The sequence below is a fragment of the Petromyzon marinus genome, chromosome 4 (genome assembly GCF_048934315.1).
Source record: "Petromyzon marinus isolate PM22_M1 ecotype Great Lakes invasive population chromosome 4, UKy_Petmar_22M1.pri1.0, whole genome shotgun sequence".
In the NCBI taxonomy this organism is placed as follows: Eukaryota; Metazoa; Chordata; class Hyperoartia; order Petromyzontiformes; family Petromyzontidae; genus Petromyzon; species Petromyzon marinus.
Window position 1 is genome coordinate 22,476,978 of NC_133670.1, and position 106,137 is coordinate 22,583,114.

General features: G+C 44.9%; 3 protein-coding genes across 10 annotated transcripts; 1 reads left to right on the forward strand and 2 right to left on the reverse strand.

The window, feature by feature from the left end:
• Nucleotides 1-22,078: 22,078 nt before the first annotated feature.
• Nucleotides 22,079-39,429, reverse strand: LOC116938202 (oxysterol-binding protein-related protein 11-like). Of its 4 annotated transcripts, none has more exons than XM_032945333.2 (13): nt 38,552-39,429; nt 38,051-38,116; nt 36,641-36,822; nt 34,737-34,816; nt 34,149-34,331; nt 33,245-33,554; nt 31,579-31,745; nt 30,115-30,312; nt 29,380-29,947; nt 28,775-28,961; nt 27,138-27,320; nt 26,079-26,232; nt 22,079-24,928 (listed from the first exon to the last, which is right to left on the reverse strand). In XM_032945333.2, exons 1-13 carry the CDS (start codon nt 39,175-39,177, stop codon nt 24,884-24,886), a joined length of 2,949 nt encoding a protein of 982 aa, XP_032801224.2. In that variant the 5' UTR covers nt 39,178-39,429; the 3' UTR covers nt 22,079-24,883. The 4 variants fall into 4 exon arrangements, with proteins under 4 accessions (XP_032801224.2, XP_032801223.2, XP_032801226.2 ...); XM_032945332.2 differs by having other exon boundaries at nt 38,051-38,119; nt 38,552-39,427; XM_032945335.2 differs by having other exon boundaries at nt 33,245-33,533; nt 38,051-38,119; nt 38,552-39,426.
• Nucleotides 39,430-40,059: 630 nt separating this feature from the next.
• Nucleotides 40,060-62,437, forward strand: LOC116938252 (glycerol-3-phosphate dehydrogenase [NAD(+)], cytoplasmic-like). The gene is made up of 8 exons (XM_032945351.2): nt 40,060-40,289; nt 50,046-50,223; nt 54,707-54,847; nt 56,300-56,438; nt 56,641-56,753; nt 56,969-57,202; nt 59,389-59,495; nt 60,091-62,437. Exons 1-8 carry the CDS (start codon nt 40,246-40,248, stop codon nt 60,185-60,187), a joined length of 1,053 nt encoding a protein of 350 aa, XP_032801242.2. The 5' UTR covers nt 40,060-40,245; the 3' UTR covers nt 60,188-62,437.
• A 721-nt stretch (nt 62,438-63,158) lies between these two features.
• Nucleotides 63,159-98,686, reverse strand: LOC116938149 (uncharacterized). Of its 5 annotated transcripts, none has more exons than XM_032945310.2 (9): nt 97,896-98,686; nt 84,109-84,162; nt 81,517-83,170; nt 75,670-75,964; nt 74,360-74,549; nt 72,750-73,699; nt 69,556-69,701; nt 68,472-68,993; nt 63,159-65,900 (listed from the first exon to the last, which is right to left on the reverse strand). In XM_032945310.2, the coding sequence occupies exons 3-9, from the start codon at nt 83,037-83,039 to the stop codon at nt 64,934-64,936; spliced, it is 4,593 nt and encodes a 1,530-aa protein (XP_032801201.2). In that variant the 5' UTR covers nt 83,040-83,170; nt 84,109-84,162; nt 97,896-98,686; the 3' UTR covers nt 63,159-64,933. The 5 variants fall into 5 exon arrangements, with proteins under 5 accessions (XP_032801201.2, XP_032801185.2, XP_032801184.2 ...); XM_032945294.2 differs by having other exon boundaries at nt 84,098-84,162; XM_032945293.2 differs by lacking the exon at nt 84,109-84,162 and having other exon boundaries at nt 97,896-98,685.
• Between the last annotated feature and the right edge of the window lie 7,451 nt (nt 98,687-106,137).

Sequence of the window (106,137 nt, forward strand, 5' to 3'; positions counted from 1 at the left end):
GCCTGGAACAATCTCGCCTGGCACAGTCTCGCCTGGCACAATCTCGCCTGGCACCATCTCGCCTGGCACAGTCTCGCCCGGTACAATCTCGCCTGGCACAATCTCGCCTGGCACAATCTCGCCTGGCACAATCTCGCCTGGCACAATCTCGCCTGGCACAATCTCGCCTGGCACATTCTCGCCTGGCACAATCTCACCTGGTACAATCTCGCCTGGCACAATCTCGCCTGGCACAATCTCGCCTGGCACAGTCTCGCCTGGCACAATCTCGCCTGGCACAATCTCGCCTGGAACATTTTCGCATGGCACAGTCTCGCCTGGCACAATCTCGCCTGGTACAATCTCGCCTGGCACAACCTCGCCTGGCACAATCTCGCCTGGCACAACCTCACCGGGCACAACAACGCCTGGCACAATCTCGCCTGTGCGTGCCGTTGTCCCAACTACGCGATGCCGTATTTTCCAAACGCTATCGTAAATCAGCATTGCCTGAATGGCAATACAGTAATGAACCTTGATTTTAAGCTTTCGTGACTGCAGGAATCCATACTCTTTGGTTCTTTCGGTAAAGTCACGTAGGTAGAAAAAATAATAATAGATCACGACGTTTCGATCGCCACACAAGCAGTCGTCTTCAGCATGAATACCAGTCCCTCAACATGAAGACGATTGCTTGTGTGGCGATCGAAACGTCGTGATCTATTTTTTTGCTACCCTCGTGACTTTACCGAAAGAACCAAAGAGTATAGTAATGCACCTTTAGTATATGTACATACGACCGTATGATTTTGAACACAATATGAATAATCTTAATCAAATTCTGTGGCAGAAACCTCGTATGCCAGTGCTCGTTTGTGATTGATAGATTTTGTCACCTGTGGAAACTCCGTTTATGCCGTGAAGCAAATCAAAACATCGACATTCTCCATTCTCCAGTGGGCCAAACATCCACGCCAGGGCAGCTTGACAAATACCGGCTGGTGGTAGGAATGGAGGGCAAAATCATCACCGAACCAGTCCCTTATCGCGGATCCGATAGTCTGCCCACCTGACTTCAACCTGCCATGCCATAAGTGGGCCCTTGCTGAACAGGCAAGGGACAGGGTCAAGGTCTCTGTGCAGCCAACCTCCACCCTTGGCGCCGTACGAACGATGTTGCCGATCGCTTGAAGGGCTGCCCACTGACCAAGTTCGGCGGAGCTCTGCGGGAACCACGCGTAGCCACCGCTGCCACATGGCTCGGCGATGAACGTGCCCGCCGAATGAATTCATTCACACACAAAAAATTGCATTTACTGGCGCGGATCTGAACCTCTGTAAATATTTCACATGCACACGACGGACGTGAGGTGCGGAGGCTCAAGGAAATGTGGTTTTCCTCATGAGAGCCTCAATGACCGAGGTGGTACGGAGACTAATGAGTGGATAGTACTCAAGCAGATGTGTTGTCCTTTCCCTCTTCTGTCTGGCCATCGAACAAAGACGCTGGTCACCGCATCGCGCGGCGCTTTCAGACGCGCTTCTGCTGCCGTCTGGAACGCTCTTCCTTCCGACATGAGGAAGCCACTGGAGCTATGCACTCTTAAATAATCTTGACTGAAAACTAATTTCTTTAGAGCTAACTTTTCGTGTTTAGCTTGTTGTCCTTCCTCCGCACTTCCAATGAGCACGGTTGGTTACGTACAGTGCGAAATAAGTTCTACATAGTGCGTTCTTATCCACAAGTGATGAAGTGGATAAGGAAATTATTTCCATGGATGGGTGTCTATAATATCTCATACCAATAGTTCCCCCACGTCAGTTCGAATAAGAGGCGTTCAACTGTAATGTGAAGCAGCAACCAGGATATCATTTTCTGTTGAATTGTTCATCATAATGTAATGTTTACAATAATTAAATTCACTCATGTATGCCACCCAGACTCCAAAATGTCTACCGCAACCTCCGATTAGCATGGTTGGCTATGTACGGTGCGAAAGAAATTCAACAAACATACATTGCTAAATGATCTTTCTGTAATGACATTGATAATGTTATACATTATAATGACCAATACATAAATAGGAGGCCGAATATTGTATCCAGTTTTTTAAGTTACACTAAAAACAAATTGTCATATTCAAATTCACTTAACATTAATGTTTGATCTTAGCATTCAGCAGTGCTGCACTTAATAAATGACACCTTGAGACGTAATGGCCTCCCATGTTGACATTGTAATCGTTTATTAAACCTCTATTAGGAAACCATTAACTATGCCGATCTTAACTTCAAACACACTGCTCTTGGGGTTTTCTTAATTCAGGAGACAACATGTGCGTGTGGAAAAAGGATGAACCACTTTATTTTTAGATACACGACAGATGAGGTTTGCTGAAAAATGCTCAACAGCATCCGTAGATACAACTTTGATCAAACGTGATAACACTCACCCAACTCACCCTGTTACTGTCAACTCGCACCTTTTTGTGTTTAGCTTGTTGTCCCCTACCCCACCTCCAATAAGCAAGGTTGCCTATGTACGGTGGGAAAGAAGTTCAACATGCATACATGCCAATACAACCCTGTCTTCATTTATTGTAACATTCACAAGATAACCAATTAGTTTGCTTCCCAGTGGGATGTTTATTATTATGTTAGCACGTCAACAAACTGGGCTATAATTGTTTTATTATTTGCTCAGTCGCCTCAAATTTCCGACACACAGCAGGGCACTCTATGAAGCGCCGATAACCATATATGTATAAATATACGAGGAGTTTGATGTTATCTTCTCAAATTTCAGTTGTTAAGCCTTACCACAGTACACATTTATACAACTGATCATTATTTGCAATGTACCAATATTGATGCTAATCTGGCTGGGGCGGGGTAGCAGTGGAGATCATGGATTGCAACTGGAGTTAAAAATTCAGTCGGGAGTTCCTCCAGGGTTGATAATATAGGTTCCATATTGGGGAAAAGTGATCAATGGTTGTCCTTTGGAAAGACTTGTCCCTGCCATAGAAATTATGAAATTACAAAATTAACTCAAGGCTGTAAAGAGCGGATGAGTACTGCCCCCAAACCCGTTTGAGCAGAAACGACTTTGACTGATTTTTTTACGAGTATAGCCATGTACAACAGCTTCAGAGTAAGTTGAGCCTGTACAGAACAATGTATTTTTGCAATTAATAACTGTCAAAGACGTTGAGAACAGTTAACCAATCACTAAAGTTTTTTTTAAAGAATTTCAGCTATGACATAATCGCACCATGCCTTTCTTTTGCAAATGATGCCACGTGATATTTTACGCGGACGCTGCATTTTCTTACCATGACGTGTACTTCAGCAATGATCGAGCGGCTCATCCAGTGTGAGCTGCCGAGTTGGCTCAATGCTTGGAGTTTGAGAACATTTGTCCTGATCGAAATATAAACATGCTACATATCTACCGAGTCAGCCGCATGCGTTTTAGTTTCACTGCTGAAAATGTGCAAAATGAAGTCACCTTTTTTCAGTGTGCCACTCACCAGCAATTAATAGTTTTGTCCCAAGGCAGTGTTCATAGCCAATATAAGTTGTAATAGTCATAATATACATATGGCTGCATGCATTCCCAAGCTCAGGTTCAGGGGCCGTTTGAACAGAGTTGTTAGCAAATTCAGATGAGGACTTTTAGCGTTTGGGTGTTAAGAGCTGTACAATCCAGAAAATATTAGCTTTTAATGATTGTTGTTTTTTATTGGTGAATACAAACAAGTATGGTAGCTTTCTGCACTGCTTTTGATTGAATAATTATAAGACGACTTTTAATTTTGTAAAAGATAAATCCACACGTGTTGAAATTACGAGATACAATAAATATGAAAATAAACAATTGCTCAAAATCATCGGGAACTGCAAAATGACATGTTAATTCATTTGCTTGAGATGTGTGTCCCACAAATACAAAAGCGGTAATCTACTCATCAGAATAAAGGCGTAATTCAGACAACGGATGCCACGACCAACGTTTAGAAATAGGAAAACATTATCACATGCCTTCCCTGCAAAGTATGCATTTGCCATATCCAGAAGGAAAAAAAAAAGATTCACTTGCACGGAGTGCGCGCATGTGTGATGGAGCGAGAGGTGAAGGCTGCATTGTCAAGGTCTGCTTCCATTGATCCGCGGGTGTCGGTCACTGGTGGCCAGGTAGCTTACAAGCCTGCCCAGCGTCTCCCTCGCCCTCCCGCTGTCTTGAAAACGCTCGTACGAGGGACTGCCAGCATGGCCGGCACCTTCGAGTGAGAACAACAACAAAACAGCTGAACTGATGACCATCGTATTACAGCATTAGCACGATTGGTTTACGTAGGGTGTGCGAAAGAAGGTCAACATCCGCACATATGTACAACAGATGCAACAGCTAGTGCAATAGTTGTGCGTCGTGACAGTGTGCACTTAATTACCCATAAATACATGTGCAATCAGAGGCATTCCATTGCTGTCTGACCCTTTATCTCTTTATCTGTTTAAATGTAAAAAATATATATTTCACTCCATTATTGGTGATTTATGTGTAATTGCCATTAACTTTACGTACGGGATTAATGCCTTCGACAGCCAGTATTCAGAGTAAAAAAATAAGATTGTTAATTTTATCTCTCGTGATTAACCTGGTAATGTCTATGCATCCTCTAAAGAATGTATGTTCTGATGATCTGACTTTGCATTGCATTAATAGTGGTATAACCCTCTTGTCCACATGATTTCAGCAGTGGTAACATCACACTTCGTGACATTTAACTGCTCACAGCAGAGACGACTGGGTGGTTCTTAAGTGTACGTACTTACTGACAGGTTTGGCCGATCTTCTGCCCATTAATCCGTCAAAAGTATCATCCGAGTAGTCTGTTTCCACCACACAGACATACTGCGATTATTCGGATTATTAATATTCACTGAACACAAATAATTAACGATCATGAAACCAAAATGGACCCTCAACCAACACTTACAAATGATTAGCACTCGGGAAAGAATTTACAGAAATATTTTACAAAAAAAATGTAATCATTAGCGCCGTTGTAGATAAAATAAATTACAAAATAGATAATCGCAAGCCTGACTACTGTTGAGACACTATGTGTTGAAACCGGTCCAGAGTTTGCATGTAGTACATCAATGCTGCTGAAATTATCTACTCTCAGAAGGCTGTTTGGGTTAATGGGTTACATAAGAAATAATTTTATTTGGAGAGACATGTAGAATGGCGGAGACATTGCAGAACTATGTTGCTATTACAAACAGCACCGTATATTAATGACAGGAAAAAATCCAACTAAACCTATATCAATTACCTGCTTCATTTCATGAAAGTGCCGTTAGTAAGAAGATCCAACATGAGGCATATTTGGTAAAGTGAAAATTATGCAGAAAAGCGGTTTTGGGAGTTGTCAATTAATTTTTGCTGGGAAAATTGTTCACTTAATAACTTATAATATCCGTACTACGGTGCCTGACGAAGGACATATACCATAACCGCATATTAACTGCTATCACAAGGAGCAAAAACATGCAGCAAAAAATATGGAACAATATCGGAAAAATATACAAAGACACATGGAGAAAATGATAGTTATTTTTTCCCACAATATGCGGATAATTTTCCAAATTCAGATATGGGATATGACATCGGCACATATTCATAAATGCTTTAATATAAAATATATATTCCACCAGGACGTGTAATTTATTGCAGTCTGCAATATATTTCAGCCTGAAGAAAATGATGAGCAGCTGTGAGAATCAAACCAGCGATCTGGTCATGACGGTACCCTAATGATGATTAGATAAGCCACCTGAATTGCGCACGTAATAAAGATAACTGTGTGAGTCGGACATCCATACAAATGACATGTAAATTTGTACCATATGAGCAGACCTAAGCCTTATAAATCATTCATATTCAGACAAACTGGTTGAACTTACCATATGACCTTTTCCCCATGAGTCCCACAAAATCGTCTGCTTGAGGCCATCTCTCCCTCTGCGTGGAGGGCACCCATCTCTGCACCGCCCCGCAACTCTACATGGGGAGGCAATCGAACATTTAATATGTTGCCGTTATTATCATGAATTAAGTCCTTTTTAAATCATGCTCCCTATCGGAAGCTGCCATCTACCAATGAATGTCACAAAAGTTATGCACGCCACAGATGCGATGTTTATTTTAAGACAACGTAATTTAATACACTTGTTTGGCACATGGAGACTGTCTGCTTTATTAAACCACGAGAGAACAGAAAATTACCCTGCAATGGTATATAGAGAAACAATTGAATCTCAAATTAGTGGAATCCATTTATCTGGTTTGCTTGCAATAAATCAAAATATTTTTCAAAGCAGCCAAGCAATTTTAATCCAATTTCTCAAGCGAATCTTGACCTCGCCCTGCCTATTCTGTCCTACACACCCTAAACACCGAGTTCTAATCACAGGAGGTCACCAGAGTGACTCAACAAGCGACGATATTCATCATGAAGTGAACACAAAATTCACTCATATTAACAAGATAAGTGATAGATACAGGGACCTCAATTGAGTTACAGCGTTATGTGTTGTGCGTGCTTGTGTTATATACCCAATTTTTGGTGAAGTAATATGTTTACACTAAATAAAGACACTCTGGAGAATAACATACTTAAAATTACACCACAACCTAATTTTAGACTGATTGTGAAGACTCTTTACACTTACGTCCTTTATTAATCCCATTCACTTTCAGATATTTTGCGAGGGAAATCGGAGACAAAAGTAGGTGCAAAAATGGTAGAACAAGGTAAGAGATGAGTGAAAACAAGGGAGAAGTGTAAGAAGGATTGTCATGTAGGGGAGAGAGATACAGCCTCGGGAGGAGCCTTTGTGTAGAGAATGTTGGCCACGTACGGCGCGAAATAAGTTCAACATACACACAAGGTTGGAGTGAAAAATATAAAAGAGGGGTGGAGAGTAGAGTGATATGATTGGGAGTTAGAAGAGTAGGTGAAGCGAGGAGAAAGGAAGGGGCGGATGATCAAACGATCCGGGTATATAGAGACGCAGGGCATTGGGCAAGAAATGAATGGGCAAGGTGGAGTGCCGAGGGGAGGACAAGGGAGCCGCATACCAAAGTCACGCCGTGCAACCACAGCGCGGCGAGCAGCAACGAGGCGGCGAGCAGAGCGTCCAGCCTCGCCATACTTCTTGCTCTGTCCTGTGAGCGCGCAAACCTGGGGGGTCAGCACCATGGACAGCAACGCCAGCAGCAGCAGCACGCGGCAGTACGGGGACGGGCAGCTCACACCGACGCTTAACCAAAGGCGCTTTCTCAGCGACGTTTATATTAAGTGAACCGTACAAATTAAGAATGTGTACGAAATATACCGGTAAAAGAGGATACCTCTGATTCTTTGGGACTTTCGGTAAAGTCACGTAGATAGGTACAAATTAATAAAAGTAATACTTATAAAATAAACAAAAAACTTACGTTTCGATCACAACACAGGCGATCGTCTCTTTCCTCCTGATGACGATCGCTTGTGTTGTGATCTAAACGTCGTAAGTTTTTTTGTTTTATATCTATTATTTTTATTAATTTGTACCTATCTACATGACTTTACCCAAAAGACCCAAAGAATATGAATTCCTGCAGTCACGAAAGCTTTAATTCAGGCGTGCAAAATCGCTTGAGAATTTAGTTTCAACCAAAAAGCAGTATTTGCTCTAATTATTGTATAACTCGAGCCTTGAAAGAACCTCTCACCGTGCCCAACAGAGCACTTTGCTGGCGAGATGATAAACATCATAAAGCAGAGACCACGAAGACTCCAGTACCTGCGTTGAAATGGGGCCGATGCTGGTTGCAGAAGAGGGCTGGGTTTGACGTGTCTGCCGTTCTGCATCCGTAAGCCCTGCCTGGTTTTCACGGCAGCAGGGGCCTCACTTTTATAACCACAAAGGGGTGGCGGGGTGGGGCTTTCAAGTTGAGCCATTAAGGTACCACAGCATTCATTAATGGGGCTGCACATGTGCGTGGATGTGAACGTCATCTCCGACGAGCCTGATTGGAGCGAGTATGAGTTTGGTGGTGGGAAGGGGTGGTGTGGGGGGATGGGGGGATGAGGGCGTCTCGTGATTCAGTCCTCCCACTGCTCCATGGGCCACCTATGCCACGCGGTGTTTTCCAATCACTGCGATGCATAGGGTATTTGCTTTTGAATGGAGAATTTTGAGAAACAAGGAAGGATGGATTGTTGGTTGCTGGAAAATTTGATGTCATGGTAGTGGTATGTTCGAGCGGGGAAAGGTTAATATTCAAAATGTGTATTTGTATTGGTATTGATAGTTACATTGAGCTTTGTGATGGTAATATGAAAATATGATAAATGCACAAAGATGTTCACAATGTAAATGTATTTTCGTCGTATTTCACAGTGCATGGTCTGGGTACAATACAACCAAATTACGTGATATTACAGTCTATGGCTGCCAAAGCAAAATGTTTTTTAGTTGCAGATTACAAATAATGTTCAGTTTGTATTTGTGTCACAGCACAAGCACAGTTTCTTACCCATGCTTATGGTGCCACAGGGTCTTTAGTCTATGTGTGTATATATATACGTCAGAGCAGAGTTCTATGGTTAATAATGGCCCACTATTGTTGGGTCTCTGCTGGGATTTTAATGTTAATTCAAGTACAATTTGAGATTTTGGTTAAAAAAAACAATTCCAACCGGGCTTTTACCTATCATTTGTTATTAAGTTATATTTTACTCGGTTCAATAATGAATAGTATTGGTAACTTCAATTTAGAATACAGTCTTGATTTGAAGCTTTCGTGAATGCAGGAATCCATTCTCTTTGGTTCTTTCGGTAAAGTCACGTAGGTATAAAATAAAATAAATCACGACGTTTCGGGCAGAACATAAGCGTCCACCTGATGATGTACGCTTGTGTTGCGCCCGAAACGTCATGATTTATTTTATTTAGAATACAGTGTTTAAAAAATAATACAGTCTCCTGCAAGAAGTAAGTTTTGCAATATTTGAGCAAATTTTCTAGTAATGAACGTACAGAAATTCTGCACATTGCTGACGTTGATTAAAATATATATTGTACAACCAGAATAACATGACAATATTTAGTGCTCTATGCTGCAGATTGGCTCTCAGAATGGATATGAAACTGCACGTTAACACTGGTCATCGTTGTCAATCAATATCACTCAAGTGCCGTTTAAAATACCTTCATGTAAGCTGATAATTGTGCAACTAATCGATGGCACAATGGACAGCATTCCTGAAAAATATGTTTTTCCTCAAAATAAAAGTCCTTTAAACAACAAAACAGTGGATCAAAATGAGCTTAGTAGCACTCCACTGCCCTAAGTGGACAAAGGGACAGACAAAATCTGGTTATGCAAGTCGGGCGAGTTGTAAACATGAATTTCTTGGTAATCTCACGCTCTTTGTTGTCACTGCTAAATGCCTGTCAGGCAGGTGAGCTGAAGGCTAGCATCGTGAATGTAGGTGCAATACCGCTAGCTGTGTTTCATGTCTAACGAAGGCAGGTATTTTAAGGGCAAAATATGTTACTGTGAGCCTGTTCTAATTGATTAGTGCGTATGGCAATATGTTCAGGAGCTGAATCCCAATGTCAAGTTCTGCATGCCAAAAGAGGGCTTCGGGAGAGAGTTCGTGCTCGCCTGTCAAAGGGTGGCATGTTACCGGACGGTTCGTTAGCGACAATGCTTTTAAAGGCAAATTAGTTAACAGTAGGTTTGTCGAAGCTAATTGTAGTGCTAGCTGGCATGTTAAGGGAAGACAATAAATATCAACCTTTAACTTTGTCTAGTAGATTGTGCTCCAGAATCAAGTTCCGTTCCAAGTAACTACTGCGAATACACACAAATTCTGTTTGATAGAAAATGCTCAGAGTGAAATACCATTTTTGTAAAAAATAAAAGCCACAGTGGTGGAGCGTATGTGGATGAATACATTAATGTGCAAATAACATTGAAATTTCAAACTAATTTAAAATATACACGTACATTCCTAAACTTTACAAATAATACAACTCATTTGGTTGCTGCGTCAGTAGTACTTATGCATAAAATAAGTTGTTTATATAAAACAAAATCATCAGTTTTATTTTTCTTGCCACTGAGAGGTGCACTAGTGTCATCTGTAATATAGAACAGACAATACAAAAGGAAACGTGAATGAGCTTTTATAATTTGAGACTCATCTCAAAATGCCGCAGTCACTGCGTCTCCTCCCCGTGGACGCAAATGCACACCCTAATTTGTGTTTAACTTTAATCGTGCACCTTAATGCCAATGCACTGCAAGCGCATTGCGCCCTATTATGTAACCCCCCACCCAAATGGTTTGTAAATGAACAGCATAAATCTGCCTCTGGTCCACTACAGTCGCTGGACGCCACGGTGGTGAGATGTTAACTACCTCGCCTAGGAGACAGGAACTCGTGGCTTCGAGCCTCACCCAGACGCCTGCTGCATATTTGGAGTTTGCGTGTTCTCTCTCTCCCCGTGGTTGCGTGGAATTTTCTCCGGGTTCCTCCAGTTTTTCCCTCCACATTTAGAATCAACACGCATTGAGAGTATTTGGCTGCTACAAATTCCCACGTGATACGCCACTTTGTTGAGCTATCATTTGTGGCCAAGTCGCTTCTGAAAAATATCTATATAGCTCAGTGGGCCTTACCTTGTAAAATAAAACATAGTTTATTAATTTAGTTTTCACTGCCCAGTGAGTCAATCTACAGGAGCAGGCAGCTGAGGTCCTTTCGGCAGATTTGTGGGTTCTCTATCAATTGGCGGAAGAAGTCGACCCTCTCACCCGGAGGCTGGTTAGCCAACCATGAAGCATTTCTTAATGAATGGAGCAACCTTCCCCATGCCAAAACACACACCAATGAATTAATACAAATAAGACAAACAATAGTTTCGCGTGAAAAATGCATTTGTCATTTTCCTCTTATGCTATCATTGAAGCAGTTAAACCCATCATGTTGGAAAATGGGCCATGGAAGTGGAAATTGCAGAGCCACCTCTGAGACCACACAAAGGAGAGACCGTCACTTCACCACTCGCTCTGTATATAAGAGTGAGGTTCACAAAGCTGAAAATTAGCCAAATTACTTAAGGAACCACATTTGTTTTGGTGCAGTCATTGGCGATTCGGGTGAGAGCATCAACTAACGACACTTGAGAATCCAGTTTAATAGCAGGAAGCTCCCTGGATTTGAACCCAGGACCTCGATAGTGCCAGCTCAGGGTTCTGACCTCTGAGCCACCGGGTCACCTCAATAGTTCATATTTAGCATTACAGAATGTCAGAGCAAGTGCTTTTAGTGGTGATTTGTTAAATCCAGCACAGCACACAAAAAATATGTTGTGACCTACACCATGGTCAGTTTTGTCTCTCCAGGTAATAGTTTTTTTTATATATATAGGAGACTTCAATTGACTGGGACAAATAGGGTACGAGTGAGGACAGCAGTTTCATAAATGATTTACAACATGCTTTGGTCAAGACCTCGCCACTGCCCATGTTATTGCTATGTAAAGGTGCAGCCCTGCAATTGCTTGCTCATGCCACTGCTGTCGGAAGGGCCTGAACTATTCCACTCTGGCCAAAGATCACCACAAGTGACCGGCCAATTTACTGTGGTGTACTTGTGTGTACTGCTGGGTGGACAGAGGCATGAGGCATTTAATAAACTTTCCCATTATTTCAAACTGCCACTGATATATCGAATCGGTGACCTCTCAATTGCAAGACCCGGTGTGCAAGCCATCACACCACGGCAGCGACTATTGCTTATGACCGTGCTCAAATTGGGCAGTGCCTCGGCGAGCTTCTCCCAAGAAGGCAGGGGGCTCGTGGGGCAGCTTGCATAGGCCTAGGGAGGAATGTACCAGAAAAGCAACGTTAGCAAACCCCGGTTGGAAGAAACGAACATCCCCCCCCCCCCCCCCCCCCAGGGACAAAGAATAAAAACAGATTTTTAAAGTTTGCAAGTCGAGCACAGTAGTTGGTGCGAAAATGTCAGAAGCAGTTGTACCACTTGTAGCTTGGTGCAAAGCAGGTATTCTGGTTTTTAGAAATAAATAAATAAAAATCTGAAAGCACAACCCTTGTGGATTTTTTTTTATATTTCATAGTTTTGATTAGAACTAGGACCCATTTCTAACAGAGAGAGGAGTCCTTGCCTATAAACATCTACCAGTTCACGAGCATTTGTTTAAGCAAACCTGACTGTTGATGAGATACTGAATGTCAAAACCGGTATAGAGTTTGGTTGTATTAAACCAATGTTGCTAAATAAAAATTCACTCTCAGAAGGTCCTAATTGTGGCCAGTGTGATGTGCAAAATAATACTATAATTTGTTTTATGTAACGAGACAAATATGGCCGGGAAACATATTGTCAATGTATCTTACCTTGTGAAAGAGATGTGAGATTCAACATTCAAATAAAACTTCAAGTTTAGTTATGTTTAGTGTAGACTTAAGCATTAATCTTTCTCTGCAAGGCAAGTTTCCCAGCATCTGCGGATCCAAGTACGGGGGGTGCGGGGGGGGGCATGGGAGTGATCATCCCCCACATCTCCTGAGACCACAACAAACATTGTTATTCTATCAATATTTACGAGAGAAAATACATTGCTATATATTTCATACAGGTCCGTATTTAACAGGCTTGAAATTTCAGGACTGCCCATCCCTTGGGAAATTTCTAGATCCAACTATGATTCCCACTACACATTTGAGACCAGGAATTGCATTCCCCAGTTCAATTGTCTCTCAAACATAAGAGGTAGATGGCGCAGTTGTTTGTCCTCCTGTATCAGTTGAAACCCTTCAGTCAGTTCTCCTCAGCCAGAAACCTGTAACAGAACCAGCTGAGTGCCAGCCTATTTGGCCTTTAAATAGCGAAGATCATTTGTATGAATGCAATGCAGAAATAATAGGGAGGCACGTTTGAAATTGTGCAAACGGTAAAGCTGTTAACGGCAGAACGTACAAATCCTATGAAATGTTTGAGAGACTTGGGCAACATTTAATTTAGTGGAAACATAATTCATGAGTCAATTTGTTTCAAGGGAATTTCTGTTGTAAAGTGGTCGAGTGAGGCAAGGTCTTATGTTGAAATTTTTACACCAGTTTGTTTAAATTATGTCTCTCCCTAGGATACTTAATTCTGCACAATCCTCAAAATAAGTGGTATCACTGGAAGAGCGTAATGCAATCTTTGTAATTGCTTCTGACTTTGCTCACGGCCAATCAATGCCAGGGTGAGTACACTTTAATTCTCTGGCTTTGCTGATGTCTGCCCTCTAGCGGGCTCACCGTTCGAGGACGCCGAACACATATTTGATTTGTTGGTACCAATTGAGCAGAAAAACGTGTTGAAAATCAACAATTACATCAGTGCCCTACACATTTAAAAAGGTTATCACAACTGCCTAGGTTTTTGCAGTTGTATTGTATAGCTCTCATTGTTCGTCACGATGCCTGCCGTGTCGCTGAATCTGCTGGGAGCTACTCCACGTGGTGGTAGCTTTTTATTTCGTAAGAAAATCCCAGGACATGAAGAAAACGTTCAGAAACCATGCCGAAAAGCACGCGGTACAAACCGAACATCAAAACCATGAGAGGAGTACAAAGTAAATAAAAGATAAACAAATCACTTTAAAATATACAAACAAAACTAAACTGTTTTTTACTTTACCAAGTAAAGCCCACTGAGCTGTTAGCTTTTTTTTCACAAGCGACCTGGCCACAAACTACAGCTCAATGAAGTGGCTTATCACGTGGGTATGACTTTAAGTTTTGCCACGTCAGACGGTACCATTTTTTGCTCTGGCCCACGGACCACGATATGTGAAGACAAACAACATTTCCCAAAGCAACAGCAAAATCTTTAAACAAACAAAAAAAAATAACTCTCCAAATAACAAGGCCCCTTTTCAGATCTCAAAAGCGATATATTCCCTGTGCGGTGTCAGGCACTTTGTGTGAGCAAGCTAGCGGGACCACCCTCTCCCCCAGGCCCCCCGCCGCTCCACACGGCGCCTTGCATGTCGTCCCTCTCCGAGTAGCATGGTTGGCTGCGCACAGTGCGAAAGAAGTTCAACATACGGCACTGCAGCGCCCTGTCCCTGGGGTCAATCGCCGGGTCATAGCAGTCGAGTCCCTGTCTGGCAGGAACAGGGCGCGAGGCGCCTGCCTTGTGGCGTCGCCACGGCAGGCCCCGCCACAGGGCAGACCACGCACTCAACCACAATGACCGGTTAGCGCTGGGTGGGAAATTCCACTGCAATATTATGTGTTCAATTGTAGCAGGATCGCGGAATCGAGGAATCTGTCAAGCCACTGAAAATCGCATCCAATGCAGAATAACGGCAATTCTGGAATCGTGCCTCAATTTGATGGAATGTTTTGGCATTCTTCCATCGGTTGTGGTGTTATACTATTGGCACGATCCCATTGTCTGACAGACAATTCCAAGAATAGGATGAATAAATGATGGCCGTTGTTACTGTTAAATGGCACTACGTTATTTAAATAACTGGCATTATGCACTCATGGGATTTCCCAGTACAGAAGACTGGAGTCCAACTTGAATCTACATGTCCTGATGTCTCAATGCAAATCAGCCAGTGAACAGTGACATCAGAGTTGATATCGGTGTCTGTCTGCGTTGTCAATTGAAGCAATTGGCGGGACCCCGGGGTCCCATCACTGCCCCGGGGTGGGAAAAACCGCCTAGCGACACGAGTCTTGCCTTACCGACAACAAAACTAGCGTCAATCGATTGGCCTCGTCGAGAGCTACTCGGGGCACTAAGTTTCGTAAAAAGTTGAAAAATTACATAAACACGTTAAATTAACTGCGGGGGCGGGCTCGCCTTGGCAAAGAAGCTGAGGATGGACGGCTGACCGGAGGGCGTCGTCGCCGCGCGCGACTGCGGCGGACGCCCCCCGGGGGCTCGCGTTTGGCCGGTGGGGTGGCGCCCATCGTGTCGATCGCCGCCTGCTGCTGGCGCTTGTTGGCGCGAGTCTGGGCGGGCGGCGCGTTGCTGTCGGGATCACGAGTGGGCGGACTGAAGAAAAATAATAATTATTGACCTGATTTTTGCAGGACCCCGGGGCCCCGCCAAATGATTCAATTGATAAAGGGTCACGCTTTCGTGTGAACAATGCGTCACAGACGTATTGATTCGGTCATCGCACAATGTCACTGCACCAATGAAGCTTGTCATAAACAATAATTTCTAGTTGTTTTCAGCGTGCATGCATGACTGCCGTAGCGTGATACAAACAGAAATGGATGTTAAATCATATTGTTAACCTGCCTACTTACATCGCTCCAGTCTGTGTGCTTCACGTAAACCGTGCATTCAAACAGAGGCGCATTGTACCGCAGGACCCACGTTTCATTCTCATCATGTACCGCGCGAATCCAGATCAAACTGGCAGCTCCAGGCACCTCAAGTCCCATCCGCAGCGAGCAGTGACATCTGCTGGAGTATTTGCGGCGTGGCACGTACAGCACACAACTGGCCTTGGCTGGTGAACACAAACCCATGGGCCACGTGATCGCAAAAAAATGCAGAACGCTGCTCTTTGGCAACACGTGGCAGAGAAGTGGTGAATAGCCTCGTGTATTGATGAGTCACACTGGCGCGACTTGACCGTTCAATTCCCAGCCACGCAGTCATTTCGAAGAGATGTTGTCACCTGCTGGGTGTAATTTTACATTAAAGAAAAAAAAGAACCCGCAGCAGTCATTTGTAAAGGAAATCCATTGTGGTTTGGCCCAAGTTCTCAGAATGATCAACTCTTAACTTACACGACACCCGTGATAATAGTTCCTTTTCACTTACAATCTCATGCTCAACGTAAACATTATTAATTCACAATTAATTTTCACCGGCTTATCATTAGGTAGGACAAATGGATCATACTATTCTAACTCTTAAGTTAACTTTACCGAATTGTATATCAAGTGGTTTACGATCAAACATACAGTGTCGGATTAGGGGTGTTGACCACCATGCATATCTCATTCATCCAGCAGTGGATCGGGAATGGCATTTGATACAACACAAAAGTATCTGCCAACTTGGCACCCTTTTACAAATCTCTGCTGACAGAATACTCACTCATCAGCAATTTATTTGTTTAAATTGTGCTTCACACCACTACATTCTTCCGTGGAAAAATGCAGCGTGACGGTATATTAGGTATGCAGCTGTTACTGCAGTTGCATACCTAAGTTTCATTTCATACACACATATACAGTGAGGCAAAAAAAGTATTTGATCCCCTGCTGATTTTGTGCGTTTGCCCTACTGACAAAGACATTATCAGTCTATAATTTTAATGGTAGGTTTATTTGAACAGTGAGAGACAGAATAACAACAAGAAAATCCAGAAAAACGCATGTCAAAATGTTATAAATTGATTTGCATTTTAATGAGGGAAATAAGTATTTGACCCCCTCTCAATCAGAAAGATTTCTGGCTCCCAGGTGTCTTTTATATAGGTAACGAGCTGAGATTAGGAGCACACTCTTAAAGGGAGTGCTCCTAATCTCAGCTGTTACCTATATAAAAGGCACCTGTCCACAGAAGCAATCAATCAATCAGATTCCAAACTCTCCACCATGGCAAAGACCAAAGAGCTCTCCAAGGATGTCAGGGACAAGATTGTAGACCTACACAAGGCTGGAATGGGCTACAAGACCATTGCCAAGCAGCTTGGTGAGAAGGTGACAACAGTTGGTGCGATTATTCGCAAATGGGAGAAACACAAAAGAACTGTCAATCTCCCTCGGCCTGGGCCTCCATGCAAGATCTCACCTCGTGGAGTTGCAATGATCATGATAACGGTGAGGAATCAGCCCAGAACTACACGGGATGATCTTGTCAATTATCTCAAGGCAGCTGGGACCATAGTCACCAAGAAAACAATTGGTAACACACTACGCCGTGAAGAACTTAAATCCTGCAGCGTCCGCACGGTCCCCCTGCTCAAAAAAGCACATATACATGCCCGTCTGAAGTTTGCCTATGAACATCTGAATGATTCAGAGGACAACTGGGTGAAAGTGTTGTGGTCAGATGAGACCAAAATGGAGATTTGGCATCAATTCAACTCGCCGTGTTTGGAGGAGGAATGCCGCCTATTACCCCAAGAACACCATACCCACCGTCAAACATGGAGGTGGAAACATTATGCTTTGGGGGTGTTTTTATGCAAAGGGGACAGGATAACTTCACCGCATCAAAGGGACAATGGACGGGGCCATGTACCGTCAAATCTTGGGTGAGAATCTCCTTCCCTCAGCCAGGGCATTGAAAATGGGTCGTGGATGGGTATTCCAGCATGACAATGACCCAAAACACACGGCCAAGGCAACAAAGGAGTGGCTCAATAAGAAGCACATTAAGGTCCTGGAGTGGCCTAGCCAGTCTCCAGACCTTAATCCCATATAAAATCTGTGGAGGGAGCTGAAGGTTCGAGTTGCCAAACGTCAGCCTCGAAACCTTAATGACTTGGAGAAGATCTGCAAAGAGGAGTGGGACAAAATCCCTCCTGAGATGTATGCAAACCTTCTGGCCAACTACAGGAAACGTCTAACCTCTGTGATTGCCAACAAGGGTTTTGCCACCAAGTACTTTGTCATGTTTTGCAGAGGGGTCAAATACTTATTTCCCTCATTAAAATGCAAATCAATTCATAACATTTTTGACATGCTTTTTTCTGGATTTTTTTGTTATTCTGTCTCTCACTGTTCAAATAAACCTACCATTAAAATTATAGATTGATAATTTCTTTGTCAGTGGGCAAACGTACAAAATCAGCAGGGGATCAAATACTTTTTTCCCTCACTGTAGCCACAAACTGCTCTCATCTCATATAAACTCGCGAACAAAGATTTAATTGCATTCAATTGTAGGTATGCAGCTGACTCATAATGGAATTCAAAATATAATTTGAGCAATCCAGCATTCACTAACACTGTGCCCATTTTAAATGAAGGGCCCCACGTACTTGTTATTTCAGAGAAACCCAGGCACTCCATTTAAGACGTGACATTCTTTTTGGAGCAAACATTGCATTTGCAGTTACACGGATTTTAAAATGCACGTTTGTGTTGCTTTTAGATAACTTGCCGATGTCCGTGGCTGTAGGCAAACAGTTATCAGTCTCCCCGCCCCCCCCCCCCCCCCCAATCATTTACCGCCAGAAGTGTACGGTGCTTTCACAAAGGAGATTTGTCAAGGGCGCTTCGGTTCTTACAACGGAGCAATTCCTTCCTAGCAATCAGCACGATGGTTTTGCGCCACAGAGCACATGGGGTCCTAACTCAACCTCGTCTCGTGACTAAATACCACGCCGTGTGAATGCCGTCTGTACATTTATGTTTCTAATGGCAGCGATAAATATTGCATGAATGCATTATGGCAGTAGCTGACGGTATATATATATATTTTGTATGTATTTGTAATATAAACATTCTTTCACAAATGCATGCGGTGAATTACTAGACTTTTAAAAGGCCAAGGACAGTTTCTGCACACAGTGCCCGAACCACTGCATTGAGAGAGACTTTTCACCGAGACAAGTGGCTTCACCACCAGTGCTGTAAATAGACAAACAGGTGGACATGCATGGGGGGGGGGGACGTAGGTGGTGAGCTCACAGGCACGAGCAGAGGTAGGCAGGTGGTTGATTGGTACAGAGACGTATAGGCAGTTACAGAGGGAAAAAAGTATTTGATCCCCTGCTGATTTTGTACGTTTGCCCACTGACAAAGAAATGATCAGTCTATAATTTTAATGGTAGGTTTATTTGAACAGTGAGAGACAGAATAACAACAACAAAATCCAGAAAAACGCATGTCAAAAATGATATCAATTGATTTGCATTTTAATGAGGGAAATAAGTATTTGACCCCTCTGCAAAACATGACTTAGTACTTGGTGGCAAACCCCTTTTTGGCAATCACAGAGGTCAGACGTTTCCTGTAGTTGGCCACCAGGTTTGCACACATCTCAGGAGGGATTTTGTCCCACTCCTCTTTGCAGATCTTCTCCAAGCCATTAAGGTTTCGAGGCTGACGTTTGGCAACTCGAACCTTCAGCTCCCTCCACAGATTGGTAGGCAGGTAGACAAATAGGTAGGCAGGTAAGCAGGCATGCAGGCGTGTAGGCAGGGCGACTGCCCTTGGCGCTGCAGCCCATAAGGTTCAGGCACAGCCCCAACGGGCTGCTCCCCACCCTCTGGGCGCTCCAGGTGCGGCAGAGCAGCCGCGGCCCCGCGACGTCCCGCCACTCGCACGCGGGGAACAAGGAGCGGATGATTGAGAGAAAGAGAGGTCACATGAGGATGTACGCGAAGGAAAAAAAAACAATCCGCAACATCCGAGGTGCTAGAAGGGGTCACCAGCCACCCGTCGTCCAATTACTTTGTCCGATTACAATTTTTGAATTACTTTCCTGTGTTGCCGGCTTTTACGTTTCGTGTTTCGATTTTGAAATCTTAATTGTACCGCTTTCGTGGCGTCTCACCAATGGCCAAATGGCTGCAGGTTTCAATTCGCTCGCGAATGATCCACAGGTCGTGCGTCCTGTGCAAGCACGACGAACGTGCGAGAGCATTCGTGGCCACGTCCTCCTTCTCAGCGAAGGCAGCAACATCCATTCGGAGACTTGGGGCACGACGGTGGCAAGATGTTAACTACCTCGCCTGGTATACATACATGAGGTCGTGGCTTTCGATTCTGACCACGACACCTGTACATTTGGAGTTTGCATGTTCTCTCTCTCCCGGTGGTTGTGTTTTTTTTTCTTCCTCCGGGTCCTCCGGTTTTTCCCTCCACATTTCGAAACATTTGTTGAGAGTACTTGGCTGCTACAAATTTCGACATGATAAGCCACTTCCGTTGAGCTATCATTTGTGATTGCCAGGTCGCTTCTGAAAACGAGCCTTATAGTAGCTCAGTGGGTCTTACCTGCTAAAATAACAAAAAATATAGTGCGTAATTGTTTCGTTTTTTATTCAAATGCCATCTCTAATAGCACAACAGACGATGACATGAAATAACCCTACAGCAACCACATGATTGCATGCCTACTCTGCTTCTGATGTTTTGATCCTTTAAGAGTGTAGATTACATGACAGCATTTGATCAAATCATTACCATTGCCAATTAATTGTGTAACTGTTAGTCATATACATGTGATACATGAAGAATTACGAATTAAAATTGTAGTTGTAAAGATTGAGAGCCATGACTCATGATTTTACTTCTGGAGCTAACGGTATAACCCATACTCTTAGGTTCTTTCGGTAAAGTCACGTAGGCATACAACAAAATAAATCACGACAATTTCGGGCGGAACACAAACGTCCATCATCAGGTGGGAAAGCATGCTTACGTGACTTTACCGAAAGAACCAAAGAGTATTGATTCCTGCAGTCACAAACGCTTCAAATCAAGAATGGTATAATCCTTCATTAAGATCTGGAGACTATTTAACTCCAGGAATATGTTATAATTTTTATTTATTCATTTAACAATCAGGAATGGTAGCAATACCCTTGAAATAGAATGGCTTGGAGGTGGGTTAGTAGATCACAAAGAGATGGAGTCTGTAAGAGGCAGTATAAATCATGACAAGTCAATTAGGCGGGGTGAGTTTATCTCTAATGAACAGCAGTGACCGCTACGCACTTTCCATTCAGAGGCAGCTCCTCTGGGTGACTGAGAAGGAACTCAATTTCAGGCTAAAGAGGCCATCACAGCCAATGTAGTTAATAATGCCGCACCTCGCCATTATTTCCTCGAATCTGCCAAATCCAAAATCAGGAGTACAGTCGACACTTGACCTCTAACGTCAGCTCTTGCAGGATTTCACTGATGGAGTGTTACATTGAGCGTATGAATGTTGGTGTGCTCCGATATGAAATGGAATCTCTTTTTTTTATTGGTACCTGCCTGATTGCTGTCCCAGAATAGCCGAGTGGAGACAGGAGGTGCCTGATAACGTCAGTGTGAAGTTGCAGTATTATCCCCGTTTGCGTATGTATGTGGTTTCTCTAGACTGTCTGGTTTTCTCACTCATTCACGAAAAGATGTTGGCCAATATATATAAGTATAATATATATACTTTACTTAGACAATAAGGCAGGCAGGTTTTGTGCGTTTCAAGGGACTATAGCCATCTTTCAGTTTGACGCCTTGCATTCTTTTTGAAACCACAACCACGTGCCGATTTTAATTATCTCGCCAGTCGCAGGTCTAACTGCTCGAAAAAACACCATCGCGTCCACAAAACCTCCGCACCTTTTCCTTTCGACCGGTGAATTAGTGTCCAGCCTCCTCCGGCACAACGGGAAGTGCCCCTTCCTTAACCCCTCCACTGCTTCTGGCTCCCTCCGAATGGTCCCTGTGTCCCAGCTGCCCCCTGCGCTCTCCTCCACCCCGTGACTCGCTCGATGGTCACTTGACGGCGGTTCGGCGGGCCACCACCACCCACAGCTGGAAGAAGGCCTCTGAACGAGCACCTTACTCGCCAGCACATTGCAGGTGTCTCCATCCATGCGTGCCGAGCGGCAAGCATGAACCTTGCAACCGGTCACTTATTAACCATCGCATGACTATCACAAAAGACGCGCGAATGCCTTTTGAGTTGCAAATCACCGTGGAGTCGCTTAAACTGACAGCAGCTTATTTTTGGCCCTAATTATTTGTCATAATCTTCGGGGACGTATTAATTACATGAGTGCTGCCGCCCGTGGTGCATTTTGAATATCCACAGGCACGAGGCATCTGGTCTCTTCGAAATTTTGCCTTTAAACATATAGCCCTCGTACACCATTTCACACGGCCAATGTTACCCTGAAGGTTTACGTGACCAATTCTATTGATGTCACAGTAATTTTCTGGCGCGGAACCGTAATTATTTTCACATTCAACAACCCGAACCCGCGAATGAAAATGGTAAGTTAACATTGAGTCGAATGGCAGTCATTGACTGTGATGATCAGACATTGTTTTATTGTGTGAAGAGATTCAAAGTACATGTGAAAGCATACATTTTATTGATTTTACAGCACCTTTGACACGTTGGCATATTCTAGCATAATTGCTTAGACCAGTAATCGCAGAGCATTAACTTCATTCGTGAGATAATAATAATTTACATGTATTTGTATGGCGCCTTCCACTAATATATCAAGGCGCCTTGCTAGGATATAGAATATAAAATATTGCAATCAAACACCCTGACACAAGTATATGATTGCATATTGTCAACAGGACCCTTAACACCATGTTACTTTCCATGTGCGAGTGACATGGCGCTGTGTAATACTGAAACACATTTGTGAGCACGAAAAGCAGGCGAATGTTGTCACACACACACACACACAAAAAACGAAGTTTATACGTAAAGACGTAAACAATTTTTTTTAACACTTAATGTTGTCCGTTCGCCGCGAAGATGAAAGACGTGCAATTCCCACTCTCTTTGGCATGGCCAAACATGCAGTTGCACATTCTCATTCATCTTGCTGGTTTTTTTTTTTAGGGATAAGACTGCTTACAAAGGTACGCGGGTGTCGCCTTTTCGTATGTCGGCAATTTTCCGATTGTGCGGCTGCACGGTGCATTCATGACTGATGGTTCAGTTCAAATTAGAAAATGTGTCGACGCGGTGTTTAATTTTCCTCACACGAGTGAAGTCACAACATATCTAAAATGGCATTACGTATGTTAGTATTTTGAACTTCATTCGCAACGTACGTAGCCAACCGTGCTAATCGGAGTTGCGGGTTAGGCATTAATCTCATCTCTGGATTTTATTCAAGTGAATGTTTCTTAGATGGCTCAAGATAGTGTGTGTACACAAAATAGTGTCCACTTATTTTTTGATATTTTAAATGCCTACAAACAACACAATATGGAAATATTTACGAGAGATTGCTTTTGCAACTTAATTTTTCATAATAAAGGTTTTTGGGTGATATCGCATTATTATAAATGTGTTGCAACCCTCCACCACCCGACACGGCCAATCAGTAAAAAATGTGTCACATTAACAAAACGCCTATTAGTTACTTCTTCAGCCCACCGGTGTGTTTGAAGAGTGAATCCACAACATTTAGAATTTGAGCACCGTAACGTTTCGCTGGTAATTACATCCAGCATCTTCGGGCGATTTGCCAGAAGAGTGAAGCCATCCACCTGCTTCCGGTCTTAAATAGTGCAGGAAGACGTGATAATTGTTGAACCCCATCAGGTTTCGAGATCAGAGACGGCGGGTATTGTAATTATAATAGATTAGTAATCAGTTAATTAGTATGTGATTCCTCTATAAGGAATTGTAATATGTATTGTGTATTGCTTAATAATACGCTTCCAGGCTGCGCTAAGTCTGTAGCTATCAGAGCGATTAAAATTATTTGTATTTTTCTCAATTTCGATGGATTCTCTAATTAGTCTTGGCCAGTAATAATTAGTTTGCATAACACTTCAACGTTATCAAAATCAATTGAGTGTCCTTGTTGGCACGCATGTTCTGCCACTGCTGGCAGTTGTGATTTAGATAATTTAATGTTACTTTGGTGTTCTTTTAGTCTTACGCTAATGTTATGTCCTGTTTGTCCAATATAGCATTTACCGCATAAGCAATTGATCCGATATGCTTGTGGTAAATGCTATATTGGACAGACGAGATGTAACATTAGCGTAAGACTCAAAGAACACCAAAGTAACATTAAAATTATCTCAAACACAACTGTCAGCAGTGGCAGAACATGCTTGGCAACAAGGACACTCAATTGATGTTGATAACGTTGAAGTGTTAAGCAAAACTAATTATTACTGGCCAAGACTAATGAGATAATCCATTGAAATTGAGAAAAATAAAAATAATTTTAATCTCTCTGATAGCTAAAGACTTAGCTCAGTCTGGAAGCGTATTATTAAGTAATACACAATACATATTACAATTCCTTATAGAGGAATCACATACTAATAAACTGATTCCTAATCTATTATATATTTACAATAGCCCCCCCCCCCACCTCCGCCTCTGATCTCGAAACCTGATGGGGTTCAACAATTATGACGTCAACCTGCTCTATTTAAGACCGGAAGCAGGTGGATGGCTTCACTATTCTGGCAAATCGCCCGAAGTTGCTGGATGTGATTACCAGTGAAACGTCGTACTCAAATTCTAAATGTTGTGGATTCACTCTTCAAACACTGAAGAAGTAACTAATTGGCGTTTTGTTAACGTGACACATTTTTTACTAATTGGCCGTGTCGGGTAGTGGAGGGTTGCAACACATTTATAAATAACGCGATCTAACCCAAAAACCTTTATTATGAATAATACTGGTCGTGAAAGCATACGTGTTAAACTTCATTTTTACATTTCTTTTAACACTTTTGTAAAGTATCTTTGAAAAAAATACCTTTTGATAGCTTAACTATGCAGTTACATTTTGATAACATCCATCATTTTCGAAAAACGTCTCACCAGAGAGTGTACGCTCTCACAGCAGTCAATTCAAATGTGGCAAGACTCAAATAAATATAAATAAATACAATGTCTTTCAAGTACACAATCACAGTGCTGTAGCGCGAGCAAATGGACGTATGGATCAAGGTGGTTTGAGAGAGGGCTTCAGCTCTGCCATTGGGAGATTTAAGTCCAACTCCTTAAGCCGGATGCAAGTCTAAGAGCACCTCCTGGCAGAAGCAAACACTCAATCAGGCTAGGACGTGCAATGGGTATGGGGAAGGGGATTCCTTACTGAGAGAGGTCACTCAGGAGTTCCTCCACAAAGGATGACGGTACACCCAACCTTCTCCCTGTGGTGTACACACACATCCACACACACAAATAAATACATGTACAAAGAAAACACATGCACATTACCGCACATGTCGAGTCATATGATGTACACAGACTGCCTTACACCACCAGCATGCACACCCTCCCCACCACATAAGTCTTCCCCATTCACACTGAAATGCCCTGGATATATTTTATTGAAACAAATTCTGCCATTTAAATTACGAGCACCGTCTCATCAGCATGTTAAACTGCTTTAACCTATCCCATCGTATTACCTGGACGTAATATGCAACTACAGTTTCATACATAGTTTATGACAGGTTGCTGCTGTATGCATGTTCCATTATAAGAATGGATAATGAAAACGCCTCTCAGATGTATTTTCTTTGATATTCACACCAGCACACCCTCTCAACTGAATTTCTTTGAAGGGCACACATTTACAAATATTTCCAGTATAGTCTGGCAGTAAGTTATAGAATGTATTGTTAGTAAGCACAAACTAAGCCAAGCTACAGCTCAGGTGAAGATGGTGTTGCTAACATCACACCGATTAATCCGTCTCACATCTACTGAACATCTGTGGAAAAAGAGCTTTATAGCTCATCAGATTCCTCCAGTATAAATAAATATTCTGATTACGATTCTGATATGCCAATGACGATAAATTCCAGCAGGTAACCATTTAAGGCTGAGTCATGCTCAGCAAGGAACAAGAGTTTCATATGCAATGTACCACTGATGTGTAGGGTCAAGAATGGAACCACAATTGGTAATATAGTAGTGTACGGAATGTGCTACCATTCCACACAAACACATACACAAAGACCCCCTTATAGCCTTTAACAGACTGTTGGGGCAAGTGCTGTTAGCGAGCACTTTTGAAGGCCAACATGGCACACGAGGGAGTGGATGGCCAGCACCATACCCACCCATCTTTGGTGATGTTTACACAATGCATCAAGTTCTAATTTTTGGCTCAGTCGACCTAGGAGAGGCCCAGAACCAAGTCAGATATCCATCCCTGATGTTGGCCGTGAGCAGGGAATTGAACTCGGGTCGCCTGGTTCGTAGCAAAGTGCGCGAACCACTGCACTACCGCTTCCCACACACCCATACACATGCTCATACAGTCCTCATCAATGGTTTCTGGGGCCCACTCACTTCACGGAGGAAGTACTTAGGCACGTGCTCTGTGCCAGCCTGCACACGTGCCCTCTCCTTAGCACGCTGCCACTCCTCCAGCTTGTGCTTATGCTCCGTTGCGGACGCGATGTCACCGGCACGCAGAGCTGACGTCACCTGCTGCCACAGCCGCCTGGCGCAGGACGAGAGGCTGGCTCAGGTGCGATCGGTGGCAAGACGTGGGCGTCACGTTGGCGAGATGTGAATTACCTCGCCTGGATTACAGGAGGTCGTGGGTTAGATCCCGACCCAGACACCTATATATATGGAGTTTGCATGTTTTCCCCATGATCACGTGGATTTTTATCTGATTTTTCCTTCCACAATAAACGTGCGTTCAGCATATTTGGCTGCTATAAATTTCCCACATAAGCCACTTCGTTGGGCTATCATTTGTGGCCAGGTCGCTTCTGAAAAAGAGCTGTACAGCTCAGTGGGCCTTACCTGGTAAATTAAAAAAATAGTTAATAGCAGTTTTATCACTCAGGGGAATGGATGGATGTGAGAGTCATCAGCAAGGAAAGCCGAAAAAGATAAGTCTTTTATCTTGTAATTAAGAGCAACTATGATTGGATAGTATCACTTCCAAAAACAATATTGATAACAATTTAAATTGTATACTATGTACGTTGATTCAGCTATGTTCACAATAATTTGATTTAATACACTTAAAAAAAATACCAAATCTATCCCACTTTTACGACTAGAAGCAGGGGGACGAGAGTCAATTCCATTAATGTCCTGAAGATGGCAGAATATCACGCTACACCGGAGAATGACCTTGAAAAATAAAAACTCTCGATTCCATAAGCCCCAACTGGCACAACCACAAAACACAAACGAAGTCAATGTTTCCATCATCGGCCACAAATGCATCCCTCCAAGAATTGTCAATACATGTCCGAATGGCATGTGCGCACAGCGCACAACAGAGTGAATGCATAACAGGGTTGAGTAAGGGGACTGGCTAGCAGTGATACAAAAAGGATAGGGGCACGATGATAGGTCAACCAAGGTTCAGAAAGCAGGACAGCTTACCGGGAGTGCATGGGCTCCTGGCGTTCGATTGGCTGCACATGTTTGGGAATAATGAGCATTTTGGTCGTGTCCATGATGACCGTCTCCCCAGAGGTGGTGGTGAACTCCAGCAGGCCATTCCACTCGCCTTGAGCACGTGCGAGTACAGCCCCCTCTTCAACGTGTCGCACCTCGGCAGTCACCCTTAGACACATGCATGGACAAAAATGTCAGGTGTGGCATTTCACCTTATAGGTAAAAATGGTAAATGTGCCCGGCTTGTAATGTATAGCTCATGTCACTTCTGGCAGAAAGGCCTTCAATAGATGGAGTATTTAGCCTACTCTTCCGTGCTGATTAGGCATCTTGGAAGAGGTGGGGGGTACACACACTTTCCCCACCATTTGCGACCTGCTAATCAACTGTGGTGGACCTATTTATACTTCTGTGTAGACAGATATGGGGAATTTCATAAATCCAGTGTGCTAACCATTCTACTATGGCAGCATCCAACTTTGTAGATATTGGGGATTGTTTTTATTTCACAACTATCAAGGCTGGCAGAGGTGTGATATGGCTGGCATCTCGACGGCCTGCTTTCATCTACCAAGTGCTTATGCGCAATGCACTACTCATTTTAGGCTGAATTTATCTTGGGGTTGTCCATAACCAAGTTCAGATATGCCTGGCCAGAAATCAAACTCAAATGACCAGTATCATATCAGTGTCAACTATTATATTTGTCCGTCAACCATTACTGTATACATTATGAATGGCCTTCAGTTAAAAAAATTAGCATTGCTCTAAGTACAATTATGTAAAACGTTACTCCTGTATTAAAGGAAAGGGGAACACAACTTCAGTCATTGATTTCTGCAGCCCGTTATCTGCACATATCATTTCCACCTGTTACCTCCGCATACTTATGAACCAATTCATTCTAATGACCTCTATGGTGTGTGTCCACCTAAACAACCTCATAACTTGTGCACATGCTGCATAAACTAATTTACCAAAGACTCGGCTGCTGATCCAAATACAGTAAAACTTTGTTATTTCGGTATATGATCATTCGTAATTGGGGATAATTTGGCACGGGTGCACTTTCGACATATATAGCATGTTAGTAATTTTCCATGAGCCGAACTGCCGTACCGAATGGTCCAATTTCCGCATACGCGTGGACTCCACGCGCCACGACCAAAACAACGACTCAGTCGAGTGGCGGCGTGCGTGGTGAGCGTTACTGCAGACCTGTTGCTTTGGACTTTACCTTGTTGATGCACTCTGTGCAAGCCAACCCTCTCAGAAATGTCGTCTGCACCTAAGAAGTAATGGAAAGGGACTGAAGTATAAATCCTTTAGTCTCTGAGACAAATCCAAAATTGTGGATATAATTGATGAAGGTGTGTCAATGCATATGGTGTGTGAAGAGTTTGGAAAACACACTGGATTTTTCTTTATTGGGGCAGGAGGCACTCGGGAGTACCATTGTACATAATTCGGAATAATGGATAATTCGGCAAGGCCACAGACCCAAATGTGTCGAATTAACAAGGGTTTTCTGTACACCTTTTCTGTGTCATCCAGTCTTCCAATGCTTAAGTGTAATTCATGTAGTACCCATTATACCGCTGCTATCTTACTGCCCTTTTCACCTGTGCAGCTTGCCTCCATAGAAGGGCTTGGTGTGGAAATTTACGGAAGCAGCAAGGCAAGTGCGGGCACAGGTAATGGACACTTTTCCTCCCAGCTCCACCCAGGGTACGGTGAGAATGGAGCGAGCGTATCCGCTCGGCAGCGTGAATACGTACTCCTCGCCGTGCTCCTGCAGCCACAACCTCCCTGTGAAGATCACGCTGCTATTAGTCAGTGATAAGCAAAGGGAGGCATGCAGGCATGCCTGTAGAATCAACCAGGTTAGCGGAGTTTGCAGCTAAAACAGTCTCTGGTTGCCATACACACGATTAGATTTATTGTACAAATCCTTGTGTGTCTTCTAAATGAAGTACCGAGATTTAATGTAATTTCTATGAGGATATTAATGTATATATCTGTTGAAAGAGAAACGTGAGTGTTTATTGGAGCATTATTGTAATTTAATTACGAATAATTTTCAACTAAGTTGGGATGTTGGCTGTGATATCACTATTATTGGACTATAACCAGCTGTGGAATATCTCTGGGATAAATGGGCGATGGCAAGACTGTACTCGCCAAATTATATAATTCATGTAAATGACATTGCTACACTCTGGCTTACCTTCCCCGACCATTGAGACGCCCACAGACATGCCTAGGAACTTGCTCTTGGTCCATAGGTGTACGTTGAGGCACATTCCCAGCTCCGCGCACTCCACATAAAAGGCCGATACGGGTGGGTGGTGAGACACCTGCTCTGCCACGAACCAAACACGGTAGCACCCGTCTTCACCGGCATCCTCTCCTCCCGCCCGCGTCCTTCGGTATGCCACATTTGACCTCGGCTCGGGCTTCTCCCCTGAACTATAGTCAGACTCAGTTCCACACCCAGGTGAGTTCTTCACAGACCCAGGACTGACTTCCTTACGGCTCTTCGCCATCACCCAAGTACGCGGCACGAGCCAAGAGCAGCGGAAAGCTTCGCCGATTATGGGGTTGTACGGTTTCTTGGCAACGGCGCCCTTGCGGCCCTCGCGAAAGGAGGACAGGTAGTACTGCAGGAGTAGACACATGCGCTCCTCTGCAGTTTGGCCCCACGCCACAGCCAGGAATGCATCCGTGTGCGCCATGAAGTCGGAAAACATCTCCAGCAGCGAGCGACACTCCAGGATGAAGGTGGGCAGCACCACCTGTCCATGTGGGTGAATGCATACGACAGCCAATGCTGTGTGGTATCGTGCATTGCGTTGTGGATTCGTGCAGTTATTGTGAATAGTGCGAAGTATCGTTGGGTGCGGTGCGCCATTGCTCTGTGTGGCGCGGTATCTCTCTTTGTCGTGGGTAATGCTGTGCACACCTTAGTAAGGTCCATGCCGAGCTTGAGCTGAGACAGCATGTGCAAAATGATGCTGTAGTGCTCCTCCCCTTGGGGCGGAGGCAGATCCAGCTCATCAAGTTCGCCCTCATCGGTCAGCTCATCCTCGTCGCAGTCCTCTTGTTCGCCACCCCAATGTGGTCCGTTCCACCCCACTCCCTGAAACGAGCCCATTAAATCCTGTGACAGTCCAATATACTGAAAAATGTACCCCGCTCAAAGGCTGAAGTAGCGTCCCTGTCTGTGAAACTAATATACGAATCTGCAAAGAGTAATCCAAAGATACTTCGACATTGCAAACTGTTACGATATCAATCATTGTTGGTTGTATAGTATAAGTTACTGGTTGTATAATTATGCGGGCGGTCCTCGACTGAAGTACGGTTCGACTCACGTCGATCCGCGCTTACGGCAGGTTGCCAATGGCCACACGCACGTTATTACGGACGGTGATCAGACGGCACTTACGGCACGACGCTGACTCGAGTGCCGGTTCTGTGCACAAATGTACGGCACATCGCCGAGTGGGTCTCCCTTTCCGACGAGCTCCGGTGCTCAACCTCTGTGCATTCTCAGTGAAAATTTGCAAAGCATTTTTCATTTATACCATCCTTAAAAATGGCTGATAAAAGGAAATGTCAGTGCTCGAGGGATGACCCTGATGAAGGTGTTGCTTCATCCTTAAGATTTCTTATAGTAATTCCCACTATTTAACTGCAAATATTCAGTCCGAATAATTCAGGAATTACGAATAATTAAGTGAAGAAATTTCTAAACACTATTATTGTATTCTTAGCTCTTTCGGTAAAGTCACATTGAAGGGAAACAATAAAATATATTATTGGGTTTTTATATATTTTATTATTTTATTGTTTCCCTTCAACGTGACTTTACCGAAAGAGCTAAGAATATGAATTACTGCAGTCATGAAAGCTTTAAATCAAAATTTACTATTATTGTAATTAATATATGATTGGAAGTTTGATTAAATATACTATTTGTATTCATATTCTCATTATATGACTAGCTATCACTCATTCTCGAATCATTCATTCCATTCATAATTTACTGCCATCAATTTGACTTTCACACATCATCACAGATTTGCCCATTGCTACCTCATCTATTTCATTCACCTCACCTCCACCATTGCATTCATATGTTAAGGCGCTATATAAATTCCGTTAAGACATATAAAAAGTTGCATACCAAACCCTTGGTCATGAACGCAACAGACCCTTGGTCATGAACACAACCCCCCATTATATCAGTTTCTGTGGGCAAATCAGTCTCGACATATACGTCATCTTGACTTACTGCACCTGTTCCTATGAAAGTAACCCAATGTAAGTCCGAGGACTGCTTGTAAACCAATAATGCACTAAATCTCAATGCAGCATCTAAGCTATTGTGGGCAGAAAGGGAAAGACAAGGAGACAAACCTACCTGCTGTGCTGACATTGAGACAGAAGAAGGTGGTGGAGCTGGCTCCGACTCATGATGAGAAGTGTCCGATGTGCCGTCTGGGGCGTGAGAGCACATGTTCCCGGGGTTCACAGAATCGCACGGTGGCACAGGGGCTACCACGACAGGTTGCAATGAGTGGACTCTCCCTGAGCAAGTGAGAATGAAGAGGACGAAAGCAAGAGAACAGGGTAAATATCACCTCTTATTTTTCTTCAAATCGAATCCATCACTATGGTGCGACTCTATATAATGAGCCATACCTTACAACTACATCGAGAAGAATCAATGTTACTGAGGGGTCAACAATCATCGCTACCACCAAGAGACACAAGTGCATCTGTATTCAAGGAAGCTATAATGTACAAGTTCAGTCGAGGCATTCATTGTAGGACTTCGGTTAGTTATTTTTGTTTTTAAAACCACAATGATACTAATTCTGAACAAAGTAATACTCACTTGATGCGGCAAATTATAATTAGATACCGTAGTTGGTTAACAGGTCAACAGGCACATAAGCAGTGGACTTCTATGAATACCTTAACTGGACTCACCACGTATAACTGTAACACACAAACAGCATAATCAATGTTAAAACGTCAGAATGTCTCCCCGCATATGATCCTTATGGCAGTACCCCGGGGTACCAAATAATAAAAAATGGCCGAGGCAAATAAATATTTTATTTCTGGGACACTATTATTTTCAGGGGTGTACTTAACTCTGCTACTGGGGTACCAATCAATCCGAAATCGGTGCCACACTCCGCGATGTCGAAACGCGGCGAGGACGTTTGCGCCGAAACCCTGAACGCTCGTACGCACCGCAGTGGTGCATCGTGAGTACAGCTCGTCAAGATGAGTCAATTGCCGTATCGCCGACCATCAACAGACGAAAAATGACTGCATCACGGACATTATGCGAGAGCCGGGGTACTATGGTACTCCGGGGTACCGTCATAACGTTCATATGCACTTTCAATCTCTTGTGTTTTTCAGTTTTTAAAGCCTTACGTTCATGTGTACCATTTGCATGTGTGAACTGTACCTTCACAAAGTGTTTCACCAAAGCAGTCATTATAATTTAGATTCAGGGAAATATAGTTTCTCCCACGAATGTAAGAATATAATGCCTTATTTTGTCCAGTACCTTTTAAAAAGGCAAAGTAGAATGCATGGTTCATTTTATCCAATAAATCATCGATTGCAGACAATACAGGCAAACAATGGAAGTGAATTAAAATTTGTTTTTATTTAAATTGAAATACAAATAATAACATGTTTAATTGACTCTAAAAATGTACATTCTTTATTTTTATGATACAAGTAATTTTATTCTGCATTGTACAAATGTTAATCAGCACTCTATAGACTTATGAATATTTACAAAACTACTTTATTTTCATTACAATGTTTGATTGTCTTACTTTATCATTTGAAATCTTCTCCCATCCCATATTTAACCCACTTGTTCATGTAATGCATGTAATGTTCGCTCTATATTTTCCACATCACCCTTGGAAAAGAAACCTGCTGTGTCGAAGAACAGCACGCTCCAAACATGCCGAGTTGATCGATGGGCATGGTGCGTGGCCAACACAGCGAGTTTTCCCATGCGTAAGCGGCCAGGCGAGGTGGCGGATGCTCACCCGCAGGGTCTGCCATGGCCACACTGTGCTGCCGACCCGGAGAACTCCCGCCACCGTCACTGCCTCTGCCGCCCCCACCGACCCTGGCCCGCCCTCGGTGGGTGTGCGCCGCACTACGCTGCATTTGCAGCAGGTGCAGACAGGCGTGCAGGCAGCCAAGGGCTGAGACGGCCGATGCTTTGAGCAGAAGAAGGTCAGGATCCAGCGGTGTGATGCGAGCGTGTGAGCGTGGCAGAGCTTCCATGGTCAACGCCAGGGCACGCTGCTCCTCATAGGCACGCACCAGCATCTGGCACAGACACACGCAAAGCTGGGACGCGGGGGGGGGGGCGGCATGCTGATCTACAAGCAGTGCTAGTGCTATGGCGAGGCGCAGAGCTGGCAAGCACAGCTAGCACAGAAGTGTGAGTACGAGGAACGAGCAGGTAGAACTAGTAGGCTGAATTGGTTTGTGGAGCTGGCTCATGAGTTATTGTAAGCAAGCAAAGTTAGACAATGAGCTGGCACAGAGTACTAGGTTAAAATAAGTGAACTTCGCACCCTCGCAAGCAGAATAAATGTTAAATCCACTGTTGCCATGCAAACATACACAAACAAATATGTACAAATGAAGAAGACAAAAAGTATACAGCACAGCAAAGATTTGCAAAATTAACAGTAAATGTAGGGGATAATAAACATATTCAACAAACCCAAAAGCCATCCTTTAGTAACTGCGAGTAGAGATTGCCACACTTTCAGTCGGTCGCAATAAGCCTTCAGTAATAAGCCACTGCATTGTAGATCAGTTTGTATGCAAATCCTATTAAAAAATTTTTTACATGGGACCAACATTTCAAACGGTCACAAATGTTTTGACACCTTTTTTAATCGCAAAGTATTATCGTAATTTCGCATGACTCACCCACTGTGCATCGGACAGCCAGTTGTTTCCATGTATTAAAGTCTTGCTGCCTGGATATGAGTGTCTTTTATCTGCAACTGCATCCTCCCTTGTCGCATATGGCCTTCGCAATAAGGCCCCAGGAGATAGCGCTGACCTCTTGACCCCCGAGAGGTAGAGTTCATGACCCAACACAGGATTCATCTGACACACACACACCAACAGATATCAACACAACAGCATAAACATGATCACCTACATCACCCTCATGTAAATGATGTGTCGCCTTCAATTCCCGATACATGTGGGAGGCATTAAAGAAAAGGGCAAGTGGTGAATTGAATTACTGCAAACATTTTTCAATATTCTTTGATCTACGCACACAGTGGCATGCAATTAGAATATTGTGGAATATTTTACGTAAATACAAATTCTCAACACATTAGTTTTGAGCTTGTGACAGTTAACCTAGAGCTAAGCATGGGAAACGCACAATTCCTGCAAATATTTCCATCGTAAAGTTGCCGGCTAGACTGCATGGGGCACAATGGGCAAACGACATGGTGTATTTCTGCACAGTGTGGAGAGGTACAGACATCTAGAGCTCACCATGCCAATGCAATCAGTGTGGTGCTGCGCACACCCCTGTAGGCGGCTCACCCAGTGCTGTCTTTCCCGCGCGTCCTTGGCTGTTCCAGGCACAACGCAGTATGTCAAGTCACGTCACGCTGCAGCACTTGCTTCTAGCTCATCAATATAAAGAAGCATGCTCTATGCCGGCCTATGACAGCTGAACCGTGCGCACATGTTGATTAAGTTAATGAACCAAAGACTCGGCTGCTGAACCCAATACATCTCTCTGTGTCATCCAGTCTTCTAACGCTCGAGTGTAATGCACGTAAAACCCATGATACCACTGCTGTATATCAAGCAGCCAAGAGTAAATACAACTTTTTGATTAGTAGTTGTTGAAATTCTTTTTTTCATGTTGTCATAGAGGAAGACCTGTAGGACAATGAGAATGTTCTGCCCTCAACTTGATATGTTGGCATTGCTTAGAAAAAAGAAGAGCTTGGCCGCTTCAGCAAATATGAATGTCAAATATCCATTGGCTCAAAGGGTACAAGATCAACTGTATTTTCAACAATGTTGCCTCAAAGCTTCAAAAACACATTCAGCAGTGTGTGAGCTATGACAGGTCCATGCAGACAAAACATTGCCATAAAAATTGCCTTATTTTTGATGTTCCTGCTGTTGCATAGATAATTAATTAATTCTTACTATATTTCATGAAGGTCTACTCTGGAAATGAACAAAGATAGGCAGTCTATAGGTGCCCTATGGGAATAGTTAATCAGCATTTAACAGGTACATACACCTCAGGGCAAATTGTGTTTAACAGACATAATTAATCTAGGAATATACATGTAAAAAATGTAAATACACTAAAATGTAACTATTTTCATTTACCAGGCAAAGCCCACTGAGCTGTATAGCTCTTTTTCAGATGCGACCTGGCCACACATAAGCCCAACGAGGTGGCTCATCAAGTCGAAATTTACAGCAGCCAAATTGTCAAATAGGCTGCCCCTCATCGTGTAACATACCCAAATTCTGTCTACTATAGAACATGAAACAGATCCAGTTGAAAAGTGAAGGTCAACAGCAGTCCTGAGTATGAGACATAAAGCTGTCACTTGTTTGGTGTTGATAATGAAGAATCTATTTTTTGATGGAGTTGTTACCACGGGGAATTCATAGCAAGCTTTGAGAATCGCACTTACCAAAGCAACAGATTTTTTGTCCTTGGTGTAACCTATAAAATGTGGTTAAATAAAAGATATTCATTTTAACTAGGTATTTACCTTTAAGAATTCAACCTTAGTGCAGTTATATAAACAATAGCAATGTACAATATGCCCTGCATTGTACAAGTCCTCGATGCTGCCAAAACAATATCTTTTTTAGGCTTTGATATTCACTAATGTATCAATACTTAAATCTACTTTATGGAGTGCTTATCGAAGTATACATGTGTGCTGTTCTCCTTATATGATGTGCACGTACCTTTAATGCAGAGGATCTGAAAAAGTATCACAAATTCCACCGTACAGATTTTAAAATAGGAAGCAGCAGGTATCAAACCACACTCAACCGGAGTAGTCATTGCTGTACCATCCATTTGTATGTACAGTAAAACCTTAGATTGCGAGCATAATTCGTTCCAGAAACGTGTTTGTAATCCAAAGCACTCGTATATCAAAGCACTCGTATATCAAAGCACTCGTATATCAGTTGTGATCACGTGACGCTCGGCAGACAAAGCGTATACGCACTACTCATATTGCAAGACATCGTTCGTTTATCAAATTAATATTTATCTAAAAAATTTGCTCGTCTTGCAAAACACTCGCAGACCAAGTTACTCGCAATCCAATTTTTTCACACCATACATAGCCAACCGTGCTAATTCGAGGTTGTGGGGAATCGGAGGTGTGTGTGGTAGTTAGTACCCCTCAGGCGGTACTGCTCCCCAGTCAAGGTGATGATCGTGAAGGCATAGGGTTCCTCCTCGCTGGGAGATGTCACAGCGCCTGCCAGAGCAATGGTGCCCCGTGGTTTCTGGCCTCCCTGTGCACTATGCTCATGCACGTGATACTCCAGACGCCCCTCAGCTCCAACCAGCACGAAATATCTGCAGTGCAGTGGCATCCATACTCGGCATATAGCAATTAACCCCCACAGCGATTCAAGCGCTTGGCACGATTTAATTCAGAACATATTTTTTTAGTTTGTAATGTCTCATTTATATTGCCTACATCAAATGTTCTGTCTTGTTCTGGCTCATTCTCGTGGCATATCATATAATAGCATAGAATTAGCATATCCTCCAAATAATATATGAATACACACACAATGCATATATTATGAATGTATTTAATTGTTAATTCAATTGCATGTTCAGTCTAGACACAAATTTGCTCTTAATAGTGGCATGCTTGAGACTACTGAACTAATTTGTGATTGAACATATTAGCAAAGTTAAAAAAATGCCCTTTGTCCTGCAAAGCCTCACTGAGTTCCAGATTGTCTTCAAGAGGGTCCTCAAATACAAACTGCTCGTTAAAGTACATACAAGTAAATAATAATTGTCATCTAATTTAACACGTGTGCTTGTTTGCAGACGCTTGTAATCCAAATGCGGTTTTCCGGAGATGGGCTGCATGTTGAGCACTTTTTCTCTTAAGCTTTCGTCATGCACTACTGTGTCCAGTCAGGAGTTGAATAGAGATACGCTGTGCGTGTTGTGCAAGCTTGAGAAGAAACAAATCTCATTTGGCAGCCCAACCTGGGACAGTGCACTTGGAATGCTTGTAGAGTAGAACCCCTGTGAACGATCACCCCTGTTAACGACTAATCTCTTAACGACGGGCCTCCATAGAGCCCAATGTGTAGTGTATAGTGTAGTGTATAGTAGTGTAGTGTATAGCAGTGTAGTGTATAATAGTGTATTGTAGAACCCCTCGTAACGACAACCCCTGTTCATGACTAATCGCTTAACGACGTGCCTCCATATAGCCCAATGTGTTCGCTTACCGACCATTCATTCCCCTGTTAATGACGGGCTGTTGTGGGTACAGTAAAAATATTAATCAATGCATTGATTAACCATGTCTATTTTAATATTATGTGTTTCTAGTGTTGTTAGTATCGTTATGTATTAAAATCTATTGTTTAAATATTAGAAAGTAAGTTTAACGATCGGTTTCGTGGATAAAAAAAGTTACCGTCGTTAGGAGGGGGGGGGGGGGTTCTACTGTACATTTCCTTATTTTACACATTTCCTTATTTTAATGCCCACACCGTTCCCATTGCAATTCTGTCTTACTGAAATCAATGTCTGCTCCGTCAGAGCCACTCACCTGAACTGCCAACCAGTCACCAGGTTGGTGTACTTCTGTAGGTAGCCAGTCAGATTCTCCCACTCACTGCTACAAGAAAACAGGGCAATGAATTACATATCGATTAATGCATTATCTTTAGCATTATTCACTCTCATAGCTCACAGAGCAAGAATAATCATTAACAGCCAATTGGCAATCCACTGCTAGATTAAAGTCTCCCCACACTGCATAAGTCATGGGGGTTATTTTGACCACTGCACTGCGTTGGTAAGTGCGGGTTAGTTAAAGGGACCATTCGCCACTTATATTAACCATGACCAGCAATCAAGTTCAAGTCGCCGGGTTCACAGCACAGTGTGCTTTCAGTAACCACTGTCAACAGCAGCAGCAAATCTCCGAGGAGCTGCTGCTGCTGCGTAACTTCGCATTCAAATAGCTTTAAACATTGGGGGGGGGGGGGCATTATTCCCATCATTTGAGAAAAGTGTTAATATTAAAAAGACGGCAGCTGCCCTTTACCTCTGTCGCTGGTGCTCCGAGTTGTGTGCTGGTGGCTTACAGGGCGCGCGGATCTCCGCGGCGTCTGTCACCATGTCCTCCTCCTGCTCCATGGGCGTCCCCATCATGTCCGCACGCAGTCCTTGTGCGAGTTCCGTGCCTGACTCTGGCTCAGATACTGTCCCAGACTCTGTTGCTGATCCTGACCGAGACCCAGATCCGGCTAAACTTGTTTCAGAGCCAGATCCTAAGACAGAATCTGGTCTCGGGTCAGACTCAAACCTTGGCACTGGCTCATTCCCAGGCCCCAAAGTGCACGGAGTAGTAGGACTAGACCCAGGTCCAATTCCATGTTCCGATCCAAACAATGGCACGGACCCATCCCGCGGTCCAAATACCGACGCAGGCTCAGACTCAATCCAATACAAAGAGCCAGACCCAAAGCCAGACTCAGACGCGGGGACTGACCCAAAGCCAGCTTCAGACCCAGGTGCTACCACTGATCCAAGTTCTAAGCCTAAGCCAGACCCTGGTCGAGATCCAAGTACAGATTCTGATCTTGAACCAGACACTGACCCGGCCCCTGGCCCAAATTCGGGGCCAATCTCAGCCTCGGCCCGGGTCCCTGGGCCGCCGCCCGCTGACATCGCGGCCCCTCGCCTCCCGCTCGGTCAACAGCCGCGGCGTCGCTCGCCCGCGCTCGGCGTCACACCGCGCGCGGAAATCATCGCCCGTGACTGACGACGGGATTGGCGTTGACGGACGAATCGATTCTTCGTAACGACGACGCGGTCCAAAGGCGACATCAAAAATAAACCACAAATCACGGCCGGTGGGTTGGTGGTGGCGGTGGTGGCCGACGCCTGTGACCTCCGACCCCGCGTGACGCGATGGGGCCCCGCCCCTCTCACGCTGCGAGCTCCGCCCACGCTAAACCGGCCAATCGCCTGCCGGCCACACTCAGTAGGACCTCGAACGTTACGTAACGCGTGTGTATCGTCAAACAACCTGACATCAGAAACGCGAAGAACAAATATCTATATATATAGCACCGTTAGTAGGCGACGTTCCGGGCAATGGCCCCTTCCTGCGTAGATCGTGGCCTGTGGATGTTGCTACGCCCGAAAACGTCAGTGGCTTCGGTGCGACAAGTAGTTCCACATGCATACACTGTAGTCAGACATACCACATGTGTTACATTCTTTTTGTAACGATATTCATTCATCACGTGTGCATCATACGAACATGGCCATGACTTTATTTTTAGATGTGTCGACAAATTGCCCTCCGGGTTCAGGTTTTTTTGTACAACTCCGCCCCCTTAGTTAAACCCCGCCCCATGTCTGTTAGGCCACGCCTTCTCTCAGTTAAACCCGCCTCACCGTATGTTAGGCCACGCCTTCTCATATATAAGCCCCGCCCTTTGTTACAGCCCCCGCCTCCCCCCGTTATAAGTTCCGCCCCCTATCATTGCGCCTTCCTGCTATAGGCCGCGCCCCCTGTCATAGGCCCCGCCCCCCTCTGCTATAGGCCGCACCCCCTTATTCAGTCGCTGAGAGCATTACTAGGCGCGCACACGTGGAAGCTCGTGTTGTGCGCGGTGCTGTTGCAGCACGAATGGTGGTGGGGTCGTCAGTGACGCCAGCAGCAGCAGCAACAACAGCAGCAGCACTTTTCCCCTTCTGTGTTACCCGTCGCTCCACCTCGCTCTAGGCATGGCAACTCCCAAGAAGGTGTGCATCGTGGGCTCGGGCAACTGGTGAGTGCACGTCCGTGCGTGTGTTCATGTGCGCACGTCATTTGAACGGACTTGCCCTGTGTGCGAGACGTGCTATTGAAGGGTACACACATTCGTGCACTCAAACAGGCGCCCCCTGGAAACGGAGGCGTGTGTGCCCACGTGCACGCAAATTCTGTACTGTAATAGCCACGTGGGAGTACTCGTCTTGACATGTACACAGATGGGTATATGCGCGCACTTCCAAGTGGAGCGCATACGGACGCGCCTGAGTACATTTCTTCTATATGCACGATCTTTGATACAAGTACGCACACGCGCGCGCGTACACACACGAGTACTTCCCAGTAAACATTGGACGTTGGGCTAACGTTGGTCCACCGGTTACAACACTTGCCAACGTTTGTCCAACGTTAAATGTTTGCCGCGTTACCGCCCATTTAAAATTCGCTCTTAAGCACACACAGTCACGCAAGTTTCACATTGTAACATCGATACACGTGTAAGCACACTCGCTCGTGCGAAACGCACAAATATCAGTATACACACACACACGCGTACACCCACGTATACGCGTGTATGTACTGTGCACGGATAGTGAATGCACGTGTGTACACACACGTGCATTAGCCGAGTGATGAATGGGTGAAAGGCTTGGAGGGTTAAAGAGCCAGCCCCACTACTTGAGTACGTCTTGGTTCTTTCGGTAAAGTCACGTAGAAGGGAAATAATAAAAAATAAAACAGGATAAAATAAATGTTTTATTATTTCCCTTCTACGTTACTTTACCGAAAGAACCAAGAAGATGAATCCCTGCAGTCACGAAAGCTTTTAATCGAAATTTACTTGAGGCCGCTTGAGATAATGTAGGGATGGAGTGCTAGGCTGATTAAACTTTAAAGAGGTCATGTTATACAATCAAGGTTATAAAGAGATAACGCCTTTTTAAGATAATTAACTTTATAGGTTAGATTGCTCGTTTGAGACAAAGGTCCCTGTTTGCAAGAACATCGTCTGGTGAGTCTGGTCTAATTAATTGATGGTACAAACATGTCTCGGTGCGGAAACACAACACAGCCATTCAGAATTGACGCGACAGTGTGGAGACGTCGGTCTACCGGGATAAATACATTACAATAAGTACAAACTACAGCATACATGCTGAAACGTGTGCGGGAATTAAAGTGGTCGCAGGTGAATGGTAGAGGTTGTTGATGGTGAGTGATGGTGTTCGTCATTGGGGTGATTGGTGGATATGGGTTGATGATGGTGATGATGTTAGCCCCACTGGCTCTTAATGAACAGTCGATTAATATGGGCATTATGAGCTGCACGAGCCCCAATGTCCTAGTAGAAATCTAGTCAACCACACATTGTGGCTGTAGACTGATTATATCTGGGCACATGTGGACTGTGGATATGCATTGCGATCATTGCAGACACCCCACAAAAGCTCTCGCCGTGCGAAGCACTTAATTTATGCCCGAGTGGACCGAACATGGCTCATGATGGCGTAATATACCAAATAATGTTAATGTGTGCTTAGAAACTCCCTGTGTAGGTCTGAAGACGTAAATCTGAAACTTGTGGTATCACCAGCTATGAAACGTTACGTATAAGCTATTACATTGAGTGTACCCCACGCACTTAGCACTTGAGGTATCATGCCCTCCCTAACAGTGTTTGAGCTTGGTGATTATGTGCTCTGCTACATGACATGTGTTCAATTGCCAGATTGCCGCAGTTAAATATTTTCCAGCCTCTCGCTTTCCACGTCATATGCCTGCAAGGGCCGTGTACCACACATTGCCTTGCGGTTGATCTCTCAGTCCAAGGTTCACATCCCCAAAACGTGCCCTTCCTTTAATACCCTTGAGAGCATGTGTGGCTTTGTCCGGTCTGCTGCGAAGCCTTGCCTCTATCTTTGCACACTCGTGCTTTAGTAAAGGCTTTGAAACAACTCTGTGAAAGGTTACCCAAATTGCATCTATGCTTTTATTCGTGCATTCAGTACATTTATTATGCTGTACTTTAATGAGCCTTAGCTCTATTTTGCACACTTGTGTGTAATGACGACTTCGACGCACTTGTCCTGAGATGGTTTCTTTATTAAGAAGCTCTGAGCTCTCACACACAGACAGACAGGCCGGTGACCCCACTGCAACAGCTCCGAGTCTCGCACGCATCTCCCTTTGAGACGGTCCGAGGCCACGCTCTCATTCCCGAACCTTCTCGCTGGTTCTAGACCGCTCGCTCTACCAGCAGACTCTACCGTTCTTCTCCGTCAGCTGGCCACGCTCCAATTCTCGATCGTTCCCGTAGCCACCAGTCCATTCGCATTGCAGGCTGACTCCCCTGTCATTACCTCCCGTGGCAACTAGTTCACTCACAATCGTAGGTTGACTTTACTGTCATTACGCTTGCACAACGTACCATATCAACTCTGCAATAACTGTGTGAAAGGTTGCCCAAATTGCACTGCTTCTATTTGTGCATGCAATACATTTATTATGCTGTACTTTAATTAGTTCAACAGGGAGACTCTCCAAACAAAGTCCAAGCGCTCGGGCAGAGGCATCCCCTGCATCTGCAAGCTCCTATTGCACTCCCGATGCAGGCTGTCTTGTCGCTGCGTTGCAGGAGTGCGCCGTCTCTCCATAGGGCCACTTGATCAATATCCAGGCATGCTTAAGTTTCCCAAGCGCCGTGATGAATCGCTGCACCAGCTCCCAGTTGCGTGCGATTGGGGCCCCCTGCACAGTTTCACGGTTGCTGTTAAAAAATAAAGTTTATTGTTTCCCTTTTTAGAATCTTCTCACAGGACCTGCTGCTGCTGCTGCTCAATGTGCAAATGTTTGGAGGGTACAGTATGTGGAATTTCTGAGTGAATTTCCTAAAGTGGGCCTGTTGGCATTGCACTTGTATTCTGTGTTCCAGTAAATGAGCTCTAGAGAGGATGATGTTTTTTTCCATTGGAAGGTTTTTGTCAGGGCGTGGGAAGAAAAAAATGCAAGTACAGTAATCTTGATTTTCAACAGGGTCAGCGTGTTCGTAAACATCGCGTAATGTCGCAATTTGCAGATGTAGTCGCACGGCGAGCTCGCAAGCCGGCCCATGCTGTCGCCCGGCGGAACCGGAGCACGTTCAGTCTTCGCGCTTGGCCTCCCCGCTTTAGGGACCTCGAGCCACGTCCCGTGAATGCACCACTGAGAGGCGGTGCCGTAAGAATGAATAGATCTCCTGTGGACTGCTCTTCAGTCTGATCACGCACATTGTACGAGACCATAAAATCGGTGTAATTTACTATAACTGCAGGACCATACAGCGGGGGTTGCGCTGCTGTACACACAAAGTGACAATCACAGGCTATGCATCCTGGTGAGCTTGATTTACCCATACAGCATACAATCCAATCATTGACAACTGCATAACATCCGCCCCTCATACACACTATAGCCATGTTATTCTCTCAAACTGTACAGAAACCCCCCCCCCCGATACGTTATCTAAAAATACTGCTGGCTCCGTGGCCCTTTCATGTGGCCTCTGAGAGTAAAAAAACAGAATAACACAGATCACGTGAAGGGACTCTCTTTAGTCAGCAGCTGGATCCAGCCGGATGCAGTGGGACCGATCTGATGGTCACAGATGGCTTGTGGTGACTTTTGCACTCCTGCCAGCGCCGGCCTTCTACAGGATCAGCACTGCTCCCGCGGGGCTCAATCCTCGTTTTACTGTTGTCACCCCACGGTTGTGAAATCTGTCATGCGCCCATGCCATGACAGGGTGGTGTTGGGCGGCCATGGCAAGTGCTGGCCGGTGGTGATGGCAGCAATGCCATGGCCAGGGTGTCCCCGGTGGGAGGAAGCGGTTGGGGTCCAGGGGAGGCTGGTTTTTCATGTATTTAATCATTCGCACACTGCATGTGCGAATGATTAAATATTGGAACAAGGTTCGCGTGTTGTCCGAGAGACTCGAAGTAAATTGTGGAACCATCGGAATGATCATACATTGACAGCGTACGACTTGATCGAGGTCATGCCATGCCAACACTGATGCCTCTAGTCCAGGGGTCGGCAAGCAAAATAACAAGAGCCATTTTTTTTTATTCGGTAGAAGACTCGATCTTTCAAGAGCTGCAATGCATGTGCCCTCAAATGACGTCACGAAGCAGTCCTTAAAGAGCCGCGTTCGACTTGTGCAGCTGTGATTCATGACGCTTGTATCACATGACCTTATTTAATGACTTTATCTCCCGTCGGCTTAATCCTCTCGTGCACGTCTTCTCAGAAGCTATTTTGCCAATGGTTGTATTCGATGGATGACCTCTCTTTGAGTCCAGGAAATGGTGTGGCAAAGGGGAAAATAAAATGCCTGCGCTGTCTCAGATCTCCGTGGCCGCCACCATTGTGAAGTGGGGCAGTCACCCAGAAAGATGTTTTTTTTCAGGAACCACAAAACTGCTGCATAATGCAACTCGTGCTCTTGAAAGTAAAATGTGCGTCGCACTGGTTTCCAAAGTCGTAAGGCCACCCAAGTAATCGAGGGAGACATTTCAATTGTGTAAAATGTATTTTAATATCTGCGTATGAAAGAAAATAAGCAAACCATTATTTTGGTGGGGTGTGGAGGGGGGGGGGTGTCCAATTATGGTTAATGTATTAGAGCAAAAAGTTTGGTGATGATGCATTGTGTACACATTGCAGTAAACATACGGTCTGTCTGCATTTCTGTGAATTGCTACCATAAAGCGCAAACAATTCCGCACCTGAATTACAGGGGAGTGACTCAATTTGATGATGACCTTTCCCAGAGATAGATGCCCTCATTTGTATTGTCTCATGCTCTCTGCCAATACTGCAGCACTCGACTGTGTTGTTTCGTGCTGCCTCTGGTTGATCTTTTACAGTCACACAGTTCTACTTTGCAGTCTCATTGGGCACTCGCATGACACACAATAGGGGTGTTGATTGATGGATCGATTACAATACAACAAATCCAATGGTCCGCATTAATAAAGGGGGGAGGGGGCATATCGCAGATCCTGTAACGTGCATGGACCTGATGCCCTGTTTTGCATTGAACTAGCTTGCACACGCGTGCGGTGCATCTGACGAGCTGGTGTGAGTGTCCGTCTGCGCCCCGTGTATATTTAAATCGCAGGACAGTGACTGTCACGCCGCTGAGCAGTAACACGACCCGCCGGGGGGCTGAAAATATCTAAACCCAAACCCACAGTGACATGGTCAGCGCCGCCTTCAACTCCCACCCCGATGGAGGCAAGGTTACGTGCAACGCCATGTGGTTTGGACGGCAGTTGCAGGTCCCTGGCATTGTTTGCACAATATGTTTACTTTAGCAGCACGATTATGTTTAGTTCCAAATTCATTTTACTGGCAAGTAAGTTGCACCGTTTACAGCATCACTTTTTAAAAAGAGTCGCTTGCTTTTTACCATTATCCCATTGTAAGGGCTGCTTCTCAAAGCCCGTGGCATCTTTGATCTAAAGTGCAATTTTAGCCATTATAACAAGAGTTGGATCAAGGAGTGTAACAATGCATCAATCCATTGATTACTGCAATGTCAATTCTTAAGCTTGTGACACGTGCACCCCCTCCTGAATTTAGCAGAGGTTGCCATCTTTCAAATATAACTTTTTCAACCAATCCCCAGGAGGATCGCAGCAGCAGCAATACCGCAAGGGTGGCGCATTCGTCGGTGATGTGTTTGATGGTTTTGATTTCACCACCGTAGCAGCACGCCGATGTTTTTGCGTTTAAAAAAAAACGCCGCCCGGCAGAGCTGGGGGATCTCTGACGATGCAGCCGAGAAGGAAGCCTCTCGTGGTGGTTACGAATGCCCCAAGTGTGCTGCGACTTGATGCCTGCCTTGAGTTTCCCAGCACCACTCACGGTTGGACCTGGACAACTGGGCACATGTGTGTGCTACACATGCGTGCCCTTCACTACTCTCGTTTGTGTCCTGGAAGGTGAATGCGTTCGCTGAATTCGCAGGCCGTAATTGTGTTTCGTTTATTTCTTCATCTGTGTGGTTATATCAGCTTGGTCAGTAATTGGTCGGACACTATGCAACTCACTGTCATAATACAGGAGTGTGTGCCCTGAAATGTGCAATTGAAATTAATGCTTCCCTCATCATCTATCAATTAACTGCAGTGGTCATAGTGATCTCGAATGTTGGTCAGAAATAAAGCTCTTAGTTGTACTTCTTAAAATTTCTCAGATTTTCTTCAGAACAATACTGCTTAGTGTTTTTAGGCAAGAGCTGATGGACAAGTTTATACTCGGGCAACATTACGAAACAAAAATAGCAAAAGATATTTAAGTAAAAATGCGTGCAGCCACTTAACAGAAATGTTTAATCAACTTTGTTCTGTGATGGCCTTTTGTATATACGTACTTGTTCTGCACAGCTACTTAAAAAATGTGTCTTGAGTTGAAAAACTAATCGAATACAAGACTTACTGTATATGAAACATTGATCAAAAGGGGTCAAACATTTACTACACTACTTTATCTGAACACAACAAAAACAAAGCTTTTTTTTTGGGTTTTGGCAAATAACTTTTGGTTTGTTGGTTTGTGCGTAAGGCACTCGCAGAGTGTTGGTCATCAACCAAGACCAAGAGTGCAAGAGGCAGGGTGAGGGGGTCATCGATGCGGCTTGGCCTACTTGGCGACAAGCATCCTTCAGTCGCCCTCTCTGGAAAATAAAATCGCGGCCAGAAAAATCCCTACAATAAAACAATCGTAGATTTGAAGCTTTCGTGACTGCAAGGATCCATACCCTTTGGTTCTATTCGGTAAAGTCACGTAGGTAAAAATAAAATAACAAAAAATCACGACGTTTTGGCCACGACACAAGTGGCCTTCATCAGGTGAAGGGACCGGATTGTCCAGAGGACAGCGTTGGAGTGAAGACAGCCAAGCCCAGGTCGCGTCCTTTAAGCTGTGTGGGAGGAAACAAAAAACGCTTTGACAAAGGAATTAGCATAAAATGATGTACTGGACCGGCACGGTGGGGGGGGGGAGTTTACATAATGTTGGTGTGAAGGTAAATAAGCTGCTGTGAAAATTTGGGATACCACTACTTGAAAAAATATACTGTATCATTGAAAATTAGTTTAATGTTTGGTTTGATTTAGAACATCTTTCCAATGATTGCTTAATTTGAAACCATCCTCTCGGTTGAAATTGTGCCTGTGTTTGTAAATCTGAATTGCCTCGTGGAGTAATAAAACAATCGGCATGTTAATCAGTAATTATTCAAACGTGGGGCCTGAAAGTATTGGTGCAATAATTAAACGTGTTATTCATGGCCATTCAGTTTAACTATTAAATCATTAATGCCTTACGAGCATAAATTTAACAGTCACATGACACGCATGCATTTGACACTTGATTCGATGCACGCATTTTGAGCTTGAAGAATCAACAAGTGTTCACTCCACATCGCACCTCCGATTTAGCACGGTTGGCTACGTGTGGTGCGAAATAAATTCTACATATATACTCTGGTACATCTTCGGTCCCATATCTAATAGTCATTCAGCCAAACTTTAACCGAGTGAGAACCCAGTGAGATGTAATATCGCAACCCTTTTGCAGGAAAGATCTTCATCGGTGTTAACTCCGTTGAGAGATAGCTCGCTGGTTTATAGCCCTGCATTGCTTCACTGCCAAGGCAAGGTTAGTGAAAGAGGGGTGGGACAAGGGTGTTGCAAAATAAACAAACCATAAAGGCCCTTTTATGTATAACACATGCTCACAAGAGATAGTTTTCAGTTTGGCTTGCATTTTAGCGGAGTTATTCACAACTGTGCCTGCATTGTACCCTAAAATGTAGCTCTTATGAAAGGAATTGCCAACACCTGTTCTTTCATAAGATTAATGTGTGCCCAATAGTGGCATGTTAGGAAGCATTGTACTTTTCACACCCTGCTAATGGCACTTATTGACATTGAAATTCAACTCAAGGGTTGCCTTGTTAAAAGCAATACATGGTAGATACAAATTGATCCTTATGAAATTTTCACTGATGAACCATAACCTCCATACCCAATTACCACAGTTCTAATATGAATAACAATGTTTTAATATGCCAACAGGAATCCCTTAAAATGCATTGTCCTCTTTTGCACATAGAGGCATGGGAATTACAATGGCATGCAGACATTTACTTAAAAACATAGCATTTTATGAGAACTTGAAATATTTTACAGAAGTGAATTTGAGTCGAGCCAAATTGTTACATGCATTATTTATACTGCAACGACATTCTGCGTGACATTACACGACCGCATGATTTTTCGAGTGACATTTGTTTAAAATAAGCGTGCGATTCTCAATCGCAGCGGTAGTACTCGTGCATGACGGTACGCTACTGTGCCAGCAGGTGCTGCTCCAATGACGACCTCCACATCGGCCCGAACAGGCAGACCGGGCAGCCACACACCCGTATACATTACTCCTCGTGATTTAAATTTATCCAGCGGGGCCTCCTCAAGCTGCAACCCCAGCCTCTAAGCCCATAAGATGAGGAATGGTCTCGGTGCCTTTTAAAGTCACATCATATGTGCTCGCTATGTCTGTTTTAAAAGGCCAGAGTTATAAGTGGGTACATGCACAGTTGCGAATGTGACACACACCGCATGCCCCACCCATGTCAGGGTAGGTTAGATTGTGGATGAAACTACTGATCGGTATAGTATTACAACGCCTATCCAATATTGCTGGTAAATACTCAGGTATATTAATAAACGTGTGGAGGTTTAATCTCATAATGGAAATAGAATATAATCTGTAAAGCACTAGGTCATTCAGATCAATATAATGTACTTGTGTAGCTTTCCCAACCCTGCTGCTGATGTTCAGTAATGCAAAAAACATTTTGGGGTTTGCCCAGAAAATGTTGCTTGCATGCACTTGCCTGGAAGGCCCATTGATTGATGAACACAATGTAACTTATTGCAATTAAGCGAATGCCTTACCTCTGCATCCCCCCCCCCACCCCCTACAGCATTTATTTAAACAAAACACGTCCTGGAACAGTTTAGAATGCGACCTGCACAATAAAATAACCGGTGACATTTTCAATCTCTCATGTGAGTGTTCACTTTTTAACCAAATGTATGCCGCCAAGGGCCTGTGGAGGGGAGCTTATACAAATCGGTGTCCGTGTGCCGGTTCAAATAGGCACGTGTGCATGGCCACCTTGCGAGTGATTCCAGAACCGGCTATGGTGCCTTGCCCGCCCCCCCCCCCCCCCGATTTCTTTCACTTTTAATAATCGGCCGTGAGTGCAGCATCAGCCATCGAGTAATATGTATGGACATGCTGGGTGGCCCCTTTGTTTTTGTTACAGTTTTTTACACAGGCAAATTGTGCGTGTGCTTTGCTTGTCAAGAGTGGTTTTTGGTGTGGTAAGCAAATGCTCTTCGATGCACAGAGTGTGTTTACGAGTGTGCTTTGGGGACCGGTAGCACAGCGGTTCACATACTGCACTACATATCTTTTGCCATGTACAGCTCTCTTTGATATCTGAGCATACCCTGGGCTGCCTCCCAAATCAACTTTGCCTTTAATTGGTGCCTGGTGTATAGCGTAAACATCAGCACTCGGGAGACAAAAGCAGAAGGGCTTTGTACTTGCCCTAATACCATGCCTGCAGTAATAGTTGCTCATTAATATACATTCACTAACCACGATCAATTAAGCTAAGTGAACAATGTCGTTGTTTGTGTGCGTGTTCCTGCAGGGGCTCGGCAATTGCAAAGATCGTGGGCGCCAACGCAGCAGCGCTGCCTCAATTCGACTCAAAGGTGCGCATGTGGGTGTTCGAGGAAGAGGTGGGCGGACGCAAGCTGACCGAAATCATCAACACTGAGCACGAGAACGTCAAGTACCTGCCGGGACACAAGCTACCCGCCAACGTGGTACGCGCATATATACACGCGCGCAACGCGCCCCCTGCAAACGCTGTGCTCGCAGGGTGCATTGCAAACGGGCACACACTTGTGCACCAAGCATGGTGCATTCATTCATTCGCCCTTGCTTGTGTGTACAGTTTTACACACAGCAAGGTGTGCATGTGCCTTTGATTGCATGCACGGCAGCGTGCATTCACCCTTGCTGGCACACGCACACATACACGGTATATGGTCCTTTGTTTCCCTATAAGTTAAGTCAGCAAGGGACAGTATTAAACATCTGGCTGAAATAACACATGGCCAGGAATAAGTGCACGGGTCACAAGGCCAAAGGTACAAATGGGACCCAGTGCGGCTGTGGGTGCGAGAGGCGACAGGAGTGCAAGGCATTCCATGCGCGTATTGCTGGCGTAAAAAGCACAAACCCGAGGTCACCTTTGCGAAAGGGCCTCGTGTCATTGAGCTCTGACCTGGTGTTTTCTACACAGCCAAAATGGAGCGCCTATCACAACTGGGAGCCAATAGCTGATCCGGCTCCCCCCCCCACCCCCATGGTGCGAGACAAGGGTGATGAGTGTTACGACATGTGCCACTGCACACATGTTTTTGTTTAAGAAGGAATTGGCAAGGCGTGAGCGTCATTGTGCTGGCTTGATTTTTGGACGACTGATATTTCAATTGGCGATTGGTTGACCCCAGCTGGCCTTACAGCTGGCCATTGATCACTTGCACTACTTCTGCTTTTGGGGTCATGATGATAAAGAAACAATTTCCGTCGTTGGTGACATTTTTCAGTCGTTAATACTGGCTTGAAACAAAGAAAACAATGTTAGGTTCTTGCCCGGTGAATTATTTTTGGACAATTTATTCAATAACGGGTGGCGCAACAGTAGTCGCAGTACACGCTCTGCTATGCACCCGGTGAGCTCAGTTTGCCTCCTGACCGTGGCCAATGACATCTTAACCGATCCCGGCCTCCACACCTCTGCCCTTCATCAACCCATACCGACGTGCATGGTGAAGTATGGTCAAACAGTCTCCAACACCCACATGGCAACGGGAGGCCTTCATCCAGCAGTAGATTGACAAAGGGCCGTAAACCATTATTGTTGTATATTAAGTAGCGACAAATTACATTAGTTGTAAGTAATTTTATCACACAGGAATTTTCGTTGGACATGACTTTGAATCCTGTTTTAATCTCTCTAAGTTTTTTATTAACTTTGCTTTGAGGCTGTTTTTTTGCATTGCTTCCTACCTTCATCTATTACATACAGTGAGGGAAAAAAGTATTTGATCCCCTGCTGATTTTGTACATTTGCCCACTGACAAAGAAATGATCAGTCTATAATTTTAACGGTAGGTTTATTTGAACAGTGAGAGACAGAATAACAACAAAATCCAGAAAAACGTATGTCAAAAATGTTATAAATTGATTTGTGCTCCTAATCTCAGCTTGTTACCTGTATAAAAGACACCTATCCACAGAAGCAATCAATCAATCAATCAGATTCCAAACTCTCCACCATGGCCAAGACCAAAGAGCTCTCCAAGGATGTCAGGGACAAGATTGTAGACCTACACAAGGCTGGAATGGGCTACAAGACCATTGCCAAGCAGCTTGGTGAGAAGGTGACAACAGTTGGTGCGATTATTCGCAAATGGAAGAAACACAAAAGAACTGTCAATCTCCCTCGGCCTGGAGCTCCATGCAAGATCTCACCTCGTGGAGTTGCAATGATCATGAGAACGGTGAGGAATCAGCCCAGAACTACACGGGAGGATCTTGTCAATGATCTCAAGGCAAGAAAACAATTGGTAACACACTACGACCGTGAAGGACTAAAATCCTGCAGCGCCCGCAAGGTCCCCCTGCTCAAGAAAGCACATATACATGCCCGTCTGACGTTTGCCAATGAACATCTGAATGATTCAGAGGACAACTGGGTGAAAGTGTTGTGGTCAGATGAGACCAAAATGGAGCTCTTTGGCATCAACTCAACTCGCCGTGTTTGGAGGAGGAATGCTGCCTATGACCCCAAGAACACTATCCCCACCGTCAAACATGGAGGTGGAAACATTATGCTTTGGGGGTGTTTTTCTGCTAAGGGGACAGGATAACTTCATCGCATCAAAGGGACGATGGACGGGGCCATGTACCGTCAAATCTTGGGTGAGAACCTCCTTCCCTCAGCCAGGGCATTGAAAATGGGTCGTGGATGGGTATTCCAGCATGACAATGACTCAAAACACACGGCCAAGGCAACAAAGGAGTGGCTCAAGAAGAAGCACATTAAGGTCCTGGAGTGGCCTAGCCAGTCTCCAGACCTTAATCCCATAGAAAATCTGTGGAGGGAGCTGACGGTTCGAGTTACCAAACGTCAGCCTCGAAACCTTAATAACTTGGAGAAAATCTGCAAAGAGGAGTGGGACAAAATCCCTCCTGAGATGTGTGCAAACCTGGTGGCCAACTACAAGAAACGTCTGACCTCTGTAAGTGCCAACAAGGGTTTTGCCACCAAGTACTAAGTCATGTTTTGCAGAGGGGTCAAATACTTATTTCCCTCATTAAAATGCAAATCAATTTATAACATTTTTGACATGCGTTTTTCTGGATTTTGTTGTTGTTATTCTGTCTCTCACTGTTCAAATAAACCTACCAGTAAAATTATAGACTGATCATTTCTTTGTCAGTGGGCAAACGTACAAAATCAGCAGGGGATCAAATGCTTTTTTTCCCTCACTGTAAGTAGAATGTACAGTACTGTACAAAGCTGATGTAATAACCTATTGCTCCATTATTTATATCGCCAAAATAACACCCGTTCCACTGTCTCGCTGTATATAACTGCATGTTTTTCACATTCAACTCTACTTTTGTTGGATTTGCTATTTGTTTTGTTGTGTAGCCAACGAAAATAATATGTACTTGACCTATATACTTTACATACATATCAGTCAGATATTGTATATGTAAACGTTAACTGCAATATGTGGTGTTGCACGTGTGTGTGTAACCATCAGTAATGGGGACCTTAATAGGTTCTTGCTAATCGCACTCACCCCACAACGGTCTGTTGTTAACACCATAGGGGGTCTATTTGTGTGTCCGCCCTGTAGGAATGTCATTGTAGTGCAGTGTCTGTGTGGACACGTGATCGCTGTCCAGCACTTGTTGCCCAGTATGACTCTTGTTTCAGTGTGTGCCTGGGCATGTGATGTTTTCCCGTGTTTGAACTGGAATGCGGCTGCATTGCCGCGTGTGTGTATGTGGGGAACGGGCAGCGTCCTGCGCTGCCAACCCAGCGACCCGAGTTCAATTCCCGCTCACGGCCAACACCTGTGATGATTATTTGAACCGGTCCTGGGCCTCCCCTAGGTCGATTCGGCCTCAGCACACATTGCCAAGAGGTAGACAAAGGCGCCCCGGTGTGGTGCTGCCCCCCCAATCCCCTCGTGTACCGTGCCGGCCTTCATAGGTGCCCGCTAACAGCACTTGCCCCAACAGTCTGGTAAAGGCTATATGGGGGGGGGGGGGTTCTTTGTATATACCCATGCAGTCACATACCCGACGCATGAATGCGAATGTGCGCGCCAAGGTTGCTCGCCACTGGGTTACTATGAACCCACTGCGATGTTGCACACGCAGGCGGCCCTCGTGCTAAAGTTCATGAGCAGTGAGTGTCGCCTTGACATTGACATCGGTGATGCATTTATTATTTCGGATTTGATTGCGTTCCAGGTGAGGCCACGGTAGCATGAAATGTATTGATGCCTTTTTCTCTTAACGGATGATAACAGCCTAACCTTGATCAAATGTGTGAATTATGGCCCCAAAATAAAACTACCAAAGAACCAAATTACCTATTGTAACTGTATACATTTCTAGGTAATGGTAAAAGCTTTTAAATTTTACTGTTTTCTAATGTAAAAAGCCAGCTGAATGTTGTGGTTCTCATTGTAACAACCTCAAATAGAAATACGGGACAGTTTATAAACTGACTTCTAAATATGAATATATAAAACCTGACGGTCAATAATAAAATTTTCGATCCTAAATGGATAACTTAACTTAAAACAGCACTCATTCTCTCAAAGGCCAAATAAAAAATATACCAAATGACATTTGTGTTTTTCTTCCATTTGGAGTTGATTCAATCCATTATTCATCGGGACTGATAAAATAAACACCACTTTTATTCAAAGTCAATACTGGTTGTCTGAACAGACTGGTCATTGCCATCGGAATATAGAAATTCCACCAATGCCTCCGACATGAGCACCATCCAATATTCATTTAAAACATGGGGGTATGGTTTTTTTTTTTGTTTAAACGCTGTTCAGGTTTGGTGCCCGTGAGTCGACTGTCAGAATCACAATCTCCTTTTAGACTGGAGGAATCTGAAGAGCTACGAAGCTTTTTTCACAGACGTCGCGCACCCCTCCGCATTGAAATTGGTCACGAGCCTTTTGTGCGTCACCCCGGCAGGTCGCGGTGGCGGACGTGGTGGAGGCGTCTCGCGGCGCAGACATCTTGGTGTTCGTGGTGCCGCACCAGTTCATCACGCGCCTGTGCGACCAGATCGCGGGCCACATCGCGCCCGGCGCCATCGGCATCTCCCTCATAAAGGTGCGTCGCTCATGCCCGCACGTGGGCCGCAGCTCACTCGGATGAGCGATGGGCGTGGAGCGCAAGGCGGCAGGTGGCAATATTTCTTCGCGTGTTCTTCTTATTCTGCCAATGACATCCCAATGTCGGGCAGGGACCTCCGCCAGTGTCGTACCACCTCCATCCAAGATATATCACCACCTCCGTCCACTGCGCTCCTTCAAATCTTCTCCTCTTATCCCGCCGCCTATTTTTCTTTCTCCCTGTCTTTCTCCATCCCTCCAATTGGCCTCCATTCTGTTAATTAATCTCACCCAACTGTCATCTGATGTCCAAGCAAGATACCCTGGCCATCTCCATTTGAGTTTTATATTACATAAGCCTGCAGGACAGTTAGAGTAGCATATAAGGATTAAGAAACACATTTGAATTATGCATTTGGGTAGGGATTAATAACAGATCATGGCTTAACATTGCATTAAGATATTCTTGGTTCTTTCGGTAAAGTCACGTAGAAGGGAAACAATAACCGAAAGAACCAAGAAAATGAATCCCTGCAGTCACGAAAGCTTTAAATCAAAATTGCATTAAGATTTAGAAAATATGATTAACTGAAGAATAGTGTTAAGATGCTATTCGATAAAGGACCTTACTTTAAAGTCTATGGGTGGTATATTTTGGGAATCCTGGTGTTCGGTCAGTGAAGGTTTGTCATTGGTGTTTGAGGGAATGATTGCTTGCACCAGGGTTGTGTGTTCAAGGACTAGGAGTAAACTTAGTCTGTGCTTTGGAAGGGGTAATGGGTGTGATAAGTTTAGGGCTTTGATGGGTAGGGTTGGAGGTCATCCTAACGTCATGAAATATTGTATTAAGGCTTACTTTAGTCACACGGCTAGGCTTTAGGGTTAGAGATATATATAACATGTTATTTTGAGGTGTTGGTAGTTAATCACTTGAGTAAAGCTCATACTACATGAAATGCAACAATTATTTTGTTGGGGCTCCATCTGTCTGAACAAGTGCATTTTTTTATGGTTTGGCTTTTACCATCCCTTCACAGGACTTAGCACTGACACACAAGTTCTCAAAGAACTCGCGGTCGGCTCTTCAGTGGCGTAACGATCCTGCATGATTGACTCTTATCTCATCCTCTTTGTCCAATGAAGCGGTCCGTGGTTTCATCTGTTGTTGGAATGTAAATGGGATGTGCGGAAAACAGGTTTTTGCTTTTTTTGTACTGAATGCAGTGGTTTAGGTCGAGCTGATCGCTTCTGGTAGGTTACGAGCAGTTTCTCATTGTTGAGGTGGCTCCTGTGATGTGGCTAGTACCTGTGCCGGCCACGCCATCCCTCCGTGCATCGCACTTGCCTGCATAGTTGATCGCTAGCGGCATTCGCCCCGAACATCCCCTGTGCGGGCTATTCGGGGGAATCCATTGTCTTCGGTTGTTTGCATGTGTCTGTGTTTTGACAGGGAGTCGACGAGGGTCCGGAGGGACTGAAGCTGATCTCCAACATCATCCGGGAGAAGCTTGGCATCGACATGAGCGTGCTGATGGGGGCCAACATCGCCAACGAGGTGGCCGACGAGAAGTTCTGCGAGACCACCATCGGTACGAGCAACGCATGCCAGAGTTGCTGTCCTCCGATTAGCACGGTTGGCTGCGTACGGTGCGAAAGAAGTTCTACGTACACACATTAATACGTGTCCGCCCGTGCCAAGTGCGTGCGCTGCGCACCCATGGGCTCGCGGAGCCGCGTTATATTTACCCTTGGCCCCACGAGTGAGAGGAATGCTGACTCGTGTCGCCGCAGGAAGCAAGAACCGAGCCAATGGACTCCTGCTCAAGGAGCTGATGCAGACGCTCAACTTCCGCATCACGGTTGTGGAGGAGGCCGACACGGTGGAGCTCTGCGGAGCTCTCAAGGTGTTGATTTTATTATCATGTTCGTGTCCAATGCATAGGAAGGCTGGTTATTCGCGAGCTTACTCCACTTATACGCGGGGGGGAAAAAACCATGGATCATTTGGAAAAATAGGGCCGCTTGTAAGGGTCCGCGAAAACTATATCTCCTGTGGAAAATAGGAGTTGTGGGTAACAGGATAACAGATTAAAAGAGTTCTCCTACACACGGCACGCAGAACATCGTGGCGGTGGGCGCTGGCTTCTGCGACGGCCTGGGCTTTGGGGACAACACGAAGGCGGCCGTCATCCGACTGGGCCTCATGGAGATGATCGCCTTCGCCAAGCTCTTCTGCAGCGGCACCGTCACGTCGGCCACCTTCCTGGAAAGCTGCGGCGTTGCCGACCTCATCACCACCTGCTACGGCGGCCGCAACCGCCGTGTGGCCGAGGCCTTCGTGGTCAAGGGCAAGGTGCGCCATGTTGTGCCACCCTGATGGATGAGGGTCACGGCGTCTTCTGTGCGTGCGAGGCGGGGAGGGGGTGGTCTGCCGATTGTGCCATCTTATTTGTTTAACACGTAAGAAGGCTTTCGTGACCAATATTATTCAGAATAAAGGTTTTTTGGGTTAGATCGCGTTATTTATAAATGTGTCGCAACCCTCCACCACCCGACACGGCCAATCAGTAAACAATGTGTCACGTTGACAAAAGACAAAATAGTTCACTACTTTAGCCCACCGGTGTGTTGAATAGTGAATCCACAACATTTACATTTTTTGAGTTTGACGTTTCGCTGGTAATTACATCCAGCATCATCGGGCAATTTTCTAGAATAGTGAAACCCTCCACCTGTTCCAGGTCTTAAATAGAACAGCAGGGTGACGTCATCAATTAACCCAATCAGGTGCAGAGATCAGAGGCGGAGAGGGGGGGGGTTATTCCATTTGCAGTTTTATTCCATTTGCGCTATCAAAGCGTGCATTCGAATCTCTCGCAAAATGGTGTATCACGTGTGACATTAAAGAACGGCCCACAGAAGCATGTCGCAGAACTACCCATGAAATCCCTTTAAGAGACCTTTTTTTTAAATCCACACTCTAACTCGCCTGGTATACATGAGGTTGTATGTTCGATCCCGACCCCTGCTGTATATTTGGAGTTTGCATGTTCTCGCCGCTGTCGTGTGGATTTTTGTCCCGGGTTCTCCAGTTTTTCCCTCGACATTTAGAATCAACATCACGGCGTTTTAGAGTATTTGGCTGCTATAAATTTCCACGTGAAAAGCCACTTCGTTGAGCTATCATTTTTGGCCAGGTCACTCTTGAAAAAGAGCTATATAGCTCAGTAGATGGACCTCACCTGGTAAAATAAAAAAATATACATTTATAGATTACTATGGGGTGCACTTTCCCACATGTCCTGCGACAGAGAAATGTTTGTTACGTGGCAGCAAGTGATGTTTTTAAATTCTTAGAGCTCGAATTTGGCCAAACGAAGTTATAACCAAATTTGATTTTGGTGGTTTTCTGCGCAGCCATCGATGGTAACCTTATTCCAGAGCCTAGGGTTAGTGCTCGTATCTTTCATACATTTCTTTTCCACTCCCATCCCACCATGAACTGAAATCGGTCTGCTGCGTTTTTTTTCCTTTCAAAGCAACTAGCTGTTTGAGGGGTCCAGTCCCATGACTAGGAATAGTCTCAGGACCTAATCTAAGAGAACATGTTTAATTTTCGGATTTGTATTTTTTCTTGTTTGTACATTTTGTATGACAGATCTCACCTTGCTTAAGGCACTTGCTGACTCGGTGTGCTATCACCTGGCTTTGAAGTTTGTTGATTAATAGATGAGTTGCTAAGCACATGGCAATAACACCTGTGTAATGCAAATTAGTTAGCAACAAAAGAGAGCCAGAGTAAGGCTAGTGGATGTTATTAATAATCTTAGACTTTAGTTAAAATGTATTTACTTAGAAATCGAGTGACGATAAGAAATGATAGTGATAAATTATCCAAAGTAAAAAAAGATCATTGCTCCATCATCAGATGAGTCGGCTTTTCCCCGCGAACGGGCGAGTGGAATCGCCCGAGGCATGCCGACCACGTCCTCGAAATCGAAGGCAGCATCGAGATGCGCAGTGTCAGAGATCACCAACTTGGAGTTCCCTCCTCAATCAACCACGTGTGCCCATGGCCAGCAGCCTGCACACTGGTCCTGGAGGACGAGGCTCGCAAGAATATTTGTCTGGGCCTGTACTCAATAACACAAGTGATCTACCTCACCCTCCAGAGCAGTGGGAACCGTCCTATGGTGTTGCTCACCATGATAGGATGAAATTTGGTGGAGTAAAATACAAAAAAGAATAAGAGACGCATCGTGGCTAAAGCGCACTACGCAACGGACTTGGCGACCCAGCTAACGTAAGTGGCGAGTGATGTCTGAACTGGTCCTGGGCTTTCCCACCCTATTACCTTCATCACCCCCCCCCCCCCACCCACTGACCATCATGGTGAAATACGATCAAACGACCCAGGCGACCCACACTGCGTGAGGGGGCCTTTCTCCAGCAGCGGATTGACAAAGCACCGCAAAACCAAAAAAAACGAGGACAAGTGAGAGCTGTATGTGTATGGATGAGCTGTGCTTGTGCTTACAGAGTATAGAGGAGCTGGAGAAGGAGATGCTCAATGGACAGAAGCTACAGGGCCCACAGACCTCAGCGGAGGTGCACCGCATCCTCAGCACCAAGGGACTCGTGGACAAGTAAGCAACGCATGGCCCAGACCGGACACCAGTGGGCAGGGTTTCTCACACGCTTGCTTCGTGTAAGAGCCACGAGCAAGTGTAACGATACATTGATTCATCGGTTATTTTTTATTATTCTACAGTGTAAAAAAACCGCTTGTTTAAGAGCCAGTGTGCATCGTATCTGTTGTATGTAGTGGGTTTACATCACCCCTGGAGCCACTAGAGGTACAGTACTATTCACTCCAAGAGTAAAAAAAACTATTCTTGTATATAAACAGAACTCTGAATTGTGACAAACGGCGGTGAAGCCTTACACTAACAATAAGCACATTTCTAGAATCTATACATTTGCAGCTGTTTAAGCTGTGCAATTTTAAGAATAAATCCACTCGTGTTCTGGTTACGGGTGGATTATTACAATGCAGGATCGTGAGAGAGACGGTGGTGGCTAGGGGAGGCCTTCATCAAGCAGTGGCTTATCCATGATTTTAAGAAGAGTATTTAAAGCATTTAGATCAGGGATTCAAGTATTGAGGTGATGGCTTTCCTGTGCACCAAGGTTGATTATTTGAGTTTTTAGCCTGAGAAAGTGCCATTGTTTGTGCGGCAGGTTCCCGCTGTTTACAGCCATCTACCAGATCTGCTACGAGGGCAAGCCTGTGAAAGAGTTCACCAAGTGCATGCAGAGCCACCCCGAGCACATGTGAGAAGACCTCGCGGCGCAGGAACCCAGCGGTCTCGCCCAGCCTGCACAGCGTCATACACAGCTCGCAACCGCACTCGCATTGGCACGGACACACGCACGCATTCACAAGTGCGTGTGTGCGCGCGTTCACATGTGCGTGCAAATTCTCATGCCAGCATGCCAATCTGAGGATGCAGTGGACAGTCCCACTTATCATCTCCCAATGAACATAAAGCAGAGGTCCATCTCCACCACTGTCAATTAAACACAAGCAGGCAACGAGACTTTAACGGCTCATTTCGTTGGTTGGAGTGGCATGAATAGATGTGTACAGTGAATACACAGCAGAGAAATCGCATTTTAACATGCCACTTTTAATTGCGTACTAAACAAGATAGAACCTTTGCAGTAAAGAAATTGGTGCCAATTTCATGAATGACATTTTACAACATCCTGATGCATCACGAAATTAGTTCAGGTGTAGCATTTATACATGCACAGTAGTGTGGATGCCCAGTGCCGACATTTTAAAGTAATGTAATCGGACATGTAAGCAGACATCTGTGAATTAAATTCACAGCCCTTGGATGTGAATTTTCCTTGGATAATGCATTTTGGTCAGGCTTTGTAAACAGTATCGTTTGAAACACAAACTTACCATCAGCTTGAAAGTGACGTTTAAGCCAGTTAAGGAATTAATTTCCAATGTTTCTCCAGTTTGTCTTGTTAAATGATGTATATACATTCATGTGTATGGTGGATATCTAAAAAAATTATATCATGTGTACCAAGTGTTAGGACTGAAACACTGTCAGAGAGCTGTATCCAGGTGGTGTTTTGCCAACGTTAACATTCAGGTTTACTCAACAAATTTGCTGCTAAATATAATTACAGAGGACGTGGCTACAAATAAAGGAGGCCTGCACAACATCAGGCTGCCAGGGTCGTCTCTGCCCTCGCAAATATGGAACGTACCACTGAAGGTACATTGAATATAAAATGCCATACAGAACTATTAAAATAACAAGTGACCTCTGGCACACTCTGCAAAGAGGTTTATTGCAAATAAGATGCAAAGGTTCTACTCGCATGCGCCAGCTCGTGTTGTAGATTGCGTCGGGCCAATCTGACCCCCACGTCGCATTACAATGTTGCCACTAACAGACAACCGCAGCTGCCTGTCGTTATTAACGGGTGCCTTGCAAATTACTGTGTGCAAAAGCGAAATTCTTTGTGCCTGACAGCCGAATGCTTGAACTGTGATTCGGAGGTTGGATCGTAGCAAGAGTCGTAACGTGACTTGTCCTCGCTTCTTCCCTCGCTGGCACACCATGCAGTGTGGGGGGGGGTCTTGGCCAGTGCCCAGGTTCTGGTCCTCCCACTCAGCCGTTGGGCCATTTCGGACTATGGGGGATGAGCTCCTGCCCAGAGTTGTTCTGTACCTCGGAAAAATCCAAATGTCAACTCGAAGGCTCTCCCCGTGTCTGGCTTGGGTGCTACAGTTGAATGGCAGCGATTTGCGTTGGGCACAGTGACTGACGGGGAGGGAATTTCAAACCGCAGTTTTTTCCACATGTTTTGAGAAGTGAAAATGCCATGTAAAAGTTTGAATGCTATAAAAGTTAATGCGCATTAAGGGCATATACAATATACATGCTTGTATTTTCCTGTACGCAAAATATTGTCAGAACCCCGGTGACAATGGTTTATAGTTTTCTCACTCTGGCCTAAGCTGACCGCTGCCCTTAAAAGTTTCACTTTCCACATGGAGTGCCAGCCCGTGGAGATGGACAGTGGACCTTTTAACGTGGGTGCGGACGCATGGACAGGCGAGTCGAGGTGAAGAAGACGCAAGCTCTGGAGCATTGCTATTTTTCTGCCAAGCGGCTGCATGCTCCAGGGAAGGTGCTGATGGTCTGCATGACCACCGACCAGTCTTTATCTGCTTCAACGCGCACAACTCTTAATGTAGGGTATTGAAAAATAAGATAATTTAAAAGTTGGCGCAAATGCCCGAGTTGCTCAATGTGGGCAATCGGGTTAATGGAGTGGGCCTCCTTTATTTAAATTTCACAAAATGCTGATGCAATTTAGTGTTTGGGTTATTGTGTAAACAGTTGATTTGAAATCATTTTCTGTTTGCCTTGTCAAGTTGTGCAATGCTGATTAAAGCCTATTTTAAACAATGTGATTTTCTCAATTTAGACACGAAGCTGTGTGTAGTTCACATTACATATTTGTGACATGTGTAAATAAAAATAATGAAGTGCCATTTTGAAAGATGTATGTGCTGTTCAATGCACAGGGCTTAAGTTCAGCCGGGAAAATATTTCTGCTCCCAGCACACCACATCCAGTATACTTCTAATAATGTACCTACTCGAGTCGACTAGGGACTCGTAAAATATTCAGTGAAACATTTTTTTAAGCCCTGCTTACTCGCAAACGCGTGACTACATTGATATAACGTTGGCTTTCGGAGAAATACTCGAGCGATATAGCCACTGCATGGTGCAGGTTATGCTTCTCAGATCAATCCAACAAGTCATTAAACTTACTGGTTAAGCCAGATGCTCTCCCGTAATGGCAGCACACCTACAGCATTTAACAGAACCTTGAAATCCCGCACAGCAATTGGATTGGCCACCTCTCGCTTTTTGCCAGTCCACAAACAACGCGGCAATTTCCCCGCACTCCTCGCTGTCAGCGACTTTGATGCGAACCATCAAGTGGCCACAGCGCCCTCTAGGGGCGCGCCTAGCGGGAAGGTGCTGAAAGGCGGAACGAGCATTGGGCATTAGCAGAAGACCCCGAGGCCGGCCTACGACACGCTGGCGGGACTGTGTCGCTCGGATGACCTGGGAATTCCCGAGGAAGAGATGGAGTCTGTGGCCAGGGGTAGGGACGTCTGGACCGCGCCACTACTCGACACGCTGCCGCCGCCGCCTCGGCCAAGACAAGCGGACTGAGAAACGGAAACAAAGAATTCTGCTCTTCGTTGACCCTGCAAATGGTTTAATGCCGTACATTAAATACACGATGTCACACTCCAAAGGAACAATGTTAATACTGTCAGAACGGCGGCGGCGTGTACACGTGCAGCGCGAGTGAGATTTCACCCTGTCGGGTACTGCCACAAGCAAAATCAAATCTCTTTGCAACAATCGGTGGGCAGCGCACATGCATGGGGTTCTGGGTCAGGGGAGAGAGAGAGAGGCTTGTTAAACAGGAACATTCAAAACGGGACGACACGAACTCGTGTTATAAATAAAATGTGATATTGTAAGTCAACGTAGACCAAGTAACACGTATTTCAACTATCTATTGTAGCTGCGCCATCGGGAGAACAGTCGGTTTCTTTTTACTATGATTCCAAGCAGAGCTTGAGGCAGTCTTTATAAGCTGCATTGCACAAAGTACAACTGCACAGTTATACAAACCACAGTCTTATCCATGGTCCATTAAAGTGTCAATGCCATTACCAAGATTACGCATGAAACCACTGCGAGTGAGACTAAATAGGTGTGCCTGGCACGGACGGGTTTCACTTAAGTGCCTTGAAAACAGGCGACACACTAACGGTGTCGCTGTCGGCAGCGAGAAGCTGGATTCCCCCTTGGAACAGTGGATTAGCCTTGGCAGTGGACATTATATGCAGGGCCCGTGGTTTCAGAAGAAAGATTGCAGTGGGCTGCGAGGGCAATTGTGCAATTAAAGGCAATGCAGTGACTGAACAAAAACATCTGCTTTCGGAAATTACATTGTCACACAACCCCGCACAATGCAACCGCATGAGAGTGGAAAGGAGTCCTCACAATGCATGCGCCCCAGTGTTTCCAGGCTTTAGGGCTTGTATCTTGGTAAAGCGTGAACTTTTGAGCTGGTAAATGCAATGTGTTGCAACTACCCCTGTGCGTTTCAAAAGCTGCCAGTCACATCGTGTTCCATGTGACCTGCGTCAGCACACTGTGCCACTCTGCATCATAACGAGAACGCTGACCTGTGAAATAATGCAGCCACCTTTTTAGAGTCCATGCAAACTTGCACATTCCAGGCATAAAATACAGGCTGTCCACAAAGATATGCCGCATCATTAGAATTCGGCAACATTTGAGATTTGTATCATGAGTTTCCTCCCTCTAAGCCTCTTTAAGTTAGCCATGGTGTTGGTGATACACATCGTATAAACATTTGAGAGGTGGAGGATCACTCGAGCTTGTTGGTTTGTTTAAACTTTCACATAACCGCCAACATAAACATCGTAGCTCAAGCTGCCATCTAATTATTCTCTAATAATAATACCTTTAAGGATGCACCATGTAATCAATTCATTATTTAATCCAACTTAAGGAGACTGCAAAGTCTTAAGAGTAATTTGATTGCACTGTTTTCTGTAACGTAGTTGCGATGACAATACTATTTCGTGACTTGAGTGCATTTTTTAAAATAAATCTTGTCAAGATATATAGTCAGGCAAGGTATTTGTGTTATTAGTAATCAACAGGGGAACGAGGGAACTTGCAGTGTTGCCTACAAGACGGTAGTTGCTGAAAGGCACCTCCAATTAGCGCGGTTAGCTACATACGGTGCGAAAGAAGTTCAACACACATACATAAGTGACAATGCTAACAGGACAACTCTTGCGAGTACGGCCATGCTAAGGGCAGGCCCATATTTATAACCTTCCACTGCCAACAGCATGATGAAGCTTACGGTTTGACAATATTCTCACAGTCGAGTGATGTCGACACCGCAGGACAGCAAAACTTCTAAAACGACACCGAAAGGTACCGCGGCACAATTAAAACAGCAACGGGGATCAAATCTTCCGCCGCGGTGCTGAATCCTGAGCACCTGCGAAATTCGTCAAACGCCACGCGCCAAACGGAAGCGGTCCTCCCCGCCACCCCGCCTAGGCACACGCGTGGTTGGTCCCGATCATGACGTTGGGCAGAGCGTTGCGGCGGAGCCTCCACGCGCCGAGCGCCTGGCTGTGCAGCCGGAGCGCCGAGAACCAGCGCTCGGCGCCCTCGCTCACCAGCAGCAGCAGCATGTCGCGGCTCGCCATGTCCTGCAGCTCGATGAGCGCCACCTCGGCGCCGTCCCCCCCCGCCTTGGCCTCCGGCAGCCCCGCGGCGCCCCTCGCCGAGCCTCCGGCGGCCCCGAGCCCTCCGTCGGGGTCGAGCGAGACCACGCACCGCGCCAGGCTGAGGGGCTCCCGCAGCAGGCTCAGCTTGCCCCCGCCGCGCTCCCTCACCAGCACCAGGGAGGCCCCGCGCACCGCGTGCGGCCCCGCGGCCCCGCCGGGCGAGCGCAGGGCGGCGCCCTCGCGAGCGCCGGCGGCCCCCGGCCCCCGGGAGGAGGCGTCGGCGGCGCCGCCGCCGCACAGCGAGGCGAGCGCGCAGTCCGACGCGCTCGTGGGTATCGCTTGCGCCCTCTCGGCGCCGTCGGCGCGGACCGTGCTCTCGCGGAGAGACGACGTGCGCAGGATGGACGGCGTCGCCGCCTTGTGCCAGGGGGCCTTGGCCGGTGAGCGCTCGTTGGGGTCCGGGGAGCGGCCCGACGGGCAGGTGGCGGCGAGCGCGTCGGCCCACCCGTCGCTGCCGTCTCCCCGCGACACGAGCACCAGCAGCAGGGCGTGCACTCGCTGGAAACGCAGCGAGCGGTGGCCCCGGCGCGCCCACTGCGCGTCGCACGGCTGGGCCACCTGCACACGGCCTTCCAGGACGAACCTGTCTCAGGGGCGCGCACACACACGGGTGTGCCGTCACGAGCGCTGGAGCGGGCACCTGCCGATTGTGAGCACTGACCGCTATGGTTGGTGCCTGCTGATGTCTAATGCAACCCACGCAACCAATAACCTTTCTTTAAAACCAGGCAAGTGCCTGTCGAGCCAGGAAGCTCAAGAGCAGGCTGGGATTTAAAACACACACAAATAATTAAAAGGTGCAACGTTCAGTTCGAAAATGAGCGAAAATGCAATGCAATGAACATGCAGCAAATAATATTCATCGTAGTTCACTCAAACTTGGGAAGTCAGCATGACCAATGCTAAAATATGCTACCACACCTTTCTATTGCTTCATTTTGCTTGACCCAGTAGCTGTTGCAAAAATCAACACCCAATCTTACTAGATCTGCTCTTGCAGTTGCCAATAATTTAGCACGGTTGCCAACCTCTTCAATACTACCAAATGCAAACTCTTCATTATAACATCTACAATTCTCTTTTCCAGTATTAAAAATCTACTTCTCTCACCTGTTAAGTAACACAGACGTTACTCCTGTCTCAAACGGTCATACAGTAAAACCTTGGATTACAAGCATATTTCGTTCCGGAAACGTGTTGTAATCCTAAGCACTCGTATATCAAAGCACTCGTATATCAGTTGTGATCACGTGACGCTCGGCAGACAAAGTGTATACATACTACTCGTATTGCAAGACCTCGCTCGTTTATTAAATTAATATTTATTTAAAAATTTAGCTCGTCTTGCAAAACACTCGCAGACCAAGTTACTCGCAATCCAAGGTTTTACTGTATTTTAATTCTAAAGTTGACCTCTACTCTTCTCAAGTCATGCAAACACCCGAAAGTAAATCTTAAAGTATAAAGTCGAGAGATAATATAACACAATATTTGTGAAATGTGTGTACGTATATTCATTTACTCTTGCCGAATGTATCACATTTTCAAGTAAGTGCCGATGCATTACACATTCATAAGAGAATGTGAATGTGATGTATAATGCATTGAATATATATACGGGAACGGTTGTGTGAAAATTCAGATAAAACACCCCGGGATACTGAACCATGAAACAAAAATTTATCCATAAATCTTTCTTTATCCTTGGTCGATATTTGTAAAGGAATGTAATGTATAACGAAACAATGCTATAGCTTATTTATTCCAAATGACATATGTAACAACCCAGGGAATTGCATCTAAAACCAGAATATTATTATATTCCAATGGTGGCATCCCGGGGTGGATTTGTGGTGCACTGTGCTATGAACCTGGCGACCTGTGTTCGATTCCAGGCCACGGCTAACATCAAGCGGTGAGTGTTATCTAAACCGGTCCTGAACCTCCCCCACATCCATCTCAACCCGCACTCACCAGCATGGTCAGTGCGGTGGCGATATGTTAGTTGCCTCACCTGGTATACAGGAGGGCATGGGTTCGATCCCGACCCTGATGACTGCATATTTGGAGTTTGCATGTTCTCCCCATGGCCGCGTGGATTTTTCTCCGGGTCCTCCGGATTTTCACTCCACATTTAAAATCAACATCATGCGTTGAGAGTATTTGGCTGCTAGAAATGTCCACGCGGTGAGCCACTTCGTTGAGCTATAATTTGTGATAGCCAAGATTCTTCTGCAAAAAGAGCTTTGTAGCTCATTGAACCTTACCTGGTAAAATAAAAAAAGAAAGTTTTAGTTTTTTAGTTTACGGTCAAACAGCTCCCATGACCAATACAGTGTGGACAGGTCTTCTTACCCAGCAGCGAATTGACAGTGGGCTGCAAAGTAATTTTCGTCATATAGCACTTTAAGGCATGCCAATGTACATAAAGCAATGTTTTGATATTTATTTTCAGATAAGGTTATATTTTAATTATTTACACTTTAAAATAACAGTGGCGGCTATAATCCCAGGTGTACGTGGTACTGGATGCATTCCCTGTCGGGAATTTGCCTTGCACTGAAGGCTTACCTGTCAAATTGAAAGGCTCATAGAAGTCTCTTTTAGCCAATGAAAGGCCAGGAATTTTTATTAATGATTATCTGAAAGGGGCTCCAGTATTCATACTTGCTCATGTCTGAGAAACATACAATCCAATTAAATATATCCCTTCTGTCTCCTGCACATCAGGACTACCACTGTGCTCGATGGAGTGTTTCATGTGTTTCTAATCTAAGGGCTTCTCCGTATTAAACGGCACAGGTATGCATGCATGTACGTAGCCAAACGCGCTCATCTTGATTACATTTTGTTAATGTAATCGTGTTAATTTAATCGTGTTAATTTAATCGTTTTCATTTAATCTTGTTATTTAAATCGTGTAAATTTAATCTTGTTAATTTAAGTTTGTTAATTAAATCGTGTTGATTTAATCGTCTTAATTTAATCTTAATTAAATCGTGTTGATGTAATCGTGATGTAATCGTGTTGATTTAATCGTGTTAATTTAATCACGCACGTGCCCATCTTATTTGCAGGCAATCTTGAAAAGCGCTCAAAACTCAGACGCAATCCAACCCCCCCCCACGCCCGCCCCACCCCCCGGGGGCCGGCTCTACCTGGTGCGCCCCCAGTCCCAGCGGGTGCTGCTGATCGCGATCTCCCGCAGCTCCAGCGTCTCCAGGTCGCGGGGGCTCTTTTGCCGCCTGCCGCTGTCCCTGCGGAAGGGCCTCCAGGCGGGGCCCGCGGCGCCGCCGTGGCCCTCCGCGAAGCGCGTCAGGCGGTCCATGTGCTCCAGGTGGGACTGCACCAGCCGCTTGGCGCACACGAGCGCCGCCCGGTCCCCGCGGTCGCGTGCGCCCCGACCGCCGGGATCCTGCTCGCCGCCGGGGGTCACCGCGCTAACGCCGCCGCCGGCGCCGCCGCCGTTGCCGTTGCTGTCGATGTCGTCGATGTCGTCGTTTTCGTCGTTGTCTCGGTCGCTGTTGCCGCGGTGACCGTGCGCGGTAGCCGTGGTGCCTGCGAGCCGGGTGAAGAGCAGCGGGTACTTGGTGATGCGCTGCAGGGGTGCCATGAGGAAGGAGCGTAGGTGCATGCGGCGCAGCGCCGGGTTCTCCTTCTGGGAGACGTCCAGGAATATCCTGCTCACGCACAAAGACGAGGATAAAATCGCCCGTATTGCCTTTACAGACTGCAGGGGCAAGTGCTGTTAACGAGCACCTATTAAGGCCGGCACGGCACAAGATGGGGTGGGTGGCCAGCACCGCTTTTGTCTCCCTAGGCGCTCAGGCCCAGGACCAGTTCAGATAATCATCACTGGTGTGGGCTGTGAGCGAGAATTGAACTTGGGTCATTGGGTTCGTAGCACAGCGCGCTAACCGCTACGCCACCACTCACACGCACACAGATCCATGCACATGAGCATGCACGAAAGTATTCATGAATAGTATCGACATCCAGATCATTTCCTTGTAACCCTAACCAGTTGAAAAATACACTTTTTTATATTTGCCTTTAAAGATTAATTCACAAATAATTCCACTTCTGGATGAAGGCATCCTCACGCTGTGCCAGTCAAGAGGGTTTGTTTGACCGTACTTCACCATGTTGGTCATTGCGGGTTTGGGAAAGAGGTCATCTCAAGTCGTCAGAACTACCGCGCGGACACCGTTAAGAGTAAGGGCCTCCCCACGCGAGCCCTACCGGAGCAGCTCTTTCTCCCTCTCCAGATTGGCGAGTGTCTGCAGGGCTTCCGTCTGCCTCAGGCAATATGTGCGGAACGCCGGTAGCATGGCCAGCGACTCCAGGAAGATCTCTCCCACGTGCACGCTCACATAATCCGCATCCCCCTGTAAGGCGGAGGAGGAGGCGGAGTCGGCGCCCCTGCTCGTTACGAAACAATTCTCGTTCATCACGTTCGTCGTTTCACAGGAATCCTTTTCGACAGACTATTAAATGCCAATCAAGTTCATTTGGTAGAAAATTATATGAGTACACTTTACAAAGTATATGAATGTACTGCGATACACATTTATCTCTGTGTGAGAGCTCCATTCCTACACACATTAGCCGGCATATCTCTCACGGTAAGTAGATAATTTTATTACGTAGTACAAAGTGCTCGCTTCGAGGGAAAAAATGGCAAGATTTACAGTGAGGGAAAAAAGTATTTGATCCCCTGCTGATTTTGTACGTTTGCCCACTGACAAAGAAATGATCAGTCTACAATTTTGATGGTAGGTTTATTTGAACAGTGAGAGACAGAATAACAACAACAAAATCCGGAAAAACGCATGTCAAAAATGTCATAAATTGATTTGCATTTTAATGAGGGAAATAAGTATTTGACCCCCTCTCAATCAGAAATATTTCTGGCTCCCAGGTGTCTTTTATACAGGTAACGAGCTGAGATTAGGAGCACACTCTTAAAGGGAGTGCTCCTAATCTCAGCTCGTTACCTGTATAAAAGACACCTGTCCACAGAAGCAATCAATCAATAAATAAGATTCCAAACTCTCCACCATGGCCAACACCAAAGAGCTCTCCAAGGATGTCAGGGACAAGATCGTAGACCTACACAAGGCTGGAATGGGCTACAAGACCATTGCCAAGCAGGTTGGTGAGAAGGTGACAACAGTTTGTGCAATTATTCGCAAATGGAAGAAACACAAAATAACTGTCAATCTCCCTCGGCCTGGGGCTCCATGCAAGATCTCACCTCATGGAGTTACAATGATCATGAGAACGATGAGGAATCAGCCCAGAACTACACGGGAGGATCTTGTCAATGATCTCAAGACAGCTGGGACCATAGTCACTAAGAAAACAATTGGTAACACTACTTCAAAGGACAACTGGGTGAAAGTGTTGTGGTCAGATGAGACCAAAATGGAGATTTGGCATCAATTCAACTCGCCGTGTTTGGAGGAGGAATGCCGCCTATGACCCCAAGAACACCATCCCCACCGTCAAACATGGTGGTGGAAACATTATGCTTTGGGGTTGTTTTTCTGCTAAGGGGACGGGACAACTTCACCGCATCAAAGGGACGATGGACCGGGCCATGTACTGTCAAATCGTTGGCGAGAACCTCCTTCCCTCAGCCAGGGCATTGAAAATGGGTCGTGGATGGGTATTCCAGCATTACAATGACCCAAAACACACGGCCAAGGCAACAAAGGAGTGGCTCAAGAAGAAGCATATTAAGGTCCTGGAGTGGCCTAGCCAGTCTCCAGACCTTAATCCCATAGAAAATCTGTGGAGGGAGCTGAAGGTTCGAGTTGCCAAACGTCAGCCTCGAAACCTTAATGACTTGGAGAAGATCTGCAAAGAGGAGTGGGACAAAATCCCTCCTGAGATGTGTGCAAACCTGGTGGCCAACTACAGGAAACGTCTGACCTCTGTGATTGCCAACAAGGGTTTTGCCACCAAGTACTAAGTCATGTTTTGCAGAGGGGTCAAATACTTATTTCCCTCATTAAAATGCAAATCAATTTATAACATTTTTGACCTGCGTTTTTCTGGATTTGTTGTTGTTATTCTGTCTCTCACTGTTCAAATAAACCTACCATTAAAATTATAGACTGATCATTTCTTTGTCAGTGGGAAAACGTACAAAATCAGCAGGGGATCAAATACTTTTTTCCCTCACTGTATACTAATAGACGTCACTCAACATCACCGTACGATTCGCATGGGTGTGATTCACAGGTTCTTTCCTTGTATCTCTGTATACCTGTGGGGACAAACGCGTGTGTGTGTGATGACGTCTTTATCATCATCAGCCACAATAGATCCACTCATGCATGAAGGCCTTCCCAAGATGTCGCCATCTCTCACGAACTTGTGGTGCGAAAATCTTTGAGCTTCTGCGCGTGACCTGATTTCGTCGCTCTGTCTCCGTAATGGGCGTCCATCACGGGTAGGGTTTACTCCTTTCGCTGTCACTATCATTCGTCTTGTATGTTATGTTGAACTTCTTCCCACTGCACATAGGAAACCGTGCTAATCGGAGGTGTGGATCTAGGTGCTAATCTTGTTCCTTCCAGCAATGTGTCCTGCCCAAGCCCTCTTACTCTTCTTAACAAACTATGTCAAGATTATTTCCTGCATATGTTCTATAATTCTGTGTGTTGGCCTTCTGGTGTGTCACTCCAACATATTTAAAAAAAAATTGCGAACCTGCTATAACGACAATGAATTATATAAGGTTAACGCACTGTAAATTAATAAACTCATTAATAGACGAGTTATGTATAACCTCTCCTTGGAGATACTGAATAAAGGAAGACAAAAGCCCGTAGAACAAACAGCCTGTGTAGCCACATGACTGCCAAAGCTATATTCGGTGGTGTTTAACATGAGCTTAAAGCCTTATTAATTATGGAAAAAAAAAACATTTTAAAGTGACTTAAAGGCACTCCAGTAATGTCACTAAAATAAATAATGCATTTGAATTGTATGGCAATCAGCCACAGTGTGGTCACGGAACCCGCTCTGGACAGCCGTCCATACAAGCCTCGGCGTGCAACCATACAATTCTTTTACGGGTTGCATCCTTCTTCCTTTAAAATATTTAATAGGAAACGTGAATAGAGGATCAGGCACAAACCACATCTATAGGTAACATAAATTACAATCAGTCCTAACCCTATACTTGATATACGGCAGTTACATTCACCCAGCGAATGGCAGACGGTGATGGCAGGTGTGCTGACATCAGCAGCATTGTCTGCGGTCACCCTCTTGACCTTGACATTTTCCGGGAGTCAAGTTTCACACGTGGGAGCTACCAATAAACTGCCCAAGAACCATTACCGGGATGCAATGAAAAGAAGCACCCGAGTGACTTCGGCGTGACATTTGGCGTGGCCCCTGTGCGCGTCTCGCAATCCGACCTGGCTGTGCGCGCGGCCGATGGCTTGCTGCAGCCTTGTCGTGAACCTGCCGTTGGCCTCCACGAGCTGCGCCAGGTTTCCGAACACGGTGTGCAGCTGCTCCGACGTGAGCAGCCCGGCCGCCTGCATGGGCCGGTAAAACTCGTCACGGATCACGCGCAGGTCCTCGCCGTAGCTCAGCTCCGTCTTCACGAACTCCATCACCGCCTCCTTCCTCTCCCGCCGCCACTTCCTGCACCGCTCGCACACGGGGACTCCTCGCGCCGCCGCGCTCCCTCCTCCCTCTTCTCCGCCGCGCATCGTCGCCGTCGCGCGTGCCGCGGCCGCCCCCGTCTCCCCGTCGTCCGCCAGCTCGCGCCCGCAGTCCACGCAGGCGCCCGACTCTTGCTCCTCCGCCGCCTTCTCCCCGTTGAGCTGCGCGTCCGCGACCCAGACCTTGGACCAGCCGGAAGCCGGGTCGTCCCTCCCCTCGGCCTCGCCATTGTCGTGATCCGGCTCGGCGAGGGCCTGAGCCCACGCCCGGTCGGAGCTCGCGTCTGGCGCACGGGCGGCGTGCCTGCCACGAGGCACCGCGGGCGGCGAGGTCCGCGCGCGGTATTTGCCGGTCAGGTGCTGCCCCACCTCGGAGCCGAGGCCGCTGTCCGCACGCTCCACCTCCGCGCTTCTCGTCGCGGTTGCCGACGACGACGGTGCCGCCGCCGCCGCCGCCGCCGCCCCCGCTACCTCCGACCGTTCGATGTCGTCATGCAGCCCGACCACCCCGCTGTCGACGCTGGCGTTGCTCGCCCGACTCTGCCTGTTGCTGCGAGGGGACGCCGCCCTTTCCATGCCGCCGCCGCCGCCGCCTTCCGCTCCTTCGCCGCCATCATCGCCGCCATCGGCCACGCGGCTGCTTCCACCGTTGCCAGAACTTCGCTGCCGCAGGGGGCTCCACAAGGCCTCGCCTCCACCTAAAAATACACGGTTTTATCAAGGTGTAAACGTTGTCTCTGCTACACCAAATGTCTTTCATCGATATATAAAAGGGAAATTTGTGACTATGTCTGTTCGAAATGTTAAGCATACTTCCCAATATGCAACAAACTTGAAATTTGGCATGTGGGTAGCTTCCAGACTGTACTTTTGTATTTTTTGGGGGGGGCGCAATAATGGATATATTTTGCACGGCAAGTGAGCGGTGACGTCTCATCTGTGATGTCACCCGCATGCGGCAGCGTTACGCAGTGTGCCTGCTGACGTCACGCACCCCCCCCCCCTTCCGCATAGGCCGTGTATTAATCCAAAACAAGAATCCAAGTCTCGGGCGAAGCCGGGTAGTAAAGCTAGTTCATAATAATTACAACTCTGCATACATTTGTCAATGCGCATACTGTGTTGGTCATGGGGCGTTGTTGGACTATACCTCACCACACTGGTCAGTGCAGATTAGTACAGTGGTTGGTACAATTGAGCAGATAAATCCGCACAAATCAAAGTACAAAATTAGAGACAATACCCAAAGCCTATAACCAAGAAAAAAGAATCAAATGATGACGACGGTAGCAATCGCGATGCTGATGCTGCCACTGCTGATAATGACTTTGCTGCTGCTGATGGATGATGATTCGTACCGGTCCCGGGGGAGTGGCCGGAGTGCGTGTGCCTCCGCTCACGAGTGCGGCCCTCTTGCTTCCTGCCGTTTCGATCGACGGGGGTGGGGTCACTGGGCCGAGAACGCAGCCTGCGAGGGGGCGGCGTGGGGGCCCCCCTTGAGCCACCGTCCACCCACGGCGATGAGCCCGGTATGCCGGGGCTGAGGGCCTAGGGCGACATTGGGCGGAGAGTGTGGAGCTGGAGATCGTTCAGGAAACCGCAAACAATCTGCAACACACTCGACAAGGAAATGTGGACACTGAGCTCGTTGAGTGCAATTAAAGCGGTGTCTGGAATATTTACATGGAATGGCCTTCTTTGAAATGATCTCCTCTCAAAAATGCTGCTTTTGTTCATTTTTATTATGTGGTAGAGGCAATTTTTTTTTGTTTACTTTTAAAAGCTAATATTGTCAACCAGGAGCGGAGCCAGGGGGGGTGACAGGGGTGACATTCTGCGTATAAGTGTACGACACTCGGTCTGGCGGACTCCGTGCAACTGCATTGTCAGAGCGTGTCCGCCAACCGATGGCGTCTAGTTCAACAGCCTGACTCTCTAATCATTCTTGAAATTAAAATTTGTTGAATGTCACCCCGGCCTGAAATCCTGGCTCCACCCCTGTTGTCAACAAGCTTGACAATTAGCACTCTCTATTTTCCAATTTTGTTTGTGTTTTGAAAGTTAAGCAATATTGTAACATGTCTCTTCATAATCCAACATTTAATTACTTAAATGTTTTAAGTGACCAGCTAAAGCATTGCTGAGACTACTTTTACTGTATCATTCACAAACAACATTGCAAATGCACATACATTCACACTACCTCTGGTCAGTATTATATAAGTATAGACGGTTGGCCTCGCCCTGCCCTATTTGATACCGGGGTTCAATGTTAACGAGACAACTTAAACTGCTTAATTTACATTCATCACAATATAATTTTAACAATAATTTACAGGCCTTCATCACCACTGCTGGATGAAGACCTCCCCAGAGGTTGCTTCATCACACTTCAACACGTTGGTTAGTGAAGGTTTAGTGAAGGGGACGGGAGGGGGGGATACCTAGGGCCGGTTGCAGATATCGCTCGCCGCCGATGTTAGCCGTGGCCAAGAATCTAACTCAGGTCACCCGGATTAAGGGTACAGTGTGATAACCACTACCCCACCGCTACACCACAATAATTTAATAAGGGAAACCAAATATAAAAACACACTGTCTACACAATTATAAACATCATTACAATACCCATAACACAACTGCACGTCTCCGTAACAAATTACTTCACCTCCTCTGCGTCATCTGTGCTCGAGCGTTGCAGCGTTGAGGCTGGGCACCACTCTTCGGCTCCGTATGCTCCCAGCCGGCACGGAGCCCTTGCCACCAGCTCCTCCTCTCCCTCTTTGTTCTGTCCCAAGAGGGAGTGATCTTCATCTGCGTTAGGGAACTCCTGCCTCTCCAATGGTCCCTCCAGCTCCTGAAGCATTCCTTCTGCCCGAGGTGCTCCAATGTCCGCTGCTGCCATCCCTGCGTCTTCGCCAGAAGCTAACTCCGGGCACTCGGGTTCATTCTCACCTGCACAGCTGGAGAGCGGCAAAGTGTGCCGACTTACATCAGTGCACGGGGAATCGTAAACTGGCACAGGCTTGCAGGGCACATGTGCAATTCTCGTATGAAGTGGCAGACGTGATGGAAATACAACAAGCAACATCAATGTGGCTGTGTTTCCGAATGAATTGAGAAACACTGGTAGTCTATGCAACAAAAAAAAGCATAAGTACAATTGTCTGCTTTCAATTTGGTAAAAAGAAAATTAAGAAATCTGCTGAACTCAATGTTCTGGTCGAAGACTATAACATTCACAGTGTAATGTATTGTAGATGCTATGAAAGACACGCAATGCACCGAAAGCTCACGCAAGTTAAATGCAAATCAGAAAATACTATACAACAAGAAGCTGTGATGCTTCTCAGATGATTCAACAGACGGGGTGGCCACCAGCTTGGCATGGCCGCATTGAGTGTGAGGTCGCCGTGATGTAGGCAAATTGTTACTCTTACTGCAGGAGGTCAAGTGCATCACATGATACAGGATCAATGCATTCTCTTAGGTTTCCTTCAAACCCCTTTCCTTCCATTACACATGCAAGTGTACGCTCCGTGCCAATCTATATTCCACCCTATATTCCACCCCTTCTGAACGACGCAGAAAGTACATTCGTGCTTTACTGAACGGAACTCAAAACCTCTTGATGAAATTCAAGGTGTCTCTCCAGTCTGAGTGACTTTCCTGCTCTTGGACTCGGCTGCATGAAGCCTGCCCCCTTTGGACCTTTTTGGCATTTTTTTTTAAATAGTAAGGAAGACGGTGTGGTGCCGTCGTCTGCATCATCATCAAATACGCTAATCATGAGGCTATTTCAGCCATCCCCCATGATGTACCACTGTCCTATACACAAGAAAACTGAACCAAACGGACGGGCAAGGTGGAAATTGCCACAGTACAACGCTACAGCACTGTTTACTGAACAAAATTTAAAGTCCAGCACTTCAATATCATCACAACAAATCACTGTCCCTTTGAGATATCCACAGAGGCTCCCTTATCAAATCCTCAGCACACTTAATTCATCATCAAAATTACATCCCATTTTGACGAGACTAATTCACAAATGCCTTGAGCTGGGGCAAAGCTACAATATCACTTTTCTTCAGTGCTCAAGCAAAACTCAAGCAAGCCCAGAAACCTCGGATGTGTGTTGAAACAGTTTGAGGAGCCCATTGAAATTAATATATTAGTGATTCACTGCGTTCAATGTGCCACACTCACAGGTACAGTAAAGCACTTGCAGGCTTGCCGATTTGCCACTTAGCAATTGAGATTTCCACATTTGTAACGAGCGGAGGTTTTTGCATAAAGCTGGGTCAGCAGTTCCCAGGGGGCTGCGGCAGCACTTGATTGGTTTTACAAGCAAGGCGCCCACGTGCGTAAATGTGTGACCGGGTTAGCCTTTTCTGTTGTAAAAAATAAAATAACCCTGCGAGGCGTCCGCCGCACGGCTCAAGGGGCTGACATGATGTCAAATCACTGATCCGGCACCACCGAGATCCTAGTTTGAAATCTTGGGCAGTCACCCTTGAATAAATTTGAATTCTCGAGTGTAAGGGACAATATGGTAGCAGCCCGGTCAAACGTGGAGACTGCTAAAAAAAACCCGTGACATTAATCTTGCTTTGTTACGTAATGCAGCAAACGCTATTTCCGAAGAATACTAAAAACGCTGTATTTACCAAACGATGAACACTAAGGTGGCATCACTGGTGTGGATAACAGATCTGATGAGGGATTTTGGTGGTCGTTTTTTGATGAGGCAAGGTGTGGCAATACTTTTTTGTAAAGAATGTCGAATCGAATGTTGTTCAGCTCATGACATACCATGCCAAAAGCACAATATAGCTTTAAAAAATCCAAGAAAGATAAAAAGCAATCCAAATCAGTGGTAATTGATATTAACCTGCAGAAAAATACACTCCGGTTTAATTACCATGTTAAATGCCGTTTAATGTGACATTGAAACATATGACGTGCAATGTAAATGTCGTGAAAATGGTTCCCAGAATCGGAGACATGTTTGGGCCATATCCAGTCACTATATGTCATGGTATGTTATCACATCAACCATGGCTGGGAGTATGGAAAATCTTATGTTCGTTAGCCAAGCAATTATTAAGGTTTTTTTCCCTAATTGACACAAGTTTCTGCATCAAAACTCCAGGACCATTACATTGCTCCCCTAATCAATTTCCCATATGAATGCAACTCCCCTTATTTTTTTTATTATTTGAGCTCAAGTGTGTCATAGTATGTTCCTTAAACCGTTGTTTTTAAAACATGTTTTGGGATTGCATACCAACAAAATTGTAATTGTATGAGAACGCGGAGATACACAGGACTCCTTTAATCAAAATAAAGCTACAGCTAAGGTCCTGTAGCTATTTATTATGACCTAAGTATGAGGCTTAATTATATTAAATGTCAGCACAGTGCACATAATTAGGGCTTTAACTACGGTATTCAAATAATGAATGATTTGTTTTCATTGGACAGTCACAACATTGCTTTTATCTCCCAATCATTTAAATAACACTGCAGATATACTGTACTGTTTATGGCAATTCAGCCTTGTAAGCCATTACAATAGTACTTTTGCACGGGAGTGCACAAATATCCCAAATAAAAAAGCCTACAGTAGGCCATTCCTCTGATGCCTTCATATTTGATGTCTAAACTCCAGTAGTCCAAATTTCTACCACCACCTGCACCCATAATCGAGACCACATCACCCCAACACTCCAGTACCTTCGCTGACTCCCAATCCAGTATTGGATCAACCATAAAATAACCCTCACCTCTGCCTACTTCTCCCACCTAATCTCGCTGTACTCATGAATGCCTCCTGTTGAAGCCCCAAGTCAACCTTCGCACTGTGAGAGGCCAATCCTCCTCCCCTGATGGCTCTGTGGCCTACGACCGAGAAGATGGATTCTGGCTTAGCAATCATTGGAAGGATTTGATAAACCATTTCGGGTCTTAATTGATTGATCACGCTTAAGGTGTCTTTCAGACCGCATCCATTATTTTCGTCTCCCCACTCCTCTTTTCCGAACATAGATGGACTCGTCCATCTGAACAAACTGTCAAATCTCTCTCCGTGGTGCTAACGTAAAAAAACGCCACTTTTTTCAAAATTTCTTGCTGTGGTTTTCACACCTGATGATGATTGCTTGTGTTGCAGTCGAAACGTCGTGAGAATTTTATTGTTTAATATTTTTATTATTTTATTGTTTCCCTTCTACGTGACTTTACCGAAAGAACCAAGAATATGAATCCCTGCAGTCAAGAAAGCTTTAAATCAAATTTTTTACAATTATGATGTTTACTTGCTGGCCATGTTCAAGTACAGCTTCCAAGACTCTTCCTCTTCTCCTCTACCTATGACTTTCTTTCTTGTCTCTTTAAAAAACTAAATGCAGGGTGTCCGTAAAAGTATCCGTGAATAAAATAATTCCACGAAAACAGCAAATATTCCTTCTACCAAAGACTTACGTTTATTCAACTAACATGCTTAACTGATGTTCAACAGTACAGAAGTATTTGAAAGTGTCACAACCAATATGTTGGTGAACACCTGGGATTCTCTCTCATCTCGATACCACGAGTCACCAATAACATGGTGGGCATCTGGAGGCTTAAAGGGATGTAAGTCACATGATTAAATATTCATACTACCAAGTGTGTGTAACTAAGTTTTTTTGATCTGACTAAAACTGCTGCGGAATTATAATGCTTTAATAATGGATGATACATTCATGGACTCCCTGTGCAAGCCTTCTTTTCCCTTTATGCATAACCCATTGTCTTTCATGGTATCTTGAGATGTGGATGCATTTGGTTGCTGCATAGACCCACAATTGTGTTGTGTTTCATGGCAACTCGGCACATCGAGCCCCGCAGCATATAAATTGCTTGGAATTAAAAAAATGCCGCTTGAAAAACAGAACACTGAACCTCCTGTACTAAAACGTAAGCGTAGGAACAGCTATGCATTATTGAACGTGGATTTAACACAACAATGTTGACAGCACTTGCCACCTTATACCATGCACCATACAGTAGTCAATGACAGTACTCTTTCTATACGGCCAAATACATGACACCGCTCATCTGGCCAATCAAAGTACGTAGCAAATGGGACATACACACATCTATGCATAACAGGCGATCTACATAAATGCACAGGAATGTGCCCTCACTTATGACATTGCCAGGATCTCAAATGCACGCAACCCAAGCGAACGCATTCACACCGAATGCACACGGCTGACGTTTGTTGCATCCTCTAGCGCCTTTCTCCACTTACCCGTACGGAGTAAGGTCACCGTGGCATCTGGAGCACGGGCGCAGCTGTTGTAGTTAAAGGAAGCGAGCCCTACTCGGCACAATAACAATTTCACGTTCTGCAGCAGCAGCAGCAGCAACGGCGATGCGCAGAGGAGGGCTGGCATTTCAACGGGCAGGGGTTCCGTGACGGAACACCGCGCGTGTGCGCGCGCGCGTGCGTGCGTGCGTAAACTTCCACTGCAGCTGGCATGGGAGATTCCGTAATAAATCGGCACTGCGCTATAGTGTCAGGTTATTGACGGCCGTGTGCCATCGGGACGGTTTCACGGCTCGAGAGCACCCTTATGGGGAGGGAGGTCGCCACCGTGCGGGCACTCGGCTGGCCCGTCGAAATTGTTTCCCCACTCCGGTGTCATGTGATGGCTAATAACGCAGAGCCACTCGAGCCGCCTCCATTGGTCGCAGCCCAGGGATGAAAAGCGGCTCCGCTCGCACAATGCGCAGTGAAGTCTGGCTCCTTGTAGTGGCCACTGAGTCAATTGCAGTGAGTGTGGGAGGGTCAATTTACGCTGAATAAACCAGAGCACAACGTAACTCTATGACAACGTATTAAAGTTTTTGATGCGTAAAAAAAGGTAAATTTTTTTTAAGTTAAGATTTTTTCTTGTAACACCAAATTGCTTTAGAAATGTAAATATATGGCAGATATGCCCCAATTATTGCACAAGGACTTTGAGTACATTGTAAAATGCTTTAATACAGCATTACGGCATTGGTAGAATTGTTTTATGGTAGTTCAACATTTGGGGAGACTTGTAATATGGATGTATCTGACAAACATCATTAATATTTTAAATCCACAGCTTTTAATTGGAAAGGCTGTCATTGTTAATGAACAGCAGAAATATGAAAATCGTCCTCAAGAATAGTTATCGTTCTCATTTTCAAGCATTAACATTAATCGTATTGCATTACTAATCGACAAATTAGTTTTCACTTTAAATCAATATAACTTAATACAACACAGAGCTTTAGTCGGTTACGAATTGTAAATCCCGCATTTCTAAAGCTGCTTACTAGACATGTGTGAAAAAGAGCTTCATAGCTCATCGGATTTATCCAGGATGAATAAAGATTCCGATTTCTGCTTTGTCACTACTAGTTAAATCTGAAAAGCAGAAATCCACGACGAACATTTACACGTACGGAATACTGTGCGCACATGAACTCTCACCTCTTCCGAAGGAGGTGGATGGCCGAGCCGAGGATGTCGGTCTTCATGCGCTGCAGGCAGGTCGTGTAGTCAGTGAGCCCAGGGCTGGGTCCCAGCAGGCAGCAGCTCGCCACCGAACTCCGCCGCTCGCCATCCGCGCCTTCCACCCGACCCTCGCCCACACTCGCCGCTCCCGAGGGCCCTTCTTTACCATTCCCGGTGCTTCCCAGAATCCCTTCCGTGGCGCCTACTCGCCGTCCGTCCCTCAGGACTTTGGTCACCTGCCCTTCCATCATCCCGAGCCCTGCAGGTGGCTCTCCGTGGCCCTGCTGCTCAGGACGATGCCCCGGTCGCCTTCCTGTCCTGCCTGCCAGTGGGGTCACCTGCTGCGTGACAGGTATAGATATGGCACCGTGTCCATACGTGGGCCCATGCAACAATGATCCCCTGGGGTTAGTAGCAAATCCACGGCGATCGTGGTCAATGGAAACATGTTGATCTTTCTGAGTGTCTTCCCATACGGTCACAGTTTCCTTCCCTTTGGCCCAAACTCTGCCACAGTCAGACTCTGTGGTCATAACGTCCAACACACCATCACCCTTTTGTGTCCGGCATTGTGCTAATTCTGTGTAATTTAACGGTGCCGTGAGTCCAAAGTGCTTTTGATTAGAATCAATGTGCCCTTCAATGCTTCTCCCACCACCTGTGCTTTCGTCGCGAGAATGTCCACTGGGTTTCCCCACGTCAGTTTCGTAATCAGAAACCTCGTCATTCAGGCCCTCAGGCTGAACTACTGTCACCATCTTAAGGGCACTTTCCTGTTGACGCCTCATCCTCTTAAACTCTTCAAATGTTGGAATGTACAACCGGCCTCTTGGATATCGCTGCCGGGGAGACACGGGCTCACTGTGCCAACATGTTAAGACTTCTGCAGAAGGGCAAGCCAAGAGTGTTTCTCGTGGTTCAGTGTCGACTACATTAGCTGCTGCGTTGTCACGGCCCAAACGCGTAAGATCGGGGCTGCTCTTCTGTCTCCGGATGTGGAACCGCCGCAGGGCCTGCCTCTTGATCTCGGCCGGCGTGCAGCTCAAGTAGTTAGAGGTGGATGTGGAGGAGCAGGGGCCATGAGATGGCTTTCCTCCCTCGGGGTTCAGTCGTTGTTTTCCAGCCAATTTTCCCGCTGAATCACCACGATGGTCAGCGTCAGTGTCTTCCAAACAAAGCACCGTCTTCCCACAACTGGGGTGAGTGACCGATACGGCTGGGTTTTGTGGGCGAATGGGACTGGCGGCCATGGCGACTTTGTTGCTGTTCTGCCTGAGTTTCTCCTTGATCATCTCGCGCATGCGGTCCGTGGGCCAGGCATGCACGTCTAGCGCCACCAAGGGCAACGGTTCCAGCAGTGAATCCGCAAGAGTGGCGGGCCTTCCCTCCCTGCCCGCGCTCGTTGCGGGACATACTTGTTCGTCAAGCTGTATGCACTCTTCCAGCTGGTCCTTGAGTTGAATGTTGGGGACGTGGAAAATCCCGTGGTCTATATTCATAGCTTTTATCAGTGGATTCTTATCTGTTGGACATCCTCCAGTAACGCCGTCTCCGACTGGGAACGTCGGTACCGAGTCCTATGTCTTGGCCGGCGAGCTTCATATGGCCTCACTTTTAGTTCCAGAAAGTGCTGAAAGAACAAAATTTGCATTTGGCATTGTATTAGACCATTGCTATTATATTGGTGTACACCGTACAGAATGTATAGGTCTGCACCGTTAAGGGGAATCTTGGCAAGCAGCCCAATTTCCACTCCCCCTCCCCCAACACTCCCTCATGCAGCTGCATTAATTGCAGGACCAGTTTGAGAGGGACATGCGAGAGAGAATGTGTTTGATATGGCAGGCGTGCGGCAGGGCATGTTCAGCAGATGCCATGGGTGTGCATAAATTTCCATGGCAATATCGCTGTCTGCCTGCACACCTGGGGTCAGGGGCCTTCCCGAGGGATTACACCCCTAACGTGCCATCTGTTTACAGCCCCTCTAGAACGGTAACAGAGACGTCGTCACACTGCATGTCAGCGTTTTGTAAAATCCATATGCCAAAACAATTTCATACATCCTTGAAATGTTTTACGATAGTTGCAGTTAATCAACTGCTGTTGTCCATTTATTTTGGAAAGTTGAGTATCGTATTCTGACTTAATTTAATTACCAACATGGCCTTACGGATTTTTGGAATCTGAAAATATACATCATGAGTCATTACCAAGGATTTTACAGTTTAGCTATTTTCATTTCCATATTTGCTTCTCATTTTACGTCTTAAGCTGTAACGATAGATTTGTATACAAAAAACATCACACACACACAAGAGTTATATATTATAGCATATTTTCCAAACCTGAAATAACCCTGAGCACATCATAAATCATACATTCAGACACACACAAAAAAGAACACTCGAATACAAATTTCAAAACGCACACTCTCTTCTCTGTCACTCATGCCAATGTACTGGGAACAATCCAACGCGACAGAGAAGCATGCGTTTACTCGTCAGAGTTGGCAAATTAATGAATCCACCCCAACCATTCTGTGCCATCCCCAAATTACCTTCTCCTCACCTCACTGCCAAAGTTGTAACCGGATGACTCAGAACAGGCAGTGAAACGGCAAACCTAGAAGGCTCTCACACAGCAAGCAAAGGCTCAGATAGTATATTACATTACTGCCCATCAATCAATCGTGTGTGTTTAGCACAATGTGGAATCCCATACAGGCACGATGTCTCTTTTTCAGATAAGTCTGGGCATCCCGAAATAAAATAGGCGGTCATTTAGTAAGCCTGTATGCAGCTGCAGTTTATTTTTCCCTTAGTTATTCATTTTAATCAACATTCACTTTAATGAACAAATGATATAACGCGCACTCTATCCAGGCTGTTGTTACTGCATAGGTTTTCTCACAGAAACACGGCATTCGTGTTATTTTGCTGAAATATAACGGTTGGTACAGACGAACAACAATTACGATTTTAAATACATTTCTATCCTGGCAAATCATATAGGGTTTATGACAAAAATCTGCATTACTTTGAGCTATAAAGCTGCTTAATGGTAGGGGGGGGGGGTTTGTCCTGAATCAATTTCTGATAACATTTAAGCTGTTCTGGGAATGTACTTAATCAATTGTAAATTTACTGAAAAATTATTGGTTCCTGCCTTTCCCTGTAACAATCCAATCCACTGCTGTATGAAGGCATCCCAACACCGTGTATAAGTCACGGTGGTGTTTGACTTTCCTTTACCACACCGGTCAGCCCGGATGGTTCAGATATCACTTGCCACTGGTGTTTTAGCCTGAACCGGCAATCAAACTCAGATTTCTAGGTTTAGAGCGCAGTGCGCTAACCACTGCGCTACCGCTGCACCCGCTGTATTTGATGTGATGTGCTGTATGCATAGGGTGGGGGGTGCGGCGATGCAGTGTCTACCACGATCCCAACGACCTGACAGTTCACGGCCACATCAGTGGCGAGCGATATTCGAACTGTTCATGGGGCCTCCTCACCTTCACCGAGCTCCACCGGCTAGCCCGGTGAAGTACACTCAATTAGCCACCGTGACTAACGGACAGCCACCGAGGTTTTTGGGAGGCCTTCAGCCAGTTGTGGATTTAAAGACGGCTGAAAAATATTATCACTATTATTGGAAAACATAAGAAAGAAATGTGTACAGCATTATATGATTGTTAATTGATTTTCGTGTTTTGAAAATCAATTAACAAAACTTGTACGTTTTTATAAAACTGCATACGTTGCAACCGATTTGTTTCCGCTATATGACATTTGCAGCCTTTTACAACGTTTAATGGGTTGCATACAGTTATCACGATGTTATTAAGTATGTCAATAATTCACAACGATAAATAAAACGCCAGACGAAAATCTTTTGCAAAAAAGCTAGTGCAATGGATTTACTTTGACAAGAATGTATCCCTTCAACTGACAGCCTCCATCAGGATACTTGTGTAACAATGACAAGTGTTTCGTGTATTCATCCTCTAAGTGTTTTCTGGGTTTGATCTTCCACGAAGCTCATGGTCCGGTCTTAAACAACATCCGCAGAAACAATGCCAGATTGCGGATACCCGATGCACAAATGGAACATTTAAAACAAATCTCCAGTGTGCGACTGTGGTCATCCAGAACAGACCACACAACGTAATCACGACGCAATTCCCGGTCCACAAATACGAAGGAGACTTAAGCAGCGATGCACTCCGCTCCTCCTGACACGGTTGTCTGGCTTGACCACCTGGATGTGAAATTGTGGTTGATGCTCTGCATCTACATGAGCCATAACCACAGGAATAAGAAGCCTTCCCAGTTCTTATATACAGTGTCACAGGTACCACAAATAAAGCGTGAAAGGCGTCAATTGTTTATTTAATAGCCTATTTTGGATGCATTTTCCAAAGGTCACCATTGATGCATTCAGCATAACTTAATTGTGACCTAATAGCACTATATAAATTGATATGAATGCAGAGTGCATGTGACACATAAACTTGCTGCTCATTACATTAAACCCACTACCACTCTGCGACACAACCCCCGGCCTCCAGAGGCAAAAAGCCTCGATTCACAAGACGCACAAATTCACCCACATGACCCACATCAGCGCACGACGCACCTTTGTTCCGCAATCATTTATCTCACGTGCACGGAGGAAGTTGTACGTTTACACTGGCCAGCATCCAACCACGCGGCGAAGGCAAAGGAAAGGTGCTCTCAGCACCACGGGCAAACACACGCCAATGCACTCACCCAAGGTCACGCACGGGTCTCAAGCAGCCCGAAGCTGTCTCCTCTCTCAGGTGTGCTCTCTCTCGCTCCGCTACATGCTACCTGTACAGTAAACGGAACACCCGACTCTCCCCTTTTGTTTGGGGAAACCATGAGCTTCGCTGCCATGGAGATGGCTAAGCGAGAGTGTCTGATTGCAGATGCTGTCTGACCCCCCCCCCTCTCGCCTTGGCGTGCAGAGCCGGGTGCCTGTGTGTGTGACAATGCAAGGCAATTGCTCTTTGCTTTTTAAGTTCGCCAGTTACCCTGCCACCGCCTCCCACGGGGCCTTGAAAACAAACACAAATTCACGGGACACTGTCGGACAAAGCGGTGCAATAAAGTGTGCTCCGTGGTTCTCGACCGAACTTTGTTTTTCATCTTTCTTGGCTGGTTAACGGTCACGTGAATATGCGGGTTTTTTTTTTTCAAATATAAAGTTCGGTCGAGAAGCACGGAGCACACGCGTGCCTGCAGGCCCGTTTTATGATGAGGCCCCGTCAGCTCCTCATAAGACATTTCTCAGAGAAACCACTTGCTGCTTTGGCCATGGGTTTGGTACTCAGAGATTACTCAAATTAGTATGTTTGCGCAGGAATCATTTTGGTACTGATTTCACGGCAAAGTATTTACCCCAAAATATTTGTGTACAATTCAATCCAAGGTATTATATTTGAATTTTGTTTGAGGATGGTACGTTAATGAATTATGGCAGATGCAATCCCAAATTGGGTAATTTTGCCATGAATTATAATTTTGTAGTGAGACACTTCAGCAAAATTGGGTCGCAAATTGCAGTGAGTTGTGCACGAATGTGACGTGTTGGAAATGGCATTCTATATTACTTAAGCGTACAATAAATTGCTTACAAAAAACCCATGCTAAAACATGTGAAAATTTGTACTTTATGAAAGCTATTGTATGTATGTTCAACTTCTTTGGCACGTACGGAGCCAACCGCTCTAATCAGAGGTTCAGGAGTACTACAAACTGAACACCACGAAAAAAACTCTTAAAACGCTGACACGTTTTCACAAGTCTGTCTTACCAAAAAAAATGAGTTTGTCCTTCACGATACTCATTTGTATTTTGGAATATAAAACTCAAACGGTATCAGCATAAAGATACTGTGCAATGAGAATCACCATCAATCACCATTTGAGCCACCAGGCACCCATTATCATGTCACCAAAAACCCTGAGTGCTGGTGACAAGAACGTTGAGGAAAAGAGAGGCTTTTAGGGGCTTCTGCCTGTAGCCATCTTACAGTGACCAGCCTCAGCAGGAGCCAAAACCAATCAATCAAAATTCTATTCCACATGGAAGGGCAGCCACTAATTAAGCACCTGCCCACACGAGAAATGCCTTGAGGTGGGTGTGGTTGAAATGCCCAAGATGGGTTCTGGTCATGCGCCCATTCTCTCACAATTCCCTGGCCCCCCTCCCCTCTCACTCCGAGTGGGGCCTTGGCACACATGGTTGTGCAGGGAAACGCAGCAGACAAAGCCCTTCTTCACATCCATCAATCTCATCCTAAAGACCCTTAACATTTGCTTACGCTCGCATTTAGCACGTAACCGCCGACAGTGTTAAGAAGGCAAGATTTCACGTGAAATACTTGGAATCTGACTTCAACAATTCTGCTTCGACTAGATTTCCATTATAACAAAGGATTAATGTAAGGCACTCTATGGCCGTTTTGGGCTATGCTTCAATGAATGTGACGCTTAAATAGGTTCAATACATAGTTTGCTAATTGTGCAATATTCCTTAAGGGCCCTGCACCCGTCCTCTGCAATATCGATGTTGTTTGTATTTGTCTTGTTGACATTACTGTGCTCATGGCACCACGGATCTCCCTTGCAAATTATCCAGGCAAACGTCAAAAACGGCATCATCCGTGTAACAAATCAACTCAAACGGGAATTTTGCTTGCATTTAGTGAACATAACCCCTGTGAAAACTCGGATAACTCATGTAGCCTTGTTGTGCGCCAACTCGTACGTGACGTTGGCTCGTGTTTGTGCTTTTTTTTTCCTTCTATAGACGAGCTTCTTTTTTTCTCCTCTTGTGACATCAGCCCAGCCCGGGGTGGTTCGCCGTGGTGCAGAGGCTGCGTTCACAAAGACGACGCCGTTGTGTTCCTACGCTTCCATGGTTACCGCCTGGCGACTTGGGTGTTGGGGAACATCATCCGCAACTATAACCCCCGACGCTTTTCATGAAATTACTACTACTACTACGCGTGTGCACAGACACAATCATCGTATCACGCGAGTGTATCGCCACCATGCACGCGCTCTGCCACTGTAGTTCACACACTAAAATGTATGAAACGTGCAATAATGTCGATATAGGTGGCAGAGCATTTGCCGACAGAGCCCCTGAACTGTTTAGCGAGCTTGCCACGGTCACAGAGGGAGGCGCCTCCCTCTGTTACTTTTTTTTAAAGTAAGATTGAAACTTGTATCGTAGAAAATGTAACGAAAAATTCCGTTTATTTATTTTTCCGTTTCGCATGGTCTTCCTATGAACACTGGGTTGTCATTACGCTACCTTATGCAACTTTTTTTCGACAAATTTTTATATTTTCTTCATCTGCAAGTGACAGTGATGTCACCGCAGTGCCGAGTGCCAGGCTAGGTGCCACACCTAATCTGCAAGCCAAAAATTACAGGAGAAAGTGATGTATAATAATGACTCTATTGGTGTAAGTCACTTCATTAAACATTCCTAACAAAAATGAATATTGTGCTGTTTCAAAGTCTAATTACAGAGTTTTACAAAGTGGCCAAGGAAGTCCGCGCCTTCCTCTGGGTACAGCACCTTTATTTCTCAAGAGATTCTGAGTTCAAAGGTCAGACAGACATCCAATGCAAACAATGTTTTCAAGTGCAGCAAGATATGGCAGTCTTAACTGCAAATGATAATGGACTAACATCTCCCACGCAATATTGAGTTTTTTCTATTTTTCATTTTGCTGCACTAATTTGTTTTAATTTGAAAACATTTTGGCAGGCAAAATTAACGCTTACTTACAGATTCGGAGTGACCTACAAGTTGGGTCGCTGGTTACTGATTGAAACCTTTAGCATTGGTTAAAGTGGAATCAGATTTTAATTATATACGATGAGCTCTTAAGTGTGCATGCTAGTAAAATTTAAAATTATAAAAAACTGTAATTTAAAGCAAAGCTACATATTGTGCCTTAAACACAGAACAGACAATCAACACTTATACAATGGTTTGCCATCTCTTTTAAAACATGTATTCAATAACACTAAACGTCCCCTTCAACAGATGGTCATGGTTTAGATATTTAAATCAATAAAAGTCAGGAATTGCCTAATTGCCCAGGTAAAAGGCTCTTGAAGAATGGAGAGCTTGGCATGTTATATTAATGAGCACAAAAGGGACGGCATCACAACATATTTTCTTACATTCTTTCCGCTCAATTTCCACAAACTTTAATATTGACGAGAAACGTAATAATATTTTACATTACTTAGTCCATTCACTAATGGTGAAGACTTCTCCAAACTGTGATGATCGTGGGGATTGTTTGACCATCCTTCAGATATCGCTCTTGCCACTGATGTTCGTCATAGCTGAGAAATGAACATAGAACGCTGGATTCACAGCACAATGTGCTAACCTCTGCGTCAATACGCCCACCTAACATTGGCCTAGAAATTGTAATAGAAAGCCATCAATTATGATTTGAACATTGAAAAATGTAAAATGAATATTTACTGTACATTTTACGGATGAATTGAACAAACTTTCCTAAAAATATATACACAGTATATAAACAAGTCTTCCTCAACAAACGCAATAAGCGCTGAAAAGAAAGTTGACAAGCATAAGGTGCCTTCAGCTCCCGTTTTCCCGCAAGATGTCACGTAGTGCCTGAATAGTCACAAATGTGACATCATCATCAGCCATGGTCAATCACCTGCTGAATGAAGACCTCCCCCAATATGCCACCAGCTCCCACGATCCCGCGGGGTAAACAATCCACCCAGCACATGCGCGTGAGCTCAATTCAATTGTTCCATCTCCTCGGTTGGTATCCCTGAGGACGCGTCCAAACAAACCCGGTCATTCTGCATAATCCGCAGAATATGTCCAGAGCAAATTTGTTAAAGTCTGCCAATTCTGCACCATCTTTCCTGCACGTCGTGCCATGTACAGTACGTTGAACTTCTATCGCGCCGTACGTAGCCAACCGTGCTAAGTGGAGGTGTCATGGTTCCACATCATTCATCTTCATCCTAAGATTTTACATCAAGCCTCAAAGCTTGATATTCTGTTCGACTGCCGTGTTATTTTTTTACAGTGGACGTTAATCAAAAGAATACCAGATAATAAGAACAAATGGGTGATATCGGCATGTAGCGAAATGGATCCATGCAAACCAGCATAAAGGCATAATTAAGCTGTATTCTTTAATGTATGTGAACAACTGTATGTAAGTATTACTGTGTAAGGTTATGGACTGAATATGCCATACTGAACACACTGCCCATGGCTCCAAATTCGCGTTGTTTTTTATTTTGCAGGAGACGCATTTCTCTAAGTGGATTTTGCTGTACGCACTGTGAAATAATTAACCCATGTTTTGTTATATATGCAGTATAGGAATGCATATGCATTTCAATAACTTGTCTACATTACATTGGGCAAGACATAATTAACATTCTGCCCTATATCGAAAAATAAAACCTAAAGCATAGCACTCTATGCAATAGGAAAGAAAAGCTGATTACATTTTGGAATGTAATTTCTAAATGCCATCATGTCCTTGGGACTGTTCCAACTTCGCGTGTTAAAAATGCCAACGTGGCACATTTCCACGCCTTTAATTCTCCCTTTCACTTCAATTCACAAGCTCTAGGCCTCTTTGAGGAAAATGAAAGTGGAGGGAGGATATTAGGAATGCCCGAAAGAAAATGTGCATGTTCACTCCGTTTAATTGCCAGAATTCAACAGCGCGAATTTGACTCGGCGTGATGGCAGGGTCATGCCCGCAATTCAAGCAAAAGTGGAGCTGGTGGATCACACAGAGATGGAGCCTGGGTGAGACAAATGCCTGTAAGGGAAACAAAATGTTATGTAGGAAGCAGTACAGCAATTTGATTTCAGACCTCCCGGTTAGGATTTTGAATGTTATACCCTCGTATATATGTCACTTTTATTCAGGCAATTTTGTTTCCCTCAAACGCAAAACTTTTCAAAAAGGAATGGGCCTAACTTCTCAGAGCGGGACATAAGCTCACAGTACAGTATTGTGCATATGGGTCTTACGCCATGATTAGGCTTTGTTTTTGCTATGTTATTATTCCGGAATGACAATACAATAGAATACAGTACTGTGTTATGAATATTAGTATGTACAAGACTTAGCCATATAATAAATCAATGGTGTAATTCTATGAGCATTGAGCAAGTATTCCATCAAGTTATAGAATACATACAGTATATTACGGTAAATCTATGTTTACATATTTATTCTCAAACGCTACTTTTGAAGCAATTCTGGGTATCAATAGCATTTTAAGTCCTTTGTCGGGGTTTGCGATATGTAAAATATCGTTTACAGTGTTGTCCAAGATATTATACAGCAGCAATAATCATCACATTCGTGGCACAAATATTTCTACCAAAGTGCAAAACGTACAGCCCAGTCGGGCAAACCAATAGATTTTCACAATACGATGAAGACATTTTTGAATCCAATATCGCAGTAAACATCAGTTGGTTCCATGCTGGTATAAAATGTATCCAAGGAGTTAAGTGCAGTGGCAGACTTCCAAGCACTGTAGTCACAAAGCCAGGAGCTGTGACGATAATCCACTCTCCCTCACCACAGTCGCATTTCAAAATAGAATGACATCACCCTAAGACTCAAGCTTTACCACATCCCTTTTGACAACTTTCAGCACCCTTGCAAGACTGACAAAGACAAAGCGCTAGGCTAAGTTATACACGGCCTAATCAGATGACAATTTCACCTGCTAGGTTACGTTTAATTGTGAAACAAGTTCCTCCATGGATGATTATTCCCGTAAAATAATTCCGGTGGGCCTCTGCTGCGCAGTTCGAATCGTGACGAGACCAGCCAGGGTGATCATAATGTGTTGTTTGCATGACTACATGCGCTGCATGCAGGAATACTTGTGCATTTTGGCAGTGCACACATTTTAAATTCCCATCCAGGAATTATGCAAAATAATTTAAACCCGAATGCCCCTTATTCAGAAAGCACTACCAAAAAGAGCCCCCACAAACAAAAGGTCTCGGCTTTCAGCTTATGCAGAACAGATGAATGATCAATGTGGCAAATGTCACCAGTTGCCATGTTGCGAACAACAATTTATTTGGGCCAATCTCTCTCAATTAAGTGTCACCCAGATTTATTTAAACAATTACAAATTCATGGCTTACCAGTTAAAATGTTTGCACAAATCAAGCCCCCCCCCCCCCTCCCACCACTACTCCCCATGCAATCAATATTCATGTGTATGATTGCTTGTAAATCCAGAACGATGAGGACAGTGGTGTAAATTTGTCATCTGCGTGAGGGACCTTTTGTGACGAGATAAGAAGTCAAGCCGCTGAGCCGATTAATGACGATGGGTCAGTCACAGCATGGCAGCACAGCCGCAACGTCCAAGTGGTTCCCACTACAAAGACCCCCGTATAGCCTGGAGTGTTGGGGCAAGTGCTGTTAACGAGCAGCACCTATGAAGGCCCGGCACGGCCGCCACACGAGGGGGTGGAGTGGCCAGCAACCACGCCCGGCCGGCCTCTGTCTCCCTAGTGGCGATGTTTACACACCGCACTAGGTACTCATTTGAGGCTGAGTCGACCTAGGGGAGTCCGAGGACCGTTCGAAGTGCAGCGCACTAACCACTACACCACCGCTCCTCACTGCCAGCATGGTGTGTCGTCTTCGTCATCACCAGCTTTGTTGTATCACGGCAAAGCTAATCAGAATTTCTTTTTTTTTAAATATATTATTGTTTTGTCTCTAAGAACGCACATTTCCTTAAAATTGTTGAAGCAATTATCCGGTGTAATCAGTGTGGACTTCTGTAAAATTAATATACTGCACTTGAAATGTTAACTCCATATTACACTACCACATTGAGTCAATGTGCAGGCTGTTACTAATACAAAACATTTGCTTAAAAGTCACGTAACTCTGAGTGTAAAAGGCCCTGACACACCCTGACGTAAAGGGCAGCCTTCCAAAACAAATTCTAAATTATTTCTTTAATTATTACATTTATATTACCAAGGTGTTCAGAAGCTCTAACGTATATTGGGCAGTGCTCATCACTGCAGCTCCCCCTGAGCCATGTATTTTTGTTTCTATGCCAGAAACATACATTTTATACCTCAAAATGATTGTTCCTAAAAGGAACTAGGATGGGCCGAGTGACCCTGGTCAAGATTTGAAGTCGTGTACTCACGACTACGATCCCTGTAGCTCTTACCACCAGAGCTACACCCCAAAAACATGATTTAAGCCGCACTGTTTTGAAATCAATGTAGGCTGCTTTATTTTTTGCACGTGAATTCGCCTCGAAGAAAAATAAAAGGTTCCTCGCGCAATCTGTAACGCGTCACTATTGTTATGATTCCGTTATATTGAACGATGCCTTGCAAATGCAACATCTTGACAAGTTGATGAGGTATAATAATAATTTCATTTTAAATAGCGTCATTCATGCAATTGCATCCCAAACCATCAATTATCTAGTTCCGTACAAAAAAAAAAAACTGCACTACTTAGTAAAACAAAAATGAATACGTAAATAATGAAAAAAAGTGCACGTAACAAGAACAAATTCTCGCAGAGAAAAGAAATTAAAATGAATCCGTTCGGTCGGACCGTTTCAATGAATCCAGGTTGCGTGCAAAAATACTGACCTTTCAATCAATGCACTGTACTGTTCACTGCTGACATCAGCACTCCACAAAACCCAGCTTAGTATGGCACCAGGGACGCGAGAGCACAGATAGCATTAACCCAACAAACGACGACTGCATTGTTTGTATGCAAATTATTAATGGTATCTTTTGGCCCCCACATCTGCTGCACAATGGCATGTCAACGTTGCGACCGAAGCGTGTGATCATCAGTCGAGTTGAAAATTTGCACATCACAATAACAATGGAAGCTAATTTCGCATCATAGATTCACCACAAATCCAGGCTTTCCACAATACAAGTAATGTATCTAGGCTTCAGTTTTAAATGGCCCGGGCATTCAAGCATTTAGCTTGGAAACCCAAGGCAAAAGTTCGGGTCGTGTTTCGAAACCCAGCCCACAGACGTGGAGCCATGATCGCAAACACATGCAGGCACTGTTATACTTTTGATATCGGCAGAGATTGGCATTGTTTAAGGATTGAAATTTGGTTGATTCATTCAAAAAAGAACACCTTGATGTCCAACTTGCCTATCAATGTGTTTAGGTCCACGATTGCAAGCAATGTATGCATAGCCTACGAACAAATTATTGGAAATACACCCAATTTCAGTCGGAGGGAGTTAAGCAGAGGTTAGCCTGTTTAGTGCTTGGATGGGTGGCGACCAAGGCTTGCCAGGTGTTGTAGGTTTGGGGCTGTAAAGTGGGGTTTTTTTCCCCCCCGGCAATTCCAGTTTAATCTATACTCTCATTTATGGAAATGGACAAACATATCGATGCAGGGCCCCCATAAAGAGAGGCTTAAGCCACTGAGGCTTTATGGGTAAATATCTCGAATCATTATTGCTGTATTTAAAAGTAGCAAGGCGAGGCCAATGAGTCATGCTCTGAAAAAAATATAAAATCTCACTTCTCAGGTCAGCCAGTAGAGTTCTAAGCACCTGTGAATTGTTTATAACTGATCTGCACATCGTATTCCTAGATGTTAACTTTCAATATTACATGCTCACAATGACATGCCACTTATTACTGGATAAAGTGAATGTCTTATGTTTGAATGTATCTAACGAAATGGATACAAATCTTTAAAACATACTATCAGTTCTTTGAGTTTTTCAGCCCAAAATATCAAGCTATCCGATCACTGGGATCCCAGTAAACCCCAAGTAAATATTCAATGAAATAACATAACTACAATTGACTTAACAGCTATATATTAAAAAAACAGTACATCAGATTTAAGTCATTGGCAAAAATATACATTTTGTTGTTCTCGTATGATGCCAATGAAAGTAGCACACACCAGGACAACCTCATACCCCATGCGCAGCCTTGCATACTGAATTTCTGATATCGAGGGATAAACAGAGACATGCCAGGAGACACTCAGAACATGATTGTCACTGAAAGCAGAAAGCAACTTTTATCTGATATCCCCACGTCGCTTTGGTTTGCCCTACCCTGTACGAGGAAAAAAAAATATTGAAATGACACGAAAGGAGTTGAGAATAACGGTACGCTTAATTCGAGACCGTGATAATGCTAAACTAATGCGATAAGCCAGAGGTTGTTTGAGGTCCTTATCTTTATTAACACACTTCCAATTTGTTTTTTTTTGCATGTCATTATTGACTGAATTTGTAAGTTGGCAAGAAGCCACGCATGAGAGCTGGGCTCACGCTTGAGCACATACATAAAGAAAATAACGGGAATCCTGGCTGTGGTGTACAGTATTTGCTTTGACAATGTCTGAAAAGTAAACTTAACATGCCAGTACATGCCCGTCTAGAATGCAGAAAATTGGAGGTGGGGGTGGTGGATCATACACACATTATTGCATACGTGAGGTACGCTCTTGCTAGGTGGCCTGCACTGTATAGTGCATTAAAATATATTGAACATTGAACACATTCTTGTATGTGTTATTTTCGGATGTGCACGGGTTATCTTCTGGATACTGTGTGCAAGTATCGTCCCACATCTCAAAAAAAAAACCTAATTAAATGTCACAGACATCCTGGGCAGGACCATCCTGAATAAGTCGTAGGACTCAAAGCTTCCTTGACTGAAAACTATAACCAATTCAAAGTAATATGTATTGCCTACATCGCATGCTGAACTTCTTTAACGCCATACGTTGCCAACCGTGCTAATCGGAGGTGCGAACCTCCGATTAACGTCCAACTCGCCTTGCATTCACCTCGTTATCTCGAAAGACAGGCAAGGGTTGAGCCCGGCAAGTCCTTGGATTGTTGTAGGCATGGGGCTGAGGTGGCCAGGAGACGGCAATACCCCCGATTTACGTCGCTCCCTTTTACGTCGTTTCGCAAATACGTCGTCGCTTTATTATTCGTAAGAGCACAGCCTGATTTGCGTCGTCTCAACCCCCACACGTACGTTGCTGGCAGCGTCGTCCGTCCTTACAGACTTCGCTTCCACCTGCCCCTTGTCCATCACGAGCGACTTTGCATCGCGCTTAAAGAAATAACCTGGACTGTAGAGTGCAATGTATTATTTTAAGCACGGTATTTTGATGATTTGGAGAAAAAAAAGTACTTTGATTGACTTCGTTTTGATATTCGTCCCGCATTTCAGGAACGCATCCCCGACGTATACCGGGGTATTGCTGAACATACATTTTATTATGAATACATTTTATCTCAGTTCTCCGGTAACCCTCGAACACTCAATGGATTTGGCCAAACATTCCAACGCATGACCCTGCTGAACAAGAGTCTTGCGCGACTTGAGTGTAGGATTTTCTTCGGCATTATTATTTTACGAATTCCATTTTGGAAACGTTTTATTGCCGTGCCCTCAGCTTGGCTGAAATGGAGATAATTGTCTTTAACAGTAAAACAAATAGTTCCACAGGAAGACCGCATGGCTGTGATAGATTTACAATCGACACTCTCGGCCACGTTGAGCAATTCAAGGTGACTGCTGTGGGCCCTAAAACACTTTGTGTGTTCCCCTGAGCGTTAGGCATATCCAAGGATCCTTGTGAATGCGTGAGTTGTTGAATTTTGATGCAAAGTGGAGCCTTTGGTTTGTATCGACCGACAACATCAGGCAAACATGCAAACTCCCTGTGGTGTGCAAACCGCAATGGTCATGCTAAGCAGCAGCACTATTAAATGTTGCGATTAAGCAGAGAAAGACGAATTATAAATTATAAACAGCAGGTCGGACGGAACTAATCACAACAAAATCAATAACCAGTGGGTATGGTAATTCAAGAGATAACATTAAATGCATCAAAGCAATTGCATTTTTTTATAAGCTTTAGGTTTCAAACAACGTTTTTTTATTCAAACCATGGTGCACCCAATGAAAGCATTTTTTTAAATCACAAAATCTTCACGTTTAAGAATACTGTAATCACGAGACTATCTATATTACACTACCTTATTTCGGTTCAGTACCATGTCAGTGTGAGACCCAAATTATCCACATTACCATTCACATCTCGGTCTTAACCCTACTTCAAAAATCAGTTGTCACCGCGACAATTTCCACCATCAACAACGCCATCCATCTTCAACTACACATCCATAAAAACAAACCACCAGCCCCCATTGTGTTACACTGCAAGCTCCCTGACCACACCTCAAATGCATCCTTACCACATTCTCTCCAACTCGTTGACCTCTTCTTCACGTGGACACGAGGTTTTGCGGCTGCGTCCATATCCTCGCCCGTGCAGAAACATCGCGGTAGTGATAAGAGACACAGGACTCGGACCAAATGGGAACATGCGACGCTCGCTCGAGATGACACATTATACAATAGGACGACTCGTTAGACAGGAGGATTCAGACAGAAGGTAAATCCAGTTCTCAAACAGGAGGGAGATGGAGAACTCACAGAGGTGATGCTCAGACAGGTGGAAACGAGAAGAACTCGGACAGGAGTGACGTTGGTTCAGTCAGAGGGAAAAGAGAAGACTCAAGACAATAGACACGGGACTCAAACAACGAGGGAGGGCAGATGACCCAGACAGACGACACGGATCAGACAGGAAACAAAGGGCTCAAACAGCAGGGAGACGCGGGGCTCAAAGGAAAAGAAGACAGAGGGTTCATAAAAGAAAAGAGCTCATACAGCAGGGAGACGCATGGCTAAACAGAAGGCACATGGCTCGTACGAGAAACACAAAGCTCACGCTGAAAGGAGACACGAAACACAACCGGGATGGAGGCACCACCAGGCTCAACCCGGAGGCACATGGCTCAGACAGAAGGGAGAGAGACACAAGACTCAGACACGGCGGGGGGGTTGTGTGGATGGAGCGTGGGGGGGGTGATCACGCCCTCCAGGCCCAATTCTGCGCTCCCTCGTCCTTGCTCACTCCAGCTTCAGGACCCGAGTGCGAGACAGCGCCACGCGCCACCCGATGCGCATGCGTGGCCGTGATTCCCCTCGTGCATGGGGTTGGAGAGGGTGGGTGGTGGCAGTGAGGGTTGGGGCAGCCCTTGGACAGGGGTGGGTGGGGAAGGCGGTTGGGATGAGGTCACCGCTTCCTTCAATTTTGTGTGATCAGAGTATCCACCTGCTGATTTAGAGTGGGTTTTTTTTAAATTGAATTTTTAGGGAAATATAAAGGTAAGACGTTAAGTATATATTCTTTCGAATTGAAATTTTATAAACAGTTTTTTCGATATATTTTTTCACTCGCCCGTTCATAATTCACAAAGCCATAAATTAAACACAATATTACATATTGGACAATGTCCCTTATTCAGAGTGGAAATAATTATATCACTCCCAACAGACCCTTTTAATTGATTTTGTTACATTTTTCACTGAATTTGACAAATGTTTGCAACAAATGCTTTTTTTAAAGTTTGCTGAGAATAAATGAAATCTGGATGTAATTAATGCTGTCACTCTATGAGCATGAAATATATATTCAACTAGAAGAACAATTATTGTATACATTGTGAAAAAAATAGCAGTGCATTATAATTATCATTTATTTAATCGTGTATTATAATTGGTTTATGTTTTATGGTTTAGGTTTTATTTTTGGCACGGGTAAAACCGATAAGGCAATACATGTTCATTTTCGATAAGGACATGCTACACAATAGAAACCTGGTTACAGTATAAAAAAAAACACATCAACCAAACAATCCAAAATCAACTCGACATGGTCAAGCTCCGAATGGCAAAGTCGTGCATAAACATGGTACATAAACATGGTACATAAACATGGTACAACCAGCACAATTGGGGGGGGGGGCGTCTTTGTGTCTTATTTAGCCTACAGTATATATTTTAATCTAGAGTGTACATTTATCAAAATAAAGAGGGTTTTGTTGGTTTGTGAATCCTGAATAGGTTCCACCCCCTTCGACCCCCCCCCCCCCGCCGCATCCACATGATCTGATAAGACTGACACTCCCTACTTTACAGTAGCACCACCGTTCCTTACAAAATCAGATGTGACATGCTTTTAAAAAATAAGCTTGTCGATCGAATTTTAAGATCGTTAATTTCAAGACTGTGTTTTTTTTTACAAGGTAGAACTGTTATTCAAATGTGAGATTAAAAAAAAGTGAGATTAAATATTTTTCATATTCTTGGTTCTTTCGGTAAAGTCACGTAGAAGGGAAACAATAAAATAATAAAAATATAAAACAATAAAATTCTCACGACGTTTCGACTGCAACACAAGCAATCATCAGGTGTTAAAACCACGTGACGGTTTCAGGTGAAAAAAGTGGTGGGTTTTTAACGTTAGCACCACGGAGAGCGATTTGACAGTTTGTTCAGATGGACGAGTCCATCTATGTTCGGAAAAGAGGAGGGGGGAGACGAAAAATAATGGATGCGGTCTGAAAGCCACCTTAAGCGTGATCAATCAATTAAGACCCGAAATGGTTTATCAAATCCTTCCAATGATTGCTAAGCCAGAATTCATCTTCTCGGTTGAAATTGTCTCTGTGTTTGTATATGTGGATAGCCTCATGAACAAACTGTCAAATCTCTCTCCGTGGTGCTAACGTTAAAAATAACCGCCACTTTTTTCAAATGTTCTTGTTGTGGTTTTCACACCTGATGATGATTGCTTGTGTGGCTGTCGAAACGTCGTGAGAATTTTATTGTTTTATATTTTTGTTTGTATTGTTTCCCTTCTACATGACTTTACCGAAAGAACCAAGAATATGAATCCCTGCAGTCACGAAAGCTTTAAATCAAATATTTTTCAGTTTACCCCAATTTTACTTTATATTTATATACTTTAGATATTCCCTGAGGGTAATCACTGAATATTTATTCATTTGATGAATATTTGGGCACCGATTGTGAATAACTTGGTTACATGCTGTGCATGATCAGCATGGGATCAAACCATCATATTTATTACAATAGAATACACTTTTTTTTCATAGAATCAATCGTAATATGACATCAAAAGAACACGACAGGAGGGCATGTCCACTCCCACAATTCACAGGCCAGATACTGTTACTCTTTTTAACCTGTTGACTATGTGAAATCACGAATTAAAGCTTTCGTGACAGCATAAATTACTCATTGTTTTTTTCGGTAAAGTCACGTATGTAGAAATACCATAAAATTATATTAAAATAAATCAATGGTATTTCTACATACGTGACTTTACCGAAAAAAACCAATGAGTATGTGAAATGACCTTCAAATCGATATGAACAAAGACGTCAAATTTGTAATTGGTTGAACAATGACAGTTGGTTTATATATGTACTGTTTTATATCTGGAGTTGCAACTCCATAGATAAGAGAAGTAACACAAATTGTGTTGATAAAAAAATGAACAAAGATGATGAGGTGGGCAAAACAGAAATAAAGTCATTCATTATATACTGGAATTTGATGGCTTGTAGCTGTACAAGGGAACAAGTGTTAGTGTGAGCCAGCAGCAGTTGGTGATTTTGGAAAGAAAGGATATATGCATGATTTTCAACCCTCACGTGTTCACTCTCCACCCATGGTCCAGATTTCCAATTCATCATTATCATCAGCCTTGGTCTCATGACTGCTCCATGAAGGTGTCCCCAAGCCAACGCCATCATAGTCTTCTGATGCCACAATTAATCTCGTTCATCCAGACAGACGTGTAATAGTCTGCATCAGCATACCTATTTTCAACACTATAAAATTATACTTTCCAGCAATATACATCGTAAGCATTCGCTGGTGGGGGAAACGAACTGGGCATGCAAATGAAAACAACTTAAATTGAATTGTCACTGGAGTTTAATCGTTTATAGAATACAGTACACGTGAAACGTATGCATCCTTGATGGGATGGGTTTTAATTTTCGAAAGTACTGAAAATAATTATCCTGAGATGCTTTGATCAATTTAGAAGTACAGCTGTATATCTTAATGTTTAGAATCAATCTTTGATACTAAAAAGTATTTACTGTCATTAGGAAAGACTCCATTTAACTAAAGGTGGCATAGCATTAGTTAATTATAGTTCATGCTTGGACTAAAGCACAGGCACATAATTGGACTATGCCTCTCTAAAGATTAGGGGAACCTTTGAACATTTAATGTTTAATTGCTAAACCCGGTAAAATAATCATCAATAATTATATTCTTCACATGTGAATGATCTGATACGTGCAGTCCATAAAGGCAGAAATGATGCTCAGTGGATCAATTGCAGTGTGAAAAATGCACCTCTTCCTCTATACTTGAATGGATTCAACATCAATATCCAGCATCAGGTGTGTGCTGATGGTGTTAAAAAGTCAGATATTTATGTTGCTTTGGATAAGCACTATTTGGATCGTACTTGACAAAAGTTTCTATCGGCTGTGAACAATAGGCCGCTGCTTATTTTTTGTTTACCCAAACTCTCCTGCCCACTCCCCTTCAATGTTTACCCTTGGTCTCCCTCCCTATAGAGGCTTGTCTACATTAGCTCTCATATGGTGTAGACTGAGGGTTTCTGATTAGTATGCATGCCGAATAACCTGGTTCCGACCTTCCCTGAAAACAAGAAGCACACTCAATCGAATCTGCACGACCCGTGTCCAGATTAAGGTCACCACATTTGTAGGGGTGCAATGGGGAAGAAACACACGGTGTGGGAAGGTGAGGCACAACCACACCTTGGTGGCTACAACCACGTCCGCTATGGCTCCACCCTCAGTGGGGTATGGGTATAAAGGGCGGGGAGCCAGAGAGCTCGGGGCAGTGTGTTGGGGCCAAGAATGAAAAGCCAGTGAAGAAGGAAGGCCGGGTAGGATAGACCCTGGGACTCCTGTGACCGCTGTCCTTTTCAGGGCCGGCACGGCAAGCCAGTGGTGCGGCCCCAGAGCCCCAGAGCCGGAGTCCTTTTAAGGGCCGGTCTGGTTGGTGGGGTGCCGAGATCTGTGTCTGACCAGGGCCAGATCAGATAGCCTTTTCTAGCGCCTATAGTCGGAGGAATCGGTAGCCTAGGGCTTAGGCTAGATAGCCTGGGGTTATCCCTGAGTGTATACGGGTGAAGGGGCCGCTACCCCTTCCAGTGTGATCCCTTGTTCAATAAATAGTGCTGCCTCTACTCTGCCGTGTCCTGGGAACCCACTACACATTCATAAGTGGCAGAATGTCAAAGGAAACGGAGACCTTTACCAAATCGTTATGAAATAATTGTCCATATTGTAAATGCAATGGAGACAATAACAATTAATTCACTCTCACCTGAAACCGTCACGTGGCTCTGAAACTTGGATACAGATCTTAAAGTTGCTATTCACTGTGTCAAATGCAAGCAGAAGAAATGTGCATGCTTGTTGCATTTTTTACACAACGATTAGTCTACTTTAAACGAAATAAGGATTTAACTCGTCAGGGGTATTACCCTCTGGGTTCAATAAAAATGCATGACACTTTGTGAAAAGGCAACAGCTGTTCTTCGCATAAATGTTTTGCTACCATTGTAATTTGAAATTCTCAATTGGAATGTGAAATTCTCAAATTGTCACTCGATTTCCAATTACAAGTAGGAAAATGCTATACTTAAAGAAAACATACTTATCCTTATACAGTTTGTTTTTAGCTGGAATAAGCTTTGTTTATTCTGAGTAAACATGGTCTTCTTGTCTCCTACACAAGACCAAGACAAACATTTTTAAAGACATGTATTATGATGCGTGAATGAGGAGATATGTTATTTGTATGTTATTGTATTCATATTTGTTTTTGGGATAAGCCACGTGATCGTTTTATGCCTCAATCATTTCATTAAACCTCCACCACCCCACGATATTTTCATGTTTACAAAAATTATTAAAACGTGCTAATGTTTTGGTCAAATTCGGATCAACTTTCTCTAACTCCTACTTCCAACTGGAGACAACTTTAGTCACCGCAGTCTAAAGACGTCACCCAAAACAAAATCACAAGCACGTGACAATAAAACCGTACCACGAAGTTTTTTGACAACGTTGTAGTGCCATAGCTGGAACACGGTACAACTTCCGAATATATGAATGGGGGAAGCATGACGATTATGCACACGGGAACCAAGATAACTATATTTAAAAAAAAAATCTACAAAGCTTTGCCACCAGCGGGTACAACTCTGGCAATCGCCTGATGATGAGGGATGCAATTACCGGCAAAACGTCGGGCCTAATTGTTAAATGTTGTGGATTGCTCTTAAACATACAACTGTCTCGGGTGGAGGAGGGAGTACTACACGCTGGCATTGTATTCACACGAATTAACCCAGAAAAAAATTATGAATCATAACATTGGTCGCAAAAGCCCACGGTTAAATTCGAATTCCAAATTACGATAGGTACCATGCTCAATGCGTCCATCACTCTCTACTAGAATAATAACAATGTTGAAAACAGCAAACCGTGCAGCCTGTCCCGAAAAATGTGTATTATGCAAGCATACGGTTGTTGTCTTGCGTCCTTGGGCGTTTGTGTTTTTTTTTTTACAATGGAGTTGTACGTTATGTAAATTTTCGCCCCCTGGTGGAAACATTTAATGTTGACCAAACGTTAAACATTACACAACGCCCAACAAACTGAGTAACTCATAGCGTGGTACACACACCACTCTGCTGCTGCCGTGCATTCATCTGTGGCGATCTCTTCACCCCATGTGTAAAATGAGCAAAGGCTGCCACAGCCAGAGCCGCGTCCCTAGGGTGCGGCGAATCGGGGCGACTGCCCCGGGCCCCACGCTTTGGGGGGCCCAGCGCTTCCACGTCACGTTGTCAGATGTAATAGTTTATTTTGAAGGCGTCGGGGGGCACACACAGTGGGATTCACACCGGGCCCCGCAGACCCCCCCCCCCCCACCTCATGGACAGCCCTGGCCAAACACATGACATAATTATGCTATGTTATGCGAACATTTTGACTCGATAATAATTTAGCAGGAGGGGCTCACACACGGAGAATTGTGTACCTGTATGTTTGTTATACTCTTGCGTATGGCAATAAATGCCAACGTCGGGGTTTGCCAGCCACAAGAGGACTTCAGGAGAGTTGTGTAGTTTTACAATATGGCCCATCGTTTTGGGTTGCATGGCCACAATCGCACGACTGTGGCTTGTCTTCAATGTATCTATACGGAACTTTACGTGTCTCTATGAGTCTATGTGTCTATGGGTTTACTAACTGGTCCATAGTTTGGGTTTCATGACTACAATCGCACTACTGTGGCTGGTCGTTAATGCTTTTTCTATGGATCTCTGAGTGTCTATGTATCTACATGTATCGCTATGGATTTATGGACACAGGGCTACTGTGGCTTGTGTGTCTCTGAGTTTCTATTCATGAAGGTGATGTGCACATCGGCTTCCTGATGATAATCTGATGTGGTTGGTGGTCACACCGATGTCTTCGAGGAGATATGTCAAAGCCAAGGAGGTGTGCCACGTTTGGATCTCGAATAAGGGGTATTATCATTCTTGAACGTCCGCGTTATTCCACCGTTCGCAACAGGAGCGACTGTCCGAGCCTGGATGAGATTCCCAGATGATGGTGACAGTGCGATCGCGACTTGATATTGTCGAGGTCGTGGTTGACGATGGACTCAGCTGGTTGTCCTTGGAAAGAAAATGTGGCAAAGTCCCTGGCAGTTTGCACGTGTTGCCGTTACATATCTCGTTTGGTAGTTGTGTCATATTCCATAAGGATACTTGCATTCGTTCTCTGCAGTATTGAAGGTTTTTTTTGTGTTGCTGTGCTCACGCACCACGGATTTCCCTTGTAGCTGGGAAACTGCCTTAAACGGGTACGTAAACTTAAATTAATGAATGCAGAGTTGTTCATTGCAAGGCCCCAGGCCACTGGCGTCCCCTAGTGGCATCTAGTGCGGCCTCCAACACACAGCGAGTGAAAACACCACCCCATCATCATCGTGATGCTGTCAAACACCCCAATGGTTTCACATGTGTGGAAGCGCTCACACTGAAAATGAGTGCAGAACACTGAATCGTTTTCTTTAGTATGGCTGATGTAGATGCAGAGGAACAACTACAATTTCACATTCAGGTGGTCAAGTCAGATAATCGCGTCAGGAGCAGCGGATTGCATCCTCGCTGTGATATCACCTTCGTAGTTGTGGATCGGGCATATGTTGTACGGTATGTTGTGGATGACCACAGTCGTACACTGGACAGTTTTTCATTTTTTTTCATTTGTGCATCAGGTATCCGCATCTGCCATGGTTTGTGTGGATGCGATTTAGGGTGGACCATGAGCTTCGTGGAAGATCCAAACCCAGGGGATCTTCTGCGTTGGGCCCTTCTTTCCCAAGGTATGTGTTTGTGAGTTCTTCTGAACTTCCATTCGGCTCTCCGAGGCTTCATCGGTGATAAACTCGCATTATTGCAGGTTAAGCGCATGGGTCCCAAAAAGG

Bases quoted from the DNA above. Each gene is read 5' to 3' on its own strand.
- LOC116938252 (XM_032945351.2), top strand. From the start codon at position 40,246: ATGGCAACTCCCAAGAAGGTGTGCATCGTGGGCTCGGGCAACTG. The intron at 40,290-50,045 runs GTGAGTGCACGT...GTGTTCCTGCAG, and splicing joins ATCGTGGGCTCGGGCAACTG to GGGCTCGGCAATTGCAAAGA. The intron at 56,754-56,968 runs GTGTTGATTTTA...CACGGCACGCAG, and splicing joins AGCTCTGCGGAGCTCTCAAG to AACATCGTGGCGGTGGGCGC.
- LOC116938149 (XM_032945310.2), bottom strand. From the start codon at position 83,039: ATGAATATAGACCACGGGATTTTCCACGTCCCCAACATTCAACTCAAG. The intron at 75,965-81,516 runs GTGAGAGTTCAT...GCCGCTCTCCAG, and splicing joins ATCCACCTCCTTCGGAAGAG to CTGTGCAGGTGAGAATGAAC. The intron at 68,994-69,555 runs GTAGGGCTCGCG...GTGCGTGAGCAG, and splicing joins AGGGAGAAAGAGCTGCTCCG to GATATTCCTGGACGTCTCCC.
- LOC116938202 (XM_032945332.2), bottom strand. From the start codon at position 39,177: ATGTCAGCGGGCGGCGGCCCAGGGACCCGGGCCGAGGCTGAGATTGGC. The intron at 38,120-38,551 runs GTAAAGGGCAGC...GTTTTCTTGTAG, and splicing joins TCGGAGCACCAGCGACAGAG to CAGTGAGTGGGAGAATCTGA. The intron at 29,948-30,114 runs GTGTGCACAGCA...CCACATGGACAG, and splicing joins TCGGCATGGACCTTACTAAG to GTGGTGCTGCCCACCTTCAT.